Genomic DNA, 144,179 nt, shown 5'->3' with positions numbered 1-144,179 from the left:
ACAATCACTAATTAAGTAGTGTTGTGTGTCAAAAGCGAAGACTTCATAAACCAACACTGTTTGAAGAAAGAGGCTGTATAGTTTATAAAGACATGTTCCTACAGATACCTGCTGCTGCGTTAGAGAGCTGTATCTGTCACATGGGTGCTCAACTTGCGATTAAAGGTATCTGGAAGATTTTGTATTAAAGGTCTGTTAAGAAACTAAATATTTCCACTAGTTCAAAAACGATGACAATGTTAAAGGTCAACTGATGGAAGCCATTACTTTTCCTGTGATACTAAAGGACTGACTGGCTATCATGTGCAAAATTCCAGGCAAATAATAACAAGAGTTTTAAACCTACCAGCACCGTGGAGCATACAGAGTAACTATGACCAACCAGGAAAGAAACGATTGATGAATTGAGTGACATCACACAGGAACCATGTTTGGACTTCTAAATACATACCTATGTTGTTATTGAAGTCACCAAAGGGAATGAGACTTAGAGCTTTGTCCACTCACATAAAACATGTTGACAGCAAGGCTAAGAGTGCACTCACACTCGGCAAAGTTGTCCTGTACCGTGCTTCGGCACAAGTGTCCCCTCCTCCCCATTCCCCCGCTAGCCTGCACTCACGCTGCTCCAGGACAAACGGGTCTTGAGCATGGTTACCTCTTGTACATAACGTCACAATACAACACACGGATGGCTTTACGGGATCATGAAGCGTGCTTAGTTTACAAGACAGGCGGACCCAGAGAAGGAAATAAACGAGATAAAAAAGGGATGCATGGTCGAGTCTGCGTCTGCACATCGGAGAAAAACACAGTGAACATGACAGCTACTGTACTGACTTGGTGGCTTGTTTTGAGTCATTTCAGTCCGACACAGTCAGAACACTGCAGTATGACGGCTGTCCATGTTCTGTGCCTGTGCTCGTGCAGGAACTGTACCATGCTGAAACAGACCACTTCCAAGCGAGCTGGGATCAAGCAAGTGTACCAATCTGCGCTCTTTCACTAGTCAAATGCTCAAACCTGCTGAGGCGGGGTGGGGTGGGGGTGGGGCTTATTAAGTTATTAATTATTAAAAGCACCAACATTAAAGTCAATCCACACTCACAAGAGCTTCATTCACATTTCAAAACAAATGTTGATGACATTTTTAAAGTGCTGTTGCTGAACACCTCCTGCAGACGCTTCACAGCTAAAGTGCTCTCAGATAAAGGGGAGAGGCGTTAATGCCCCCTCCTAAACTCCTGGAGGGCTTTTCTGTGAAGCAAACACACAAAATGTTAAGTGTGATCTAAAAGTAAAACAAGACTAAATGAGAGCGCAAACATTTGCCTCGTTAGACAACAATGCATCCGCACAAAAAACAGAGTGAAGTGAGTTTACAAGCAGGGAACGGAAACGCACAGGGGAGGAGAATGATCCGACAACATGAGGGTTCTATCTGTGACAGCGACTTTCTGACAACCATTGTCTTTCTTTTGTCTTTTTTTTTTCTCCAGCAGTGTTTTGTCCCTCACTGGTTAAATGAGCCTCAGGGTGTTTTCTTCTCCCTTTTCCTCCAACTCTGATAAACATTAAGGCTGTCTCTGTTTTACAAAAAAATCATCATCATCATGATCCGCACAAACATCCGTCGCTGTAATCAAACTCAAACTGCCTGAAGGGTTACTACATCGTCAAAGAACGCCGTTTTGATTTCACCATGGAATTAGCTCGATATTAGTAATTACTAAAGTACATTATAACATAACACGATTCAAGTACCTTAGCACCTTTACTCATTTTAATCTTTTTCCAAAAAACTGGATGGTAGTTTTCTCTCATGGTTAAACGCGCAGTTTTGTGTGTTGTTTATGTCTGATTGTTTGATTGTTTTCAGGGTCACTGCTATGCTAGCTGCTAGTTCTACAGAGGGGTTAAGACTTCCTGAGTAATCTAGCGTTAACACTGAGCACTGGTTAAGTTTTCACCTTCAAATCCTACAAGTGATCCAACAACCCAGAACTTAAAAACTCCAAAAGGCTGGTTTATTTTAAGGCTCTACGTTCACTTCTTTGACTATAGATGGCTTCCCACAAAGATTCACTGAAGTTTCTTAAACCGGCTCAAGATGTTTTTATTTTTTCATTCATACAAATCATATTCAAAGCAAGGAAGATCACAATTTTCAGTTTACTGAAGTATACACACAGGTAAGTGTGTTTAGCAAGAGGACCCTTTGGACCGTCCCCAAACCCATTTTACATTGTTCAAACACTTATGAGATCTGTGGACACTGTTAACCACTTTCACGTCATTTTGTGTCTCTTGATAGGTCTCTTGTTTTGTGTCTTGTTGCAATGGTTTTGTCTGTCTCGGTTGCTGTTTTTCGTCTCTTTGTAGTAGTATTGTGGGTTTTTTTTGTGTGCTTGTTCTGTGTCCCATTTGTTTTTGTAAATCTTTTTTTTTTTGGTTGTAGTCTTTGCGTCTGTTTTGGCATCACTTCATACAACTTTCAACGACAAATGTAAACACGTTTCACTTTCACTTTCAATAAAGGCCTTTCACCTCATGGGCCCCCCCAACTAACACCCCCCCTCCCCCCATTTAGATTTATGGCAGCACCTCTTTGATTTACTAATACAGATTTGATATGACTGATACAAAGCTACGTTAAAAACAAGTATAAAGTTCTCTGATATTCTCTCTGGCGCCGTTAAATTACACATGTGTAATGAATATAATTATAACTACTTTAGCTACCCAGCATTTCACAGAGAGGTACAATTAAGACTGATGCTGATCTGCATGTTAATAAGTAGCACCTCTCTCAGCCTCGCTCTCCAACCGCAGCATGTTTCCTCATCAGTTTTTAGATGTGCGGTGCTCCTTAAGCATAGATGCCCTTGATACGTTTATTCTCAGGGTCGAATGGTGTTCTGAGGTGGGCCTTGGCCTTGTACGTCACTCCCATCCTCTCCAGGGTAAAGTCGCCGCTCTTTATGAAGTCAGCGCTCACCTAATAAAGAGAGAGAAAGCGAGAGAGATGGAATGAAAATGAGGGAAGTGAGAGAGAGAGGAGGGAATTGAGATTTTGGAAGGGGGGGGGGGGGGGGTTAGCGCTTCAGATTAAAATAGAGTGAAAATGAAATGACCAATTAATCCCAACTCCTGGTAAAAAAAAAAAAAAAAAAGAAAAAAAAAAACTGTCACAGCCGTCCATAACACACAATCTCACAGCCTTCATATGTGACAGAAGAGAAGTGCCCCTGAGTTATAAAACACTGAGAGCAATTCATCCAGTCATGAGTCAATGTCAGATGCCTCGTAACCCAGAGAGCTAATTTTCACTGACTGACTCCCATTTCTGTCCCTGCAGCTCTCCCACTCATCTGCCACTGTGTCTCTCTTGCACACACACACCTCTCTTTCAGAACCACTTAGTTTTTTCACTGTATCCGTGTTGAAAGCTTTAAAGGGAACTGCATCATGGTTAAAGGCTGGGGACAAAGCTGCCCTTACTCCAGCTTAAAACAGATAAGACATGACGGCAAAGAAATGATGTCGGGGGCCTCGTCTACGTTTGAACACAGATCCTGAATTGAAGGTCAGTTACAACCATGACAACACATCATTTACAGACATACTGGCTACATCCTGTGTTACAGCACATTAGGTCAAATACCTAAATATTGAGGAAACCTATTGAGACAATGTTCATCTGCCTTCTTGTAAGAAGGGGTCCTGTTATTTGCAAAGCTGATTTCTACTTTTTAAGGAATAGCTCCGCACAAGGGAGCCCCGGTAGCCATGTTCAGAGGCTACAGTCCTCGGGGTAGTCCTTGCTTTTGAGTCCGGCCCGCGACATTTGCTGCATGTCGTCCCCCACAGAAAAACCCCCCAAAAAACTTAGACTTATAGTGAAATTAAATAATTGAAAAGAAAGGACGAAAGAAAGACAAGGCAATAAACCCACAGAGGAGAGCAGACTCTTATACTGGATGTCTCTGAGTACAGGAGTAAATACATATTTCTGCTAAGGCCAGTGATGCGATTGTACAGGATGTGATCTGTAATGCTGAGTGACAGCAGAATAAACACTACAGACCAGTGAGTGTGTGTGTGTGTGTGTGTGTGTGTGTGTGTGTGTGTGTGTGTGTGTGTGTGTGTGTGTGTGTGTGCGTGCGTGCGTGCGTGCGTGCATGCGTGTATTCTTGAACTGAGCACTCCACAAAGCCGAAGCGTTAATCTGTGTTGTTTAGCTGGTCACAACTCTGGGATGGATCTTAAACAACCGAGTATACAGGCGCGCGCGCGCACGCACACACACACACACACACAATCTTAGTGTGTGTATTGAGCACACGCTCATTGATACAGATCTAAACGCGCAGACAAATCAAAGCAGGATTGTTCTATTTTCCTGAATGCTAAATAAGTCTGCTTTTGAGCACAGCCCTTCAAGCAATCACTTTTTCTGTGTTTCAGTTCTCTTCGGCTGCTTCCATCCGTCTGTTTGATGTAACATCTGTTAGTCTGCGTGTGTGTTACTATCTGGAGAGACACATCAACAAAGAGCCGCACGCTGGCCGATAAAACTTTTAAGTCAGCTTGAAGTAAGTAGCAAGATCTAACATGCAGCTGACAATACAGATACCCGGACTGTCTGAACAAATATGGTATTCTGTATGTAATTGGTGTTCCAAAGCAAATGTAAGACATGATTAAACTCTTTCGATTGAAGAATTAATATAAAAGAAGTTGAACCAAACTAATATGAGTGCAGGCTTTTAAGGTTTCGCGGAGCTTTTCTACCCGTAAAGAAAAAAAGGAGACGCAAAAGAGAGGTTAGATACATGTGTGTAGTTAAACGTGTTAAGTAATGAATGTTGAAGGTTTGTTTTTTACCACTCCTCCATCTGGGCTGCGGATGTATCCATAGCCGATAGTTTTGTCGATGAAGAAGCCATAATCAGAACGACGCAGATGACCGACGGGAACACCATTACGGAAAATGGCCTCCAGGCCGAACATGGGGACTTTCCTGGTAGAGAGAAAGAAAGAGAGAGGGGGAGAGATAAGGTAGTGTTCAACAACAATCAAACGCATGTACATCTACAGTCTGCCACAAAACTCCAACACAAACACTTCTTTCTGAAAGTTCCAGTGAGGAGCTTTTCACACGTGACGATATTGGCGCCCCCTGTGGACAAAGTGGATCTGAGTTTCTCTGATTTCAAACCTCAAGCTGCTTCCTTTTGAACAGCCATCCAAGTGTAATAAAAATATCTCGGCATTGTGCTGTAAATCACGTCGTCTAACATCCAGCCCGTGGAAACTGTTTCCGGCATGCAGACGATGTTGTTTGCTTTTGTAAGTCGTAAAGAAACATCAGAATCCATTTAGGTTTCTTTAATAACCAAATAAAAACTTGGTTGCCCCCCCTCCTCATTTGTATTTTCTGCATCCAACCACTCTCAATATGACTAGGATTTTCTTAATGTGTGGCCGTAGCCTCGGGCTTTGATTACTCGTCTATGGTGAAGCAGACGATGCGTCTCCTTAGCCCCTCCTCCTTCTGTTTCTCCAGCCTATCGCGGCCCTGGAAGGGGATTGAACTCTTCATTTTGCAGGTGAAGGCTAATCCTGCCTCCAGGGGTGTGTCATCAGGGCGAAGGTCGGCATGCCAATGTCTGTAGCCTGATGAAGACGGGAAGAGAAATGAACCCAGCTCAATTAAGCATCAAAAGAAATGTGAACACTAGAAGAGGGAGCGTTTCAAAATGAAATATCTAAAAAGCCGTATAAAGCTTTCGAGGAGATTTGTGCCGTTAAAGCTTCACTTCATTCTGGTAGACAATTTTATTTTCTCTACAAGCTGACCCCTTTTTAAGAGTTACCTTTCTCTATGCTGAGCGAGTCGATGGCTCTGTAGCCGGAGTTGATGATGCCGTGCTTTGCGCCGGCAGCCATGACGGCTTGGTAGACGGGAAGACACGAGTCTTTGGGAATGTGCAGCTCCCAGCCAAGCTCTCCAACAAATGACAGACGCATGGCTCGCACCTGGACCAGAAAGGTGTGGAGAGCAGGCTTAGAAGCTGAAGAGAGGTTTGTAAAGGTTGTCATGACTCTTGTGATACACACACACACACACACTTCCCCTTGTGCTAATTCTAAAGAGAGCAAAGCTAAAAGCCAGAGAAAAACAAAAAAGAAGACTTAAGATAGAATAGATACAAATATAAGAGAAGTTGCACAGAAGCACAAGTTTAATCTTTAATTAGAAATGAACGTTGCTCAATGAATGCTTTAGGTCCTGAAAGAGATTCAGAAACACATCGGGGGGTAAGGAGGCGGAAATGAAAACGGTTAGGTGACAAGAAACACAAAGAGGAGCCATGCTGAGAAGGAGGAAGAGATGATGCCTGAGGGGACAAAAGACGGAAATGTTTTCTTGTCTTAAACTAGGAAACAAAACAAAAGAAAAAAAGAAAAAAACAAATTCAACATTTCACCGTGGTGATTTTCTCAAATTTCCCCCTTCTACTCCTGGCAATGTAAGCAGAGATTTTAGATCAAGCTGCAGGAATGGTTTGGAAAATGTTTGCTTTGTGCTTCTTTCTTTCCCCAAAAAAAACTGAATCTGAAAGACAGCATTTCAAAAGTACCTTTCCAGCTGTGAGTAAACAGTCTCCTGGAAATCTCTGCAGCTGCTCGTCTATTTTAAAGAAGCAGTCCATGAACACTGCATGGCATGTATCTTTTTTTTATTTGCAGTCTTTAAAAAAAGTATTTGTATTTTTTTTCCTTCATCTCAAGCAGCAGTTCTTAACTTGTTTCGCCTCAGGACCCGCCGCTGACTCCTCCATGAGCGATCGCGAGCCAAATGTCTGATACTTTTTAACCAATGAGATTATTTAAGAGTATTTAATGCAGTAGAAATGGAAGAAATCAAACATGTTAAACAAGAGCTTTGTAGACTTTTTAACACTTTTTTTCCCCCCAGGCACACATTCGGGACCCAATGTAGGCTCCCGACCCACCAGTTGAAAACCCACTCATCTTAGAGGATGCATAAATCAAAATCCATAAACTAATGTGTACATATTAACATGGCAGATGGGGTTTGTGAAGATTAATAGATTTTTCATGCATCTGTCAAGCTACAAACAATATGAGATTAGCCATGTTTATTAATATCGCAGTGATGAGGACGCAATAAATCCTGTTGATGCAGAAAGGATTACAAGGAAAGGAAAGGAAAGGAAAAGGAAAAGGAAGCAAGCACATAAGAAAAGGAGAAAGGGAGCGTCACATGAGGAGAGAAACTATCTCCAACAGTTCTCCCAGTGGGTGCTGTGATGGCCAGGCCATCTGGACAGGCCTGGATCACTCCGAGTCCCCATATGTACACCATGAAACTCTCAGGAGGACATTACATGTCGACCCGAGCTGATACTCAACACACACTGAAGCAGATACACAGGCGTCACTCTGAAACACGTGCGCTCCGTCAGTCAATATTCACCGGGCAAAGATCAATCGCAGACACAAGTACAAAAATGCATATAAACATGACCTAACACATGCAAGTATATTCAGTTATACCCGCAAGTTGGAAAAGAGAGAGAGAGAGAGAGAGAGAGAGACAGAGCGAGAGAGCGAGATACTGTAATGAGCTGCGAGGGGAGCAGAGGGCAGAGGGAAGGCTGTGTTCTCGAGCCGTGCAGCCATTAAAATGTCACCAAGACAAGGCCAGCAACCAGCTGGAACACAGCACAAGTCAGTCACACACACACACACACACACACACACACACACACACACACACACACACACACACACACACACACACACACACACACACACACACACACACACACACACACACACACACACACACACACACACACACACACACACACACACACACACACACACACACACACACACTTCTGCAGAGCGTTGAGAAGATGCTGTCTGCAATCAGCAGAGAGTTGCATAATTCATGCAACAGCAACTAAGACAATGAGTGAGTGTGTGTGGACATATGTGTCGCAGCATGCGTCAGTACAACATGCTTGTTTTGATCCGAGGCCAGGAACATTGCAGAGGTCATCCTGAGGGGGCAGGGCTTCATTACCTAACAGCCAGCTTGTTTCTAAAGTAAAAGATTGATAGAGTTCAAAAAGCAAATAAATGATTTAACCGATGCTTAAATTTGCTATTGATGTGGTTTTAGAGTTGGAAGGGGAAGAAGTAGAAAAAGTAAGTGCAGTAGGTAAGCAGTATTATTTGACTGAATGGAGCAACATTTATTGCTGTAGGAAAAGAGTTAAGCCACCACATGTTTATGATACGTGTGTGTGTGTGTGTGTGTGTGTGTGTGTGTGTGTGTGTGTGTGTGTGTGTGTGTGTGTTCTTGCCCAATGCTCTGCTGCCTTGACGACTTTGTGGCTGGAGAAGGGGAAAGCATCGTTGCTCAGGTCTGTGTCCAGCACCTCCTGAAGGACCTCCCGACTGCACAGGAAGAAGAAGGGGTGGGGGAAACACAGAAACATTTTTTTTTTTTTTTAGAACAGTTTACAAGCAATGATGGTGATTATTGAGAAGTGTAATTCTTGGAGAGAATCCTCAGTGTGAATGGAGCGGAGGTCCAGACTACAATAGATCAGAAACAAGATCAAGACCTCAGGGAAGGCGAGAGAGTACAAACAGAAAACAAACAAACCTGGAAATGAACAAGCAAAAGGTTAAATTTAAAATCTATAAGAACAGTGAGTAAACCCTTGCATTGTCTCAGTGATGTAAATGAGGTCAGCTGACATTCTTTCCTCCAAATAACTGAAATGAAATTCAGCCGACTCTGAGTGATCTTTAAAGAGCCTTTAACCAGTAAAATACGTAATTATGCATCCACTGGGTTCATTTACATGAGGAACACTTTTTACAGTATTTACATTAATCTGTGTGTATAGATCAATATCAGATTAGGAGGATGATAAAACTACAGTTTTTATATGATTAAGTTGTTGACCATTTAATTAATGTAGAAGATCAACATGAAGTCATCACATGTATGTCATGCTTTACCTTTTTGTTCAACAGAAACGCAATCAGCTCATGATTTCAATGTTGTGTATTAAGAGAAAAGCGTCACCTGTTTTTATTTATCGTTGTAGAAATGATCCATCGCTCCCTCTCCCACAAACACACACACAAACACACACACACACACGCACACAAACACACACTCACTGAAAAATCAATATTACATAAAGATGAGTCATCAGAAAGAAAACCTACTAAGTTTAGCTTACTTTGCTGCTGGTACGTGTGTGAGTGGGAAGGTGCAGGCCTTTTCTGGAGGATATTTTTGCTACGGTGTGGCAGGAAGCCAGGGATGGGGATATTTGGGGAAGGGTTCATGTTACGTTTGTGTGCATCTGTGTGGGTGTGCTTTTTCCTTTCTTTTAACAAGCGATCGATGCGGTCACAGAAAGATGCAGAACAATGTGTGTGCGCAACTGCAGGTTGGGTTTTTATGTGAATCAAATAGTTCTTGCATAAAACGCGCGTGTGCAGCATGTGACGATGCACGGACGGATGTCTTCTCGAGGCTGTTCTCTCATCTCTGTCTTTGCAAAAGTTTGCTTTGCTCGCTGAACTCAAGAAAGCCGTGAGGAAGGCCAATTAGCCATATATGATCACTGAGTGGCCCTGTTAAGAGTGTCTGTCGAGTGTGTGTGTGTGTGTGCAGTCTTGCAACCATCAATTTGTTTCTCGGATTCACCCCTTAACTGCACCTCTCAGCTGCGTCTCAGATCTCTCTCGCGCACGCACACGCACACACACACACACACACACACACACACACACACACACACACACACACACACACACACACACACACACACACACACACACACACACACACACACACACACACAGCAAAGCTCTCTTAGACGATGTCATCGTTTCACATTTAATAATTTAGGTTCATAATAACCGTGCTAACGGTGTTGTAGCAGCTTTACCCTCTGTGCGAGAGAAAATGCAACAAGTTCATAGACTTCCATCTCTCTGAAATACTCTCCGTCTGTCCTTGAGCTTTAAAAAGATTAATCAGCTCAAAAAAAAACAAATATTCAAGGAACAATTATCTATAATTCCTTATTTGTGGCACAAACAATAAGGAGGCGGGGCGGGGAGAATCAGTTTGCTACTGTGTAGAGCAGGGGTGTCCAAAGTGCGGCCCGGGGGCCATTTGTGGCCCTTGAGTGGATTTTTTGTGGCCCTTGACTTCAATCGAAGAATCAGAAGATTTTGGCCCCAGGCCTCATCAGATGGCATATTTCGTTCTTTTTTTTCTTTTTCATGTTAGCGAGGGAGAGCTATAAAAGCCTGACTATTCTTTCCAAAAAAATTAGAACACAACAGTTTCCCACTGCAATTAGTTATTGTGTGTTTACATTATTTTTTGAAGAGGTCAAAATACAAAAAGTTCCTTCCAATATTTATAAAAAAAAAAAAAACAACAACCTGTGGCCCGTGAGCGATTCTAACGCGACAATTTTGGCCCGCAAGAAAAAAAAGTTTTGGACACCACTGGTGTAGAGGATTAAAATGTAGTCGCCAATCTGTTTTTATAATCAATGGGAAACATACACAGAGGCCACGACTGACTCTAACAAGCTGATTGCGGTCAGGATGCTAAAAAAGCTCCGTAATCAGCGTGCTACTATGTGTAATGAACGTAGTCACACGTATAAAGGACTTTTGTTACTGAGGCATTCATGTTGGATTTTACGTAAGCAAGAAAAGCAAAAAGGGTGCCTGTGAAGGAAAAAGGGAGGACACGGGAGGAGAAAGTGAGACAAATGACGATAAAAATCTACAGAGACATGGAGCGCAAAAAGAAAAACTTGAGAGAGCAGAAGATTAGAAAAAAAAGCCTCAAGGAGGAAAGGAAAGAAGAAGAAGAAAGAGAAAAAAAAAAAAATCGACAGAGCCCACACAGAGTGGCCTAACCCTGCTGCGGGTAAGGAGGAGGAACAAAGACAAAGTGTGGTGAGGTGGAGGGGAGAGAGAGGAGGAAAAGAGAGATGAGGAGTTCAGAGAGTGCGAGCAGGCAGAGGTAAAGGTGGTGAAGAACAAAGACGCGCTGTAGGAAGGGAGAAGTCAAGTCCCACGTCGGACTGCTTCCACATGTGAATAACACTAGAGCTCATGCTGCGGTGAAGAAAACAAGACCTCAAAGAGACTAACGCGGGGACATTTTCAGCAGCTGGACATCATCGATGACAAACCTGATACAAGAGCACAAGTTCAGCTGACAGCTACTGTACACCTCTGTCACACATAAATCCTGTGTTTGACAGCGTTCATGTAGCAGACAGCTGTCTCTTCATAATCCCTGCTTGTCCTCATTAAGGGATCTAAAAACTGCAGCGTTAGATCCCTGCTAATCTGAATCATTTGACGAAACCTTTTTTAAATACAGTTGATCTGCTCTGAAGCAAAGTGTGAGATCTTTCGCTCTTAAAAGTTTCCACTCTCAGGTTCAGATGAGGGGAGTCATGGTGGCAGGCTGCGCAGGTGAACAGATCGGACCCTGTAGGAAATGAACAACCACTGCTTGATGTGACAATTGTCTCCAGTTTTGTGGTGAGATTTGAGAAGGAGAGGGGCTGAACTTACAGGTGAAGCTCTCCAAAAACAATTCTGCAATATAAAATGAATGATTAGACTGCTTCTCTCTCTCTTTTTTTTTTTCTTTCGTTTTGTTTCAAATGGCTCCACTCCTTTAACCGGAAACACAGACGTTTAAGGATCTAAAGATTCACTCTTTGTAAAAACAAAATGTGGTATCTTTTCCCGGCGACTCATTTAAGAATATCAATGATTTAAAAAAAAAATAAAAGAATAAAATAGGAGGAGCTGGGGGGAGGGGGGTGAAGCGGGGGTCGCAGGAGGCAGGCCATGATTAAAAAAAAAGGATGTTGTAGTCATATCCAAGGTTGCGGGCGAATCAAAATTCAAAGCTATAATGAACCCCTTTTGCTGTGTGGCGTTTAATTGGATGTATAAACAGTATTAACTTTCAAAGAGAAGAACATACAGTTGATAGGAAATATAGGAAAGCAGCCTCATTACAACCACGACGATCGGACTGGTTGCTCACAGGTCGTGTTATACAAACATCATCGCACCTCTCCTCCAGCCAATTAACATGCAGCTTACTGTCACTATCAATGGCTCAGACGAATGTCACAAGCTAACAAGCAAATCAGCCGCTGGTGAAAAGATGTTAAATGAAAAGGTAACGTCATTACGAGCCATCATTGAATTTCTCTGTTGGTTGAAGCCCTCTCTGAAGCCAGAGACTGTTTGTGAGGGAAGAAGCTCCTCTGTCTACCGCTGATGTACGATCACAGATGCTCGGGGAGTTCACTGTTACCATGCGTTTTCACATATTCATGCATTTTTTATCACTTTGTGGGCGAATTATTCAAAATCTGACCACCACCTCAGGGCAATTCTTCCTTTAGGTCTGTGTAGATGTAACAGTATGTGCAAGCCTCTCATACTGTAGCAGCAGATCTATATTTGGATAGGAGCCAAGAGTACGTTGTGAGCTTAAAAGTAAACTATGTTTGCAAAGACTGGAATGTATGTCTGACATTTACAAGTCAAGGTAAAGTCATCTTTTACAGCCAGAATACAATTAAGACTGTTAACATGAAAACTCTGTCAGCCATTTGTGTTCTGTTGCTGCATTCTGATGTCGCCTAAATAAAGTCACAATTTCTTCATTGGACATTTACAGTAGGAACGCCCCCACTTAGCATGCACCTCTTATATCATTTAGAGGTGACGCTGTCTTCATTAAACCTTTATCCATATCGTATGAATAATGAACATTTACAAATGTGATGTTTTTGACCCAGGACATTCAGTACTTTGATCAAGTAGCTGTTCAAGTTGTATCAAGTAGTAGATTCACAAGCCTAAAGTACATCTGTTATTTTCATAAGGCGACTCCATATAAATAAATTACAGAGTCAGTATAAGAAAGAAGCCAACATTTATGGAAGCCACTAAAAACGTGATAGCCTGGTAACTCCATGATAATTCATTTACTTCAGGGTTGAATCAATTCACCCAAATGTTCTTTTCGTCACCTCTTGGGTCCACGCGGGGTGTAATACAGCTGCTGTTCACTCTGTGACTCATCATTATGTCGTCTATAATTCAAGCGTTTAATTTCATAGAACTCCGACCCAAGCATTGTAAAACAAAATCGTGCAGAATGACCCATGAACCTCTCTGCTCCTGATATAGACATCCCTCCCACATTAGCCCTCTTTCCTCTCGTCACCTCTTGGGTCCTTGGATGCTGATCATCCCCATGTCCTCAGAGTGGTCCGTCAGCTGGCAGTGAAAGCCTTGGTCCTGAAGAACGGTTCGGATGTGGTTCCAGTTGTGTTCGGCTACGCCTCCTCCGATGGCCAGGTAGTACGCATCTCCTGGGGGAAAAAAGGCAGGAGATGAAAGGAGTCGTTACAAATAATAACTACTGACGAGACACTTTGAGCGGGAAAGCAAAGACTGCATCTAAAGTTCATAGAACAAACAAATGTTGTTCATTTTGATTGGTAAATGACTTCAACATGAAGTTGATGTTATAAATTTGAGGAATTGATTTCTGATCAACTCATAAATTAATTAAGACATTATTACAGTTCTTACACAGAGTGATAACTATTAATGATTATAAATTTGTGTATCACTGTATTAACAGATCAGGTTATAAAGCACATGTAAATCTATAAAAGTTGAACGATTGGCGTAGATATCGAAGAGCATGTATTGCATAATTTCAACTTACCATCTAAGATGGTAATTTTCTTAAACAAACACAGGTTTCTCTTTTGATGTACAACAATCAGCCCCCATACGCCCCCATCAGCACCATCTGGTCTCAAACTGTAGATGCAGTGTTTACGTTGACCCCTGATCGCAGTCTTTAATTTCATATTTTCAGGAGATTCTGCTGCAGTGGAGGTATGTATGGTGCATCTTTCATCCCATCCATTTCTCAGATGAACCAAACCTCCCACCAAAGCTTATAAACCCAATGTTTTTAGAGTTTTGTATCAGCAAATGTGTAGAAAAAGTCTTTAAGTTCCCTCTTTGGGGGTTTTATATGTGCATATTCAAAATGTTGAAAAGAAAACGAAAGGCTGAACTGTAAACATGTTAGCACTTTAAATTAAGGCCACAATATCGACCATTCACTAGTTGCTTATTAGCATGCTAATTAGTAGCATACTGGCCATAATTATTAAGCGCTTATCAGTACCTTACTCTACATGACCTGCGTATGGCCCTGGTAAGGCAGAAGTGAGCAAAAGCATATTCAGATCATAATTCATGTTCTACATTTTCCTAACTTACTATCAATAAGAGTTAATTAGGAGGGGAATGACAGTAAACTTTTAGCTAGGAGGGTGCTAATATTAAGCACTTCATAATGACTAATAAGCCATCAGTATGCTACTAAGCAACTAAATACTGGTGAATATGACCAGTGACCATGATATGAAGCGCAAACCCTTTCAATTAGGGTTAGATTTTTGAAAGAACACGATTTTTTGTGAACTTACAAAAATACAACAACAGAATCATCCAGTAGAGAAAGACAATAGAGTAATTTGTGTTGAAAAGATGTGTGGATAATGAAGGATGGTAGATTTCCAAAATATAAGATGTCATTGATTGAATTCAACTGAAGGGGACAGAAGAAAACAAACAGATGGGGGGAGTAGGAGAAAAGAACAATGAATGCTTCATATTTAATGTAATGATAGACCAGAGCAATAAATACAATTCAAAAATTAATTCAAAATGAGCTCCCAGTTAGTGAGGAGTGAGCAATATATCCACCAGCAGTAGAAAATACAACAATTACAGGCATGGCAGGGATGGGTGATGGAGGCATGACAAAGACAGCAGTACATAATACAGTGTAGGAGGTATTTATTATTACACACAAACACTGTTTCCTACCATTAGACTCCGGTGCCAGTGGCAGGTTGGCAGCCCCGGGCTCCAGCCTGCTTACTGTCAGGTCAGCCTCCGCCCCTCCTCTCTTATTCAGCATGCAGGTATACACAGTGGAGCCTGAAACACCCAAACACGAAACACATTATCAATAATTCTGACAGCAGACTTTGTAGGCCAACTTTAAGTGAGTAGCTTTATGGAAACGAAGCCAACGAAACCTCTGAATAAAAAATGAACCCAAATCTGAGGTCAGGCTCATATTTTATTATTTTTTTACTGATTCTTTGTTATTTGGTTTGTAAGCTTTTTACATGGGTTTGTGTGTGTGTGTGTGTGTGTGTGTGTGTGTGTGTGTGTGTGTGTGTGTGTGTATTTTGCTAGCCCTCTCGTGTGAATAAAAATGAATTTTTAATCAAGTGAAGTGTACTGACACCTCTTTCAGCACTCCTCTAGGGACTAGACTTTCCTTGACATCCTTTACTTTCAGTTAAATAGTTACCAAGGAAACGTCTGCAATGAGACCCAATCAAAAATGAATGATTGCTCAGAACACCAAATAACAAATGATCAAAATTAATTACATGTAAATCAATCAGTGAAAAGCCACTATTTAGCTGTCCCTCAGTAATGTCTTATTTCAATGAATGATAGATGTTTTCATGTCATTCTGTCACTGCCATTAAAGTGTGGTCACTGTAATTGCTCTTTATAGAGATCTGGGTATATGAATTAGATAGTGATCCTCAACCAGGCTGAGAAAGCAGGCTTGGCTGAAGTATTATCTACCAGATTGAAGAAAGCCAAGTTATTTGTTTTTTTTTAAAGCTACATTCGTAGGTGGGTGAGATCTGGCTGTCATCATTGGTGCAGGAGGATAAATTGGAAGGTGGCACAAGGCATCAATCAAACAAGTGAAAATTAAATTGTGACTTGTTTCACACAGGAAAAGACACTTCCTGTTGTGTGTTAAAGAAGAAGTATGCAACACCTAGAGTTCAAAATTGTTACTGCAGTCCAAATGAAAAAACAACAGAGAGCGCCCCCGCCCCCTCCTCCCTGAAGTGCATGCAGGTTGCCATGTAGTGGACACAGAAGCTTCTGTGTTTAGCAAACTCTGCATTGGTCTTAAAATCTTTCTACACTCTAACTTCTCTCTATTCTCAAGAACATCTCCAATACTTCTCTTTGTTTTTAAACATTTCTGGTCATGGAGAAAATATGATGATGTGAAGTTAGATCATCTTCTCTGTATAGATAAAAAAAAAAAAAAAAAGTTAATGTATGTTGTGGACTAGGTTTCTTAAAGGCCATAGGCCATCTTTCCTGTACAGCACTAAGTACTGAGAGTGGAGAAAGTAGGAATGTTATAGATAAGAGGAGAGAAGAATATCAGAAACATTTGGACTTCTGCCCTTTTCGACATCTTCACACAGCGGTCACTGTAGAAGACATATGTAGATGTTGATGTTGTTGATAAGAAACAACTGAATTGAGCAGCTCAGATTTCCCTAAGACCACTTTCAACAGAAGCTCTGACAGTTCAGATACTGACATTTAGAGTTAATAGACACTACATGGATGAGTTGACTGTTTTTGGCATCTTATTTAGTCTCTCCATCCACGTTGCCAACCTCTTCATCCTGTCAGTCTTTTTTCCCATCTGTCTGTGCCTCAGCGCATATTTGTGTGTCTGTCTGTGTGTGTGTGTGTGTGTGTGTGTGCGTGTGCGTGTGTGTGTGTTCTTGCTTTAGCACACTGACCTGGCTTTTTGTTGACATCAGCGGTAAACAGCCAATCAGCCGCCTTCTTGGCATCTGGTCCGGAGAGATAGAACTTTCCAAAGTAGGACATGTCAAACACAGCCACGCCGTGTCTACATGAGAGGCACTCGCTCTTAATCTGCATTTTAAAAAAGGCACAAAACACGCATCTAATATCACAAAACGAAACTTTAAACCAAAGTGCATCGTCTCTTTGCCAAATGCGACGGGATGACTGTATATTTTCAAAGCCACATCTTCAACTAAGGGAAGAAGTAACGAAGAGGGGTTTATCATGTTTTGCTAGAGAGCACATTTTGTGCCCTAAACCTCACAGACTGTTCTCTCACACTATACTGTTATGTCTGAACATGATGTTCCACTTTGAAACTTACTTCTTGAACAAATCAGAAAGTCAGGGATGTTTTAATAAAGTCGTCATCTCAGTGAAGCCCATTTTTACCATTACCATCTTACCACGTCATGATGTGGAGGGAAGTCAAAGGTGTACTCTTTGCCCAGCAGTTCGTTGTATTTGTAGTTCACATTCTTCTTAATGTCATAAGCTCCATAATAATCGTAGTCTTTAACCTTTGCAATAATAAAGAGAAAAAAGTCAATTAATTATCACAGTTTCAAAGTACACAGACAGGACAAAGCATTTGGCAAGACACCATGTCATTGTAATAAAAGTAACATCTTTGTTATTGTTGTCCTTCTGTGAATATGTGGCTGTAAATAGATGACCAGCTTGCAGGTTTCTGAGTACAATAAATGTGTGACATTTTAATGTGCGCGTCTCACAGGAGCAGGTGAGTCTTTGTTGAACCAGCCAGGTCTTTCCCAACCATGTCTCTCCTGGAACACGCAGCCCTGCTCGGTCAACACCTAAAACAAACAATCACACACATGCAGAGATAAAATCAGAACAGAGAGCCCCAGACGTCACGACAGTAAACTACCTCGGGTTTCCTTTGGGAACATTCACTAAAAATATGCAAACGCGGACAAAATTGACATTTTTTATACTACTTTTGAAAGATTACGAGCGCATGTTGGTAATACTTCAATTATTTTATTCCTAAATTCAAAAACAAGGGGATTACCAAATCCTTGATGGGGAAAATGTTTCAAAATCAGAATCACTCCAAGCCAGATCTAACCCTTTCACAAATTGCTTCGGCTTTAAAGTATTTAAACTGTATGTTTAGATTTCTGTGACAACTCGGTGGCAGCAGAACAAGCTCCAAAAGTGTTGGCTAGCAAGTTTCCCATAACAACATTAAATCATATAAATGAATCAAAAATATGAGGAACAGATGAGAAACAATATTAAAAATAAAAATAGAAAAACCTCCACATATCATATGTGTAGATTCCTCATGTCTTGACCAACGTTACAATGAGATACTTCAGAGATCACCATCCTGCTTGTTAAAATTGACAGTCGCCCACATTTGGTAGGTATGTTCAGCTATGCTCTCCTCCTAGCAGGCAGCTAGCTGTCTCTTGCCAAAACTTCCCACACCGAGCTATATTTACCATCTGTGCAACTGAGGTGGAGAGAATGTGTGAGCAGCCGTGTCAGAGACTGCTTGGTTGTGCTCTGAAATAATCTGCAAAAAGTAGACGCTCTCATAATTCGCACAGGGACAGTGTTATTGGAAGATCAAACGCCTTAAGCACCTCTTTGCATTAAAACATGTTGTTTTGATTAGGGGGCAAGAGCGAGTGCAGCGAAAAGAAGCTCATTTATCCAAATAATGATTAGTCTCTCTTATTGTTGGCCTTCTGCTCTCCAACACCCTAAAATTTCTCAATGTCTGACAGTAGGAAGGCTAGTTGCTAGGTGATGGCCCTCTACAAGTGGGGTCTAATGGGCTTGCAGCCAAGGGTTGGACAAACCCAGAGTTGCAGGGACTCTGCTTGCTCTTCTTTAAGCTACAAATCTGTCTAACTGTGACCAGTCATTTGTCTTTTTTAGCTTTAAATAAAATGATTCTATCATATTTATCAGGCATCATTATTACTGACTCTGCCCTCATTTAAAGCAAATTGAGTTTTTGGGCCAGCAGAGAAAGCTGTTGCGATAGGTAATGGTTTCTTTATCTTAGACTGCTGTACAACAGAGCACTAGATCTGCCAAAGTCACTTCATAAACACTGCATGCTAACATGGTCTACTGAATCTTCGAAGTGTTTAACTTTACATACATGTTATCAATAAATACCATTCTAGAAGTATACAAACTAAAGGCCACAATTTAAAACAACCTATAACACTTTTTGAAAAGTTTTCACGAAAAGATCTTAAGATGAAGCATCCTGTTAAGTCATTTTATGTGTATGAATCGGAACATGTAGCACACATCATATCAATCAGTGGAAGTGTTAATCTGGGGGCTGAAATGTGTGAGAACTGTTTTTCTAGAGGAAGATGCCGACAGGGACATGTAACCCAAGAGGGAATGTGTGGGGGCGAGGTCGTTTTTACAGGTTTTTGCCCCATAACGTTCCTGGAATTTTATTTGTACAACTTTAGCATAGCCAAAGATTTGTGTCTGATGTGTATGGCTAATCCAGAAGAGGATGTGAAAAAAAAGAACGTTTGCTGATTTATATTAAAAGGCACAGTATGTCAAATGTCTCTTGATTTAAGCAACAACAAAGATGCTGTCGAGGCTGGTGGGGAATCATGGGAGTGATTCTCTCTACTGCTCCCCACACACAACATTAACATTTGTTGAGGACACACAATAAAAACTAAAAAAAACCATGTACATGTATTTTCTCATTCTGTACCAGATCTTTGGAAAAGGCTTTTTGGGGAATCTAGCTAACTGAGCATGAAATGTGTCAGGGAAGTTAAATAACAAGCTTGAAGAACGCAGCAGAAACAAACCCCAAATTACATCGACAACATAGCTAATGCAATCTGTGTGACGGTAATCTGCTCTGAAAGAATGCCTGCACGCGTGAGTGGGTGCAAAAATTGCAACAGATAAAAGGTAAATGAAGTCTGAAACGGGAAAGCAGGGCTAAGTGGGTCATTAATGCATAAAATATGGTGACGAGTCCCATTAAGAGTTTGTGTCAGGCTGAGGAGAGAAAGGAAGCTGAAAGACATTCAGGACCAGGCCAGAGAAGCTAAGTGTATCACTTATAGTCATGTTGGCGAGAAGCGCATTAATAAATGTAGCTGCTGGGGATAAGTTACCCCGCTTCATGCTGTCTGCTTGAGCCTAAACCAGAAAGAGTGGAAGAGAGAGAGAGCAGACAGAGAGAGCAGACAGAGAGACAAAATGAATAAAAGTGTCAAAACAAACCTGACAACTCATATCTTTGCAAACTAATGTTTCACACATATCTTATGTTTAAAATATCTAGACATGACAAGTGATTTTTTGTTCTTATACGCGACTTAAATACTTTACTGGGGAGTTGCCAGATGTTTACGACGAGGGAGGCCAAACTGAAGTGCTTAATGATGCAGGGGTAATAAAAACTCAAAAATGTCTGAAGAGCAAAAATGTACTTTTCTGTTTCTGCTTTTGATCCATGATAACTCAATTAACCAGCATTTTTTTCCTCCCCGTCACGAGGACAGACATGACAAGGCTTAAATTTTCACTTTTAACAATTTGGAACCATGAGGTTTTTTATTTCAGCAAACATAAGACTTGTTGATTTTAAGTAAAGCAGTTTCAAGAATATGACCCAATTCAAAATCAATATGAAAGTACAAAGATGCGGTGTGGCGGCAGATCTCAGTTGCGGCGCTTTAAGCGGAAACGCGTTCAGAAGATGGCTATAGACTCACCAGACACATATTAAAGGGCACTTCTCCGGGGAACTTAATGAACCAAGAAATAACAGCCTTTTCAAACATATCTGGAGGGGAGAATTTAGCTTTACTTTGATCTGAACACACAATAGCTTTAAAGATGCTAAATGGACTGTAAAAAAAATTAAGTGTACATAAAAGGAAGTCTTGGCGTCGTTAAACGCCAACGCCTGGACACACCAGACTAACTGAGAGGTTATCTATAGTTCCCAGAAGCATCAGCAGCAGACAATGGCTTAAAGGTCAAAGAGTGGTTTGAACCTAAATCCTGCTTCTGATTAGACAGATGGACTGTCATAGTTTAGGTTTAGGTTTACTGGGTCGGCACCTGGGCTGGCCAATCAGATTTTGGAGAGGGCATGCCACCCCTGTTTACCCCCTGGCCACATCCATTCTTTAATCAGATTTTTAGTATCAGTAAATGAAGAGTGCTCTCTCCTTTTGTACATTTGTGGGCAAAAAGATGTTGAAGACTGCAAAACCCAGGCAGCAGCATTGCTTACATGTTAATTTGCCTTATCGCCACGTGATTGTCTCATTGATCCAATCAGACGTGAAGGCTACGGAGGTTAATGGAGAGAAAGACACAAAAGCATCTCTTGTTCCCTCATACAGAAAAAGAGATCGTGACAGGAACAAAGACGAAGGCAATGGCAGGAAGAAAGAAAGTCAGAAATAGATTAAGCATGAATAGCAGGATGAATGGAAGAGGAAATTGTGTTGGGGGCGGATGTCAAAAAGAGAAAATAACAGATGAAAGACAGAGTATGGAGGGCTGCGTGGGGATTCAGGTTCAGGGAGGAATATGAATGGTAAAGTAAAGATAAAAAGCAGTGAGTCATGCAACTCTAAAAATACAGTATAAAGGACTTAATGAAATATGTCTGGTCAGATGAAATGACAGCAGAGATCTTCTTGTTACTTCCAGAGGTCAGCTGGTTTGTTCTGTTGGTGAAACTTTGTCATACCTACACCTTATGACAGACAAAACACATAAAGGCTTTACAATCACCAAACTAAAAGCAGATGAATAAAACCAGGGTTATACTAAATCTTTTTCAAAAATAAAAGCTAAATATATGAGAATATAGTCTTGTTACATCACAGGGAGAGAAGCCAGAATGAAAAGCATTTCTGCTTTTATCTAATCTACCATGCTCAATTTTTCAAGAAAGATCTAATACACTTTAAACTGAGCTTACAATTCCCTTCTGTTTTTCACTTGTTTGGAAATCAGTCAATTACTTGAATTGATTAATGGAAATACAAAGAAAATGACATCTTTGAACTTTTGGTGCTACTTTTTGAACTACATTGCCTGATCATAGAAAAAAAAAAAAAAACTTTCTGCACTGTGCATTGTACCTGATGGAAGGGGTCCTTCCTCATGTTTCGGCTGGCCAGCGGCTCATCAAAGGGGAACACCACGGAGTAGTTTTTGGCGTAGGATTCATGGCTTCTCTCTCTGATCCAGCGCTGGTTGTCTGTAAGGGAGTTGTGGAAACGCCTGAGAGAAGAAGAAGTAGTATTCAAAAGACTGACACCCATACCTGATAATGAAGACATTCAGAATCTAAAAGTTTGGTCAGATCGTCAGAGAGCAGCATTGTACCAGTGAGGCTTCATGACTGAAATAGATTTGAGTTCTACCATTGTGGATTTTATACAGTGTCAAAGTGCATCAACGTACCTGATGTCATAACCGTACATGTCCCTCTCAGGGCGGCCATGTATGATCCAGTGAGCCAGCTCTCTGCCGCAGCCACCTCCCAGCATCATACCTGGGTCACAGGGAGACCTTGATAAGATTCTCTCACAGTCCAATGAAGTCACTTACATGTCAAACTGCCAACACAATGATTAAATACTATCTATCTATCTATATCAGTTATCTATTTCGATAACTGATATAGCCTTAAAATTAGATTTTTTTTATTTATGCAAAACTGTCAAATTTGAATCTTTTCTTCTAGAATAGTTAGCACGTTTTATTTTGCAGGAAATAAAGATAAACGCCAACCTTTGATCTAATTTCTTAACAAATTAATTCAATTAAATCTTTGTTTAAGGTCTGTAAGGTTTTATTTTCAGATCGTTGAAATGGCGCAAGAAGAAAAAAGGATGCCAAATGCAAACTCCCCCAAAATTGGTATGCTTGTCTAAAACATAGTAAACCCAACAATGTTGGAGATGTGTCAACCTTTCCGGTATGTTTTGTTGTAAACCAAAGGATATAGTTACCATATCAGTTTTTCCAATTTTTCACAAAGTACCAGGCGCATTATCAAGGCACAGGTTGGTAAATTGAAAGAGTGAAATCTCTCTGTATAACACATCTCTCTCTCTCTCTCTCTCTCTCTGAGGGCATGTCTGAAGGAGCATTGTCATGAATGCAGAGAACAGAAGAGCAGATTTGTGTCCTCTGTAAAACTCTGTCCTTACGATAATCTGCAGAGGATTGTTCTGACCTTTGGTCCATCATTTGACCTTCGCTCACAGCAGCCCCTGAGTGATCTGACCTCATCAGATGTCAAACTCAACCAGCGTATGAGCACTGGCAAGTCAATCTTTTATCCGTGCATGCCCAAAACTGCTGGATTAATGAGCTGCTCCCTTCAAGCAACCCCCCTTATACGGTTGTGTTGCTGCTAATTTGCATGTATGTGTGTCTGTGTGTGTGCGCATGGAAACACACTCAAAACAACACTGTTCAGCAGCACAGCCAGTGTGTCCTTGCCTCCCTCCATCGTTAGCTCTCGCAGCGACGCCTCTCCCTCTGTCTCTCATTACCTCGTACTGGGGTGCTGCCACTCCAGGCGAGGCCTGGGTGGACGCTTGAATGGTGGCATGAAAGGATGGACTGGAGAAGGGATAAAGAGATTGAGAGAGGAGGCTTGTTGGGGTGGAGGTGATGGAGTTCTTTCAAGACAATGTGATGTGAAGGCAACCAGGAAGGTGAGGTGGTGCTGATAAATGTCACCCCAGATAACCACGCTGATGTGTGAGCATGCATCTGCGTGTGAACTCTCATGCGTGTGCCTCCCCTTGTCTTATCTCCTCTCCCCTTCCCCCCCCCCCCCATCAGTGTCTCACACTATTATTGTGGTTTACATTTGTACCTTTCTACATCATTACCGTCTTTAGCAGTAACTCTCCTGCAGAGAGTTAAAGAGAGAGCTCGGAGGATTCATTTAAAGATATTTAATCCCTTTTGTAGCGTTTGAAAACTGCCGCTAGCAAATCAAAAATCTATCAAAAAGGGAAAAAACACACGTTTGTGTTCATTTTCCTCTACTGAAGTGAGCCAAGCAGCATGCTGTTTTTCAGGTGACATTCAGTAATACAGAACAATGATCTCTTTTTGAATCTAGGCTACAATTAGTGAAGGAGGTCTATGTGTTCAACAAGCGAATGTCTGATTTCAGTGTAACTTTGCATAAAGACTGATTGGAGGGATGAAACAGCTAATGTTGTTGAGTCAATCATCTTTCAAACCAATGTTCGAAGAAATCACACCCACTTTGATATTTTAAACAATTGTGTCCCCAAAGAAACTGTGCTCGCATGCGAGGCTGGTAGGAAATACACTTGTTTAACTTATCTGTCATTACTGATTTTGCTGTTTCTATACTGCTGCAGTATCATCAGGCAGAAAAAGCCCCCTCTGCACTATTTGCCTGTCTCTAAACGAAAGAGAACTGTGGAGTGGCTCGAAGACATGTTACCAGGTCAGTTATTCGACTGTTTTGAGTTTGGAGATGAGTAACAGGGAAGATTTATGCTAAAGGGCTATAAGTTCAAACTTTGAGTCAAGCATTTAGGCTGTATTTACCGGTATGTTGATTATTAGCTTATCATTTGAAGTGTACAGGCTGTTGACACATGTAAAGTAGCCTTCAAGGCTTTCTTCCTACAGAATTGTGCTGAACTTATCGAAACTCAATTAAGAAGAAATGAAAGACGCAGTTTTGTTCTGAACAAACCTTCCCATTGTCTGTCAAACTGCTCGGGAGAAGGTCACGACTACCCGAGCGAGAAGCTTCTCACAAATGAATACAGCGATGTCCTCACATTCTTTATGGTGTTCTCGCTAAAGTACAGGCAATTTTCTGTGCACTTAAAAGAGATGCAGAAGCCTCATTTACTTAGCCATAATACCTGGGAAGGTAATTATTGACGTGAATATCAATCAGACAAAATAAATGCACTCAAAGTCAGAAGGAATGTGACCGTAAGAATAAGAAACCTTGAGTTGTAAAGCAACAAATACAAGTACAGCATTTGATCAAAAGGAATTCTATCAAGTAAAACACCTTAAAACTAAGAAAAGAAATGAAACATGGAGGCTTAAAGAGCTACTGAACATTCAATGATTGATCTCTAATGTGAATGTGTCACTTTGGTTTCTGAATTACTCTGCTGTCTTGCCCTGCCTGAAGCAAAAGAAGCTGTGTAAACTCCTGGGTGTGAATGTGTTTCTTTGTGAGGGAGTATAATGGCCAGAAAATGTTTCTGTAACCAAGTAGAAAAGAGGACAGAGGTCTGATGATGCAAACACATTAAAAATGAAGACATTTGTGTGGTGCATTGATTAGTTTGTTTGCATGTTGAATTAATCTGTGTGTGTTCAGGCTGACAGAAGGCATTTGAAGCATCCTTGCTGCGCGTGGCGCTGCAAAGTCCTTCATTATTCAGCCACTGTGAGCAGGTGTGGTGTATTTGTGACGGCTGGTCCATTTCAATGAGCCTGTCCCAGCATGACACCTTCAAAACACAGACTAGAGCACATGAGGACTGCAGTATTTTACGCACCTCACTTTAGATAGGAACATCACGTTTGCTTGCTTCGATTATCAGAAAATGGAAAATTCATGTTTTTAAAGGCACAAGGTGATGTCTTCATGATTTAGTCACTTGTTTTTTTTCAGCACCAGATGCAAAGATATTACATTTAAAATCATCCATAATAAAGGAACTTCGCAAAGACTGGCATTTTGAACACAGGAATTGTCATATATTTTCTTGTTGCCTAAAATAATTGACTTCAACTGTAAAAAAATAAATAATTTGCATTAGTAGACTAATTGCTAAATGACCTTTTACTTTCACTACACAAATGAAAAGTAGCACAATCAAAATGAAACCCTGTGTGTGGATGACAAGATACAGTATGAACTGACCACCAACAGTGAGTTTCAGAATGAGTTTCTCTTGGATAAGTAGCTGAAAAAGAAAAAAACAGCAACAACAATGACATTAAAAATTAAAAAAAAAAAACCCAGAACGTAAAAATCTCTTTAATTTTCTCCATAGCAGATTTGATATTAAGTCATAATGTCATAATTATTCATGGTAGACTTACCATGAGCAACCGGAATGTGAAACCATGTATATGCTCATTTAGCAGACACAAGTTTGAGTAATAGGAACCTAATTTTAAGAGAAACATGGTTCATTCTGGATATCAGGGAAAAGAACTACACTACCCACGATCATAGACTGTCACAGCGATGTCTGTGACTGGTGGAGCCCGCTACCATGGCAATTCTGCGCCCTTCAGTGCAGAAAGAGAACAGATAGTTTCGCTAGCAGGCTAACTAGTTAGCCAACACGAAATATAGTAATAACCTTGTTATGCCGCTGTAAAAAAATTTTATCTGTATATTCAGCAACACAAACTACAAGATAGTACAACACTTCACTCGCATTAACAGTATAAAGTGTAATAAAACTTTAAATAAGATTTAGTATATTACGCAATGGATTGTGGGATAAGTAGTTCCTCGATTTAGGAAGAAAATGTACATATGAACACAGTCTTGTACCTTTGCCTTTTTGGCGCCAACAGAAATTACCAAAAGTGGTTGGTTTAATCTCTTGATACTGTATAATAGGGTGACCATATTTTGATTTCCAAAAAAGAGGACACTCGGGATGGCCGTGAGACACAAATTCAGTCAGGCTTCTCAGAGGTCTATGATCATGATTTATTATGCCTCAATGGTGCAAATGTAACTTCTGTAATGAAATCAAATGAAATATGTAACTACCTGTAACAAAATAATAGCTCTCTTTTCAAATAATGTGAAAATATGAACTCTTTGTGTTAGAAAATCCAGCTTTTAATATATCCCTTTTCAAGGTAACAAGATAAATAATACATTAGAAAAAATGCTCACAAAAATACTAACTTAACAAACAAAAATGATCTACTTTTTTTTTTTTTTAAGTCTTATTCATCCTGCTTTTCTTCTTCATCCTCCTTGTCTGCCCATCCATATTTTCTGCAGAACTGGTCTTTCCCAGCAGTTTCCAGTTGCTCAACAAATAAGCATAAAAGTCTTTGTAAGACATCTCTTTGCTGTTGCTGTGTAGCTGCTGTAGTGTTTTACAGTGTTTTTGTAGTTCATCTGTGAAGCTGCACTTACGCTTCGGCATTTTGTGTGCAATCAATGCTGCTCCGCTGTCAGCTCTGTTGCCGCTGTCTGCTGTTCCCAGTGCACGTCGCAGAGCCGCGCACAAAGCAGTCTCTCGAGAATTACGTCACGCAACGAAGTAGCTACCGTAGTATTTTGCGCCGGTCAATTTAAGTACAAACTTGATGGTTCCATGAAAGACGGTGAACCCCGGACATTTTCATGATTTTATAAAAAACCCCCGGACAAGACGTAAAAAGTGGACATGTCCGGGCAAAAGAAGACGTTTGGTCACCCTACTGTATAAGGACTTCATGAAATGTCAGAGGGAGGATATGAATGGGGAATTTTACTTCAGAGTCGCCGAAACAACTGTTGAGCTCTATCAATAAAACTGTAAGCTCACTCATAAGAGCTCAAAGTCTCTGCATCTCCAAACCTCTTGTCATTACAGCTTGAGAGGTTGACCATGAGGTCTTCAAGTAAAACTAATCCTCTGGTTGGGATTGCTTTACCCTTTATATTCCCTCTTTCTCTCAGTGTTTTTGCTGAGACACTCAGAGGTATAATAAATGAATTAGGTTAGAAAAGTAACAAGGTTTGTTTTCTTTTCACATATTGTATGTGTGTATGCGTATGTGCATGCGTGTGTGTGTGTGTCTGTAGGCGTGTTCATGTGTCTCCTCCAATGGACTCAGTAATGAAATCCTCTATTATTCATTTGTGCCTTGAGAGCATCCACCGAGCTCAGCTGTGACTGGGTCAAAATTTGGAAGAAGACTGTTTGGTCACCTCTCTTTGCTTGTTTTCTTCCCATTTACTTTGCAATATACTTTCTCAGAGGATTCCTTTGACCTTCCAAACTCTATTACTGTCCCCTCTGGGGAAAAGCTCTATACAAATTAGTATTTGAAACTATCAAACTGCGAGTACTATTGACATCATTAATTACTCAAATCATATGATCCACCTTCAATATTAGATATTTGCATCAATCACTCTTCCTCTCTATTTTTCTGTTTCTTTAAAATTCATGGCTTATCTTTCCTTCCCTGCAGGACTTACCAGCACTGTTGAAGCCACAGCCGAGGAAGAAACCTCTGACCTCTGGCGCTTCTCCCATTAGCGGCTTATGGTCTGCTGTGAACGATTCTGAAAACACATTTGGAGAGAAACTTTGTAGATAAAAGAGGCAAGAAATGAAAAAGCTATCTGATTGATCTACATCCTTATACTTTGCTCCATTAGCTCCAATAATGCTTTCACTGTATGTAACAGACCCAAGGGAATTAATCTTTGTCATTTTAGCAAGCCAGGTCTCCCTCTATATCACTCATGAAATAAAAACAGAACAGATTTCCTGTCTGAATGAGTGAATACTTTATAGAGCATACTCTGTTTTTGTATTCTCGTACTTGTTAAACGTCACCAGGGGGCTATCAATCAAAACAATAACAAAAGATTGCATTGACGCTACAGGGAATTCATGGGAGTGATTCTCTCTACTACAGATTGTTGTCAAGTTGAGGCAGAGAAAACAGTACGTCTACACACAAGTTAATGTATCCTAGTTTAATTTACATTACATTTTGATCACAGCAACACATACAGCAGCTTTCAGTAGCAGTTCCTGCATTCCTTTAAAGCAACATGCTCTGTTTCCACAGCAACAATAAACAGGTCATGTCTGACATGGCGGCTGCTGCGAGAAGAGATTTCCTGTCAAAACAATGAAATCAGAGATTTCTCTGGCTTTGATAACTGTTGGAAATATTTGAGATAATTTTGTGGATTTTTGATTCATTTTAGACATTTTACTGTAAAAAATTCTACGTATTGAATCTCTAATGTTTAAGTACTAAAGAATTTTTTTTTAATTATTTAGTTTATGAAAAAATAATGTCATATCACCACATGTGAGTTGGTACAACAGAAGAGTAGAAGATTTTGAGGAAATTGCCCTCAACTGGTGATAAAAATAAGCTACTCTTAGTTGTTCAGCAAATCAACTGAGCACAAAGAGATCCCAGGTTAAGTTCTTACAACAGCACACTTAAATCACAATTAAATCTCCCACACAATGTTTTCCTATTTTTATAAGTTGGCCACAAATGGCGGTCAATCGATGTGCTCAAACTGTAACACAGCCACACACCACTGGTCAGACCTGTAGCCATAGACTGGCTGTAGCAGCGACTAAAAGGCCTTCTCTCCAGGCCCTATTGCCTGGATGTAAAGGAGCTCAGTGAACAGCACCTATGGCAGTACTGTGTTCTACAAAATTGAGATCAACATTTTTTGGAGACTGTTTCAAGTTAAACTGGCATATTGACAATGCACATTCAGCACAGACATGGCGGCTAAAAGTGCAAAGAGGACCAAAAACTGGTGGTGCTAGCACTGCTAATGTTAGCCATGCTCCACAAACTAAAGTAGATTGCCTCCAAATAAAAAAAATATGACTATCTTTTCTGATATTTAGACTTGTTGGTTAGTCTGTATTAAAAATTTCATTTTAACTGAGTAGGAAATGGGCTGCTTGAAACATCCTTAATACATACACGTACAGGTTTGTACAGTTTTAAAATACATCATCTTAGGATGTTAATCAGCCACCCTCAGTCTGTTAACCTTTAACTTCAACTGCTCTGTTCATCTGCATTCAACCTTCATCACTGCTAAAAGACCTCGTTACTGCACGTACTCCCTTTTGGTTTTGAATCCTCTTGAAAACGTATAATCATTTTCTATTTTCTCAGCTCTCTCTCTCTAGAAGGACACAGCTTAGGACTCAGCTCACCGACTACAAAAACAGAACACTCAGAAGAAGAACATTAAACAAAGGATGAAAAGGTAGATAGTGCTTTTCAACAACATCATCCTGACCTTGAAAAAAAACTTGATTTCAATGTTGTTTATTCCTTCGAGTTATTTCTAACCTGACTGCTGACATTATGGAGTTATTAAGTATAAAATCTAATATTTTTTCTCTCCATTTCCTTTATATTGCTCGTCTCTGCCATTCTCAACAAGTTATCTTCATCATCTTCCAAGCTTGACTTAAGTTCCCTTTTTCCGTTTAAAATCAATTAACATGCTGGTGAAAAATCTATCCAATAGTATCACTTTTTTAAGCCGCTACAGATGAGTTTATAACTTGGGAAAATATTTTCTACTCTGGCTAGAGCTACTGAAACTTTTTCATGACTATTCATGCGCAAAGGTTGTCCAGCAGGACACTCAGGAAGATATTTCACAGACGGTTAGATTTCACTTTCAAATGAGTCTGTGTCCAAATTAGTCATTGTTAAGAAAGTTACTTGTTCCCTGTTGTGGTCCTGAATGTTGAAAAGTGCTTAAATGTACAATATGTAGAAATGTATTAGAATGTTTACACTAAAATTGCTAAATGAAGAGAAAGAACTCCAATGATCCCTTGCCAGCCTCAATGTTATCTTTTATCATTTATCATCAGCCCTCTACATACTGGGCCTTAAAGTGACTGCAAAATATTGATTGCTTATATGGTAGTAATGGTTCTGTGTGTGAATATAAGTGCACACGTGTGTTTGCGAGTACCTGGTCCACAGACAGTGGATTTGATGCCAGTCTGCTCAAGAGCAGGAACCCTGTTGATTGCACCCTCAATATGTTGCATGAATACGTCCCAGTCCAGATCAAACAGGCTGAAGGCAAACTTATCAGACACCTGGAATATAAAAAAAAAAAGAAAGAAAGAAACACAGCTATTTTAAGTCACTTTCAAACAACTAATGTGCGTAAGGGTTTAAGGGCTTGGCGTTCTTACACAGGCTGGACACGAGGCATGTCGATATTTAAATGCTCACCCAGTCTGGGATTATCGTTTTTTGTTTTGGCACGATGACAAAAAAACCTTGTGCAATGTGGAGCAAATACCCACCTAATGGGATACTGTTATAAAGCTTTGAACAAAAAATACACGATGAAATGCAAAATAAATCAGTACCTTCCTTCAGAATTACGCTAGTAAGGAAAGTGAGATGATTACGGATGATCAGTTGGGAGTCTTTTTATTCTGCTGAGATGTGAAATTAAGGGTTTCTCAACTGAACTTTGAGTGCACACTTGATTATCAGTTTTCAAGTTTGAGAAAACTATTAAGTCATCCAACCAGAGAGAAGCTGATAGGGGACCTGATCATTTCCATGAAAAAAAGGATTCTCAAATGTGCCAGGAGGGAGAGAGAGAACGTAATCGCGTCAGTCTGTTCCGATACACGGAGATGCGTCTACAAGGAGCCCAAAGATGGCAGTCAGGGTACAAGGTTGTTGATTGATTTTTAACACACTCCAAAAGATGGAGTCCTAAAAACAAATCCCCAGAAATGTTGCAACTTATGACAAAAATAAAACGTGGCAATAGTTTGGCACTGGTGTGGCTCCACTTGCTATTCAAACATGGGTATATTTCTGCTCCTTTGGCATTAGAATAGTGCACCCTGAGAACAACCTTAAACTGTGAAGTGAACCAGACGTGCACATGATGACCTGGATCATTTACATTTACTCACTCCACCAGTCATCTGAAAGTTCTTTTCTACCAAGCAGTTTAAGCTTTAGTAATGGATTTGTTGTTAAATGACATAACGCAAAGACATACTCAAGAAATTAGCCTTTTCTGATTGGGACTTTATTGAATTAGTTTTCCCAAGGCAACACAGTTGGTGGTAAAAGAAACAAAGTTACCTGAATGGATACGTTATTATTTCCCTAAAAATAATGAAAAGAGAGAGGGAGCACTTGGGAAAGGGCAACCTTGACGCATCCCGCATGTGAGTGAAAAATAAACTGATCGAGTGTCATTAGTGCACACCTGGGGTCTAAGGCTGATCTATAGGATGAAATAGTCACTGAAGTTCAAGTTGAAGCAGCGAAACAGATATGCAAACTCAATATTGTCAAATGCCGTTTTACAACTTCAGGAAGTTTGACTTCACCCTTGCATTATCACTTCATTTTTGTTGCCGTTCTTGGGCAGCTGAAACGACTTTTTAAAGCAACATAGATTAATCATCACAATCAAGCTAAGGTAGGTTTAGGTAGGTTTATTTATATAGCACCTTTCAGACACCAGGCAATTCAAAGTGCTTTAAATAGGCACAAAAAGCATTTCGACATTTCACAATATAATAAGAAAAGCAATATACACATTTTAAGAAGCTAATCATATGATCCACCTTGAATAAAGTTAGCCCAAAGACTTGTGAAACTTGTTCGAATAGGAAAGCTAAGGAGGAGGAGCGGTCAAAGGTTGGAGTTGAACACGGGGCATAACCGCTCAGTCGACATAGTCCTCTTATTCAGCCACTTCAAATCTGTGTTTTTGGTTCTGGACCCTTACAAACTGTCTGATATTGTTATGATACAGTACACTTTCAAAAAGGCAAAATACTGTCTGCTCAATTATATTTCCCCAAAATGATCTAATCTACTTCAGTGGATCGTTTCTAAATATAATGTCAGACTGTCTGAGTCAGTAAATGAGTGTGCTCCTTCTTGTCTTTGCTGCTTATTTCTAATGACTTGAACAACAAGACACTGTAAGTCACCACATGTGACTTCAGACTGTGTTTGTGAGACACTTGTCGCAACCACAACACAACCTCGTAGCATCTGTTGCGTTGACTCTTTCTCAACAGGGATTCAACATCACTTAAATCAGACAGCTTCCTCCCTCTGTTCCTTCTCCAAGTCTTAATGTGCTCCCATCTGGATATCTGTTACTCGCTCCTCATTAACGTGGCCAAAATGTTGCTACTGTAACTACTGCAGAGAAGTGTAGACCACCAACCTGACGCTGATCTGAACAAACCTCTATGGAAACTTTTCTTTACTCCATCCTGCTTCATAACTGTGATTTGCAATTCCCACGTTCCAGAAGAACAGCAGTCGCCAGCTAACTTTGGAGGGTGTCCATTTTTATGAGTCACTGCAGAGGTAGGCTTCAACAAACTTCTTTAATCTTTGTAAGTCAAATGTAAGTGATTCTGTAAGTTAGAAGTCTGGGGTTAGACAGAACTTCTGCGAGTAGAGGGGGTTCCTATACAATTAGCGTCATTGGTGGCACTTCGGAATTGATAAAGACGGAAACATCACAGGAATGTACAAACTGACGGTTGCTGCTTTCATGTTAACAAAGCGCTTCTGCATTATTACCGAGCACTGACACTCAACTGGAGTATCTGAGGAGCAGTGTTCTTTGTCCAAGACGCAACACTTCTCAAAAATCCCTCCCGAGCCATCGATCCTGCTCAGCTTCACTCAGAAGGCATCGTCTATTCTCTCCGTCTCCCCGCTAATTCTTCTTTCTGTATCTCACCCTTTCTTCTACTGCACGCCTCAAGACATCAAAGCAACGCTCAGCTGCATGGCGAGAACAAAAAGAGCTGCTTCGGCACAAAGAAAGCCTCTAAAATGTAAAACCACAGAGGAGTCTGAACACGTTAAAAAATACTAAAGGTAAGAGGATCGACCTGTATGAGGCCACTTCAGCACATACAGTATCACAGACTAGGTTTATTTCAGGTTCAAAATACAATGGGGTGTTTTGAGCTAGCTGTAATGTTATTTTTGTATAAATAGTCGGGTTATAGGAACGAAACTAACTTTATATTTGGTGGTCTCTAACTTTTGGAACTGGGCGAACTGTAATCTCTATTTATACATTCTACATTAAGATGTTGAATCTGTTGGTTTGGGCCTGTATTATAGTTTCAGAAGTTTTCTGTTTTCCATTTGGTTGGTCCGGCCCAGGACACAAATACTTTGTATTTACAGTACAAACCATGTATCGCTCGGCCTTGGTGTATGCAGGATAAACCCTCCGCTTCAGAGCAAAAGTCAATGTGGAATTGCTTTAAACCTGCATTATTTTCTAATGTCCAGCAGGGGGAGACACTACTAGTTGCAAAAGTCTTCTTCAATACAGCACAATGTCAATTTTGGATGGATTGGTCCCCAAATCAACTATTAACAATGGTATGCTGCTATGTGGCTGGGCTAACTGTCAATGACAAGTCACCATTTTAGCGTGAGTGCATTTTGACTCAGTGTGGGTGATAGTCGAAGTACCTTTAGCATGAAACACGTGACAGAATGGTGGTTGAAACTGAATAACAAAACAGTAATGCCAATAAACCAACACTGTGTCAAGATAGATAAAAAGAGACAGATGAACAATAGAGATTCTGCTGTAAAGTCACTATATAAAGTTAACATATTGATGTGTTGAGTTGAACCCACGCTGGGGCTCAATACTAAACCTAGAGTTAAGTGAGTAGACAGGCAGGCAGCCAAAGGGATAAACAGAGAGTCATAAAAACATCTGTCCAATAGGCGAGAACACACTACTACCAGTCTCCTGGCTAATCAGTCCCATTACTTTACACAGAGTTTAGGATTTTGGGCATGTACAATGTGTGTCATTGGATTAAAGATGTGGCTCCTTTTTAGACACAAACATGTTGAATAGATCTGTATCCATACTTGTGAATGCTATGGGTACAGGATTATGTTGTGCTGTATGAGCATGGGTCAAAAAGAATGCATGAATATATCTAACAAGAATGTGCCATGAGGGAAAAGATATTATTATGCAACACAAGGACAATGAGCTAAAGCAGAGATGTGAGCCACTTAACTGTCGAGTCTACTTAACAAAGGGTTTTAAAAACCCGTCCTTGAGATAAAGTACACATTCATTAAGATCACCTGTCAATTCAGGCTTTTAGAATGATGGATATCCAAATAGCAGCATTTCCTATCCACCTTTAAACAGTCAGCCTGCTCATAAAAGAACAGATTACCTTCAAAAAAAATAAATAAAAAAAAGTCGTTAGAATCCTTTTCTTCAAAGTCTTTGTCTTTTCAGTCTTTCACAGAAACACTTTGGGTTTAATGTTCCAATAAAAGCAGTTTCACTAGAAGTGGCACTCGGTTATAAAGTTTGTAGGCGGTGCTAAAGAATAGGTATGGTCTCATTAAAATCAATGGGAGTTTCTAACATGGAGAAGGGTTATGCTTATCATCCCGCAGGGAATGATATGAATAGTCTGCAGGTGTTTAGATACACTATCTGACTATTCCCACGTTTGTGTCTATAAAAAAATATTTCTATAGCAAAAAAAAAAAAAGCCAACTCTCTTTTTCCCATGGCACAGTATGTCCTTGAAAGTATTGGAAGACTTTGATAGTACAAGTTCTAAAAAACAATAAATAAGGTTTTGTTCAAATTGACAGAAAATCTGAACTAATACACTGAGTCCAACTGACCGTTTAAAGAACACTAACATACCAATCGGCCGTTTTGGACACCCATCAGTTTACCAGGCAAACAGAAAAAACCAACAGGTGCTGCAGTGAATAAAGAGTGCATGCAAAGTGGTTGGATGTAACTGATTCTACTCGATCTTAAAAGCCTCTGCATTTTTCTAAAAAGGGACATAAAAACCGCATAATACATTCACACTCTTCAGAAAATAAAATCTACCAAGGTTTGAGATTATTCTAATTGTCATGTTTAATACGAGGCTTCTTCACAGCAGTTGCTTAGCCAGGCTGTTCTTCTTTTAGTTTCACTTCAGCGCTGAAAATCCCAATAAACATTTACTCAAACAAAGATTTAAATTCATGACTTTTAATTGTAATAGAGTAATTCTATACCTTTCCATCCCTACTTCCACTTAGTTCAAGGACTGCAGGTAGATAAGTGAGCACACACAGAATACATGGAGTGCGAGTCCTGTTAGAAAAAGACCCCAAAGATAATACAGCCGCAAGTTATCAAGAAATGAAACTCAATAAATAGGAGATAAGGTCAAACTGGCAGACAGGTTGAGAAGTATATAACAGGATTAAACTTCATTCAGCTCCCTAAGTGAAGTATTGATTTCATGCCACACAGCATAGACGCTGCGTCATATTTGTCACTCATAAACACAGACGGTCAATACAGGTTAATGTTTGAAAATCTCACAATTAAAGACCGAGAAAGAGACGGTCAACCCTTCAGCTGGTACTCGAGCTTACCTCATCCCAGAAGATGGGGTTGGCTTCGTAACCTCCCACGGACAGAGCATCACCTTGGAGACGCAGGTAGACCGATGCATCATGGTCCCGGACGTTTGGCATGTTCTGCAAAGTTTAAAAATGAAAGAGGGAAACAGTCATTGTGAATTCAACTACACACATTTTGCTTTAGGTACAACCTGATAGTGAGCTTTGTATTTATATAAAATATAAAAATAAAAAAAATAAAAAGAGAGAGAGAGGGATGAATATGTACTGTGTATGGTTTAATTACACTATAAGGAAAAATAAAGTAGAGCCCGTCTGATCAAGCAGCCAGACAATCGTCTGATATCAGCTTCTCCATTGAGAGTTTATTAAAATCATTTGAATGAAACGTGTTTTACAATTCTTAGTTTTTATTATGTATTTCCACAAAGTCAGTATGACTTTAACACGGAAAGGAAACCAAAACTAATCCCACCCCTGTTCCCATTCTTGCTTTAAATACGAGCGAATACACAGAGCGTGTACAATACAGAATCGAACAACCATAAAATCTTTACAGCAGCCAGGAACACTTTAACACACCATAGCTTTTCTTTATGTAAAGTAAGGCAGCTACTGACGTGCCATGAAATCGTCATTCAAATCACAGCAGAGCTGCATTCCCCCCCTCAAGTCAGAGAAAACTGTCTCGTGGAGTGTCCCCTGAATACTTACACTGCAAGTGTGTTGTGTCATTTGTTTTCATGCTGTCATGAGTGCTTTGCATTGAAAAGTCATAGGCTCTCTGGGTACAAAACCAAAATACCAATGAACAGGCTGACATTTAGAGAATGGCACACGGCATATAACAAAGCAAAACTCCTCTCATCTTTTCTCTGTGCTGATTACAGTCAGGCGGCTCAACCCATGTGATCAATACTGAACACGAAAAAATGAACGCTGAACTCCAGTACGTTCTGTCTGTCATGTTGTCACGAAAATACAAATACACAACGGTCATTATCTGCATGCATGGAACATTAAATGCAACTCCAACACAGTACAGCCTCAAGTGAGAAAAGCACGCGCAGCACGAGATGTGTGAGCTGACAAGTTGCACGTCCTCGTGGGAACAGATTTCCTAATGGCATCCGAGTGTGTGAGTGTGTCATTTTGTGTGTGGGCTGCTGTCTGTGAGTGCATGATGTGGCAGTAATGCTGGCTAAGCTGCTCTTAAACTACATAAGAGGGAGGGGAAGCTGTGACAGCCGGCCTAAAACCAACAGCCTCTACAGGACGGGCACAGATATGCATGTGCACACTAACTAAACCCAATGCACACAAGATGCAAAATCACAGCGCGACAGTGGATCATGTTCACAAGCCCCGACAGATGTGTGCAATCTGCATAGACTTTCATAAGCATTTAAAGGACACAAACAACCCAATATGCTCTTCTTTATTGCACAAATACGCACACAGCCTCATCCCAACACTCTACATCCGTCTAGATCATTTTCTACAATCTCACAGTGCCCCCTGTTGGTCAGACAGACTCAATGCAGACAGAAGAAAGGACATGTCAATATCCTCCTCGAAGCAAAAAACGGGTGACAAGACATGCATTGATGGAAAGATGTCCGAGTGAGGGGGAGAATATCCCTGAGTAGTTTGGGGTTCAGTGCCTTGCTCAAGGGCAGCTTGGCAGTCCTCAATCATGGAACAATTTGAATAACATTTGAATTAGAAAAAGGTCAGAATTTAAAAGACTAAACTGCATAACGCTCTTGTAATATGATGAGGAGGAGTCTACTTTATGTTCTTGTGTCGTGCATTAAAACAGCTTGTTTTCAGATCAGGATGTTTGTTTCTATTATAGGAAGCTACAAAGCAATAAGACAGTATGCTATCAGGGGCTAAAGTGCAAAGTACAATTCATTTTGTACTAATAAATAGTCGTCAGGCTGTTAAATATGACACAGTTCTTACCTGTATGCCTTCAATTCTCTCCGTCACCACATAAGCATGATGCATGGCGATAAGAGGCACCTTGACTCCGGCCATATCACCCAGCTTGGTGGCCCACACACCTGCATGGAACACGCACAATCATGACTTTGATGCTGGATGGATGCAACTGTTCGTGCAGAATGGCCAGAAAAAAAGTCAATGTTCAACGTTAAAAATATATTTATTTATTTTTTTACAGATTTGCGATTGGTGTAAGAACTACATGTTGCTGAATTGTCCAGAATTTGATGAGAAAAAAAAAAAAAATAACAAAAAAAGGATTCCATGACCTCACTACTTAAAACCCAGATCTGGTCTTAAAAATGCAGGCTTTCAATTAGAAATGTACTTTCTGCCTCACACCAACAAATTAATAGTTTTTAAAAGGTCTTACCTTATCGAGTACTTTTACATTCTTCTGTCTTTTAATGATGTCTTTCTTATGCACAGTTTTCTTCATTTCGGTTGCACTCTGTCCTAAATCTTTGTTTTAATGTATTTCTGTTGTCTCATGTCTGAACAGCTCTATATAGATAAACTTGCCTTGCCTCTGACTGATCTGTTCCTACTGACATTAGATCTTTAATGAACGTTTACTTTTTTTATAAAGCTTATTGTGATTTTCTATGATTACTGAGTTGATCGTGTCTGAGGGTCTTTTTCAAACCGTCCACTACACCCTAGCCCTACCCACTACCCCTCCGTTTGCGCGTCCACGCGGAGGGCCCGCCATATTAAGTCCGTCTCAAACCACTTAGCGGGGAGTGGTAGTGGGCCATAAAACCCTCCGCCAGCGAGTCTGCACCGATGCCGACTCGATGATCACGTGTAACGCCTATTGCGTCCGGTAGTCACAGAAGGAGTGACCTGTACAAAAGTAAGTTCCGTGTGTAAGTGTTTGTACAAACCAAAACACTGCTCCAACTAAGATGGACATTTAATATGATCATACAGACGTTAACAACTTCACGTTTATTGTTTTAAAGGATCAAATAAAAGCCTCCTCTTCTTTTCTTCCTTCTGTTGACGTGTTTATTTCATTGTGTTTCATATTTAAAGGGACTGTTGAAAAAACTAGAGAATATTAAATTATGTTGCAGACAACTTCTCACTGTTATTTATCTATCATTGTTTTACTTTCGATTTCTTTGTAAAACTTAATTTCGGCTACAAAAAAATAAACGTCTTGCAGCTGTGATGTTCATTTATAGTCTCCTTGTCTGTGCTTTCATTGAAGACAACCTGTTCTTTGATATTATAATATATTAAACATTATAAATTACAATAAAGAATGTGGGCTCCATCTGATCGTTTTGCTATAAGTCTACACTAATATAAATTTACTCGAGAAAAATAATCTACATAAAGACTTTTACAGAATGCATTACATACATTAATAATAAACCGTTCCCCCAGGATGCCGCTAGGTAACCATGGTAACACACACTTCCTGTTTCCACCTGAGAGAGTGAAGTTTGTCCCAAAGTCTGCTGCTGTATTTCTACCCTACACGTGGATGGAGGGGCCTTCATTCAGCTGTGAGTGTGACTTCTGACGGAGTGCACTCCGTCACGGAGGGGGAGTGTGTAGGAGTTGGTTTGAAAAAGGCCCTGAGTCTCACCTGCACAGTTCACCACACAGGGCGTCTCAATGGTCCCGTGGGCCGTCTCCACTGCCTTCACTCTCTTTATTCCCAGGTCATCTGTGCGTACTTGGATGCCAGTCACAGGGCAGTTCTCGATCACCTGATGTGAAGAGCAGAGTGTGGGGAAATTAACAAACATCATGCAGACAATATATATGTGTGTTCTCATCATACGTTCTCCTACGTACACAAACGAGCATCAACATGGCCCCTGAAACACTGGATGTTTACCGGCATCATGTTTACAGAGGAGGTAAGTGATCATATACGTGTGTAACCATCCTACAATGATGACTGTCTCTGCAGGCAGAGGACGGATATAAGTGTGTGGAAGCTGAAGGTGAAGACCGGGAGTGTGTGATGAATTTGTAGTTTGTATTGTTGATCTGTAAGCGGAGGGGAGTGAGGAGGACTTTGAGAATGCTAATAAAATGACGCTTCCTGGAGCTTTTGCGGAAAATCAGACCCATCTATCAAAGTTTTCACATCAGTTAAATGTTCGCTTTTTAGTGGCTGATAAAGAATGATTTATACATGTTACATAACTTTATGTCAATAATTAGGCCGATAAGCAGTTCACCAAGCGCTTTGATACGTGCCGTTTTCTGTTAACTGTGGCCTGACATTTTTTAACCCTGCAGTTTTGGGGAAGTCACAGAACAATCGCTCCTCTTTTCAGTGTTTCCCAAAAAAATTTTCAGGGGACACACGATTTTTGAAAATGACAAACCATCGCAACCCAATTCACAACAGGTCTCGTGTATAAACTGAGAGAGAACTCCTGGCCATTTCCATTTCTGCATCACCTATACATTATAATTTATCTTGAATAGATTGACCAGTCATTTTCTTTCATGGATGTGTTATTGAAAACATATCAAACATATTAACACTAAATAAAAGCTTTTAGGCAGAGTTAACAGGCGATTGCAATTCCAAGCACATCCAGTGTAAAATTTAATGAACATCCGTGATGTTATTAGCCTTGCACATTACCGTGGCTCCCCTAGCCGATGCAGCTCTGGTCAAGGTGGTGCAAGTGCCGGCTGGGTCCATGGTGCCGTCTTTAGGTACATAGAGTGTTCCATACAGGTCATCGACATTCATCAGAGGATACAGGTCCTTAGTCTCAGCAGGTGACAGGACATGAGACTCTATGCCATAAACTTTACCCAGCTAAAAGAGAAGAGGAGATTTGACATGAGATTGTTGTCATTTCAACATTCGGACTTTTTTTTGATACATCACCTTTGAGCTCAATTTCTGTAACTGTGCTTCAGACAAAAACCTTCAAAGTATAAACACCTGAGCATATTTGCACATAAAGCCCCTGTAGAGTAGATGCATTAGAGTCACCAATAGCATACCTGTAGAAGATTTTTAGTTTTTATTTGTTAGAGTCGGTCATGTTGAATGCTCCTGGCTGGATACATTTTCCATGCATTGGATCACAAACATAAATATCTAATAACTCCTGTTGAAAATCTTCCGTTAAAACTTTGTCGACCTACAAACTTGTATCTACCATGGCTTTCTTTATGGGCCAACACTTAAACCTACAGCTATTAAACCATTTTTTTCCAATAAGCAAATATGATGATTATAATTATCATTATTAGAAAAAAAAACAAAGCGATTTCTGTGTTTGGTCCCTTTTATAAGATTAACCAAAGGTTTTATCATTTTTCTGTATACAAATAATGGGGTTAACTTAAGCATTTATTTCCATGACAATACTTTTGCTTCTCCTTAGAGGGCCTGTGAATAACAATATCAGGTGTTTTCAATTCTTACCGACATGAGGCGCTTGTACTCGTCCAACCTCTGCTTGTTGGAGGCGATAAAGAGTCCTCCATTTTGGATCCAACCTGTATGGAGACCCGTCTCCTCCTCCAGGTCTTTGCTGATCACATTTCTGGTGTGAGCCAAGAGCTCTACCTCAACATCGCTGGGCCGCAGCTGCCACAGCAGGCCTACACGACAACACACACTCGTTTGTAGATTGTTTGGACAGGAATCGATGTCGCAGACATGTGGGTTCAAAATTCAACACATACTGGAGCAAGTTGTACAAAGAATTCTTATTAATACTTTGATTACATGTTTTTTAAGAAGATACTGTAGCTAGGATAGCAACATGCTGATAATGCAGAATAACAACACTTTAAAAAAACAGAAATATTTCCATGCTCCTCACCCCATAATATTGTAAACACAGTCTTTCCACTCGTCCATAATCTTACCTGCAGTGTGCCAGGTGGTGCCTGCAGTAAGTCTGTCTCTCTCCAGCAGAACTGCATTGGTCATCCCCATTTTAGCCAAGTGGTAGATGGTCTGACAGCCCAGACTGCCTCCACCGATCACCACCACATCTGCTGATCTGAGGGTGGAGAAACACAGACCAGCTCCAGCGTAAGCGTAAGAGAAGCATTAGCAGCACACCTGCCGGGAATATCTTTGAGGAACTTTTCTGTGACAGGCAGACAAGACAGGTTTCTGACTTTGACATCATTTCAAACACTCCTTTATCTATAAGCTCGATGTGAGGCCCACAACAGTATCCAACTACAAGCAGCTTTAAACCGCAGGTCTTGGTTTGGTTAGGTTAGCAGACAGGAAGAATACAGCTGTCCAAGGTAACAGAAAAGCAAACGATAGCCAACTACAAGCAGCTTTAAATTTCAGAAAGAATAAAAATCATGTTGTTATGGTGGGAATACGTAGTGCGAGTGTTTAATAAGCCTCTCTCCCCTTTGCAAGCTAATGTAACTGGCGCTCACACCTAGCCTAGCATAGAAGTCTAAGCAAAAACAAAACACATTTTCATTGTTGAACTACTGCTTTAATGTTTTCCTCTCTCCATCTGAAATCTAATGGAAACGTGTGAGTCTTGTTATTTATTCACACAAACTTATGTCATCATGAGTGACATTCCAATACTGATCCATGACACTATGTTTAAACTGCAACAACCATCTAAATAAACAGCCAGTTTGACATCACACAACAGCACATGCACAGTCCAAACATGCATCCAGGCACGTAGCTTGCCTCGGTAAAGGTTTAGTGGGTCCAGAGGAGGCTGTATCATTCTGCTTGAGCGTCTTCTCATAGGGAACACTCTTTTCTTTGGTGGGCTCGGAGCTGCAGGAGCGAGAAGGTGTCCGGCACAAGGGAGAGCGTGGAGGCCGCACTGCTGTCACCATCCGCCGAACTGTGCTACCGAGGAAGGCCATGGCCCCTGTGGACAGACAGACGGCATACAGTAAGGGTATCCTGCGGATGCATAAAGTGACCTTAGAATATTCATGGTTTTACTGTCAAGTTAAGGACAATACCATTGTTTCAGAGTAATTACAAATTAAATCAACACTGTATATTCTGTCTGAAAAATGATCAAATTAAAGCTTCGAATACAAAGTTTGTACATCATTAACAACTAGCATTGTGTATTATTATTCATACAAAAATAGTTTTAAAGGTAATAACAAGTGTTTTGAGATAACAATATTTGCACCTGCTTTGATACGCGTCTCAGATTTCTAATATTCAGCTGGTTGCAATTGTTGAACAGGACTTCTCCAGAGTCAAAACTGCTGACCACACTCGAGCATATATGACAATTCTGTTTGTAAAGGCTTTAATGATTTCTCAGCCCACTGATCACGATAGTAGAGAGCCTGAAGTAGGCCACGAACAGTTAATAACTAACCAACCCTAATATTTCATTCATTATAAACGAAAACTTAGTGTTTTGTGGATTTACTGATGACAAGAAAACACAAGCATTGGGCTTAATCTGTTAAATACACTTATAACAATAAACATTTCTGCAATTTGGACCCCCCCCCAAAAAAAAGGTAAGCAGAATAAGAGTGAGTTGTGCGGACTTTATCCTAACACCAAGTGGGCTACCCATTCATTATGTCGTCGTGCTGCAGTTCAAACTTATGCAACCTTTAAAAAAAACAGATCTTGTGGTGAGGAGCGAGCTGCAAACCAAATGTTAATACGGTGGCTTAAAATGTACCCATAGTGACAATGACGAATAACGTGCACATGAAGCAGAAAAGCACATGAAACACACAGCGCGCGTGCATTTAAGCGTGACTGCCAAAACTAACAAATCAGCTGGTTTAGGCTGCAGTAACGTGGCATATACTGAGAAACAACGCGACAACACCTTTACATGAACAGACATGAACTTTTAAGTCGCTTGAGAGCAGCTTGACTTTCCACATGAACACTTACTTACACTTCGCGTGTCACAGACTGCACGGGTCAATGGGATCGATGCGAGCTATTTTCTGCAGAAATGGATTGTTAGTCGCAGAAATTGTCGAAAATTTCTGTTTAGCAAAGACAAAAACGAGTTCGCAAGCGTGGCCCGGCTGCAGAAATTCACAAGCTGTCACTTAACGTGAGCTCTGTGTAGCTGGGCTGTGCAGTTGTAGTTCCTGTCTTGGCCCCTCCCCTCCCCATCCCTTAAATAAATAAGTACATTCATAATGTTTGGAAGAAACAACACAGGATTGCAAAACTCTGCACAACTTATTGGAATGGGACAAGTAGTAATACCATGTGTAAAATGTAGCAATATAAATATAGGTAAAATGACTAAAAATGACTGAATTAAATCTCCCAATATCGTATAGAAGTGATCCTTGGCACTATATGGTTCTAAAGGGGATAAGAGATCCTGAAAAGTCTATCAGGATTTAACAGTGGTGCTCTCCTTGACCTGAAATGATCTTTTCGTGGATGAATTATAAACATAAATGTTGTTATATGTTTCTTTTTTCACAAGACCATGTGACAATTCGCAAGAGTGCACAAATAAAAAAAACCTTGAGAGGATAAAAAACAGATGTTATTTTAAAATGAAGATGACGTGTAGTGTAGTGTGAGATTTGTGGCTGTGTGTGTGTGTGTGGGGGGGGGGGGTAGCAGCTGTTGACATTCATCAAGATCCAGAAAGCAGCCCATGCAGAAGTAGAGCATCAGATGAACATGACATCATGTCTGTGTTAAGTGTATGTGTGAAGCACTACATGAAATGACCCTGTTGTGAGAGGCACATTAAATCAAAATACAACTGCCTGGTGTAACCCTACATTATGAAACCTTAGGATCTGAAGCCCTTTGCCATTGGCAGTTTCTCTGCCTGACAAGTTGAACTCCTGAATCCACCCCTCCAAGCCAGCAGCCAATCAGGAGCTGAACTTAGGTTCCCTCCGGTGATAGGGTGTTTTCTCCAGTTCACACAGCCTCATGCACTGCAGAACTGGATCAGTCAGACCCTGTGTGCCTGTGTGTACTGGTTTACACTCGTAACTGAGAAAAGGTCAAAATCGACCTTTGAACTTTGTTGCCTCTTATCAAATGCTTTTCATTCCGCATATTGCTAGAACACAAACATGCTCACACACGCACTTTATTAGCGTGTGTGTGTGTGTGTGTGTGTGAGAGAGAGAGAGAGAGCAATGCTTCTGCAAACAAAAAGCCACATACTTGTATTTTGTGCAGATAGATAGATAGATAGATAGATAGATAGATAGATAGATAGATAGATAGATAGATCTTGGCAAGGGAAAAGTTTCATGTCTAGCTGTCTGTTTATTGCAAAAGGGAAAGATATCACACCCTCTAGTGGTGACTGTTTGTTATTACAAGTTGTTGTAATACTTTCTCCACCAATGTACAAAGATTTGTTGATCAACCAACATTAGCACATTAAGTGAGTGAGACCATTTGGGGGGAAAAAAAACAAGAAATCATTTATTGATGCCTGAAAAGTTTGCTTAACAATTGTCCAAACACCCAGATTTATAACATTAAAAACATTTTACAGAGAGAGCATTTTGTCGGAAAAGTCATTGCACTGTGATTGTGTGCACCATATAATTATGTGGCTCATCACTTACCAACATCAAGATAGACTTTACAAATAAATAGAGACATAAAAAGTCAACACTTAAAATACGAAGTTAATAAATGAAGACCATAGAGACAAATGTAAATTGTTGGTAACATAATCATGCTAAAGAAAATCCATGAGGGTTATCATTATTACATCAGTAACTTGCATTGCAACCCTGCACAGACACATTGTCAACACAATCTTAGGTTTTATCCCAGTGATGCCACAACAAAAAGGCTGTTTAAAAAAAAGCTATAAAACACCTCTGCTTGATGCATGGATTATGGAGTATGATTTCAACATTAAATATAGCATCAAGACGCAGACAAATATTTCTGAAAAATTGCACAAAAAAAGGCTAGTTGCTAAGCAAAAGGTGGATCAACCTCAGCTTTAACAATTGGAGTCAAATCTTGAGATACCATTTACACCACCATTAGAGCCATCCAACAGTCACTTGTTTATGGAGTAATGCCACATCATATACTGTATGTCTTTTTTTGCGATTTTAACAAGTGCAAGAGATACTATCCTTTAGTCTAAAATCTATGTAAACACACACTTCTGAAAACATCATGATACTTAAGAGACAGATTATTATAATAACCTGGTGGAAGTAGAATTGATAAAAAAAATCTAACACATGACTATTATGTTTAAGCAAATGAAATGTTTGCTCCACATATTTCCTGAATAAAGTCTAGCACTTGAACAGTCACATACATTCCGTAAAACTATGAGGTACCTCAGATTTGAATCTGTTCAAAAGTCACAGAAATGTTGACACAGGTCAGTCTAGATTTTCTGTTATAGCTAACTCTATCTCTTAAAGTTTGGAGGTAAGACATGCAAAAATGGGAGAAGAAAATGGATAGACTGACAGATAAAGCAACACTAAAGAAAAAAATAAAGAAAAAAATGTGTTTTGAGAATTGAGATAGAAAATGTTAAGATATCTGTACAAGTATTAAAATACATTGTTTTACAAATCTTTAAACACACTATTTCACCATCCCTTATTTATTTCTCACAAAAAATCCAGTAAATCCTCTTATATCAAACACCTACTAACATGCTTTAAAAAAAAAAAAAAAAAAAAAGAAGTCCCGTTTGAATGATACTGAGCATGTCAGTGATGTGACACAGAGTGGATTGAAATAAAGTCTGAAAACACTTGCTCTTCTCAGGGTCTCGCTGTCTGAACTCCTGACCTTTGACATACATCCAGCGCCGTCTGTTCGAACTAAAGTTCGTCCCTATAGGCAGCTGAAAGCATCTCGGGTGGAGCAGCCCCTTTCAGGGTCTTGTGGGAACCCCTCCAATCTGTGCGCACCGAGTCATCGTCCCACAGAGTCGACGTCTCTGTGTCACTGACCCACTCTGGGTCACCGGCGAAGTGACAAGGCTGAACGAGAAGGGGGCGTGTACTGAAGGCTTGTAAGTTTCTGTTGGGGAAATGGGACTTGTAGTCCTCACTGCAGAGAGAGAAACAGATTGTTTTGGTTTAATATTAATGATGTTTAAAATGGCACCAGAAAATGTAAACAACAGAATTAAACCAGAATAAGAGATTACATTTTCAATCATTTGATTAATAATTCCTGATATACTTCAAATATATGCTAATTTAACAAGAGATGGAGACAGAGGGAGAGTTTAAGACTCAGCATAGTAACTCTCAGCATGAAAGGCAACAGAAGGACCAACGTGGTAAACCGCTGGGATTCTTAGAAAACTAGTCAAGCATATCAAATTAGACTCACAGAGGTGAGAGAGAAAGAGAAAAGAGAAAGTGGGTTGGCTATGAGCCAGTTTTCCACACATGGTGGGTCACAAAGACACTGCCAAGACTTCTGGTTTGCAGGTGCATTGCATCAGATCTGATCTGATCAGAGCTGCTGGGCTGTGAGACAATCTTTTTGGTAAGGACTCATTTGAAAGTTAAAGGGTAAGAAATCAGCGCAGACTTAGATACAGCCTTACATATGAGCAATGGGGGAAGGTCTATGTGATAAAGAAAGAATTCATGTAGGAAGACAAAGCAGTTCAACTTTTCAGACCACACAGAGAACATAAATATTGTTGCTGTTTTGAGAAACTTGGCTGGACTATGGACCACTTGTGAAGTACTGTATAACAAAAAAGAGAGAAGTGTCAAAAGCCATGCTAGAAGTCCAATGCTCACTCAGGAACGCTAAAACGTCACCATGACTATGCTAGAGAGAGAAAAAAGATGTGTTTATTATTACATACCACAATAACAATGATAGTAAAAGAAAGGGTTAGGGTTAGGGTTAGCATGAATACATATTAGAACGGCAAGGTCAATAAGTTAAAATAGCCATACAATTTCATGTTGGGCTTGAAAGAAAAAAAACGAGCACAGGCTAACATGTCTCGATGGCAATATGAAGAAAGTCAAAACGGGTCTAACATGCTCGGAGTTTGTAAGGCTGAGAATAGCTAACAAAGGTATGCCACATTCTAATAAAATACAGATGGTACAAAACAATCTTGCACAATTTTAAGAAACCAGCAGATTCATGCTAACATGTTGTATTCACAATGCCTACAATTTCAAGCGGGTATAGTAAGGCTAAAGTTCTCTGTATTCATTTAGCATTTTAAAATCCTAAATGAATGTTAGCTTATTTTAGATCCTAAAAGGAACATGAATAACACATTTCATGCCATCTGCCCAGTAGTGATTCAATCAGGTATTTATGTTGCCAGTGCACCAAGAGGCAGACCAGTTATCATTCACAATCCTTTAAACCATCATTTTGATACTTTAAATTTGTAAAAGTTCAGCAACAGTCAAGTCACAAGCTCATCTGAATCCACTTAAAGCTGTTCAGGTCTATCTGGCAAACACACTGTGTGCTAAAAAAAAAAAAAAAAAGTTTCCCATAATCCAGAGAATCACTCCCAGAACAGGCAAAACCACAAAATCTGTTCAACAGCAAAGAACGATCTTTACAAAAAAAAGATTTAAGAGCTATTTTGAAATTCTTTTTTAGCATATTTACAGCCAGGAATACATATTTATCACCAAACGGACCTTCTTTTAAGAGAAACTATAAAACAAAAGAAAAATACCTTTAATTTATTTATCCACAAAAACAGGCTAAATATAATGGCTTTGCCTGGACAAGTTTATGCAACAGTAGGGAGGAATGCTTTAGCAAATTATGAGTTCGTCATTTTTAGCTTCACGGTTGTAGAGAGACATAACGGAAATGACTGAAAAGAAACAATGTATGAGATAAAAAAAATGCTTTTCTTTGGTGGAACAAATAAAGCAATGAGCTGTATTCAAACTTACTTTGGATGCTTGTCGTACATGATGGGGAGGAATTCATCAACAGGCAGCATCTTGGACAGAGGCTCAGCATTGAGCAGTTTTTGAGCTCCCTGCAGGGAGATGGCATAGGAGAGAGTCCAATACGAATAGTCAGCCATCACCAGGTTTTGAACATTCTCGACAGCTTCCTCCTTTCCAGGATTCACCAGCTTCCTACCCAAGTATCTGTAGCATTACAAAACCAAAATAAGAAGAATGAGAAAAAGAGGATTAGGAGGTACAATAGAGTGGCAAATACCTGAAACCTCTGAGTATTAAAAACTGGTGCATTGTTGCTGTTCTTTTGTGGCCAGATGTCTTTGAAGTTTCTTTTTGCAGGATCATTTATTTGCATCATTTGTTGAACATGTGTCGGAAAGAGCTAAAGGAACCACAAAATTGAAAACAAAGATGCTGGTACATTTCCCTTCTTCCTGTTGACGTGCACTTTTGAATGCTTTCATCTTGTGTCCAAGATCTATGTTTCTGTTTATTTATCTATCTGCTAAATAAGCTCTCTTTTCTGTTAAAAAAAGTAGGTCTTTTTAGTCTTTTCGAAACCGTTGCAACAGAAAATAAACAAAAGACTACCGTGCATTCCTGCTCATGAACTTCTGAGCCTGTTCTTCACATATACACTACATATATAACATCAGGACTTAACATTACCATATCTTTCCCTGTTTAACCCTTTTATAACAAGAACTGCTCCCATAAGACATGTCAGTCTCACATTATGTCCCAGTCCAGCTCCACCTGCTCCACTTCCTCCATCAATCTGAGGACTCGTCGTTTGAAGTTGGCCTGGAAGCGAACGTCGTCTTCGAAGACGAGCGCCTTATCCATCTGCAAGTCCACCATCTGAGGAGAAGAGACAAATCTTCTTTTAAAGATGGTGCAGGAATACGGAGGACAAATATCTCAGATGTTGTGATCACAACAAAGCTAAATTCAATGATCATCATATAAGTTCAATTCAATTCTACATATAACATCTTTGTTTTTTAGAGATATGTTATCTCCAAGGTCTCATTCATTTTGAAAAGTTTAATATTAGATAAATAAATTCAACTGTCCATGCAGGTGTTAGCTTATCCTAATTTAGCTATACTATGCACAGAAATTGTAAGAAAGAAGCAGCTTGCCTGTCCGGGTGGTCTTTTCTAAAAATCAGTATTGGTACAGATCAAACAAACAGGATGTCACTTGTCAAATAATATGAAGGAGATTCTGGAAAAGTGTGTTGATATTTGAAACTTTGCAAAGATAATATCTTCTGCCTCTATGGTAAGCAACTTTAATCACTACCATATCTACAGTATAGTGTAAGGCGTGGACATGAATAAAGGAGAATAGCCGGCAGACTGAGACACACTCATGAATTAGCCGGCAGAGACAGAGGTCGGAGAGGACTTTATTATGTTAGCAGTTTGCTAACTCGCTTTAACTGTGTTGTTTGAGGCTTGCTACTTAGCATGTCCGCGATGTCACACAAAGTGGATTTTAAAAAAGTCTGAAAACACTTGCTCAGTGCGGGGTCTTCCTCTGTGACCTTTTACATCCATCCAGTGCCGTCTGTTCATACTAAAGTTCATCCCTATAGGCATGTGAAAGCATTGCGGGTGGGGCAGCCACTTTCAGAGTCATGTGCAAACCCCTCAGGGCAAAAATAATGTTTGTACAAGCAACAGATTTTGCAGGACATATTTAGTGAATTTAACAAGCATACTGGATTATTCTTTAACATCTGTAAAGATGCACAGTATGTTCTCACCTCCTTCCAGATAAAGTAGTGGCTGAGGAAGCAGCCCACCTCTCCTTTGGTCAGCGTGCGTCCAGAGAACGGGTCGTAGTAGCCTGGCAGCAGGTCGACACCGAGAATCTTTATGTCACTGCTGTTCAGTGCACTGCATAAACACACACACACACACACACACACAGGAGCACATTTTACACTGTCACATGCACCCTGCTCCTCAACAGAATCTCAGATATGACCGATACATATTGTGTTGTCTTTCAGACTATACATACATAAACAAGCTACATCATGTGCAACTCTACAAGGAATAACTCCACTAAGACAAATGGGAAAAAAAGTCATAGAAGTCCTTACTCTGCTTTTCCTCATAATGTTTTCAGAAATGTACTATAAACCTACAGTATGATCATGAACCAGAACATTATTACAAACACCCTTACATCTCTTGAGGGAGGTAGCAATAAAAAAAGGCAGAGACAGAAGGAGAGAAAGAGGTACGGTAAAAAGGATAAAGTTAGGTCATAAGGAGAATAAAACATTGCCTTGAACACATTATTTAAAGTTCAAAACAATGTGTAACACATCTTAATAAATGTATTCATTACCAGAATTGTCCTAATAAATCAGAATTATATCTAATAATCTAGAACTAGGAATACAAATAAACTTTGAGCTGATGCATCATCAGTATACTACACCTCTGTTAGCAGTATTTGTTTATGGTGATCTATTCTCATATCTGATTTTTTCAGGATCCAATAGTATTTTTGTCTTGATTCATACATACACTCTCCATCGAGCCAATTTGGTGTTGTCACAGTGTCGTTTTTTGTTTTTCAGAGCGTGCACTCACTTTCCATCCACAGCGTCCACCACCTTGACGTCAACCTCCAGCTCATTCAGAGAGTACAGCATGCGGTCTCTCCGGTCCTTACGTCGACGCAGATTAATCAGATATATCTGAGGAGAGTAGGAACATTTCTTTCAAGTCTGTTAACCATATGCCATCAAACCAGTTATGTACATCATTAACCACCTTTGGATTAGTAAACAAGTCTGCATTCAAACATTTTAATTCAATTAATAACCAGCTTCAAACTCTGCATATAGAAAACTGCCTAAAACAAGTTCAATTCTCTTTTGCTCTCATTGTTTCTGAGAGAGTTACTTCTCGAGTGCAATTAAAAGCAGATGTCAAGACGAAGGAAGATCCAAACAGGCATAAAACAGGATTATGATGAAAACCACACAACACTAATGATGGCCTTGTTGTTGAAAATGCTCATACGTGGCATGAATCAGGATGAAGAAATGAGCCTCCATTTACAAGAACACACCTGCACTGATTCTAGTCCTGGATCAGGCTCTGCTTAAGTCTCCAGTCTCAGAAACATTAAATGCCCATTAAAGCATCTAAATAAGTTTTAAAAAAATACTCTTTTTCACCAGTGCTGAAACATTGAATGATGTGACCTCCTTCCGTAAAAGCTGTTTCAATAATTCAGTCCCCCAATAAACACTATGTTCATATATTATAAAATACTGATGTCCCTAAAAAAAACTGTATCCATACCTCATCAAAGCCCATGAGGTCTCTCTGTTTGGGGAACATGTGGACAAAGCGTGAGGGATGCATTGGAGGACCATCAACTAACAAAGAAAGAAGACAACACATTTAAAATGTAAACATTACAAGAAAAACCTGCGCAGACATGGTTCCTTTTACATACTTTTCAACCTGTGTTTCATCGTTTTGCGTTTCCCTGTCTGTATTTAACTCGATTAATATTGAAAATTAGTTAAAAAGGGTTTCTCTTACTTAATGAATCGAGATGAACATGGACAAAGTTGAGACGGTCATCCTCCAGGGTGTGATGAGGTTTTGCCGGGACATTAAGGTAGCCATATCGCTCCTTGTTGGACAGGTACATCTGTATCTCTGAACATCAAATTACATCAATTCAGAACTAAATTAATACAATTCGTAATTTTCCAGACATCTTTTAAGGTCGTTTTTACAAGAAAACAGACTAAAAAAATGAGTGCTTACTAACCTGCAGCCCGGCAGGAGAATGCGAACACGATGATGTCATCATAAGGCCACGAGTAGTCATTGTGAGGAGGGAAGAAGGCCAGATTCTTCATGCCTTCCTTCCTTAAATCCAGCAGCATGGTGGAGTGGACCATGGGGACGGGGAAGCAGCCCAGTCTGTGGCGATGTCTTGTGGGGAAATACTCCGCTGTTCGACGATAATATCCCTGAGAGAAAGAGAACAGTGGATTTTGATGAACAGCAACAAGGTGAGCGTGCAGAAACATATAAATGTGCGTTCACACTCACCTGAGGAGTGATACCACACCAGTAGTTGGAGTACGCTCCCGCAGAGTCGAGCATGGGAGCTATGACAGACTTGTTCTCCGCTATCAGGAGATTGAGTGTCTCTGGGTTGGTGAGAATATTGTCTGTGTCAGCGTACTGAAACAGAGTCCCGGAGGAAACAAAAGGAAGGAGAGAGGAAGAAAAGAAAAAGGCTGTCATGCTTCTGTGAACAATCGACGCCAAAGGTTGTTCTTGGATGAAACGAGAGCAGCGGAAAGGGAACACATTTCATTAGATAAATCAAGATAAGAGATCTATATGAATCAAACACCGCTGTCACAACAGATTATCTCGACACTTACCAGAATGTAATCGGCCCAGCGTTTTCTGGCAAAGTTGAGAGCTGCCTGTTTCAGCTTCATCACATACTCGTATCTGGTGTTCGGCCAGTGTTTGGGACCAAACTCTCCTGCATACGAGCTAAAAAAAAAAAAAAGAGAGAACAAGCAATCACTGTTTGTTGTTGTATCAATTTGCACTCTAGCTTTCTGTGACAAATGAAGGAAAGAAAGAATGACCGTAGATTTTCTTTGGATGTGGGTAAATCTATTTTCTCTTTATTTAACCAGGTTGGTTCCATTGAAATTTAAAAAAAAAAAAAGTATTTCCAAAGAAGAACTGGCCAAGACAGTCAGCAGCAAAAACACAAAGTTACAGACAGGGACACAAAGTAACACTTCAGAAAAACACACATTTACATGATGAGAGAACCACCTGGGAGTCAAATTTGGAAGTCATTGGTTTAAGCACTGGAAGTGTAAAACATCAACAACATATAAATTTGAATCCATTCCTTTTATTCTAGACTATAAAACACCTAAGGACAGCAGCTGCTTGAGTTTCAAAACCCTTTTCCCAATTGCTTAAATTTTCCGATTAATTGATAGCTTATACTGCTGTATGTCTGAAGTTAATCATATGGATAAGAAGAGGAATCATTCCTAATAATGCAGAGTACCACATACTGTAGATTCTGTATTTCCATTGCATCAGACAAAAAGAGTGAGCAAAAAGGGCTTTCAGCGCTGTTGTTTCGCATTTGTATTTGTCGACCAGAGGTTGACAAATTCCAATCATGAGCAACAGATTGATACTATGTTGAATTTGATCACGATCCACACAATTTAGAGTTTTAGCTCACATTCAATTTGGTGCCTTTATTGTAGAGACAGGAAAGTGGACCGTCAGAAATCAAGGAAAGAGACAGCCAGGAACAACATGCAGGAAAGGAAGTACAGGTGGGACCCAAACCTGGGCCACCCGCCTGAAGGACCACAGCCGCCCCGGGCGCACTGATCCCCCGACCATTGGTGCTCCTTACCAGGAATGGTAACAGGAATTTTCACGTTGTGTTGAAAAATCTATTAAACCAGTACCATTAAGTTTCACACAAAGAACAAACAAGCAAAACATTTCATCAGGCAACACATTTTTCAGCTTTCAGCATTAAAGCCTGTACATCAACTGATGTATGAGCCCTAATCCTGGTTTCAAAACAGCGTCCTCTCTCAGGCAAGTATTGAGGACACATTTTAAAACATTCATAAATTCGGACTCACGTGGGGTTGTCCATCGGTCTCCACTCGACATAATGGTAAAACTTCTGCATGACAGTGAGCCACTCTTTCAGAACGGCTGTGGTGTTGTCCGTGTTGTGATCCGTGGCCGCCCTGAGCAGCACAGAGAGACCAGAGTGTCAGATAAATACTCAACAACAACCAGTTTCAAAAAACTTGTTTTATTGAGGAGAAATTAGTGCACAATGTTCATTTGGGACTATGAGCTGAAAATGATTTCTTACATAGAGTAGATGGTCAAAATTTGCGCACTAAACTATTTTCAGGATGTAGCACTGACTCTTCTGTGAAAGCTGAGTAACCGTGAGCAATCTTTTATTTCACGCTGAATGACCTTTAACATCAGAGAGCCAATACTTCTAGTCCTGTAAATATGACCTGGTGAAAAGTAGGGTTGGAAAATGATTATTTCTAAAATCTCAACTTAACATCTCTTACAATAGGAGGCACATATGGTTCTGAGAGTAAATCAATATGTGTACACTCACACTGGATTAATGGGATCATGTATTTCTATTATCAGATTTTTCTGTTAGAGTAATTGAAACTTGACACTTTGGATTTTGCAATTACACAACTTAGTTTAATGTGATCAAGACAATCTGTTCTAAACAGTCATAAAGGGCAACAGGATATTTCTTTCTTGAATATCCGACACACCTCTATGAAAATTCCATCTCTACTGAAGCATTTTTACCTTCCTGTACAAATATAACACCAAATGTTTAACGTCTTCATCTTCATTCACAATTAATCAGTCTTACCTGGTTACTCTTTACTGTCCACAATAGTTACTTTAAGATGCAAGTGCATCACGTTAAACAAGCAGAATAGATTTCAAATGAGGGCACAGAAACTGCATGCAAGTAGACAGCAGAGGCTTGCAGACAAAACCCCAAGAATACATCTCTGTTTTTGTATTTTAAAAGTTAGTGTTAAGCGTTAGCTGTATCTAAATTGTTGTCAGAGGAAGGATTAGTCTGAAGAATCTCCACAGAACATCAAATGTCATGATATCCATTCACAGAAGGAAAGGAAGTATTAAATCAGCCTACAGGAAAGGTGTAGGACGTTGCTGCTTTCACAAACTAATTTCAATGCCATGGACCTTTTGAACGGCTGCTATAGTGGGATAACAAAGGAGAGCCTTCTCTGCAAACAGGCTGACAGAGCATGCAGGAAACCCACCACACAGAGATGCGGTCTTTAGGGTAGTTGAGTCTCTCCAGAGCTCCGAGGTAGTACGGCAAGGAGTGAGCACTGTTTCGGGCTATTATCGCGACAACCACGGTCGGAGGCTGCATTTTCGACTCCTCCGGATACTTTTCCTCCGAGAAGTAACAGTGAGAGTGTGAAACAAAGGCCCATAAAGCTATAAAGTAAAGAAACATGGTCGTGAGGATATGAATCCACAGCTTCAGCGCGCAGGACGCGTCAGCAGTCCCAGAAAAAAAAAAAACTTCTCCCCCCTAGTTATGAGACAAGCTACTCGTTTTTTCCATCAAGAAATCCAAACCAAGTTAGGAAAAGGGGTTAAATTACAACTTCCGCATTGCGTCTATTTCACAAGGAAAGTCTGACAAAGTTAAATCCAAAGATTAGATGAAGGCGTGATTTGGCCTGATACGAGTTCTGAGTAAATCTCTGTAACGTTGACACGGTGGGGAAGCTGTGACGTGTAGCACCAAACATCCTGTCAGGGGGAAAAATAATAAATCACTTCTTAAAACACAAATAGAAGAATTCAAAGCACAAGACTACTGTGTGAAATAGGGAGTATTTTTTAGGGAGTGAAATATCACAAACGTCTTCGTCAGAAATAGTAACAGAGAACTTTTGTTTCCTTCATTCATCTAATCGTTTTGTAAATCAACCAGAACAAAATGAGGAGATTAGCATTATTTTGTGTCCAGGGTAATATATTTCATGTTATTAAACAGGCCGACTAAAAACAGAACATATGAATCATAGAAAAAAGTTGAACCAAAAACGCACCTAGATGCTAAATGTTGGTGATGGTGTTTATTTTGGCAGCAATTTCATAGATTGACCAGCAGAGGGAGGATTGCTCTAAGGAAAAAGGCCCACTAACTCAACCTTAATGTGTGATTAAAGTGGTTTTCTTGAGTTAATAGTGGGAAGTAGGCCTAACTGATTAAATTTTCTCAAGTTTGGTTATGTTTCCTGTTGGTGTTTTCTTGTGCCGTACATCAGGGTTTTATCCTCAACTGAACAATTTTACTTTGGAATTATCATCATTGATTTGCCAGCAATAGCATAACAACAACCTAAAATATGGAAACAACCATTTCCCATGACAACATCAAACCAAACTTTTTGTCCAGGACACTCTTGAAAAAGAGATTTGTAATCTCAATGAGTTTTTATTCTACCCAATAGTACCCATTCTTACACATACAAGAGGGGCGGGGCATACTTTTGGACCATACAGATGTAGCCTTAATGTTATAACTGTATTGTATTACTACATTTACTCATAGAAATTATTTTCCACCACATAATAACAATATAATATAACAATAAAACAATATACAGTATAATAACAATTGTACAGCCTGCAATGTTTTAAGCAAATCTGAGCTTAAAAAAAGGGACACAGCTGCTATTACTCCTTGATAACATCACACACGCTCTCTGGAGCACATAAAAGTGTGAAGCAACTTTTATAAATCATTGAAAATAAAGGACAATTTGAAACTCTATCTGTCAATAAGTAAGATAACGGGATTAAAGTCTATGTTAGTTTGTGTAAAGTGCCACAAATAATGATTTCAAAGAGGTAATACAGATTCAATGCTTGCAGCTAAATGAAGATACCACAATGAATTTAAATATTTTTTCTGATGCACACCAAGAAGTACCCGGTGCTCACAAGAACAATTTATGTGTGCATGAGAACATGTAAATGGAACATTTTTCGATGAACACAACCAAATATTTTTTTCGCATGCATTAACTTCTCATGTTCAGAGGACAGTTTCTGTTTCCTCGTGACCCATAGTAGTTTTATCGTGGACACCTGAAATCATCTGGTGCGCACCAGAAAAAGGAAAAAAAACGGCCTTTGTTGCTCTTGGGGATTCTGTAACATTCAACCTAACTGAGCCAATGCTTGTACAACTTGTAATTTCTCATTTTCACTCTGGCTTTATTTATTACAGCTCTGTAGCCTCAGAAGGTTTTAGAGTTTGGCGCTCTCACAGACTCTATTGTTAAGCAAGAAGTCATAAAACAGAGTAGTACTTCAGTTAATAAAAGGGGCAAGAGATGCTTCTTTTTTTTCGTTGTGTGTCACTGAGTAGGCATTAGACAACTCATACCTAAGTGGAGCACAGAGATTCACACATTCTGGAGTTGGAGTTTAGGAGTGAAGTGAGTTTCAAACAGACAGACCAGAGGACTAGATGTGTTGTGGGTTATCACCAAGCAATTTAACAAGACAAGGAATAAATCAGTCTATTAAGATAGCTTCCATGATATTTGTCATTCCCAACAACTTTTTCTCATTTATCAGTCCTAATAATCTCATACTTCAGCCTCCACTTCCTCAACATGATCAGCACAATTGTTCACTTCAGGGTTTCCTGCAGGGACCACCTTGAACCTCCTAAATAACCCCTGGAGGTCGCTGGGGCTCAGTTCGAGAAACTCCTCTGACAGCTGTTGTCAAGACTGTTTTCAAAAGCAGTAAAGAACTAGAAGATCCTAGTCCATCATTTGTCAAAATCCAGTGCGTTTAAACATCCACTTGGTTGTCAAAAAAGATCCTTCAGCAGACAACATCCCTCTGTTCAGAATTTGTAAAGAAATAAGCCGAACTAATAAGCCAATTGAACATATTACACACATTATTACTGAACTGAATGTCTAAATGAAAGGAACAATGCAAAGTGTACCATGTTATGCATGCCCAGCATTCAACAATCTTGCTTATCTTTGAAGAAATCTTCCTCAAGTCAAGTATTTATCAAGAGGGTGCAGAAAGAGAAATAAAGAGAAAACAGATTAGGACCATGAATGCTTCCTTGAGGAACGTAATATTCAACGTCAAATGTCAAAACTGAACCATCCAGACCTTTAAAGAATTTTCAGTGCCAAATTAATCCAAACAAGTCCTGTACTGAGAGCCCGTCTTTTCTCAAAACAAAGTTGACAACTGAATACATTTAAGCCTGTACTGAATTTGATAATGCTAACACTTTAGTTCTAGAGCTCATTTCAAGATCAGAAGTTTCAGGTCAGGACTGAGGCTGGAAGCAAAAAGAGGAGTGACTGGAGCAGAAAAAAAGAGAATGATGCTGATAGAAAGAGAAGCATAAACGTTGGTGGAAAATAATAAGCCAAGTGGCATATAATGAATTTTGACTCTTTTGGTGGCCTGTGTGAATAAGACAAGGCAGTCTTAGCTGACAATAGCAGAGTTGGGTTAAAGGGGGCCGTTTGTGTGGACAGGTCAGGGGTGTTGAGGGTCAAATCTCTCCTATTCATGACACCCCAAGTGTTGCCACACTCACACACAAATGCACACACGCAGACACGTATGTCAGGGCCACTTTCCCAGCGTTTGCGGCTGTGGCAGATCTGGGAGAGTTCAACCTCGGGTGCGCTAACTTTTCACAGTGAGGTCAAGGGTGGAGATGGCGTTTTTGTGAGGGGGTGTGTGAAAAAAGGTCAGAGGGAGTTGGAGAGAATAACAAAGAAAAAAACTGTATTGTTTTGACCAGCTTGTTGAAGAGAGAGTGAGAAAAGTCGATAAACTGCGCTTTTTGAAGCTTGTACTGGCCTTGCCTGAATGGGTTTTTTTTAACCCAAGTAATACTCAAATACATGTATTTTGTCATTACATTAGTTTCTACCCATGTTTTTATTTAAAAATGTTTAAGACTGAAGATAAATCCATGTGAAAACTTACTTGAATAAAGATCTGATTCTGATTCTGAAGTTGCTTTGATTTTCTGAGCTGTCTACCTCTGAAACCCAAGGAGGTCAATGGAATTCAGTTTATAGGACTAACACACAATAGAATATTTTCTGCACTTACCCTGTTTTGGGTGACAGTGCAGTGATATTAATCTGAACTACACATGCTGTAACCTTTCATTTACCTGCATTCTTTGTGATTGGGTGTCTGTAGACTAAGTGGCAGAACTTCTCAGAACTGTAGTGAACTTATCTATACCATTAAATATAAGTGGACAAATCGCAGGTACATACACATGCACTACATTCTGTTTTACTGTAATTGTTAATATTTCTTAGACTTCTGCCTTCTTCCAAATCAGTGGTAGTGAATGGAAACATGCAATGGCACCCATAATACACAATAAATGACCTTAAGAAAGTTGAAAAGACACAGGTCTTTATGGGCTCTTATCTGAGCTAATTCATAGTCCTTGTTTAGATAAAATTATTGGAAAAAAATAATTTTTGGCTGTTATTTTTCACCTCTGGGAGCAACTTTCATCCATTACATTTTCAGCACTTACCCTGGATAATCTTTAGTCCTTGTTGGGAAAAACAGAAAAAAACATTTTTTTTTTAATAATTTGAATTGCTGGGAACGCCTATGATGTAATTCCCTGTACGTCCATTCATTTTTACTGGAGTAGCTACTTAACTTAAATGTAATTTATTACAATCATGTGTATAATGCCCAGAGACTGCAGATGGAATCGAGCTAATCAGCTAAATCTGGTGCAATGCATCTCCTCTCATTAACTGAGATTAATGCATATTTTGTATGTACATGGTCCCTAATCAACGAAACAAGACACTAAACTAAACTCAACAAAAGTATTTAACTTCAAGCAAACCATATCTGCATGATACTGCAGAAAACAAAAGGTCAGATATGTTTTAAGGAATACTGATGCAGGTCACCTTTACATAAATGCACATCTGAACCCACCATGCCACCAATCTCTTCTTTCATCTTTTCTCCACCCAGTCAGAACCCTTTAGTTAGCGTGAGATAGTAAGTGGCTGTGGGTTAGGACGTGTCAGAGGGACAAATGTTTCTGTCTTTGTGTTTGTGAATCAGGACCCTGCCTAGTTTAGGCAGCACAGAGTCGTGACATTCTCACAAGCTTCCGGGACCTTTATTGCTGTGGCAATAATCAATAGCGTTCCCACAGAGACGTCTTTTGGCTAGGCGGGTCAATACCTGTCACTCAGGGTCTGAGACGTAGCACATACCCTCTTACTCAGCAGCTACAGAGGCCTGACTTTGTCTATGCCCCTCCTCCCATGTCATAAACAGTACATATGTGCCTCATCAGTGCAATGCTCTCACCACATAAGGTGTTATGTGCTTTATATCCGATTCAGATTTAGATTCAGATTCATATCTTCTTGAGAAGAATACCTTAATCCATAAAGAATCCAATGATTGTTTTTGAATAATTATTCTGCTGAAAATGAAGTTCTACTTTCAGAATATAACAGGCTGCAGATTTCACAACTGAGTAGCAGGAACCACTGAAATATTTGAGCTTTTGAGAGCGAACAGTTTAAAGGATCAGTTGATGAAAGATATTGTTATCGATTATTTGTTCGTCAACTCACCAGTTCTTACGTTAATTGGTTTTATTTTGGCCACCTACTTATCCTATTTTGGTACAAATGGAAATGTCTTCAGTGTTCAGTTCTCATCTCTTAATACGTGAATAAAAGTTTCCTGTTTTCCTCTTCAATATCTCCTGATTTGGCCATTTTTTTATTTAAAGGTCACATTATGCTTTTTCTGGCTTTATATGGGAACGCCTTGGGGTCCCACCAGAAGAGCTGGAGGAAGTATCTTGGGCGAGGAAAGTCTGGGCGTCCCTGCTTAGACTGCTGCCCCGCGACCCGGCCGTGGATAAGCGGGAGAAAATGGATGGATGGATGGCTTTATATGCACTAAAGTGTGTTTTTAAGGTGTCTTGTGCATGATTAGGCACATCTATTTGCACAAATTTGAAGTCTGCGTAAAAGCTCCTTAGTCCTCATGTTAGCTGTAGCAGTAGCTGCATGTAACGCTCGCCCGACATGACATGACATTAGCGATTGTGAATGTACTTTAGTAGACGTAAAATAGACATGAACCACAAGAGGGCATACTATGAGACCTTTAAAAAGTTTCATAGATTTAATTCCCTCTAGGTGTCAAATTTTGTTTTAAAAACCAACCAACTGGACAAACAACGTCTTGAAATGGAGGTCTGATCTTGTTATTTTGCTTTTCTTCTCATCATTCTGACATAACTGTGAACTAAAAACAACATTTCTACTACTGATATTAATGTCATGAAAACATATCAAATTTACAAGTTCCTACATTTGACAACAGGATTCTTAAAAACTTGTCGAGGAGAGGAGAGGAGAAGATAAGGAGAGGAGAGGAGTTATTTGGGAGTTAAGGAGGAGTCAGAAGGATTAGGCACTGGTCTGCTTTGTCTTCTTCCAACACTTTGGTTTTCTCAGTCCAATACAGTGTCTGAACTTTTTCCACCGTGAAGGCTTCTCTGAGTTTGCTGGGACGTCAGCCTGGAGTTCGAGAAAGGGATGCTCCTGCTCACCCAGCTCAGTCTCATCACGCTCCGCTGAGTGTTTCTCTCTCTCAGCACTGAGCACATTGGATCCCTGAGTTTTGTGACTGGGTTGCAAGAGGTGACTATGGGTACTTCTCCTCGGTCCTCGCTCCTCTGTCGAACCGGAAGTACTTTCAGTACTAATACTCAATACTAAGCATCTCCTTTCATTTTTACAAATCTAAGGCAGTCAAAAATCCCGTCGGTGTTTGCTTTGAACACTGTCTGAATCACAAATACTCAAGTTTCTGGAAAAGGCAGAAGTGAAGGAGTAGGAAGTTGTGGGACAAGCAGATAAACTGACCGCCAGGCCAGTAGGCTACGTTTTTTTTTTTTTCTTTCTTGACCCCAAGGTGGCCAACGATGCTGTTTGACTCCAGCACTTAAAGAGGATTGCTTGAGTGAAAAAAAAAGCCCTGCGTACGTCATGTGTGATCTTTACACAACAACCCTTAGTCAGCATGAAGGAGCTGATGATCCAGGCTGATCGCTCCGGTAGCTCTTGAAATAATGAGATTATGAGTTCAGCAAAACAGCTATGACTGAATGATGTGCTTCAATGAATATGAATTTTTGATTTGATTTTTTTTTTACTTTTTTGCTTCCTAAATTTAACAGTAAATTTAGCAATATTTTTGATAATGTGGCATGATTTAAAAAAAAAGCATAACTCTTAGAAATCTTAATCTGTGCATATTTTGAAAGCAATGTTTATTTACATGTTATTGCATCTGTATTGTCTTACAAACAGTGACACAGAATAACAAGTATGTGGATATCTGTGAATACCCCTGAGCCCTGTGATCTCTACAAAGTAACAGTGAGATTAGTGCAGACTTCTTGGCTTCTCATCTTCTCTGTTGCTCCCCGGATGACGCTTTCAGTCGCCTCGTTGCTAAGCAACAATGCAGCCACTGTCAAAGAATTCTGGGGGATGTTTAGGCAGTGGCATGCTTGGGGGGGAAGGTGTGTGTGTGTGTGTGTGTGTGTGTGTGTGTGTGTGTGTGTGTGTGTGTGTGGTTGTACCAGAGGTGTGCATTGGACCTGAATAGAGAGCAGCAGGAGACACTGTGTTGTACATTCATGTAAGAATTGTTTAAAAAAGAATCAGTTTCTCCTTTTTTTTTTATTTCAGGATTTCACTTTGCAAACTTGCTTTCTGATTTGCAGTCAGCTTTGCTCCTACAAAAGAAATATGTTGTTCAGACGTGTTTGGCCTGGTCAAAGGGTCAAATTCTTGATCCCAAGTATAATGTGCAGCAATCTGTCAGATTAAAGTGCAGTTTAAAATAAATGGTGCAAAATGTCATACATATTTTGGCTTTCAAAAACTAGATGCAAGAGGTGTATGTGCAAAAAAGAGAAGAAATGCATCTTTATGAGACTGTGAAATATTACAAACAGTAATCTTCTCATTTAGTACACCTTGTTGTGCATCAATCATTATTTTAATTACACATTAATTACACATTAATTTGTGAACATTATCTCAGGACACTTTTCATTAAAAGGAGGTCTAGTTTATACACCCTGTCATTTTCAAAGAGACTTCTCTCAATTCATCAATAAGCAAGTATTTGGTAAGCAATGGCAAAAGAAACATGACATAAGTGTATTTCCTCTCCTATGATCTTTTCAAGCGGTCAAGAAGGTACATAGACACAAGTTTGTCTTCTCTTTTGAAACTCCCCCTAATATTTACCTCCATGTGTTCCTCAGTCTTGTGTCCGACATTCCCTGTCCTAGTACTGCCTCTCTCCACTCTCTAGCCTCTCCTCTACATCTTCTCCATTCGTGCCCTGAAGCAGCGGGGAGGAGATGCCTTCACCAGAGGAGGTTTATTTTAAGGATTCCCCCTGCTCCCTTTGTCCTCTCTCTCCTCTCTGTCTATCCTCTGGACGGTTTCATAGCCCACCCCGTCGATTGGGCCTCCCTCTCCCCTGCCAGGCCTTTTAGCCAGCGGGTTAAACATTGATTTGTGAATGGAGGGAAGCACAGTGGCCCCTGCCTGGAGTGTAGCGGTCCCCTACTGTTTCTGTGTGTACACACACACACCCTGACTATACACCACCAAGAGTAGTGGGCAACATGAAAGCCACTGAGCTAAAAGGCCTTCATTCAAACATTAAGGGTATTGATAGTGTTTCAATTTCTTTTTTTTTGTGATACTATTTATCCTTAATTGCTTTGTTTAGATATTTAGATAAAAAATGTGGTCAATATCCAAATTTAGTTGCATGTGTTCTGTTTTAATGAAGCCAAAAAAAAATCTTCCCTTGAATGGACATTTTTAAAAACTACTATCAACACGTAAAAGCAAGAGGATTTAAAAGGTCTTCAACGTGCACTTATCATGTGACTACTTTTTAAGCTATTAGTGTTTTGTCTCACATATCCATCAATTTTAGTTCAAAGCTCCACACATATTTGTCTATGATCTATTAAATAAATGTACACTGAGGTTGCAAGGTAAAACATGTTTTAAGTGAATTCTTGATTTTTTTTCCTACTGAATAAACTCAATACATCTGACCAGTATTGAAGGTGAGAGTAAAGAGGACCCTCTTGACTTCTTCTGGGCTTCCCGCCTCTGGAAGAGTCAGGGCGTGAAAAGGCAAAAAAGAAAGAGGGATGTAGAGAGGTAGAGAAGTGGACATAGAAGAGTTTGTTTTTCAGCACAGAGAAAAAAAGGAGCAATGAATGAGTGACTGGCTGAATGAATGAATAAGAGAGAGGCGGGCAAGAGCTGAGATGGGGCTCTGGCCCTGTGGATCAGCAGAGGTTAACTCAGCTTCTTCACAAGGATGAAAAGGGGAAAAAACGGATTGAGCTTTAAAGAGGAGGACCCCCTGCGCCCGGGGCGGGATCAGACAGGATGATTTATTAGAGAGAGAGAGGGGAAGAGATGCAGAGAGGGAAAGTGTGAGTGAGAGAGCTAGAGGAAGGGGACGTTTGTAAGCATCAAAAAGCTGCAGCGCAAACGCAGCGCTCAAAACTGCTATGCATGCACGGCATGAGGATGGGTTCGACACAGATTTTATACTCAGTGGGAAATAAACATGCGCCATACTCTTTGCGTCTACACCCACATTCGTATGTCTGTACATTATGACATACCTGAAACACACATGAACAGTAAAGCATGCCAGCTTTTTATATAAAAATAAACAAACTAGCCTATAGAATTTGGCTCAGCGTTCTGGAAAGTTGTCTCGTTGTTGTAATATAGATGCTTAAACTGATCTCAATAGTCACAGCATTCACGATGAAACAGGTGCACGTGGGCTAAGATTCAAACTTGGATTGTTGCATTTAAATGGGAGTTTATCTATATGTGCAATGCAATTAGTTTCACATTTGCGCAGTTTGGATAGTTAAAACCTTTTCATTAAAAAGGAAGTTTGGAACATAAAAGATGATGTGTCCATATTCAATATGATAACGCGGCCTCTGTTAACCAAACAGTCGTCCATCACAGGAGCATCATGAACAACTCATTTTCTGTCACCCGAGACAAAACTTGCCACACAGGCCTGCATACAGTAGTTTAGCCTTTTCTGTAGCAGAATGGCCGCACATGGCGCTGAAGGCACCACTTTATGCCCGCGTGCCTGGTTACAGCGTTGCACTAGTTTGCTCATACAAGAGAGGAAGGCAAAGACAAACAGTGCACGTCATGCAGTGCGGTCAGAGAGTAAACAGTGTCGGGATTGTAATCTCTTTTTTGGTAGAAAATAGGGCTGTTGTGTCTTTAAGAGGGGCTGCTGGTCCCTCATCGCAGCTGCTGGCGTGTGTGTGTGTGTGTGTGTGTGTGTGTGTGTGTGTGTGTGACATAGAGGACAGCGCAGATTCATTACTTAAGCAGTACAATGGACATTTATCACCCCGTGGTGTTATTCAAATTCAGTACCAAGCGAGGACCTTCTCCACTCCTCTCTCCGCCTCGCGCCGCGGACGCAGCGTATATTGTTAGGGGGAAAAAGCCAGGAGGGCACATAGAGAGAGGGAGGGAGAGAGAGAGAGAGAGAGAGAGGGGCATCGAGCAGTCAGTTAGTACGAGAGAGCCGAGAAGGTATGGTGAAAGGAAGGGAGGCAGGAGCCAGCCTCTCTCCTCATGCTCCTCAGCCTCTTTTCGTCACCATCCGACGCTGCTGGCTCGGGAGGATTAAGAACGGAGAGATACGAGAAAACGCAATTCGTGGGAACTGAACCAAGGACGCAGCACCACCGGGAATTAAGGGGTTTCCTTTGAATGAAAATCGTCATTGAAACAGAAGAGGAAAGAACATTAATGCGCCAAGTATTTCTTCAAATAGGAGGGGAGATTCTCTCTCTCTCTCTCTCTCTCTCTTTTTTTTTTTTTTTTTAGATTTAACGTCCGTGGAAAGACATTGTGCGTCGTGAGACTCCACAGCTGAGCAGTCTTTCCCTAAATCGATGACAGTAAACAGGTGCCGAAATGGAGAAACATTTTTTTTTCCTCTGGCGTCCTGAACCTCGGACTTAAAGATGAAAGAGAAGTGCAATCCACTTTGTTTTCGTGCTATTTTTGACACATCTTTGAAAGTGAAACTCCCAGGTGAAACCAAAAGAGATGACATTTTACTTAAAGATGCATTTCAGCCATCTTAAGGCCCCAGAGATGTGAACTGACTTGTGGGTTAACTTTACAACTATAGACACGGAGATGTAACGCTGCAGATTAAAAGATAATGAATATGCTGCTTTTAAGAGAAAAAAAAGTAATGTCACAAAGTGATTGTGGCTGCAACAATGTGCCTCCTTCACGAGGCTATCAAACAATTGCTAATATAGCCTGAGTGCATTTTCTTTTCAGTCAGATCAGATGAGGGGATTTGCTTCTTATTGACTTAGGTCTAATAAAAGGGTTTAATAAGGGGGAGGCATTTAGAGTTTTGAAGTTAAAAGGTGTTGCAGAAAAATAGCCTACTTTAGGTATATTTTCTGCTGCAACAGTTTATTGTTGGAAATGTGTGCGAGAAAGCTCCTTTTTTAAAGTAGCTTTAAAGGTGAATGCTCATCAGAGAGTTTAAAAAAAATAATGCACGGTGCTACAACTCCCTTTCTTTAGTAAGAGGAGAAACAGTTTGCAGCTCGGTCTGTCAAAGGGCATGCAGGCAGCCGTAGCAGGTGCAGCTCTGGGCCTAGATCTACAATAACTACTCGTGCACCCTTGTGATTGAAACGTTTTTAAAGTGACTTCTTTTTTGCCCTTTAATGTTTGGCAGAGGATACACAGAGTCTTTAGCGTCTGATTGTCCAAACGCAATTCTTGAGTCAACTCAAATTCAACCCCAAGAATTGTGTATGGACATCTGTTGCTGCAGACTCACATTCATCACTGCTGCTATCTTTGGCCAAACGCCACATGCAGAATGTAGGCCTCTCTCCAGCACAAAGACGCTTCTATAGAAAGGCCTTTAGTGTCGTTTTGTTTTCTAATTGTCTCAATTTCAGGTAAGATTCAAAGGACATTAGTGGGAAATGCTCCAATAAATTGGAGGAAACCTTATTCTGCCTCATGTAACATGTTTTTTTGCTGTCTTTTGCATGGCCCGATTGGTATTTACACTTTGTCGAAGATCTAATCAGGACTGTTTGTTTTAAATGGCAAATATCGACGGGAAGCATCGATGTATCGACTACTTTTGGAAAATAGTAGAATGAAGTGAGTTGAGAGTGCAGAGTGAGGCCTGTGTGTAGCAGGAGGAGATGAGCAAAGCTAAAGCTGGACCATCAAACACTAAAAGCCATGAACGACACAATTAAATACTACATCGCAAAAGAAGGTAGATTCAGTATAGGACACTAATCATTATTACATTTTACATTTGGTTTTATCAATGCATTTTTAAATAAATCCTTAGTAGCCCATTCATTCGTTTGAGAGAAAATATCAAGCATATTAAGGTAAACTATAGAGGTTTCTCCAGGAGACACTTAACCTACACACAAATGTGTTAGTGGGTGAAAAAAACCACACATTTTTTGCTTTAGGTTGTTGCAGAACCAAACAGAATACTAGAGGCCTGACGTTTGATGCTGCCAAATCTGTAGAGCCAGCGTCATTGATAGCTACGTCACGTGGGACGCTCTTTAGCCCTTTTTAAAAATCTCGTATTTGCTCTCTTTTTATAGATAACATTTTCGTTTTGGAAAATAATTCAAATCACTATTGAAAAAGTTGGTAAATTATTTAACCTGTGTTTATTTTGTAAACAATAAAAAGGAGTGCTGTCTTAAATCAGTACACGCTTAGGAATATTGCCTACAAATTAGATTTAGCCTACCTTTCAAATATATGTTGAAATTGTGCATTTTTAGTTTTTAGTTGTAGACCCAACATTAATTCAAAACACACACTCATGCATCCAACATATCGTGTGTTTTGGTGGAATATTAAAGGATAACCTTTGTTAAGTCTCGGGGATCAGAACATCATGTTTACAGGAATGCATTCCCCCTTTTTAACGACTGTGCTACTTGTGCTCTTTAGGCTACTTCACAGATTACACTCAAAATAAACATTTTGATATGAAAAGCTTGTCTGCAAGAATCCCAATTTTTTTTCCTCCAACGCGTTAAATTTAGGCGGCTGTTATAGTGTTTACATTTTTTTTCCTAACAAATCTTAATACAACAGGATAGAGAAATTGAGAGAAGCTGTGTCTCAACAGGATTAAAAATTAAATGCAATGGACTCACTGTTGGAAACCATGTGAGCCCAATGTGCAGCATCTGAAATAATTGTGTACCTATCATAAAACTAAAGCAGATAGGTATTTTATCAATATATTACTTTTATCAAGGCTGGTTCCCAGTTTCAAATTATATAAAAACGTGAAGAAATCTCTAACAAGCCTATAGAACGACTTTAAATTAGCATAATCGAAATATGAGGTAGACTAAATATAGCACTGCATGGGTGCGAGAACTCGTTTCCGAAAAAAACAAAAATGAAAGAAAAGTATCAACCTGTCAGATAAATCATGCAATAAGCTCATTTCAAATAATTCTCTGGTAGTTTTTTTTCTGCTTGTTTTCACGTTATGGCTGTGTTGCAGACTGGAGAGCACAGGGTTTTTTTTAAATGCCTTTCACAGTCTAACCCGGATTGTTCTCAAAGGTTATGTTATGTGATCTGTGATGGTGCGTTCACTGTCTCGTCACAATGCAGTGATGACTGATCCCAGGAAAATTGTCCATTCCCTGCAGGACACATGGAGGATAGAAGCCCGTTTATAACTGTGTGAATTAAGTCTCAATAAAGGGAATACAAACCTCAGATTTGTCCAGGTATTAAGCCTATGGGTAGCCTAAAGTATGGTAACATGCATTTGTAATGGCTGTAATGGAAGCCACTAAAATCTTTGTTTCAAATGTATTGTAGTTTTAAAAATGCACAGCCTGCATGAAATTGAAAACATCATATAACCTAACCTTAATAGGCTATTTGATAATAATTTAAAGTTAAAGGGCTGAACACCGGCTAGCTAAAAGAGCACTACATTTTCTCCTCTCTAACCCCCTCCAGCTTCATTAGCATTTCCTTTTTAGCCGCCATTATCGGCCGGTTTCCCGTTGCAAATCGGACTCCACCATCGAGAAAAGGTTTTAGGTTGCCCCGGGCGCTTAGAGGAGGGCAACCCGGAGGCGAGACCTCGACCTCCCGCGGTGCTCCTGTAGTTTACACCCCACACACACCCCCTCTTATGAATATTCCAGCTGAGAGGGTAACATCTCCCTGAAGTCTGCTCTAATCAGCCTAAAACTGCAGTGTGATCACAGAGAGGGCCTTCAATCGATCAGATATCAGCTATCAGCAGGAATTATCCAAGCGTGATGCACAATCCTAATTGAGAAAAGCGTCTGGCTAAAGGCCTCTGTGTGGGTCCCTGCAGCCACAACTGGACTCTTTGGCGATTTTTCCAAAGAAATAAAGCACATTATTTGAAAAAGATAAGACAAGAGTTAAATTAAGCAGGAAAGTAACATAGATGCAATGGAAGATCGTTAAAATAAAAGTTCACATCAAAAACGTACTTTTAGATGGCACAATTAAAATAGCAATAAGAATAGGTCAAACTAATTTTATCAACCATGTACCATTTGTTATTTCGCTACAGACCGACAGAAAATAGTCCCTATATTCTAAGAATGAACGTGGAAAAATTCAACCAAATATCAAGAATAAATAAAAAAAAATCTCGGATAACGTATAATTAATATGCAGAAAAGTAAAATGTATATAAAACACAAAAATGTGTCTTAAAGGTTATATAAGAAGCAATAACGACAATAAAACATTTACATAAAATGTATTTCGTTTAATTACAAGATATAATAAAAAAAACTATAATTCATTTTAATAAGCAGCAACTAATTATTTAATTCAAGGTTTATTACACAGTCTAATCTCTGAACAGATCATTTTATTTATCAGATATTAGTTTATTCCAGTGACCATGTTAATCAGCAAATGCTACTGGACAGGACTCTCTATTTATTTTTAAGGCAAGTTAAAATATTTGACAGATAAAATGATTGAGACATGTCCTTAAATCTGTTTAAACCAATTAAGAGTGTATTTTGAACACTTTATAACATTTTAAATAAAATACAAATGATGGGGGACGTAACTTCTCCTTTTAGATGGTTTTATGATCTGAAGGTCATTATTGTCCCTCTCATGAGGTTATGCAGACTATCACAGTAATGCTGGAATAGAGGGAGGTTTACACACCAACCACAGTTATTAACACACACCTGTGAGGTGACCAATACAAGCAGGGCTTTATGTGTCTGCCCTTTAAACCCTGTCCAGTATACAAAATGTTGGTGTTTACACAGACATCCACAGAATTCCTGTCCCACCGTTTTTCATCCACCTTTTTCTTGGTAACCATCTCTGAATTTCCACTCATTCCTTCAGACCAACATCAATCACCTTAGATTTCACGGTGCAGGCTGCATCCAATGGGGTGACATGTTAAGATGTGTGGGGATAAAGAGGAAGAGCATGTAAAGAGAAAGGCTGTTATAGAGATGTGTATTTTCCTTAAACCAGTTTTTTTTTTTATCCTCCATGAAGAGTAGAAATAAACACCACGTTGTCCTGGTCTTGTAGTTGGTAATCCAGCTCCCCCTGAGGTTAAGAAAACACACAAAACGTTCAATATTCAAACACCTCTAGAAGTCAGAGGAGAAAAATACTCCTATGTTTCCAATGTTATCCAATCAATGACAAACTTTTCATTTCGTTTACATCCTGTGTTGCGTCCTGTAATTGAATCAATGGATTCAAATTAAAGCATTCAGTCTGTGTGTGCATGTAAATATGTGTTCAGATATATGAGGCCCCAAGGACAAACTAGTCCTGCTGCTGCGTTTACGTTACATGAAACATGAAGTGACTCAGAGAAAATGAACAATCTTACTGGCTAACCTTCACACACACACACACACACACTCAGTCCTCCTGCTGCTGTTTAAAAACAGGCTTTCGAATATCGCTAAGGGAACATATGGATGAAGACAGCTGAATGCAAGGCCCCCTATCATATTACACCATGACTGTGCATCCTGAAAACAACCAAGGGCTAAAACGCTTACGCATGTTTTGAGGTCTGCAAAAAAAACCACAACACACACACACACACACACACACTTCACTATCTGACATTGAACGTGGCTCCCAGTGCTCACCATTAGCTCCCAGTCTGCATCATTGATAAGCACCAGAATCCCAGGTCTCCTGAGGGAAAACACAAGGCTATGGGTCAGACACATTTCCCAAAGGCAACACTGACACACAAACAAATGTCTACATGTGAATAAAAGATACAAACTGGAACACCCTCATAGATATAAAGAAAACATCCAAACATTCTAATGTATAAAGAATGCTGCATCCATTTATGAAACAAATAGAACATCTAAATGAAACACTCTAAAATCTGAGGTTTTCTATAGAAAAATGAAGTAAAAACAACTTTATTCTCTCCTTGAATGCTGCCTTTGAATTTGCAATCAAAGCTTATTTTTTTATACCGATAACATTCCCTACTTATTACAAACAATTCTGGTTAAGCCTTTTTTGGAGACAGAGGTTATTTCTTTCTTACTACATTACATCTACAATTAAAGCGGCACAGTTTTGCACTTAAAAGCACAGATCGTTCGAAGAGTATCCACAAAAACATGAAAGAAATTACACTGCTGCTTGTAACTGTTTGATTCATTTTTTCATGTTTGGGATCAGTCTTTTTTTTGGGGGGGGGGAATAATTCTAAAAAAGCAAATACAGTGAAGACAAGTGCTATTTTCCAGTGTATGAACTGTGGTATTTTATTGAATTGAATATAATAAATCTATCAGCAAATCTTACTTTATCTCTGTGTTATGTTCACTATAACATGTTCAACCATTAGGGACCTTTGGGTTATTCTCAATGCTGCTGTGCCATGCGTCTGTTTCTCAAAAAAATGTGTGAAGATTTCAAATTTAAAAAGTAAAATGTTAAAACAGTCAGCCCAAAAGTGACATACAGATAACGCCTTTTAGAGAGCTTCCTTCACCCTCAAGGGAGGATGATGGGGGGGTAAGATCAGGCCCCTATGGGTTCCTATGGGGAGTCTTCTGAATAATACTGAAGTGTGCAGGTAATGTGGATGGCGTAACAGATGCTGCTGCGTCTCATGCTGCTCCTCTCCACCTTGTGGGTGCTTTATGACGTTGGTGAAGAAGGGCAACATGCGAGAAACCTGTGAGCACGCACAAAAAGCTTCAACACACACATCAGGGCTGTGTTCAGAAAAAAATGAAGATGGAAAAAATATATATATATTAGAAATGTCCAAACTATTTCCACAAGATATATTTTTAAGAACGTGAAGAAACGCCTTAAGGAGGGTTTGCTCGAAACAGTGTGTGCTCTTTACATAAAGTACACACACCTAATCTATAAGGTTTATAGGTAGCCCAGGCTTTTCTCCATTCATTGGTTTAGGTGGAGCTATAAATAGTCTTGCACAAAGGCAGCAGTAAAAGTCAGCCAGTCCTATAAGACTGCTGTGAGCCCTGGACCCACACACACACACACACACACACACACACACACACACACACACACACACGTGTGCGTACAAACACGCAATGCACACTTGCTCACAGGTAATCATCTTACTGAAACCCGTAACCTGATGGCAACACTAGGTTTTTTTTTGCAGCAGTTTTAAGCTGCAGGAGAAATGCTGCAGAAATCTCCTCGATGCAACGTCAACTTCCCTCTCTGTTTCACATTTCTAAACCTCGACATATGTTAGCGATCAGATTTTTTTTTTAAACACATTTGAAAAACATTTCATAGTGACAGTATTATATTTATCATGTGGCTGTGTGTATGCATTACAAATCCTGGAAAGTTGTATGGATGTTATCAGATCAAGTGTGTGTCAAGTGCACGCACGCACGCACGCACGCACACACACACACACACACACACACTCACACAGAGTCTCCTTGGACAAAGAGCTCAGGCCGTTCCTTCAGCAGGTTCCGTTGGATCCAGACCAGCAGCTGCTTCACATCCCCTGAAAAACAGACACACACACACACACACACACACACATTAAAACCCATACAGAGGCAGACAACAGAGGTCAGAGGTCCGAGGTTGAGGGTCAAGGTGCAAGGTTCCAGCCTCCCGGTCGATGTGACGCGACGGGAGCACCAGGCGGGACGACGTTGCGTATACGTGTGTGTGTGTGTGTGTCTGCATGTATATTTATGAGTGTAAGTGTATGTTCAGGGGGGAAGGAGAGGACTCTGAAATTGGGGGGAGGGTTGAGGAAAGTCAATGGCCAAGAGCGACATTATATACCTTATTTAGAAAGAAACGAATAAAAGGTAACTAAGAGAGCTGAGAGCATCAGCTTGAAATGTCATTTTCAAGGTCTGAAGAAAAAACTATTTTGTAATATCTAGCCTCAATCCTTCCCCAAAACATCTATTTCTTAAATCACGAAAACATGACTAGAAGTGACTCTAGGGTTACACTGTTTTTTTTTTCCAGAGATTTTTAAATAATAAAAGAAACATTTCCACCTTAATAATAATATTTTCCATAAAGATCGATCATTTAAATCGCCCTTGCCTCAGTCTGAGCGTTGCCTACATTTTCTACACGTCTGACCTCTTGAACAATCAGCTTGACCTTGTCTCCACAATAGGTCGAGCGTCTCTCGGAGCGGCTGACAGAAAGCCACAAAGGCAACGACAAAGAGAGGTTTTAGGATAAATCCCCACTAAACAAGTCATAATGAATATATTAGAGTTATGGCAGCTGGTAACGTAAAGATTGAAGGTGGCTGCAGACCTTTGAGGGTCTGTGCTCGTGCTTGGTGTGTTTCCTTAAGAAGGGTTTTTTTTTTGTTGCCTATAAAAGAAAATGAAATCATATACCGACATGGGCACGCAAGGGTGGCAACAAAGCGCAGATCTCCTGTTGGTAGTGACACACCAGCGTGTGTATGATCACAGCTGTCTACTTAATGTACAGGAGGACGATGACTCGCGATAACACGAGAGAGCGTCACAGCAAGCGCTGGTAGCCATATCACGCACACACACACACACACACACACACACGACGACCTCAAAATGAACAGCCACGGCCTCCTTTACTCGTCTTACACTGAAATGAGAAAAAAATAAAAAATGGACGACCAGACGTATGAGTAGAGACTGATGAGATGGAAGAGAGTGAGAGCGAATGTGTTTCAGAAAGTCCGAAAAAAAAAAATGGAGAGGAGCCGCAGCAGCAGATGGGAGCAGATACAGAGGGTGAGAGGACGACGGTAAGTCATCTGGAGCCAGGTGTAAGGAGAGCCGAGGAGTCATGGCAGGTAGATACGGAAACACACGGGGGACTCAGGAGTTCAGCTGGATGAAAGGCAGAACTGACGTCACATGAACGCGGTAAAATAGCTGCAGTTTTTTTTAATTTAATTTACATTTTTTATTACAAGAAATACATTCAGAAAAATGCTGCAGAAACACAGCCGGGCAGAATTTGGATTTTTCTATACTTCAGTAAATCTCTCTGTCAGATGAAGATTACTGGGAGGTGCATTAAATTATCAAGACACTGCTCTTAATAACTGTATTTCCCAGGATTATGAAAACAATTTTACAGAGGCGTTAAGATTAGATTCATTTGAATACATTTTTTAAATTGGGTCCAAATTTCAGACAATGATGCTCTCATTTCATAAATCATTTAAATCATTTAAATCACAGAAATGACCTAAGACAACTCGCAATAAAAAAAAAAAGATCAACTATACAAACACCAACATCATAAAAAAAAACATCTGTGAAACTGGCAACAACAACAAACACAACAACAAAACACATTTAAAGGCCTGTCTTTCAGCTTTTCAAATGGAGTTGCAAGAACTAGGAAATGGACGCACCTGCGCGATCTCTGTGGCTCTGAGATGTGATGTGCGTTTCAAAGTGTGTCACTGTGTTGGTGTGTGTGAGTCTGCACATGCAGTTCTAAGCGTGCGTGCCTGAAAGGTGTTCAGGTTAATTGCAGTGCTGTCGGCCTGCTCAGTAGTGTAATGATAGTGCTGTGTTTTTTTTTTTCTCTCTATGGTTTCTGGCCTCCATATAAAAAAGACAAACACCTCCCTTTACACAACACACACACACACACACACACACACACACACACACACACACACACACACACACACACACACACACACACACACACACACACACACACACACACACACACACACACACACACACACACACACACACACACACACACACACACACACACACACACACACACACACACACACACACACACACACACACACACACACACACACACACACACACACACACACACACACACACACACACACACACACACACACACACACACACACACACACAGCAGTGAATATTGACCTCTGCGGGGCTAAAAACAGAACTAATCACCACAGCAGTCATAACTCCTTCTTTGTGGTCACTCCTTTCTTTGCTCTCTCTCTGTTCTTCACTAAGGGTAATTTTTCTCCACCATTACCCCTTATTCGCTCTTTCATCTGCTCGCCCATTTACTTTTTCATTTGCGCTCTCTCTCTCTCTCTCTCTCTCTCTCTTTCAGTCACTCACACTTTAATTCTCTCATAAACCTGCTCTCCTTCCCTCTCTCTCTATTTCTTCTGTCTCTGCCTGATCGAACACACAACACACACACACATGCACACAAGCAAACAGACAATTTTGCACACAGAAAATAAAAATCCGCCTGTAGCTCGATACACAGGTCAATAATAATTCAAACCTTCATCGGCTGAGATTTTATAACAGAAACAGTCATGGGGCAGTGTCCTTTTAATGGCTCTCTTGTAAAAGGTTACACACAGGTCTTTAAATCCGCCTGCTTTGTAGAAACGTACTGCGTTAAAAAAAGAAAAGAAAAAAGGAGGACAATGTAAAGAAACGAGCAGTGAAGAGAGGAAAGCAGAAAGAAAGCGAAGACACTCGGAGGCATTTTGTGGAGCAGGTAGAGTGGGAACAAAATAAGACGATGAGTGAGGGGGAAAAATGCGTCACGCGCTCCCAGAGCATCTTGGGATATCTGCGTTGCGTGGGTGGGAAAGATGCATGGAGGGAGGGAAAAGGCGCCATTTTGACGCTCATTCAAAACTGCTTTCCTTTTGTGCGTGCAGTTTTTTTTTTTACCCCCCCCCCCTTTTTTTTCTTCTTCTCTTTTTGCGTTTTTGTCTTTGTGCAATTATGACGGTCATTTGAGAAGGGGGGAGCTATCCATCTTTCTGCTGATACGAGGGGCAGAAAGTGTGTGATCCTTAGAACAGGGGGGGGGGCGTTGTGTGGGAGATAGGGAGAGGGAGAGTGGGGGTGGGGTCTTTCAGTCGAGGGTCATCAATCACCGACTGGGGTCAAAGAGAAATACGGAGGATTCAGAACCAATTATAACTGCCTCCACTGCACCGCGTCTGTGTTCTCACACACACACACACACACTCTTAGTTCGGAACAACATTTTCAGGCTCAGCAGATCGGACTTTTGATCTCGATGTGCAAATCAACCAGGAAATGTTATGTCACAATGTCTGTGCACCTGTGACATTTAAAGTGTGAAAGAACACGGCTCAATTCCACGCATAGCAAACACCTCAGGTTTTTAGCGCGCACACACGCACACGCACACACACGCGCACACGCACACACACACACACACACGCACACACGCACACACACACACACACACACACAGAGAGAGAGAGAGTTCGGTTAGTGTAGCAAGGTCATATCTTTCTGGCATTCCTTGTTGTGGTCAACTTTTGTCTTTTTGTTGTCGTGGTAACACGAGCGCCGTGGATGAACACCCTTTGTTCAGTTAGACACAACAGTCGCAGATTTCTCTTGTTTGTTCACTTTTTTTTTTTTTACACAAACACAAAAATGCTCACACACATCTGTTCATTTGAGAAATCTTAAATACTTCCATGACAGCCTTTCTTTTTTTCTTACATCTCAATTTTACTTATTTTACTGCTTTTCTGAATGACCTGGGTCCTAACTGGGAAACTAAATCTCCCCTCCCCTCATGTCATTAAAGTGAAGTTATGTATAAGTTAGGTGCTATATGAGCAGTTTCACTCAGAGGGACACTCCATCCCTATCATCCATTAAAGGACAGCTTCTTTGAACCCTTCAAATCATTCTCTCCCGGAGATCTATTGTTTGACAGTGATCGCTACAACTGTGTGTAAACTGGACATTACTCTGGTGATTTTGCATTTTTTTAGGTGATAATGTTTTGGATCGCTGCCAAACATTTCTCAGCCTTTCTCTAGGTAACGATTTAGTTACTGGAAAAGAACATGTCACGGCATCTCCTACCATGCCGTGACACGATATCAAATGGTCTAAAGCTAGCTAGAGAGAGTCTGAGCGTTAGCACGAGCGCTCATCTATTCATTCCAAGTGAACGCGAGTGCTAGTGAGGAAGTGGCTGAAGGCTAACATTAGCTGCTATATACTGATAGTTAAGTAATGAGTTGTCAGACCTGTGTTTACATCTTAAAGTACGTCTCAGTGGAGGACCTTCAGATTTCCTCTGTTTATTGTCTTTTCAGCTGCTGATCAATCTGGAAAATGTCTGGAAACAAAATATTGTCAACAGAAACATGCAATATCGTAAAAACATGCAATGTCATCAGATTTCCTGGGATGAAACTGTCTGACGTCATGCCACCATAGTCACAAAAAAAAGGGGGGGGGAAATGGTTTGGATGTCACTCTCTCCTTATATAGATCACAGACAGGTGACGGCTGATACTCACAAGGCTCTGATTGGATTGGAAGAGTCACATGATGTTCCTTCACGCCATCAAACAGCAGCTCTGCTCCACCGCTGGACAAAAAAAAGGAGTAAAAATCCCTCAATCAAATGTGTGACCTGTGATAAGCTTGTCCTTCAGTAACCTATCAACCACACATCTTATGCGTCACGACCACCCGAGGAGAGAAACCTCACGTGTTCGTGTTCGATGCCTGTAAGTAACCGATGAGCCTCAACTTTGACTTTTTATTTAGAGGTCTGAAGGTTCATTCGGATTTTTTAACAAGAATGGAAAATCAATTGATTAAAAAAAATCCTTTGTCCAGTCACATGTCGTTTTGTGGAGCCTATTTCAATATTCTGTTTGGGGTCTATGTGGATAAGTATGAAACATGATACCGGCCATTTCTTCGACCTTTTGATCTGCTGCAGCGTTTCTGATCTCGTGTTTGGATTTCAGTGTGATTTTTATTTTCCCCTGAAATGAGATTATCTCTGAAGATTTCAGTCGTTTTTTTCATCATGATGATTGGTTGCAGGCCATTTAAGATGTCAGGCCCATTTTTACAAACCTTTTTTTCTTGATGAAGGTCTAGTACCGAAACATTGTCAAGAAACCATTTGTCTGCAGGTTAGACTGTGTGAGTTTATCTTTCACATCCGCTGATTGTAAAAAGTCTCAGGAAAACATACTCAACCCATTTATTTATTCTACTCCGGTGAGTGTGAGGCAGCTGTATAAAAACATAAACTCAAGGTTTGCTAAGTGTCTCAGTCTTAAAAGGAACCATGAAGACAAAAAGGTAGATGTTGGTGTTTTTCACAAGCTTTAAGTAGTTAGTTATTCCTCCAAACCTCTGCTTGGATTTATCTCACAGAAAATGTTAACATTGATGTTGATGAAAAGGTTAACAAAGATTTAACATATTAAATCTTTAGAACATCAATGAACAGAGCAGCTTCATGACATGAATTATACGTTCAAAGTTAAAAAGAAATCTGTCATTAAGTATTAATGTATACATGTTCCTGGTTGCTGCATCCATTCATTTGACAAGCAGTTTTGCAGATGGAAGGTAACAGTACTGCAGGAGAGTTAGCTATTTTTTCCGGGACATTCTCTGGATAAAATAAAGGTAATTGAGCTGTGCGTTTTTCGGTTACTCGACGAGTGAGTGAGTGGCACAGTTCAGATGTTACATCTGATGCTCTCCTGCAGTCATTTTTCTTTTTTTTGTATATCTACTGACCTGATGTGCACCAGCTGACAGACACATTTACAATGAATAACTCAAACATATTCATTCTTTCCATGACAAGGATTGGACACTATAAAATGTATTTAAGAAACAGCAATTGATCATAACATTGTATTTCTCCCCGGTCATATTGTACTAAGATAAGATGAAGATTTGTTTCATTATTGTGGGATTTTCATGATGTTCCGGTCTTAAATCAGGTCAAGTCCTTTGAGAGAGATGTGTTAAGTAGGTCGACTTTACAGCAGCCAGTTCCTAGTGAGGTCTCAAGTCCTCATTCTTGAGATGAGTCAGACTTGTTTCCATTCTGATCTCTGTGGTTTTTAATGGAAAAGTGATTTACTTTTATAAAGTTATTAACTTTAGTCCAGCTGCAGTCCTTCACGCTTGTTACAATCTATTGCGAATGCGTCAGAAACGAGGAGAGAAACAGACTCGTCCGAGCTGATGTAGTCTTTATTAAATGTTTCAGTGGCTGCTGTTCATTGTAATTACACTAAGAAGATGTTTCAGTCAGAGTCAGTCAGCTCACATAGGTCTACTTTAAATAAACCAAAATTCATGTTAGCGATATATTCAAACACAGCGGTCGTTTAACATGTTGTCCCCACAAAACTGCTATCAGAACATAAAAAACAGGCAACTAAAACTGTTAAAAATGCTTTTAAATTCGCCTACCCAAACTCCAGATGAATGCTCAGGGGCGCTGCCATATTGTCGGCACATGCAGGAAGTATTGGAGGAGTGAAGCGGAAGTGACGTCATAGAAACGGTATATGTTTTTTTGCCGTTCGTCAAATCACTAAAATTAACAAGCTTGGCATAACTTTTCATAAAGAGGCTTTTGTATATTTAAAAACAATTCATTTAGAAAATATGTTTTAATAGATTTCTTTCTTTCTTTCTTTCTTTCTTTGTCAAAATAAAATGTCCTTCATGTCCAACATTTACTAAGGAAAATCAAGTGTCCTTCATTGCTTACACACTAATATTAAATTTCAAAAAAAATGTTTAAAAGGAAAAATACCCCAAAGTTTGCACACCCCTAGTTTTTGAGAAGAAGAAAAAAAGAGAATAACATAATTTCTATTTCGTTCTTTTTTTAAACAATTTGCTATGGCTGTTGTTTTTCTAATTTACTGCCTCCCCCTCCCCGTTACAATGAAAAGCCAAGGAACTTTAAATCAAATTCACTCCAATTTTTTTTTTACTATAAGATTTTATGAGTTTTTCTTATCTTTTTCTTATGTTTGCCTAAAATGTATGTAGTTTAACATGTAAGCATTGGAGACTTCTAATATTATTATCATTATTGTTCTTGTTGTTTCTTTACACAGTTGTTAATCTTTGATTGTGGAGCATTGTAAATAATAAACTTAAATCCAAAGTCAAGGACACTTTAATTGTATATACCAATACACACAATAAATGGGCATTTCAATGTATTTTTGAAAAGTGCTATAAAAAGATGTAGAGGCATAGACAGTGAAGTTGGTAAGGAGAACATGTTGGTAATTAATGGGAAGTCAAAGACAGTATGGGGCATAGAACGTGTTAACCTATAGGTTTAAAAGTGAAAGTTGGCTCACATGTTGGAGGTTTTATTCGTTTTATAGGTTTGCTCTCTGCGAACAGTTGGATCTCTTTACTTCACAGAGCAGGTTCATAGGTTGAAAGACAGCCAGAGATGTCTTTAGGTCTTACATAATTTGAATTACACACTGCAGCCAGGAACTGGAGCGATGAGTTTAGTTTTCAAGCTTCAACACAATCTATTTGTGAAATTTTATTTTCTCAGACTTTATTTTAGAAAATAATTTTACTTGAAAGTCACTTGTGCACAGCTACAGCCGTTCTCTTCCTCTCTCATGCACTGTGCATTTGCATGTCTGCATGATTGTGCACTGTGCCTGTCAATTTAAGAGTGTGTACAAGCAAGGCATGAGTGTGTGAATGCACATCTGTCTCTCTTGATCCCTCTCTCCCTCCTTATATACATCCTCAATCATACTGGTGACAGTTCTAGTCCCAGTACACAGTGGCTTGAGGGGGGGGGGGGGGGGGGGGTGTTAGGAGGTTTGAATTGCAAATCTGCAGCCTTCTGTTGGCGTCCAAGCCTTAGCGGGCCTTTCCCTGCCTTCATTCATGTGCTAATGAGGAGTCAGTGCAGGGGCAGATAGACAGATCGACCAGGGGCCTGGCGTGGGGTGAGGGAGGAGTGAGGCGTGGGTGAGGCATGAGGCGGGAAAGGAGTCTTCTGATGGCAGAGGCCGCAGTGGATGTTCTGATAAAGACATGATGAGAACCATTTGTGTTTGGAGTATGATAAGTATCGTCACCAGTGAAAACAGTCCTGGGGTGAGCTCAGAGGGAGGTAAAGGGGCAGAGGGTGGGGTGTGGGTGGGATTGTTATGGCTGTACGGTTCATGAGTGATCCAGGAATGATCACACCATCACTGGGTGTCACATCATGTTTGCTAAGCTGGTTTGAGGTTTATGTAAAGCTGTGTTTGGTACGCCTTGGCTCTGTTGTTAGAATTTCTTTAGATTTTTTTTAAACGTCTGTGCGCAGTAAATACAAAATCAGTCTTAACAAGTTTTCTTAAGGTGCACAAATAGTTGCATGTTACAAGATTTGCATAGACTTTATAGCTATAATTATGTATATGTGATCTTTAATTAGGCTGCTTTAAAGTACTTTAAAACTTAAAAATGCATACAACCAGTAGAAAATCTGGTAAAAGAAAGAAAACAGCTGCAGTCATTGATTTGCACTATTGCATTTAAACTACAATTTCCTCACCCCAACTCATTAAAGATCTGATAACACTATGGGGGGGGGGGGGGGGGGGGGGGGGGAACGACGACACACAAGTAGTAATAAACTTCAGCCCAACAAGACATTCTTTCAATAATAATTAACGGCGTTCTCCAATCACTATCCTACCCTTAGTTCTTAGTTCTTTCTCACCCCAACCTCTCATACCAAAACTTGGGTGAGAGAGCTGGAAATCGTTGAGAAATAGAGATATCAATAAAAAGGGAAATAAAAAGCCAAATCCAAGTTTTTACTGCCCCCTTCCCCATGATATCTGTCAGAAGATGGATGTCAAAAGTCAATGTTACGCTGCCAGGAACCAGCTATAAAGCAGCCGGGGTCACACATGATCAGATGACAATGACCAACACAATGGATTAGCTGTAAAAGGACTGGGGGGAGAGATTAGGGGTGAATTGATGACGCTTGGCGGGCTGGTTGGCTGGCCTGGGAGATCTTGGGTCTGTTTCAATAAGGAACATAAAGAGGTGAAATTAACATGTACCATGATACCAAGCAGAGAGAATCCTCTTAGAGATTACATCCATAACATGTTACGCCTATGGAACTGTATGGGAAAGGGAGACAAAGGGGAGAGCGAATGATACATTTTCTATGGTAGCAGATTATGGTGCATTGAAGTCTCTTCAATTCAATTGCATTTTGCTTTGTTTGGGTCTTTTATCATCTTACTAACCGCTTTTTTTTTTAAGTCACTAAGAAATTTTTCTCCTGTACACCCTCTGTTTTTCAGAAAAGAAAATGTCTCACCTGAAATAAACTGGACCCTCCCCCTCATTCAGTCTAACAGCTGCCAGGCCCTACTGCTGCTTCCTTCATGAGGGGGGTAAGCAGCAAGTATTCCTGCAACATCTGTGTTCTAGTGCACATGAACATACACATTGACAAAAGCACACGTTAATACAAAAACACACGCATGCATACATGCATGGATTTGCCCACACACACACACACACACACACACACACACACACACGCACATTCCATCTGTCTTTGCCTCCCTCCCACTGCCATCTCTGTGGGTCTGTCTGTGAAAAAAATGTGATGCTTCCGACGTCACACATGCTCAGTACACTTTCACATAAACACAAGAAGATTGCAATGCAATGATTAACACTAATACGAAGCGCAATGAGAACAAAGAGCTTGTCTTGTTGTTAAGAATCTAAAGATTGTAGAGCAGGGTGAGATATAAAACTAGTGGACTAAAGAGAAAGGCAGATGAACCAGACTGTTTATGACTGCAGTTAAGAGGATGAGGGAGAACTCAGCCTTTGTAAAGGTCATCTTGGGTTTGATGGTGAAATGCTGCCATCTACAGGGGACTAAAATCTATTGCAAGTGGTTGACTCCAGGATGAGACCCTTTTTAATACATTTGTGTAAGTTGTTGCTATACATCTTCATCATTAAAGAGTGTACTGTGTATAACTTAAAGGATAAGCCTATATTATTGCATTATTTATTATGTACTTGTACAGTGACAATAAACAAGACCGGGCCTTTTCAGTCACGGCCCCTCAACTTTGGAATGACCTCACTGAGGAGATAAGACTTGCAGATTCCCTCAGTTCTTTTAAATCCCTTCTTAAAACATATAACTCATCACATAACAAGTCTTTTACAGACTTGCTTTTATGTGATGTCATCTTCTTAATGTCTTATATCTCTGGTTTCACTATTCTTCTCTTACTTCTTACTGTCCTTTTAAAATACTCTCACCTGTTTTAATTTGGTCATTTTTTATCTTAATTACTTTGTCTATTTATGTTTTATATTTATACATACTTTTATTATAATTACTAACATTATTGTCTTTTTGATAATTTATTCACTTGATTCTATTTCTCTTACTGCTCTTATTTTCTTATTGCTGGTATATTTTTATTTGCTTTTAGTTGCTTTAGTTTCTTAATCCTTTTATTCTTCTGTCCTCTTGGTCTCAGCTCATGTTGTTGGCTTTTTGTTTTGCCTGGGTTCTTTTGATAGTTCTTATAATGTTTGGGTTATATGTCTGCTGGGTTTTAGTTTTTCACATTTGTCATGTTCTTGCTGTTGTTGATGTTTTTCTGTTTTTTCTGTTCTTTTTTTTATATAAATAATTTGTCATTTTATTATATCTAATCTTAATTGCTTTCATCAGCACTATTTCATTGTTCTCATTGAATAAACAGCAAATTTATCTGGCACTGACTTTAGTCACACTGTATGATGCACATGTTTGTAGTTAAAGTACAGTCAATATGTTAAAATATGTGAGATTGACTCTAAATATACTCCAGAAAACATTTCACTTTGTGCAATGGTTTGGCTTCGTTGTTGTGCTATTTGATTTTTTTTTTGGAGAACTGAGGCCTAATTTCGTTTTTAGGTTTATGAGGACATCTCTATTGGAATCTGGTAAAAGAAAACTATAGGAGGAACCGACATTTTTCTAGACAAATCTAATCGTTCATTAAGCTCTTTTGATAAATATGATTTTTACTAATTATCGAAAAGTATATTCAGCAATTAATACGTTTTTATTAACAAACTGAACTCCTTGAGACAAGCAATCATTTATTTGAAAAAAAAGTGAATTGCTATGTACAGTACGTAAAAAAACATGAGATCAGTCCGACAAACATTTCTTGTCTTTTTGCTTTTCACGTTCATCTCACGCAGTCCTGTCGTAAAAAACAAGAGAAAACAGGAGAGTCCACACACAGTCAGAGCATCCCTGTGCATCATTCAACAGAGGACAATAAAAAAAAACATATCACATTATCATCATCACTTTTTCACCATCAGTTTTATCATATATCAAACCTAAACCAGTAGGTCACTTAACTTATAAGACACTTGATTTCAAACATAGGTCTCAAATCACAAACAATAAACATGATTTTTTTTCCCTGTGTGCGTTTGTATTACAATTAATGATTCTGTGATTTTTGCTGACTTGAGCTCAAGTGGGAACAGGCTAATGTCTCCTAACCTCCTTAACTGATCTTCATTAGATATGAGCACAGCAGAGGGTTAGAAAGTGGATAACCTAACGTCCTTTTAAGGATCTCTGATTATACTACTTCAAAGCACATGATATTTTTAGAATTATTCCAGGTTGATTGATATCTCATATGACATGGGAAGTACATGGGGGTAGAGTCTTTCAAAATAAAGTGATGTTGGGAGCAAAAACGTCGAACATTCGGAATGAGTTTTTGTTCCTCAGGGGTCTCAGCCCTTGGTTGAAATGATTGCATATCTCTGAGAGCAGGCTCAAGCCCTCTCAGGCACACGTGCTGCACACAGCAAAGACTGAACACGGATCAGCCAACCCACATGTAATCCCATAGCAATAGCTCCATTGCTGCAACACAAAGTAAAAAGACACAACCAGAAGACATTCTCTGGAGCAGGAATGTGGTCAACATTTCCTTATTTGGCTCAGTTTGGGAACTTCTTTTTTTTTTTTCATTCAATGAAAATAAGACAACTTTTTTTTTTTTTTTTTTTTTTTACAGATTTCTCAGTGTGTACAGTATGATTCAAGGTAACCACATACACGATTCTGCATAAACAATTGAAAGATAAATGATTCCTCTGTCTGTACAGTATCATGTAAGATTAAGCACAGAGATGATTTCATCATCAGCAAACAGCCGATATATTTAAATGAGGTTTAAGCAGCATTTCACTTAGTATGACATTTAAAAGACATGCATTAACCTTGTAATTAATAATGCAAATTTACAACCACATCATGTTCATAAATTGTAGATACTAAGTGAAACATTACTTTAACTTAATTTAAAGAGTAGGCTACACATGCTGTTTTAGGACATAGTGCTGTTCTTGAGCTAGATTTAGTGCACACGACAAAGAGTATCAAAAGTATTAGTCAAACAGCAACATACAAGTGGGGTTGCTTTGTCCACTTTACGTTTTTTAAACCACTCACAAAGCCCTCATATTTAAGTTTCTGCATTGCTATGGCAAATATTTCATTTCTGGTATATTTAATAATGCAAGCCTGATACATTTTTAATGAGGTTTTATGAAGATGGCTCTAACAGAATGAGCACTGACACATTCTTGTGAGGTTGGTAAAGCAATGTCTGTGATGTTTAGATATGCTTGAAATCAAAAGGGCCAAAAATATAAATAATCATGAAACATTTATCATGTAGGAAAATGCAGGAATGTTGACTCACTCACACAGATACTCACCCACCCAGACAACATGTCGATATGAGCTATGTAGGTTATTGTTTTCAGTCCTGCTACAGTGTGTGACAGCAGTTGTTTGCAACAAGAGAGTGTCCATGTTTTATTGGTGCAAAGCCAAATCTGCAGCTCTATTTGTCCCTCGGTACACACTGTACACATGTTTCTGTTTGTACCAAGCAGAAAAGCTGGTCATCTTAGTCTCTTGTTTTTCATTCAACATACCTCGTCTCCCATTTGATACGATTCAAATGTTTTAGCGCTAAGTGAGGAAGTCCACTTGGAGGAACAGAAGGAGGAGTCCACAGTGAGTGAACATGTTTCATGAGTGAGACCCTCTTCTTTGTCTTCCTATATTGCTCTCGTCACACGTTCTGTTAGCTGCCTCTTCATACACTTTCCCCCCCCTCTAAGTTTTTTTCAGGTGCTATAGCTCGCTGTGGCGCACTGGAGGCTCCAGCTTGTGTGACAGGGCAGTGAGGACCTTGTCAAACTTTTCATAACGCTCCGATTGGCTGCCCTCAGAGCCGCGGCTGCCCCACAGGAGACGCATCTGAAACTCGGTTTGGAAGATCTCGTGTATTTCTGCTCGCTCCTTGAAACCTGGAGAGGAGAGGACGATAGAGAAGAGGATGTAAGTCTTTGTTAATGACCCTGTAACCATGAAAAATATAAATCAACAAGTCCATCATTGGATAATAGGTATAAACAACACAATGGAAGAGCTAAAACAGCAATAAATAAATACAACCGAATAAATACATTTTAATTACCGTAAATTCCGGACTATAAGCCGCTACTTTTTTCTCACACTTCGAGCACTGCGGCTTCTACTCCGGTGCGGCTAATGCATGGATTTTTTATGGGGGACAATGAGCTTCTGCCGCAAAAACATTTGACTTCGTCACGTCGGATCTTAATATCAGTCATTTTGCGCTTCGTGCACGCACCCTCATGATGGAAAACACACGGAGAAATACATATGATGCAGCTTTCAAGTTAAAGGCGATCGACCTGGCTGTCAAAGAAGCTAACAGAGCTGCTGCACGTTAAGATGACACTGACAGCGACAACAGAGACTGAGGAAGTGAGTAATGAAGTCATTCTGAGGCAGTGAATGGATGGACTTTTTCTTGTGAAATGTATTACGGTCATCTTTTTCATCAGCCGTGTTACAGACACCGTCGGCTAGGCTTCGTATTGTAACGGTTCATGTTGTAAAGTCAGTAGTTGATAATGTGTTCATAATTCCGATTATGTGGAGAGTCAGTGAATGCACCAGCGAGAACGTGTTGAGTGGCTGTATGAGAGAACGCTGGGGGAGAGAGTACGATTGTTACGGCAAGTTATGTGTTGCTCTCTGCTGTAAACGGCGTGGTCACGGCCGACAGTGATCGGGTTATTAAGTTATTATTTGAACGCTCTCGTCGTCCTTTAACGTCCGTATGGACGCTACAGTATTTGCGGATGTTACCGGTAGCCTACGTCTGTGTAAATAGCTCTTGTTATAGCGTGGACACCTGCGGCTTATAATCAAGTGCGGCTTATATATGTACAAATACATTTATTTACTTATTTTTAGCCGCTGCGGCTTATATCCAGGTGCGCTCAATAGTACGGAATTTACGGTACATTAGGAAGGAGGCCGAAACTTAAGTTTAGTTTGATACCCTTGAGACCGGAGACATTTCAAGAATACTGTGCAATCATTGCAAATGTTGGTAAAACACACTTCAAAAAAAAAAAAAAAAAAAGAACACAAAATAAATCCCAGAGCTTTGGAAAGAAAAAAACAACCTACTTTTTTTTACAAAATGTGATAAAGAAAGCTGTTTTACACTAAAAATAATTGCTTTGCATTTTTTCCGTGTGAAAAAGTAACTACATGTAATACATTTGGTCACACATGTTTTGATTATTTCAGTGTGACCGAGTGTCCATACTCCGAGTCAAAGGAAGGAACGTCAGACAGTTCCATTTGTCACCAGTTTATTGCTCACAACAAAAGAATTGGACCTCTATGTCCGGGTGTTGATTGAATAAATACAACCCCAGCCCGTACGCCTAAACTCTGGGGTAACTGAGAGTAGCTTTTCAAATGAACACCTTGAGATCAACCAATTTCAACAACTGTATTGAGACAGCATTTTAGCTGGGCTCCTGCTAGATGAAGGGCACAGACTGAGCTGGTCAGACTGATCGATCATGAGGTATAAGAGAAAACAGAGATGTGAGCTGATAGGTATCGACACGTGGTTCAATAAAGCAGTAATGGCCTCAAACGGAAAACCATTGGGGAGGTATTAGAGATCAATGCCGTTAACATAGCACAGTAAGTGTAAGAGCCAGCAGACACACACACAGCTGTAATGTTTACCATGGCGCTTGGTCTGGCTAAAGTTTTCTTAGCATGCCATTTGTTCATTAGTGCTAAACACAAGGCACAGCAGAGGTTGATGAAGTGGTTTTTGGTCTAAAACAACGGTTTTTTTTTGCGAGAGATAGAAAGATCACTCCAGCTGCCTTTAGGTCTTTTTAATCCAGGGGGAGCATGGATTTGTATTTCAAAAATCTTGTGGTTATTTATTATTTAGTTGCTGAGAAATCTCCGTTTTGATTTGAAGCATATCCTCCCCCTTGATGAAAAGTTACCAACATTGTTAGACGTATCGTCTGGGGCACAATGTTTGGCGATCCATCAAATATATGAAATGATGAACTGGATGTGTAAAAAATCTTCCCTGCTGCTGGCTTTAAACCAATAAAAGGAAAGCTTGTATATTAAGCCGTCTGTACAGTCTCATTTAAGATTAACCACAGACATGACTGTATCACAGTGTTGCCAGACGTAAGATAACTATTGTATTTGTACCATCAGTTTGCCCTCAGTTCGATGTATGATCAATGATTGCAGAAAAGGCCAAATGTAGGATAATGTTACGTTTTTAAAGTCTTCTCAACCAAGCGTTGTTTGTGACATGAGAGCGACAAATCACACCAGCATAAGCGAGATAGCCATCACATCGGCACCATTTACCGCTTGACCAACTCGCCCTCCTCCCTGCTGCCATGGCTCTACCTGCTGATCAAGTTATCACCTGATGCCATGCTAACGCTTGCGGGCTCGTTATTCCAGGCAATCTGTTGGAAAACGCAGGTCGCAACAATTTAAGATGCTACTAGCTTTAGATCCACAGCGTCTGGAGGCGAAGCAGTTCACAAAACGGCTTACACTTACAAGTTTGTTCCTTTTTATTTGTTCTTTTAATAACATGAATTTGGTGTGCAGGGCATAGATTTGCAATTCAGTGTGGTATCTAGGTCCTGTCTCATGTGTTTTTTAAATGTATGGTATTTTAGGCGAGAATACGATAACTTTAAAGCAGCAAGACTTTACTGCTGTATTTCCCATCTTTCAACACTGCTCTATCATCTACATTCTGATACACTGAAATCAGGTTAAAGCAACATTTACTTTAGCAATTAGAACCATGTGCATGTTTCTGTTCAGTCAGTTATCGCTGTCGTCGAAGCACAGTATGTTCATAAAGTTGTTAGGATGTACAGGCAAAGGAGGAAATGTTACCAAAACAGACGGACGTCGCCAAACACAGAGCAACAGTGCAAGCATGAGCAGAAGGTTCATGCTTCTAAAGCCTCTTCGTGGTCTCACCCTGCATTTTGGTCTCTGTGTTGTTTCTGTAGATTCCCCCGTGATGTGCGATGGTACGGGCCGCCTCTAGGTGGTACATGACGACGTCGACTCCGACCTCACTGCTCTCCCAGGGCTCCAGAGTCTCCCCGACAGCCATGCCTCGCTCCAATAGGGACAGGACAGGAATGATATGGGGGAAGGAGGTGTTGGACAGAGCACTTGACTCTGAAAGAAAAGGAACGTTTTGAGTTGGAAACACATTTACACATTAGATCTTTTTTTTTTTTTTTTTAGCAAACCTATACAAACCATGAAGATCAGGATCTCACCTTTGCCATCGTTCATATTCTTCATGAAAGGTTTGAGTTTCTTCTCATACAGAATAGCGCCCTCTGTGTGTCTCTGGCGTAATGTCACCCACGTCTGCTCCAGGCGGGAAATCTAAAGAAATAAACGATACGACAAACAGATCAAGAATACATTTGATTAAGAAAAGACATTCGAAACTTGGACCTTTCCTGCAATTGAATGGAACTTTGATCAGTCTTACCTGTGGCAGCTCCAGGGCTCTCATCACAGCAGCAAAGCCAAACATGTTGCCCAGGCTGCTTTTGAGCTCTGCTGCCAGCTGGATGGTCTTGTGGAGCAGGGCGGCCCTCTCCTCAGTGCTCCCTGTGCAGCCCAGCAGGTCCACCGCCATCATGATCGACATGGTGTAGAATCTAAGAGAGGACATAACGCTGTTCAACAAAAGATTCTAAACGAAACAGAATATCTGCTGCTGATAGAGAAGAAAAGAATGAAGGGGAAGAGTTTTGAGGTTTTGATGAAAAATGTATTGCTCCAAATACTTTTTCAAATTGTAGGAAAAGTTTTACCAGCCATTCAAAGCTTCAGCGCACAGCTTGACGCCTCAAACTCAGATTTGATCAAGTTAGCTTTAAATAAGAAGAATGTGTGAGAAAGACGATGACACATCAGCAGGAGGTCAGAACAGAGCAGAGAAGGGAGCAAAGATCGTGGGGAAGAAGAACAAGAGAGGACATGCGATCAATAGCTAAATTAATAAAAGCGTCAGTCCGTGATGTAGGAAGAAAGAAGAAGAAGAAAAAATGCACGTTTGTACCTCTCTAGTAGGTCAAGTCTTAGCTGGTGTCCATGTGGTAGTGTCAGTAACTCCAACCCTGAGGACACTCCCATCATCCTTTGCATCTCTGAGGTTACGCCTAATATTCTCGCCACCTGTCCAAGAGAGAAACCGGAGATTAGTTATACTTATGGTGTGTGTGTGTGTGTGTGTGTGTGTGTGTGTGTGTGTGTGTGTGCGGTATTTGTATTTGTGTATAAATATCTGGTCATGTTGGCATTCGCGTGTGCGTGCGTGAGTGTGTTTGTCTGTATACCGTGCAGTCCACCATGGTGATGTGTTTAGCTGCAGTTCTTGCGTCCACCTCTGCCAGCAGCTCTTTGACTCTCTTCAGCACCGACATCTCCAGAGGTTTATTCTCAGCTGGCATCAGGCGAGACTCGTACCTGCACGAGAGATTACACCATATTACAATGAGCGCAACAGAGACGGTATGAGCACTGGCACGGATTACAAGAGGGCTTTTTTTTTCTTATTAGGTTATTTTAATTTAAGGTTTAGAAAGTAGCACTCTTTTAACACACAAAACGTAAAGATTTTTTCTTGGTCACATTTCCCTCCACAACAGCCAATGAAATCAAACAATCCATAGGCATTGTAAATATTCTTCATGTGGCATTTTTTTATTTTCACCAACATTTCACAGGGGAGACTGAAATGTCCAAAGCTACTTCCTGCTCCATCGCTTCAGCAGACTCGGCGTACCTGACCATTTCCTTTGCACAGGCTTCATCTGCAGTGTCCTCCCATGGCACAGTAAGCCCAATATAGTACGGCTGTGTCTCAAACCGCAGCACAAAGTCTGCCCTTGGGCTGCTTCTCACAAGATTAACAGCTGTTTGCTCAAATCTGTTTTTGAGTCTCTGCTCACTCAAACCCATGCTACAGAGCCTGGTTCAAGATGCTCCTACATTCATGCCTTCTCTCACAAAGCTTCAGCAGTTTTAGTGATCTTTAAACACATCCGCCTAACTACAGAGAGATTATGATGCGCAGTCGTAGAAACTAAGCAAGAAGCTACACAACAGGGCCTCTGCCTGTACTTAAGACTCTAGTTTCTCTGTTATAGTTGATTGGTAATAAGATGTCGTCGTAGCTATAGCCTATGGTTTGAAAAGAAAAGCCTTCAAGGAATGGCTGTGTTCCTTCAAACGGCCAGCAGGGGGAGACTGAGAAGAAAGGGAAGTCTGATTATATGAAACCAGAAAGGAAAAAAACCTTCTACTTGTGAATTGTTGTTTTAACTCAATAGACATGTTCTTGGTGGGTTTATGGTCTTCTACAATGGATAAGTCTTGTAAAATACAGCAGTTGGATTTTGATTTGATTAATTATTGTCAAAGAAGTATAAGAGAGGAATAAGCAGGGCATGACTTAGATAAGATATACACAATAGTCCTGTGGTCCTAATATGGTCTCTTTTCTGCTACTCACAACTTGAAGATGCCAAAGTCAGGACTTTCAAAAGGGGGTTCACGAACCAGTGACATCATGTTGTCTGCGGTCATAGCTGAACTACAGCAGTAATGCTCCTGTGATTTACTCTGATTGTGTTAGTCAGTTAGTGTCCCTTTAGGACCTTTCAAACAGGAGCTTTCACAGAGCCAAATAATCTGAACTTAACAGAAACTTGATTGTGGAGTAAATGAGACAAAACAGAGGACAAATGTTCATCCTGGTTTCTGGTCCTTCTCTTCAAACTAAGACAACGAACACAAACATCTTACATTGTGTATTACTACTTTAAATGATTTTTTTTTTTTTTTTGAAGATGTTTAACTATTCCGAGGCAAACAGTCTACATTAGCCTTCATAACCTATACTAATATACATTAGCCTTTATAACCTATATTGCGTATATATGTACGTGTATATATACATATACACACACACACACACCTACACACACACTATCTCTCTCTCTCTCTCTATAGACTTCAATAACTTAATCAAATGTATAGTAGCCTTAGAAAACGGTCAATAAAATCTAGTCAGATGAATCCAGATTCCTCCCATGTCAAGTCCTTTTTGAGTCAAAGCGCGCATTGTAAATGCAAAGGGAAGTGCCTGTGTCGTTTCTTTTTGTTTTCAACATAACGATATGCATATTTAGTCTTTGTAGTACAAGATGGCTCTTCCAGCAGCAACTATTCTGCATATAAATTGGTTTAACTGTCCTATCTGCAAGAAACCCTATAAGCCTTTGATGCAATAGAGTACTTCAGAATGACTCTTTAATACATTTCTTGTCATCTGAAATGAATGTTGCTTGCTTTTGTTGGAAGCCTGATCCTGTGTGTAAGTGTGTTTCAGTGTTGTTGTTGTTGTTTTTTTTACCTAGATGGCCTGAATGAGGACGTTGTCTCCACCTGTGGGGCGCTGAACATCCCCTCTCCGTCATCCCTGCCTCCGCTCTGCTTCCTTTCTTCCACTCGCAATCGCTCCACGTAGCCCTTGGTCGGGGGTTTAGGTGGCCCAGCGGGGCACGGCCTGAGGTCACAGTAGCTTCCCGCCGTTTCTGATGAATGTGATTTGTAGCTAGGATGATGGGCAGGCGAGGAGTGTGCAGAGTGGGAGGTATGCGCGGGATGCTCTGGTGGGTTGTCACATGCCGAGGGGCTGAGCTGAGGGTCACTGGAACGCCGCATCACGGGGGATGGTGGGATGACGGCAAGAATCCGCCCGCCTGAGTGGGCTCTCTGCCTGGTGACTACAGCGGGAGAAGAGTCTTAACATCATTTTGTAAACGTATTCATGTATCCGAGTCTGCTTGTCTTTGATACTCACTTGCACTGTATGCAGGAGACAGCGGGGTTTCCCCAACAGGTGACAAGGTGCAGCGATACTCCTGAATTTGGTCCATGCTCATGGCACAGTTCCTCATTGCGTCTTTGTGGTGGTGAATTGTCGATGGGCTGCAAAAACAGCATTTTTAAAGATGTTACAACCTTCGGGCAGAGACTCTTTTGAAGTACGCTGTGATCCTGAAGGATATCTCACAACAGATGCAGTTTAAGGGAGTCAAAAATGATCAGTTCAGTGACAGGAGTGGTGTTACAGATGCATTATTGAAGTGAAGAGGTGGGGAGAGTAGACGTTGATGCAGCCTTGACAATGTTTGTCCTTTGTTACACACACTGATTCTTGTGTTATTTCTGAGCTGGCACTTTCTTTAGGACTTTAAAGTAGGAGCAGAGAATGCTGTGCAGTTTGGCCCTTTACAGCATTCCTATTATTAAGCTGCATAATCTCTATTTTTAGCACATTTTTACTGGAAAATATTTAAACTCTCCTTCCCAAACAAATTGCTGCTTATAAATCGTTTCCATTTGAAAAGCCTCAGTCTCATTGGCTCTGGTTTTGCCTCTTGTTTTCACAGCTCGTTGAACTCCTCTCCATACTCCCTGAGAGGCTGACATTTATTACCACTGTACACAACGCTTTTCTCTGCTCCTTCTTTGTAGTTTCTGTTTCAAACTGGAATGATCCGTCGAAGAAGTGGCCAAGGGAACGAGTCAGTTTGCATTTTCACTCTGAGGGTTCGAGGCTTGGGAAAGTGCTTAAGGTGAGTGTGAGGTGAGGGGAGCGCTGGGATGTGGGAGGTAAGTACACTGGTTTTGTGCTCCAACACATCTCACACACACACACAACCTGCAGTTGGGAACAGGTTCCGGCTCTGGTTCTGGTGGTACCACTGGCGTCTGAACTGGACTTGGACTGTCTGAATCACTGATTATGAACGTAACATAGAGCAAGAATGAAATAATGACAATTATCATGAAAAAACAAACAAACAAAAAAAAAGTAAGGATTTTTTTTTCCTTCACACTTACCTGTGAGATATCATCTTCTCCGTTGTCAGCCCGTCAGTCATGGTGACGCTCCTTCTCTTGATGTAAGCTCCTCTCTGACTCGAGGGCGAGTAGGCGGAGCCTTGCTTACTGTTTGCCAGAGCAAAGGTGGCCTCCAGGTAGCGCAGAGGGAGAGTCCTGCTGACAGGACAGTAGATGTGGACACCGCTGGATTGGGAGACAGGTTTACGTTGGCCCACGTAGAACCTCACCAGCTCCTGGACTGAGTCAAAACTGTCCGACTCAAGGACATACTGTACCTGTGGAGGAAGAAAGAAGAAATACATTTGTTGCTTTGCATTCCAGTTGCTCATTGGATGCATCATGATCAAATATCTGTCTGTGAGGAGTATAGACTGGATGTGGACATAGTGTCATATCTTTTTTTTTTATTAAACAGTCTGACCCTGCAATTTATAGGCGACCAGTCCAAGGTGAACTTCGCCTCTTCCAAATGACAACTTTGATCAGCTCTCGCCTCCCATGACCCCAAACAGGCATAAGCAGAATAGATAATGGATAGATGGATGGACAACACTATCTGCCTAAAACCTGCATTTATTCTAAAGGCCAGCAGGGGGAGACTCTGAACAGGAGTCCCAATGGAAAAAATAAGTCCGCCTCCTCCTAACATTTTCCAATTAAGTCCATGGTCTTTATTGCTCGTGTCAACCTCTCTTAAAGTCAGCATGATGTTCATTTTGAGAAGCCCATTTGGAGTTAAACTGACTATGGTGGAGAATTAAAGACACTGCTGGCGTCAAACTTGTTTTCACAGTAAAGATATTAGACATACTGGATCTCCTTTGTACAAAAAAAATGGGAAAGAGTATGAGCCTTCCTATATAATCAAATCCATCAGTCGGGGCATCATGAGTAAATAGGTTTCTTGAATGGAGGACAAACGAAGACAAGTGATCATTTTGACGTAGATAAAACAAAATTCAAGTCAAGTGTTATTGTGAAGTTGAAGCTCTTGGCAATACTGCCATGTCTAGAAAGGCAAGTAACGACTGTGTTGAAAACACAATGAATTCTTTACACAGGCTGTGGCTTAGACGTAGAGGAACAGCTATAAGATCAGAGTCTAGTGAATGAAATAGGGAATATCTGTGCACTTTTTACTCCCACTTACTGATGATGACTTCAAATTTGGTTGAGTTTACCATCTAACAGTAAAAAGTCATGATGAACGACAACCTCAAAAAACATTTAATTCACAAAAATGGGACATTTTCTGAAACTTCTTTGAGAGGTCATGAGATTCAGCGAAATGGTTGACAATTTCTGAAACTGCGAAGGCCATAGAAGTTCATCTTTTATGTCTGGATTCTAAATGACCATAATTTACTGTCAGTCATTGGAGCTTTTCTCTGTGATCTTAAAATATGCATGAGGAAATATCATTAACGTTCCCACTGGCAATGATGCATCTGGATTTCCTGCTTTACATTAGCTGCTTGTGTAAAGGCATGACTTCCGATGTGGCAACAAGCTATCAAGAGACTTTCAGAGAGAGGTTTGTTGTTTGACCCCTTCAAGTTTCAAAAATAGTCATTAAGAAATCACTTCTTAATGACTACGATCACGAGTGCTGAAACAGAAATCTAAAACACATACCTTTGTCTCGTTGGATTTGACCAGGACTTTACTGATCTTAAAGTGCAGCACCTCATTATCCCATCGACAGGTCAGCACGTAGTCACCCACACTGGTCAGAGAGTCACGCACCAGGAAATCTCCATTACGTACGACCAGAGTCTCTGACACCTAGACAGAGACAGAGAGAGAGAGAGAGAGAGAGAGAGAGAGAGAGAGAGAGAGACAGAGAGAAAAAGAGACAATGTTTAAAATGAGTAAGACGAGACAAAAGAGCTGGAAGCAAAGTTTGTCTCACAGCAGGGGTGTGAATATTTAGTTTCTGACACTTTGACTGTTGAATAATTGAATTTAGACAATCACAATTATTCATAACAACGCCTAAAGACAGTTTCTGAACAAACACAACTATCTCTCTGACTGCCAAGCTGTCTCTGCCGTGCACCGTTTGCATTGGCAATGATGGATAAAGTTTTGGCAACAATGGCCGGGGTGATTTTGTGAGGATATATTTCATACTGAGTGCATCACTGTTGCATAAAGTTCTTTTGAATGTATTGACAAAACAAGCAATCAAGAAAAGCAATCTCAACAGAGCCGCTTGAGGCTCTCCATCCCCCTGATATCAAACACTGCAGACCTGTGTCTGGTTTACTGACGAGCTGACTGAAGAGCACAAGTATTGCTCTTATAGCAGGAAGTCAAGGAGATATATTTCATATTGAGCAGAATCACATTTTAAAGCATCTGCAGATAAAGGGTGTATGATTTCAGAAGGTGAAGGGTGTTTCATTTACTCTACTGAGGAAATAGGGGAAGCTCTGTACTGCAGCACAGGTCTGTAGTGTTTGCATAGTGTCATACAGACCAGCAGGGGGCAGCATACACACAGGTCATAAGCTCAGGCCAAGTGCAGGATCCACTTTTCCCTCCTTTTCTAAACTGAATTCAAAGGTGGTGCTTTACTACACCAAACCATACCTGCATTTATGAAAACATTATGATTTCATAACCTCACTGAGAAACTTAACACGTAAAAGGCAGGACTTGTTATTGTTTTATATTTATTCTTATTGCCATTCATTCTTTGTTTTCATCTTGGCCAATTATTGAGAGGAGGCCTGGCTGACTGTTACAGTATATTCATAACAAAATAATAAGGAACAAAAAAAAAGAAAATAATATAGAAGTAACAAGAACACAGGTTTATTAAAATCCTGTTTACATTGGTGCTCAAGGAAAAGTTCTGCTGACTATTATATGCGTTGTAAAAAAAGTTCCGTGCGCTAATTTGTTTTACTATATTTAATCTTCATGCACGTGACATGGAGAGTCAGCAGAGGGACATGATAAATAGAATTAAAAGGGAACAAAAAGCAATGCCCATCATGTCTTTAAACAGAGGAAGGAGGAATCTAAACAAAGGAAATGAGCAGAGGTGAAAGCGTTTGGAAAAGCAAAAAGTAAAATCCCTTTCTCCACACACAGGCAGTGTGTCACATTAAGTAATGTTTAGGTTACCAGGGGGCTCAGGGTTTCCCCAACTTTACATGAGGGGCAAATCCATGAATAAATGAATATTTTATGTAAATTAAAAAGAGGAAAGACTCCCAGATGGCTGATTTGAATCTGTGCTTATGAGTGTGTGTGTGTGTGTGTGTGTGTGTGTGTGTGTGTGAATGTGTGTGTGCATGTGTGTGTGTGTGTGTGTGTGTGTGTGTGTGTGTGTGCACAGAGGTTGATCAAGACAAGGAGGCTGAGCGAGCACCCTCCACATGTGCATGCATGGTGTACATGTGCATGTGTGAGTGCGCGCCTATGTGTATACTGCATGTCTCTCTGTGTATCTGTGTCTCAGTCACCAGCTGTGAAACTCGATTGCGTTCGTCAGCGACACACACAGCTGTCTGTTTGGCAGAGGTTCCCCTCCTTCCGAGCGCTAAAGCAATTTCTGCCGAGCTGTGACAGATGATGGGATTCATTAATCAGTGTCATTCTGTGTGTAAACGGCTTTAAACAGTGCTTTCAGAGCCTTACACTCTGGACAAATACACCCTCATCTAATAATGCCATTTACTATTTACTAATGGTTGAGAAGAACATCAACTAACACAGACACACTTTAGTATTTTATCTCATTAAGCTCTGTTTTTTGATAAATGCAGCTAATTAAAAATAAAAAGCACTTCATCGTATTCAGACTTTATCTCAGATTTTTTTACACTGCCAAAAGGTCTTAAAACTGATCGTTTGCATTTGCTGACAATGTTTTCTCTGCTTTGCCTGTGTTGTTCTTACTTAAGGATTTTTCATCCTCTTGGATAAAAGCATCTGCCAAATGAATTGTAGAACATAAAAAAAGACGAGAAGAGCTCAGATTTTATCATCTGTAAAGTTTTTTTTTCCCAGTGTGTGTTTACCTCTCTGGGTATGTGTCCATGGTACCAGCCATGGCTCCTGATGTCAGCAGCGCTTAGTTTCAGCTCCTCCTCCAGCTCCTTGCGAAGTTTCTCAGGAGGTGACTCCAGCAGGTACTTCTCCTTGGAGAACTGTAAAAAAAAAAACAAAAAAAACACACACATTTTATAGCAAAACATTAGCCAGAGCACCGGGCTATTTACAAATATTGTAGTCTTTACACTGATGTGCATCATAGATTGGATGCATAATCTCAATTTAAATTTGATATTCTTGAGGAATTTGAGTGCAGGAAAACATTATGTAGTAGTTTAATAATAATGTACTATTCTAATGTTCCTTACAGCAGAAGGCCTTCTACCCAAATACACACAGAGATGTACAAAAACACACACCTGCCTTACAGAAGGCAACACTGCAGGGAAGCAACACTGTGTTCTGCCTTCCAAACAAGCACCCCCCCCCCCCCCCCACACACACACACACACACACACAAAACAATCCAATTGACCCTGACCTGATTACAAAGAGGCAGAAATCATCTCGAGTAATCTCTTATTGTTCTCATGTTCTGCAGAGACCGAGCTTTAGCTTGCGAGTGTGGTCAGTCAGGAAGGCTTGTGCTGCAATGATGCCGAATACACACACTGCACACAAACACACGGATCATGTTTCAGATTTGAAAGCTTTACATTTCTGTTTTGGGAACAAGCTGGGTTGTAGAACATGAAAACAAACCTCTGTCTGTGATTTAAAAAAAAATTAAAAAAAATTGACATCAATATTGACACCATGATCTGTTGAAAGCAGAATCAAACTGTACGCACATGAACTCTGACACTGGGACCCTGAACGTGTCATTCCATCCACTTGTGATGGAAAATTTTCGCTCAGAAAGATGATCTGAGATGAGGCAAACAGGGGACACACATAATACACACATGCACACACAGAAACTCGTTCATAAACAACTACACACAACGCACACAGTAACCCACACAGGAATAAACAGCGAAGAAGGAAATCATCTCGACTCTGCCAATATGAGGAGAAATGAGACTGGAGACCAAAATAAACACAAACAGCCCTGTCACTAAGGCTAGCTTGTCGCTTCTCCTAATATTTTCCTTCAATCTCTCCTCCACACCGAGGAGTTTTTTTTCTTCTTCTTTTCCCCCTCGAGCTCCCATTTCTTCTTCCTCTTTCCATTCACCACCCCTCGCAATCTGAAAAGTTGCAGTAACTTGTTAAGACAAAGGGAGGCAGCAAGTGTGAGCTTGGATGGCAAAGTGTGAAGATTTGTGTTTGTACGGTGTTACTCCACCTTCTCAAACAAGCGTGAGTGTGGATGTGTGTGTGTGTGATATGAGGAGACTACAAGAGCCAAACAATCGATCTTATCATCTCCAGGTCGCTGCCAGATGAAATTATTAACTTCCTCCTCTCTCCTGCTCCTCTGCCTCTCCTCCCTAATCCTCCGGGGGAAAGACGGAGGAATATCACCATTGAGGCTCACTCTCCCAGATTAGATTTGAGGTGTGTGAGTGTAAATATGTGTGTGTGTGTGAGTGCAAGGGGGAGAGGAGGCCAATAAAAGAGCAGAAGGGTCAAGTGTGCTGTTATTGCTTTTCCCTGTCTCTGTGGAAACCCAGGAGAGGTCTACCACTGAACTGATGCTCTGAGATGAACTTTGTGCATATACGCGTGTCAGTCTATGTGTGTGTGTGTGTGTTGGTACATATATATGAAGGGTTACGGGGAAAATTGAAATGTCAGTGGGGCTCTATTTATGATATGGTTCACGAAATAGGCTGACATCAGAGGGGACTTGTTGAGAGTGTAAGGCAGAAATGAACAGACAATAAAGGAGCGGTGCAGGAAAAAGAGGGATTGCATTCTGGCATATGAGTGGAAGCACAGGACGTATCCGTCAATCGCACACTATTTCGCCAGCATCACGCTTCTATCATTCTGAATCTACCGCACGGTAAGACTGCAGAGAAATTCATCTTGGGTACATATCGCACGCCTGTTCACTCCTGTGACTCGACTCCAGAGACGCTGTGTCGTAATGGCAGATGGATTCTGTTACGAAAAAGAACAAAAGGAGGCACGAAAGAGGTGCGAATAAAAGAGAACAGGAAAATCCTTTATAGCGTTGGAGGTAAAAGGCACAGACAAAAAAAAAGGGATACACAATGGCAGATACAGTATGTGCAAGATGTACGCTGCTCTTTGCAATAAGACGAGACCTTTCCATACCAACATATCATAGCCCCTGCCATATCCACATTAGGCTCTGACATTTTCAGGAACTTCCCTTTCTCATAGACACTTCACAAGCACGACATAACTAGTCTCCAACATGCGCTCGCAACTTGAAATACTTCATTTGGTTTTGGTGAGAGCGTGCGTCAGGAGGAGTGTCTCCCGTAAAGGCCACTGTTTCTGAATTTATATGATGGACAATATGTTCAAATGGCGTTCCCACGCCACAAACACAACTTAAAAAACAATAACCATGCATCTTAGGCGAGCATGGAGAGTATAAAGGATAGAAACGGCTCTATGTGAGCAACATTATTACCCATCACTCTGTTATGTTAGTAATCAATAAGCATTATATCCACTGCCAAGCATTTATGTGGGTGTGTTGGATGTTACACGTTTATTTGTAGTCGTATGTGAAAAGAACATGTACTCCTGAAGCTGGTGTTCATGTTGTACAGCAGTTGGATTATTAGATGCTAACGTTTACTTTTCTTTACTCGGGTGCTGAGGCATGTTTTTCGATATGATGACATTATACTCTGTGCTCCGATTATTCAGGATTACTCGTACTTTTTAACAGGAAGTGCAACCTTGATATATTATTTGGACACTTTTGCCGTTTATGCTGAACCCTCTCTGAAGCGCAGCCTCCTCCTCCTCTTCCAACTGTTTTTGGAACATTTTACACTTCAACAGACATCAAAAACCCTGACACGTTGTATGGCATGTTTATAGTGTGTTTCATGATAAACAGAGCAGCAAGGGTGACAAGTAGATGGGCAAACACATGTGCACGCAATGAATGTCGAAACTATTTCGCAAGCAACATCGGTCTGTTAAAAGAGACCGCAGTCTGAAGTGTTGTTTGTGCACTGAGTTACATGAGAACAGATGCTGCAGTGCTGCGAGCAGGTGGCCTGGGTTCAAGTCTGACCTGCAGCTCCTTTCCCGATTGTCATTCCTCACTCTCTCTCCCCAATTCCTACTCTATCCACTGTCTTCTCTAATCAATGCATAAACGCCCCGAAAAACACGATTTTTAAACTGTAGCAACAGAGAAAATACTGAAATACAAACATGGATATTAGCACACTCCCTTCTTTATCCATTGTCTCTTTCTCCTCTAGTTTCAGCGCCATATAAACACGTGATCAGAATTTCCATGAAAGATATGTGCAGACCAACAGTGTTAACATGAGAGGGGATTCATCAACACAGCAGCAAGACAGAGCGACAGATTGTCAGATCAAAACACAGAGTCCGACAGAGAGGTGAACCAAGAGGCAGACGGGCAGCAGAAACAGTCAACCAGCACGCATAGAGACAAGGCATCAGACATTCAGGAAGGCAAGCAGGCAGGCAGGCAGACGGACAGAAACTCATTACCGCAGACAGAGAGGCAGACTCGAAGGAAGACAGGTAGCCCATTAGCAGATGAGAGAGTTTGGACAATTTAGCAGCTGATGCAGTACTTTGCTTCCCCAGGGAGGCAAAGAGAGAGGAAGTGATTGGTGTGTGCATTTGTGCACATGCAGGATGTAAGTGGGTGTGCAATCATCCATTTAGGAGTGTGCTCATATGTTTGCTCTAATTTAGTGAAACTATTAATAAAAGAAAAAAAATGGGTGAGGCTGTGCGTTATTTGTGTGGGTAAGCTTGAAAGGAACATCAAGGTACCAAAGTACATTTAATCCCAAAACATATTAAAACCCTTTAGAGTTAAATAGATTGTGGGGGTGCTGGGGGTGCTGGGAGATGGGGACTCAGGGCTATCCTAGTTGGAGGTTCTCGGGGTGTGTACATCTGTGAATTTGAGTTATATATAACACCACAGTGTGTGCACATGTGTGAATGTGAGTTATATATAACACCATAGTGTAATCCATCATCTAATTTACACCAACAGGCACTAAAGCTGTTATTCCTCAAAACCAATTAGATGGCTTCGTCTGATGACATCACCACTACCCTCCCTGAGTGAAAATTGACCTTGCTATCGCTCAACATCAGTGGGTGGGGAAAAAAAGCGACCATCAAAAAGGAAAATAAATGAAAGGGATGATAATGGGGAGAAATCCGAAATGTATGCACATATTTATACATAATATTATTCTCACACAAACACACAGGGTTTTTTTTCTTTCAAAATATGGTGTGTGTGTGTGTGTGTGTGTGTGTGTGTGTGTGTGTGTGTTCTGGTTTTGTTATCTTTTTTTATGCTGAATTTCATATCTTTTATCTATTTTTCAGTCTTCACGCTTAAATGTTTTGCAAATTTTTTGTTTTAATTGGGAAAACAGCAAGATGAAACTGAAAGTAACCATTTTTGGACTGAACCCTCCTCATCACTGCATGTGTTTGATGTACACAGCCACAGGTATTTACAATGCACGGCGCTGTTGGGTACAGCGTTAACAGCATGCTGTTGTTTGTGTGTGGACTAGTTTGTTTACTAATTCTTGAGGCAAAAGCACAAGAAGACGAGTACCACAATTAAAACGGATGCAGATTACAAAATACGAAAAAAAAAAAAACTCAGACGAGAGCAGGTATACATGAGTGAGAAATGAAACAGAAGATAATTAATGACAAGTTTAAAAACATGCAGGGAACAAAATGAAGGCTCTGCTTTACACTGGCAAGGATACAAGGTGAAAAAAAGAGAGGGGGGAATAATGAGCAGGAAAAGAAAGGAACGTGTTCTAAAGGACTGCAGCTCATAGAGCTCAGCTCATGCCAGAACGCATCATCTTTTTTTTTTTCAGCTTGTGGGGCCAGCCTCTAACCCCGTTGTCATAGAAACGCCCTGAGTGGGGGTGGCAGAGGGGGGGGGGCAGGGCTGGGGGACCCACCTCTTGGTCGGTCATTTGTGCACACACGAGCACAAGCACAAGCACACGCGTTTTAGGATCAGGGGTCAGTTTGGAAGAACCTTTCTATCCCTTGATCTTGTTTCTCTATCACTCCCTCTCTCTCTACCCCCCTCTGCTCTCCCATCCCCCCATCCCATGTCCCCTGTCTTTTGGGGGGAAAGAGACCAGGATTACTGAATGAGGATCCTTGTATCTTCCTATCTTCTATTACACACACACACACACACACACACGAACTCACACACGCTAAATTTAAGGGGTTTTGTGTATTATTGTGGCTGATATCACTGCTCTCCAGACCGTTATAATCACTCTGTGCCCTCCAGTCGGATTCCACTGTTACATTCGCGCTGCTTCACACGAGTATAATGCTGTCCAACACACATGTAATATGATATGAGCATTAGAGGGAGCGCTGGTAACATCAGACTTCATTGTTTAGACTTTTAAAGGGCCGAATGGCATTAAATCAAAGTCACTGAAACTTCCCTGATGCAATAAAGAAAACTAAAGTATAGATTCAGTATTTTATATGTGTTAGATAACAAACAATGTGCTGAATGTAAAAATAAGGAAGTAATATGGCTTATAATTGGGAGTGGGTGGTATGTGTGTTAAATTGATTTTGTACCAGAGTAAACGAAAGTAAGAATACTAGAAAAGCTTAGGATGGGTGGTAATGCTGTCTGAACTATGCCACGTTTTGATAGCCTTGCTTACTTGTCCTCTTGTAGTGTAAGAAGTGCATCTGTATCTAAAAAATAAAAGAAAATTATTCATAGATTGTTTATCAACCATCTTATACATCTTTACTCACTCATACTGTGTAACTTTTACTTTGAAAACTGGTTTCTTCAGTGCAAGTAAAAATGTCTTGTCTGCCCTTCACAGAGTTGTCCCTTAGGTTCTTAAATGAGCGAGTTGTCCTTCAAAAGACTTATTCAAGAAAGTTTTAGATTATAAGGACACAGCTCAATGCCACTGCAATAATTCCATCAATAATTAATTCCTTCTAAAAGATTTTTTTTTAAACGTCCTATTCTTTTCACAACATTGTCAAACCACATCCAGTGAAGTATTGTAGAAAATTGAGTAATAACAGCTTTAAGATAACAGATTAGCTCGTTAGCAATGTTGGCTAAGGTCTTCCCATTAGTTATGGGTCTTCACTCTGCAGCTCATAGACGAACGTCAGTCCACAAAATAAAGTTTTAGCTTGTACAATGAGCTGACTAAACTTTGTATTTATATTTTATACTTTTTATTTTTATAAGTTTTGGTGGTATAGTGTCAAATTGTATAAGCTTCGAACTACAGATTCAACATAGGCTCCGCCCCTTTTTGGAGGTAACCAAAAACTGCATTTCATTGATGGGGCACATTTTCTTAAAAGATAAAAATACATAGAAGAAAAAAGAACATTGGGAAAAAGGCAGCACTGATATGTCATGAGATCAGACATCAGAAAACCAGCTGTAGTGTCTTCAGATGAGAGAGAGAGAGAGAGAGAGAGAGAGAGTGACGACTGGGGAAGAGACAGAATGAAAATACAAGACTCTTAACAGTGACCTTCTACTGTCATTCTGAATAAGTGTTTCCTACCAACACAAGCACACACAGAGGGCATTCACCCCTGGAGGCAGCTGGATGTGATATAAATATATATCATACTTGAGAAGTATATCCACACACAGAGCAGTGGTGTGCGCTGTCAGTCAGTGTGGAATCAGAGAACAGACCCCCTGGATTGAGTGACAGCTGGTGGACAGGATATGACATACAGATACACTCCCACTGAGATCTGGGAAGCACAGTGCAGCTCTGCACTGCATGGGTTCTCTCTTCTCTCCATTAGCTGTGCAATTTGCCCTTTTCTGTTCTGGCCATTACTTACGTTTCAAGAGCAACGAGAGAAATGACGAGAAGTTTAATCATTAAACTAAATGGGTTATTTTGGAACTGAAAATATTAACTTGTGTTAAGACTGTCTTCATCTCAAACGGAAATGAAACCCTTGTGTTCAGTCGACCCAAAATGTCTGTAAGAATCATCTTTTGCACTTAAGCGCAGTGCGGGAAAATCCTTTGCTTCTTTTCAGCACATTTGGTCAAAGAGCTCTTGCTAAGTTTCTCACCACTGGTAAAAGTAATATATACTCAATTAATGAAAATAGAATCAAAGGAACAGCTTTTTAACTACAATCTGCCTCAATAGATATCATGATCCTTTAAGATGTATCTTATCCAAAACTGTAAACATATCTGTCTTTATCTCTCTCCATCTCCATCCCTGCTGACTCCACTAGTCATATATTTTATTGTCTCTCCCTCGGTGAATCACTTTGTTTTGCTCTTTTCAGGCTCGAACTGGAAAGCTCTGTCTCTGTCTCTTTTCCTTTTTAAACAGCTTGATGAGCAACATCTATCAGCACTATGATCAAAAGACCATTACTGAGAGGAAAGGGAAGTGTGATGCAGACGATGAGCTGACTTATCAGGTTGAATGCATGTGTCTGTACAGCATGAGTGAGTCTGCTTTTGTTTATTTCACTATCTTTTCACAACTGTGTCAATCCTGTGAATTGTAATGTGTCTTTCGACCTCATTTATCTCGTCCTATTATAAAAACTTGACTGTGTGCATTTCACAGCACCAATGGAGATGATAATGAGCGAAAAACCTAAAGAAATAAAGCAACCCAGACGACACAGAAATAGAAAAAAAAGAGCTGTTCTTTATCCCCACTCACAAGAACAAGAGGGGAAACAGTAGCACATACGTCCACACACGCGTCCACACAGAGGAGCCGAGAAGACTTTAATGATGTCTGACTGTGAAGTTCACCTCCTAACTGCACATCTTCTCCCTCGCCTACTGACCTGCGCTTTCTCTGCTAAGCAGGCCTTTAGGCAAAACACCATGCCTCATGTCTTACACACATAAAAACACACAATTGCAAGGGGAGTAAAAATCTATTCCCACAAAGCTTCTTCACATCCACAAACCTCCTTTTCAAGCCACATACAAATGAGCAAAACTAACAAAACCCAGAAAAGTATCATGAATACATAGACGGAATGTGAGAAACAAGTGTTCATGCAGGTAAAAATAGGCATGACAGAGCTCGAGGTACACTGATGACGCGTGTAGTCTGTAAGTCAGAATTTAGCATTGATACAGATAACCGCAATGGATTGTAACTATAGTTTATTACTGCAGCAAAGGACAAAGCTTTTTAGCAATGTTGTGTTGTTGTTAATTATGCATATAATTACAAAAAAATTGTCGATCTTAGTCTTGACTTGCCCAGTGACTTAATGGGGGAGAGTGGGTGACAAAGTCAAAGCTAGATTTTTTAGTTTAAAAGGTTGAAAACAAATGACCTCAACCAGCTGCTTATAATAACAGATAATTGATTTTCTTTTTACGTTTTAACACGATTGTTGATCTCATTACTGTTTTTTTAAGAAGTACCCCGTTTGAACGAGACAGAAAATGTCATGTAACATCATGTTGGATCAATCAGGATTCTACAAAAATCTTAATCTGTATGTGTGGTAAGTATGTGGATTTCATTACATATTTGTAGATAAAAGTGAAAAGTCATCCAGTAAAAAGTATCATCATGTTGGTCAACAAGTCAAATGTCAAACTGTTGTGAAAAGAATGTAAATGTCAATACTTAAAGTCCTTGGAGGTTGCTTTTTTATACATCGCTGGTAAAATATGAAAGCAAAGAGATTAAGGTATCTTTTAGACAAAGACTCACTTAATTGTTCCGTCCAACTAAAAAATGTCTAATGTTAGAAAAAAGTGTTTTTTTAACCAGTCATTGTTACAAACAAACATTAGATACACGGACGTGATGTTTTAAAGGGCCAGTCGTTTGTTTTGTTTTTTTAAACTGATGTTCTTGAACTGTGCCAGGAGCTTTTACAAACTCTAGAACACATTAGAAACAAGACCCGTTTTATAAGTTTAAATCTATGACATGTACTGCATAAAAATGTGCATGCAGCTAACAGAAACAGGAGAGGGAGAGTAGGTCTATAGAAGGTTTGTCTGCAAATCTCCGTTATCTGTTCGTAACATGGAAAGACTGCAAATGCAGCTTTAAATGGATGGAAAGATTTCCATGTAACATATCCTTAATAAAATAAAATAAAGAACACTACCAGACTACAAATGACACACACACACACACACACACACACATTTACACCCCACTCCCTTTCCTGTCGACTCAGCAATGCCACACCTATAGATGCAGTTGCCATGGAAACACCATACTCTGCATGCCCCAGCTGGTGTTTCCCTGAGGAGAAATGTGTGTGAGTGTGGGTGTGTGTGAGTGATAGAGAGAGGTTAATGTGTCCCATGTGTGCTTTGCTCTGTCATGTGCAGTGGTGTGTACTGAAGAGGAAAACATGGCTGGTTTGGAGCAGTTATCATGGCATTGTGTATATGATTGTGTTTGTATATGTGAGTCTATGTGTGTGTGTGTGTGTGTGTGTGTGTAAGAGTGAGATTGGGTTCTATATTTCATTCACCAGTTCTTTGATCAGGAAGTTCAACCCTGACTAATGACATAAGACTTGACCTATCAGGTCTGAGCTTGACGAGACTTCACATTAATTAACAGAAAAAAACTACTCTGGAACCAGACTGCCAAAATCTCATTGCAAATTAATTAAAATGTAATACTTAAACCACAACAATAGCTGAAAACAAAGTCATGGAGCAGCACCAGAGTAAACAATTAGCTCAGCAGCCCACTCAATCCGACAGTCTGTTTTTTCTTACAATGACTCATGCTTTAAATTTACACACATTACAGTGTGTGGTGACCTGCAGGCTTCTGCCAAACAGAGGATTTAGGACAAAAACAACATTTGGTTGTTATGTTTCCAGCTCTTAAGTGTTTTTTTTTCTTTTTCTGTAGCACAACTCCTTCCAGAAACTTACACAAAGAATAAATGATGATGTCACAATTTAAGGTTTAGTCTTGTATACTCTATGACATAATCGCTTGTTTATTATGTTTTATATGTAATAAAAGAGTGGAAAAACAAGTGTTAATTAAAATAATAATGAAGGAGCCTTGCTAAGCAAAGAGGGGCTGATTTGATGTAGATGTACGTCTTAGATCTCAGTGGGAGTGTATCTGTATGTCATATCCTGTCCACCAGCTGTCACTCAATCCAGGGGGTCTGTTCTCTGATTCCACCCTGACTGACAGCGCACACCACTGCTCTGTGTGTGGATATACTTCTCAAGTATGATATATATTTATATCACATCCAGCTGCCTCCAGGGGTGAATGCCCTCTGTGTGTGCTTGTGTGCGTACATGTGTGTTGGAAACACTTATTAAGAATGGCATTAACTCCACTGTGATGTCACAGGTTGGTGTGGCTTAGGGAGAAACAGTGAACACCTTGAAAACAATAACAATGAGGGGAGGTTTTAAGTTTAAGGTTATTCTATGTTCAAAGAATTAATCTTTCATTCATGATTAAATCGACACATAGTATGACTTAAAGGTACAAAGTGGATTTTATTTTGTGAATAAAAATCATTTTTTAATGAGCTTAACTTGGTAAAAGTCATTGTGTACCGTTGAGGTCTTGAAAACTTGCATCAATGTTTGCTTAGCATGCTTCTTCTTGACCTTTCTTGTTTTCATTCTGCATGGTTTGCTGCCAACAGTCATTCCCTATGAAACCATCAGCAGTCCCATAGACTGTATAAAAACGGATATAGTCTCAGACCAGTCATCTATTGGATTCTGACACACAGTTTTGAAGTCCAACAATGTTGGTCGACATATTGGAAAAGCTGTCTGAACCTAACCTGTGGTCAACCTTACCAAGTGAAGTAAGCCAATTAGCAAACAGCTACAGCAAGTCGCTGGCAGCCAGATCATGAATTATAAATAACTCTTGTGCTTCATAAAATCAAAACAGATGAGTGATAAAATATTCATCCCATTACAGATGTGTGCCAATAAACACATTAAATATTCTGATCAAATTTGTTGATTTGAACCAGACTGTAAACATGTTTATTTCTGCTGTCAATCTGGGCATTTTAATTTGGGTTGTTCATTGGACAGCCAGGTCTTATTGAGCCAGACTCGAGTAAACACTCAAGGAACTGCAGTTTTGGTGTTTTTTTGCACTGCCAAATTGGCATCAGTTTCCAACACCAACACCTTGCTTTCCATGTGCACGTCACTCACATGTACTGTATGTACTTCAAATTGTTCTATAGCACAACTAGTGGTCAATACCTTCAAAACACAAAGCACCCTTAGGCTATTAAGGAATCAAGTTGACGTTGTGTAGATAATATTGATTTTGTTAATGACATTTTTAAATTGTCACACAGCACCATGGCAGCCAACTACAGAACCAGAGAGGTTTATTCAAACCCTCACACTGCACCTTGCTAAGTAAAATTCATGTGGCGCAGTGGCACTGCACGCCTCCCCATGTATTGAGGCACAGTCCTTGTGCAGGTGGCCCGGGCTCGCCTCTGGCCTGAGGCGTCCCTCCCGCATGTCTCTCCCCACTTTTCAACCCCATCCACTGTCCTCCTCTACAATAAAGGTTAGAAAACACCCCAAAAAAAATCTTTTAAAAAAAAAGAAAAAGAATTCATGAAATGTTGAGAACACGGTGTTCCCACTGTTGCAGCAGCATCTAGATGGGGCACTTGAATTGTGTTTCTGACAGAAAAAGGTTGCATGGGGCGGCAGACAGTCTGGCAGTAATGTCAGGCACCTCCTGTACAGATGCTGTAGTTCTCACTGTTGCGGATGTGGGTTTGAAACTGACCTCGGCCCTTTGCTGCACGTCATCCTCCACTCTTTACTCCCAACATTTCTTGTCTCTCTTCTGCTGTCCTATGACTACAAAGGCCCAGAAATATAATAATAGATTGATGATGAGATAGTCATCATGTTAGCTGCTTCATAATACACACTGGGCAATGACATGGTGAAAATCTATTTATTATTTATTATAAAGCAGTAGGAAAAAAATGGTGGTCCATCTGGCTTCCTCTGCCTCTCATACTGAGCTTCTCCCTCACTGCAGTGCAATTTATAGACACCTAAAATGTAAACACATCTGACTCATCATATAGCTTTCTGTTACTTCACTGCTGTATTTTCAACACTTTTTAAAGGTTCATTCTCTGGGTAAACTCTCCCCTCTCAGCACCTTTTTTGCTTCTATAAGCTGTTTTTTTTACCTCTTAACTTGATTGCTCCTCAGACTGAACAGTAAAGCCAGTTGTCTCATTTTCCTTTCTAACTGGCATCCTCAATAATTGGTACCTCGTTTATTGTACCTCTTCTCTCTAAATAGGATCTCTTTCATCCCGTCATTATACTCCATCGTGTGTTGTCTTAACTCTTATTGCATTCCTTGGGTGTATATCTCAACTAAAAATCCTCCTTCATGCCTTCTCTTGATCATCGACTATGTCGGTCGCTCACTTCATCTCTCCACTGTCAGTTCATCTCTCTCTCTCTCTCTCTCTCTCTCTCTGCTCTCACCTGTCATCCTCTCGACCACACATCATATCATTCCCCTCTCTGTGTTCTCTCCCACACCAATACCCTCAGCTGCTTGTGTGTGTGTGTGTGTGTGTGTGTGTGTGTGTGTGTGTGTGTGTGTGTGTGTGTGTGTGTGTGTGTGTGTGTGTGTGTGTGTGTGTGTGTGTGTGTTGAAATAAAACAACATAGTGCAATACTGTATGCCATCAGTAAAACACAGTAACACACATCCATCTCGCTCTCTTACTCGAGAGCGAGATGGATGGAGAAGAAGGGAGGAGAGAAGCATTACAGGCAGGGGGGGGAGAAGGTAATGTAGAAACTGTAGATTTGAATATTTAAGGAATTAAACAAACCATTTCTTTTGTGACCAGGATCATTCATTCAATTCCTGTTCATACAATTTAGACTACCCAAATTGAGGGACATACTTAACTTACAATTGAAAGAAAGCTTCAATAACAGCTCGGTCAAATCATCAACCTTTATGGTATAGGTCTATAAATTCTCCTTTTAATTGCTCTCAGTTATGTTTTAGCATTTTTTTTTAATCACTCACCATGTCTGATCAGCATATACTGCTGTATTTCAGCTACAGTGAGGAGTTAGTGCTATTAGCAAACCTGTTTAGCCATTATCTATGATGGACACCGAAAGTTGCCATGCCAAGAAAAAACAGGGTGGAAAGATGTAACACAGAACGTCAGACTACGTTTTGGAAGAAGCTAATTTTCCCTTTGGGCAGCACACCACAAACTGAAAAGGGGGATGAGCTGACGAAGAAGGCAAACATGGCAACTGAGGCATCATTTCAAGTGGCGCTCATCCTAACAAAGCAGAAGAAGCGATTCATCGGCATGAGGCGAAATCTTCTGCACTCCATTTGTTATACAGTCTTTGATAAGAGCCCAAATGTAAAAAAATAAATAAAATAAAATAATATTCTAATAGGTGATTTGAAAGACCCAGAATGTTAGTTATAAAAAACCAAGGCTCTATTGTGAAGCTCCCCCTTCATCATTTAATCATGTTTTGCTATTTTCTTCATTATTTCAGAAAAAAATACTAAAACTTGTCACGTTTAAACTTTGATTTGGATGGGTCCTCTCAACATTCCCCCCACAGTGAAGACTATCGTCTATTTGTCTTTAATTGGAATAGGAGCCATTAGTGTCTATGACAACCAAGACCCACTGGGATGGCTGAATGATGCTCTGGGCAGTTTATTCACTCAGCTGGAAACACAAATCTAACCTTTTATTTTGGCAGCTGAGAGGAGTAGAAAGAAAGAGAGAGAGAGAGAGAGAGAGAGAGAGAGAGAGAATTGTGGGGGATCATGAATGTCAGAAAACTGGAAAAATGTTATTTTAAACTAGATTTCACTGGGATCCACATACAAAAACTAACACCTCTATACAAGCTTGATCTGGACACAGCTGCTCGGTCACATACACACGCACAATTAGCCCTGAGGCCTATGCCACTCGCTGTCATCCTCCTCTATCCTGGACTGACCCATTAATGGCTAATTTGCAGCCTTTTTGGGGTAAAAGGTCTTCACACTGATGGATGGAAGGTCTCAGGGCTCATCAATACTAACCATCTTCTTTTAACACACACGCACACACACACATTTGTCATTTGATTGTCCAGGTGCAGACACGCGTGCATGAATTTCAACGTATATTGCAACCAATCATGCACACAAAAGACACACACACACACACACACATCCAATCCTTACTTGCCATTTAACCGCAAGCCTGTGCCATTACCGTCCATACTAGCACCATTTATCTTAACAGTGACAGGTGTGATGGGAAAACCACAAACCCACAATGCATTACTCCAATGCAGTTAAACAGGAAAAGGACAGAGAGCGAGGAAGCAGCAGCTGAAGGACCCACATGAGAGTGGGGGCTGGGGTGGGAGGTGGAGAGGCCCCGTTGGCTAAAATGAAAACAGTAAGCTGCATTTGTCATTGGCTTTTAATAGGAACATTATAATAGAAAGCAATTTGTTCATCAACGTGACAATGTGACGGATATTAAAAAGGTAATTGTTTTCCATAATAACAACATGTGGCTTATTATATTTCAAATTACATACATAATATTGAGGGCATCTTTTTATCACATCAACCCAAAATGTGCTGCTGATACTTCCTCTTATTTTTAACTTCAATTAAAGCTGTTTAGCTGTAGCCTTGTTACCATAGATACACACACACATTGTGACACAGCATCTTTTTAATTAATCAGTGACTGACAGCGAAGGATTAATCAGCTTTACAGGCTGAAACAACCAAGATATAGAATAGAAGCACACTGACAAAACTACTGCTTATGTATTTGAAACATTTTTGGTCTTAACAGGTACCGAGGTGCAAGCGGAAGCTCAGAGGGGATAGGGCTTTTTCTTTTGCCGGTCCCAAACTCTGGAACGACCTCCCTCTCCATATAAGACACGCCCCCTCACTGTCCATTTTTAAAACTCATCTTAAAACACATTTTTATTCTTTGGCTTTTAACCCAGCATGAGACTCTGTTCTTGTTTTAGTGTTTTATTGTTTTTATTGTTTTTATTGTGTTAACCCTGTTAGTGTTTTACTTATGTTTTATGTTTGTGCTCATGTATGTACAGCACTTTGTCACAGCCATGGCTGTTTAAAAGCGCTTTATAAATAAAGTTGAGTTGAGTTGAGTTGAGTTAACAGGAAAGCTGAAAAAAAGTCAAATGTGAGCAATGTCAAATTACAACAGGCTCTGTATATGGGCCCCCCTGCTCTACAGTACCAGCTAAACTAAACCAGCAACCAGAGGTGTTGATTTAAGGGCTAACTGTTCAGTTTTAAGCTAAAGTCAGGAGGCAGTTAGCTGAGCTTAGCAAACATCCAAAAAAGGGGAAAGTTAGCTACTATAGCAAAAATTCCTTAAGCTATGGAATAACTATATAAGGCAAATGAAAATTCAATATTGCTTTACCTGTAATCACATTTTATATAAGTACAAGCATAAAGACATTTTGAATTATAACCATTTCCCCATAGATAAACACACATTGATAGAAATAGCGCCATGACTAAGAAAAGTCCATCATGCAAAAACTCACTTTACATGAAAGGTCATGGTATGAAAGTGCATCACAAACAAGTTTATCTAGAACTCGGTCACAGTGACATCCTACCCCATGCTGAGTCAGTACACACACGCGTACATTTTGCAGAGTCACAGTCCAAACAATGACCTATTGACTGGCCTTGGAGCTTGGCGCACCAGCAAACCACATGACGTGATTATGCAGCTGAAGATGCAGGAGGAGAGGTGAAAAATAAAAATGAAAGAAAGGGAAAGAATGGTAAGAAGAAAGGGGAAGAAAGGACAGTATATCGTATAGAAAAATGGGAGAAAAGTTAAAGAGCATTGTAGATATATGGCAGAAAAAGGAGAGGATGTGAAGAAAGAAAAGACAGACAAGCGTTTATGTGGGGATTAAAATGAGGAACAGTTTGATCTCACAGGTAGACCATGGATGCATATCAATCAGTTTTATCCCCCCACTACCAGCGAATTTACACGCACACACACGCACACACGCACATGCACACACACACACACACACACACACACACACACACACAACCTTCCTTAACGCACAATCACAACGAAGCACGCCCTAAAGCTGTGATGCCATTGGCCAGAAATGATGTCATCTCTTCCTGGAGGTTGGACATGGGAGCTGAGGCAGACAGTGGGAGAGTGCTGCTGAGGTATCCCTTCCATTCATACACAGGCAGCAACAGAGTGTGTGTGCACGTGTGTCTCTGTGTGCGTGTGCATGTGTGACCACTCCCCACAGAGGTACACAGCAAACGTATTGGGGCTGTGCGCATCATTTAGAGACACAGACAGTACCTGCTGGGAAGCTTCTTAATGGACTCTGGATCATTCTCACACTCACACTCACACTCACACACACACACACACACACACACGTTTGAATTCCGCTTAAATGCACACAGTCAAAAATGCATGTAATTTTGCATCGACACACTCTTCTTGCACATATGCATCTGATGGGGGTTGGGAGGGTTGATATGGGAGTTGTCTTCTTGTTGTTTCCGGGCTGTTGTCATGGCAATGGAGATGGAGCTTTTACGGCTTGCTAGGTCATTGCAATAAACCCAAATCTCTACCACACACACACACACACACACACACACACACACACACACACACACACACACACACACACACACACACACACACACACACACACACACACACACACACACACACACACACACACACACACACACACACACACACACACACACACACACACACACACACACACACACACACACACACACCTCTTTTTTATCTATGCATGCACACCTTTCAAGAGCAGCCTTGCCCTGGCTACTGCTTTCAAGCAACATAAAAAAAAGGAAACAGAAAAGGACTCGCTTTGTGTGTGGAGAAGTGTGTGTGAAGGTGTGAACGTAAACACTCCCCTGAGAGACACCGGAGCCGTTGCTCAAAGAGATGCTCATGGGAAATTAGCCCCTGATAGCCTGTTACAAAGTGCTGCACGTTTACTCTTCCTCTTCTCTCTCCTTCCGCCTTACATGTTTTAAACTTCCCTCCCCCTCCTACCACCCACACCTCCCACTGCTCACCCCTGGCTCCCATTTTTTTATGCATGTACCGAGTATGATGTCACTAACATGCTCTTCATAGATAGATGCACACCCACATAACATGTGGTTGAAACTATTTTTCCAATTATGATAATGTTAGCTGATATGGCCGCATACAGAAAAAATTGCCTTGCTAAAGTATGTTCTTTGCCTTGTCCATTATTCGTTTATATTTGGACCCAGTCTTCTAATCTATTTCTTCGCTTTCACTAATCTTTATAAAAATCCACTGATTATGTACACACATGAGTTATATGTGTTCTGGCACATGATCCTACCGTCTACACTGCATAAATCTGATCTTATTAGCAGGAGTGTAATCTCATTCGAATTGAATCACATCCAACAAAGCCACCACATTTCAGTCAATTAAATCTGTTTAATCTCTTATCAGGATCTGTGTCTGGTTCATATTAACACACCAACCTGATTCATTAATAACTAATAAATGTTATCAGCACCTTTAACGAAATGCCGCTCAATCCATCTTTAACGGAGCACTCGTGTCAAACTTGTGTATCTGCTGACACAATCAGTCAATTACTCAACTGAATGGAAATCAATGGAAGACAATTTGAAAAACTTTTCAGCTGTTATTTGGAGAAAACTACACATTTGTTGCAACTGCTTAGAGACTCCACAAATCAATGAAGTGATTTTTTCTTTTTACATTAAACTGAAAGTTAAAAAAAAAAGTACATCAGTCTGAAGAGAAGGCATGCATACAAACGAGTGAATGAGTGTGTATGTATGAAAGAATAAGCAAGCATGTGCAAGTGTGCGTTCATTGCCATTCTCAGCTGCTCCCTACAAATCACCCAGAGACGCTCAAACAGCCTCGGGTTCTTCTCTTAAAATGATGCATTAAAACAACTCCACAGAGGTCCAGGGCCTTCTGTAAGTCAAACACACTTTACCCAGTGGGATTTATTAGATATTATAACAGAAAGCAGCAATGGCATAGAAAGCTGGGAAAAATCCCCTCAAGAATATATAATCTTCCTGGTACTGTAAAACTAACACTGAATAGCAAAAGTTTGATCAGCGCAATATTGGCAACTTTTGGAAGATTCATGCTATAATGTGGGTCATCTCAAATGCTGAGAAGATAGGGAAGATAATCCTTTATTCATCTCGCAAACGAAAAGAAAAGATGCTTAAATCTCAGTTTGCATCAATTGTCTATCATGTCAAACCAGGAGGCCATACTTTTTGTGTCAAACATTGGGTTGTTAAAAGCGTGCATCACCCTGTGCCAGAACAGCTATTCGTTTCACTTTAGACTCCTGAACCTTTAAAGCTGCAGCCGCCAGTGTGATCCAGTAACCTCCATGTCCTCTGGGGTCAGCTAAGGTCAAAGATCAAGAGGGCAAACAATTGGCAGCCGCCTGCTCTAAATCCCTTTACTATGCCACACTCCCTCTCAGCTGTGACGTTCCCAGCATGTGTGGATCTACTGGCATGTATGATTTCCTCAGTGGTAGGTGGGTGGAGAGACTTCAGAGGAATTATACACAAACACATATCCACACACTCTATTCATCCTAACCTGTCAGTTGTTAAGGTTGGATTGTAAAACTAGCAGATTCAAGACTTCATTCATCTTAAAACTCAAAAGACTTTGTGAATTAGAGTGTGTGAATGAATGTTGCAGTAAGAGTGTGAGAGCGAAGAGAGCAAGGTAAAAAAATAAATAAATAAATAAAGCAGGCGAGATGACTAATCAGTGCACCATATTTGCACAGTGGCCATTGTGTTAAGATGGAAAGCTAATATTTGAATATGTCATTAATAGTTTTTGTTTTATGGAAGGAAGTTGTCATATAGCAACTGAAAAGGCAACAGGAAGTGAAATCCAGGGAAACATCGTGCAATTTCAAATTCTGGACGGCATATTTAATAGCCACCAATAACATTAAATACCATTCCACTAAGAGTTGCATACATCAACTGTTCTAGCTTATATTACTGAAAGACAGGAAGTGACTAAATAATGTTACACAATGACATTTTTTAAGCTTATGGAAAAGGTTTACATTTCTAGCTTACTGTAATGTCAGCTAGGATGTCACTATATGCAAAAATGTGCTTGTGTCTGGTAGCTAATGTGTTATTAACTATTCTCTTTACATCAAAATTGAATAACCAATTTCCAGATAAAAGCCAACACTCATATTTGGCCCATACACTTCAAAAGAAAATTTTAGCATTCAGCCTCGTCCTTGCTAATGTTATTTTAAGCTAGGTGGTGGCTGGACTCAACTGAACATTGCTCATCAGTATGGAAGGATAGACTTTTTTTAACTTAGCCAACTACCTAAAACATAGCAATAATGAAGTTGAGCTTCCCACCATGAGAGAAGGAAAATTGTATCAGCTATAAATTGTTGATAGCAAATTTGATCCAACTTTGCTAACTGTTAATTCAAAACATCTGCTGTTCAATGTAAAACTGAGTATATTACCACATTTCACAAGTTGAAACGAATTCCTGATCATTTCTCTTTATTTGTCTTGATTACACTTATAGCAACCATGCCTACATTTAAGTCTAGGAACATCAGCTGCAGGCTACATTATAAGCATCCCAATGCAGTGATCTTTGGCATACTACCCAGGTCTTATAATTCACAGATTCAAACATATCTCCCATATAAAATGGTGAATGCAGGATCCGAGATCAGTGCTAAACATTCATGAGTTTCTTTTGAGGCAAAGGGACTTAAAGATAAAATATGTAAATATTCACCAAAGCAATTACTTTAAGCCCTACTCCTTAAACGCTGAGAGAGGGAGGAAGATAATTATAACGCAAGTTAAGGGGCATTTTCAGGTATTCTTTAGAATAGACTCCATCCTCCACCTGCCTCTGTTTAAATAGTCTATACACCATATGTCCTTATGTTATCTTATTATAAAGCTTTCTCTTCTATCATGTCAAGAAAGAGAGCAGATGATTACATGAAGCACTGAGCTGGAAACCTCTGAGATCCCAGGCCTGCGGCTAAGAGTCATGATATGAAGACACCATTTGGTTTTTGCATTTTAACTTGTTTGAGTGGTGAACACATTATACGCTTGAGTTATCCGAAGCACAGACAAGCGTACAAACACATTTCTTTGAAAAACTGGGCAAAACTAGTCACATTCATTTAAATTACAATATCGACTAACATAGCTCCTACTGTACGAGTAACAACTGATCTCATTTATATATAATCATTCATTTCTATGCCTGTATTTTGTTTACAATAAACCTTGCAATCAGGTTTATGGTATCTGAAGCAGCTCAATAAGCCATCTATAAGAACTTCTCTTGATCCATATTTGATGTTTTTAGTAATCAAAGTGTGCTCATACCTTTCAGAGAAAGCTGCTGTAGTGACTTACAACTAAAAGGACCACTTAGCGCAGAGTCTGTTCTCTGACCTCTTTGGCCAAGATGAAGATTAAAAGACAGCCAGAGCAAAATGTATCAGTAGTAGGACAAAGCACTTCTAAAGAATAAAGTTGCAGTGGACTCTTGTATGCTGTCAAAGCAAATTCAACACTTCCTGTAATTGCTTCTCAGCAAAGCCCTCCAGTGAAGAAAAAGACAAGGCGATAAGTTGCACTATGTGTTTTTTAGTAACCATTATAATGTACTACTCTTATTAACACGATTCTTGTTTCGATAATTCCACTGAGATATATTTTTGTGTACAGTATTTTATACCCCCACCAAATTTCCAACAGTATATCATACTGTATGTATTATATGTTACTGTGTCATATCATAATTTGTAATACATCATATTATGTTGTGATTTGGTAGATCACATTTCATCAGAGTCATTGATGTTACAATTATCTAGCAAGTAATGCCCCATCTATCAAGAAGTATTATGATCATGACATTTGTCTAGAAAAATACCAATCACAAATAACTGCAGATTGAAATACAATCACTATCTTTTTATTCTGAATGTAGCCAATGCCAAGAAATGATAAGTCCATGTTTGGTTAAATCCAGAAGTTACAGTCCAAAGGACGAGATTGACCAGAGAAATTTGAATGAAAAACAAAATCAAAGGATGGTCTCAGGCTCCACACACAGATATTCATACACACATTAAAACACACACAGGATTTTTCCTCATTACTGCCAAAAACATCACAGTGCTCTAATGAGGATATGGACTCAACACCAAGGTAATTTAAGCACATATGTAGCGCACGCACACAAGCACACACACAAGCACAAGCACAAGCACACACACACGGCTGCCCTTCACACTTTGTGCCAGAGGGTGTGACAGGCAGGCACACCAGAAGAGGATTTGTGGTGAAAAGCTTTGGGGAGCAGGGTGAGAGGGAGAGGGAGATATGAGGAGTGGAGTGGAGGGGATTACATGGTGAATATTTCAATACTAAAACATACCAATTGGCTTTGGTTAACACACACACACACACACACACACACACACACACACACACACACACACACACACACACACACACACACACACACACACACACACACACACACACACACACACACACACACACACACACACACACACACACACACACACACACACACACACACACACACACACACACACACACACACACACACACACACACACACACACCAGGGCATTAGCAGGGCCATATCTTCTACAGCTAGCTTAGCAGGGACTAGACAGAGAGTGGGGTGATGGGTAAAGCTCATACAAAAACCCCTGCCGGACTGTCCCCTCCCCTGGGGATCTGACTGACAGCCTGATTGCTGGTTAACCTGCTGTGACTGACTGAGTGACCAAAACCCACTAAGCCCCTCTTTATCTTTTAGAATAACATTTAAGAGGACACACAACATCAGACATCACTGAAGGCTGATACAAATAAGGACACATTTTATGGTACTGTAAACTAATAACATAGAAGAACTGAACCTCAGCTATATAAGAGATGTGTTGCATATATGAGGTACTACAGAACGGACACACCAACAGTCCAATTTCTGTTATTGAACATGTGTGCTCCTGGGTATAAGGATATGAAGTGCAGACGAGGCATCAGATGGGACATCAATGCAATAAAGCTGGCCAGTTTAATATGTATGATGTGTCTGGTTCAGGCTTTCTTAAAAACAGTTCTCTTTTTAAACGTATATTTTAAAAGTGTGAATTTGTGAGTGTTTATCACTCAATCAAAAGAAAACAAAAAACGGATTTTAACAGTCCAATTTTCAATGACATTACCCATTAATTTGACTTACTTTGATCCCCTCTAAGAACTGCATAATCAGCAGCTCATTTGCATTCGTCTCTTCTCATTCTATAATCAGACGACCCTCTGAGCTTTGCACGTCACAAGCGTCCCTTTGTAAACTAAAGGCTATCAGGACATTGTAGCCGCAAGGACACACACTCAAGGTGAAAAACCAAACTTATCTACTCCTTTTCCTGCTCTGGCACGTTTCTGTCATGAAAACCAAGAAGCAATTGTCCTATCATAGATCTTTACATTTTTCATGTGTGTGTTTCTAGGTAGTCTTTTTGCTCAAACAGAACTTGTAAATGGGACTGGGAGGCAGAGAGGTGCCATGTTGCTAGGTTGGAGGTCGACAGCAATGTTCCAGATACAGCCAAGCTGCAGGAACACTAAAGGACAGAGGGGCCGGCTGCTGGCTGGCATGATGGTTGCCACATGCTGGTCAGGTCAGCAGGGAATGAGGCTATACAGGGAGTCGAGAGGATGGGAGAGAGATAGACAGAGAGATAAATGGTCGAGGGCAGAGTAAGGGAGGAGGAGGAAGAAAGGGAAAGGAGAATTAAAGTGGCTTGAAGGGGGAAAAAGGATTAACTTCCACAACAATATACAGTATCTGTGTATTTTGTGTCAATACAACTGCCTCTGCATTTGTGTGGTGTGTGTCATTTTGAGTGTGTAAGTGTATGAGTGCATTTCTGGGGGGTTTTAACGCTGCAGGAGGTCAGTGGACAGTTACACATTGTCCCAGTTACAGAGATATGCTGGAAGCAGTGGGTATAATGCAAACACAATGCTTCAATGGTTAAGCTGTGTGTGTGTGTGTGTGTGTGTGTGTGTGTGTGTGTGTGTGTGTGTGTGTGTGTGTGTGTGTGTGTGTGTGTGTGTGTGTGTGTGTGCTTGTGTGTGCGTGCGTGTGTGTGTCCATAGCTAGCATAGTGCTGTCTAGACCAGGGGATCAAATGTAATCTCTCTGCACTGATACAGCTGATGAGCTCAGGTCACACAGCGCTGTCTCTTTGTCAACATCATCTCTGCATGTCATGTGCAGGGTTATTAAACTATTCATTAATCAAACATGTGTTTACAGCCCTGAACACTTTCTTGGGAAAATCATGATTATAGCGCTTAACAATTAAACATTACAAATATATGTGTTAAAGGATTAAAGAGTGTCGTGGTAGGAGCAAATTTCCTTACGATGTTTGCTGAAAAATAAACAGACAACAAAGAGATTATTTGAGTAAGTATGCTGAAGGTATTAGTAACTCAGTTTTCACAGGAAAATTGCAATTGTTGCACACACTATGGATAAATACAGTATCTGGGATATAACTTTCTTTTCTTATTATAGTTGGTCTACATTATCTGATCTTGGTAACTTATGCTGTACATAACATCAGTGTCCTGTTTTTCAGACAAAATGAGCCTTAAATTATAAGTTGCATTTATCCTAGATAAGAGTAACTATGGCAACAAATTGGTTCCCATCAGAGAAAAAAGTATCCGTGAGATATTGAATTTTCAAAACACCAAATGATGAGAGCTTCACATCTCTGTTCAGGTTACTGTATGTGACACTATTGTGTCTGACAGGCCATGTTTAATTAGAATGGATTGAGGGGAATCAATGAGTCTATGGGGGGGAAAAAACAATTTGTGCACACAAACACAAGTTGCACAGAATTTTATTTATTTATTTATTTTTTAGCAATGGAAGGGATCCCACTTAACTCTAACCATTCACTCACTGCTAATTAATTTACCCCCCTGCTATCACACACACACACACACACACACACACACACACACACACACAGCCCTACCACAAGCACCACCATAAACAGCAGAATTAATTAAAATAACTTCATTAGTGTGAGCTTTGAAACACTTCACTCTAAACAAAGCAGACGCCTTGAAAACCTTAAAAGACAGCCAAAGACAGTCTCTCTCTCTCTCTCTCTCTCTCTCTCTCTCTCTCTCTCTCTCTCTCTCTCTCTCTCTCTCTCTCTCTCTCTCTCTCTCTCTCTCTCTCTCTCTCTCTCTCTCTCTCTCTCTCTCTCTCTCTCTCTCTCTCTCTCTCTCTCTCTCTCTCTCTCTCTCTCTCTCTCTCTCTCTCTCTCTCTCTCTCTCTCTCTCTCTCTCTCTCTCTCCATGTGTTTCTCTGACATGGACATGTGGTTTAAGAACAACAAAACAAGCAAAGTAATCCAGCAAAAAAAACAACAACACCATTTTCTTATTGAGGAGTCGAGTTGCCATGCAGGGACAATGTGGGACACGCCAACACAAAGTACAAGGATGACTGCCCTGAAACACGTGCATTCAAATTGTACACACAAAAAAGGTCTCTGTGGTTTCCCCGTTTAAAGGCTAACTATAATTACAACAGTCAGCAACCAACAACGTGGCAGAGAGAAGAGAGAAGAAGTTGAATATATTCTACGACAGCGAAAGCGCTTCAGTCTAGCATGCTATTATAACCCCAGGCTATATCGCCTTTTGGTCTCTCAGAGTCTACTATTTACAGCCATCTATTAACAACGTGCTTCAGCTTCACTTATTCTCCTCTTTCAGTGCTCGCTTTTTTGAAGGAGACTCAAGTTTACTGATATCTTACAACCTTTGAGCTGCTTCACAAACTTCATTTGAGAATATCAAAAAATACCCACAATGCCACTTAAACAAACTTCATTATGTCGGTCCCTGGAAAGCTGACTGTCTCAAAACGCAACCTTTCTGCCAAAGGCTATGGACTATCAAGCACAATAGACTCTACTGAACGTACAACTATGAACACAGAATAGACTGCGGGTGTCATTTTGTCCCAAGAATAAGGTCAGATATTAGGTTTCAAGCATGAAGCCAGATTTAGACCAAAGTAAAACTGATACAGTAAGCTTCACTGTACAGTACCCTTCACACACTTTCCCCCCCTCTTTTAAGAAAACACTTATATAATATTACTTACACTCATAAACCCCTTTCTCTTCCCTCAAATGTTCCCTTTATCTCCCTCCATGCTGTGATTTCACACAGTCCATCTGACACCCAAGTACTGTACAGCACCTATGATATCATCAGTCTGCCAGCTCGAGCAGGCAGCCTGACATTACTGGCTGCCGGCACAAGACAGAAGCCAAACCTCCCACGAATACACACAGGCACACAAACCTACAGATATGCACACACGTGCAGGGACGAAAATGTACAGAAACTTGGACAGTATGCAAAACAGAAAAAGGCATATGGTTTGCTTTGACATACCGCGTACTAGAGGCACTTTTTTTACACGCCAGGAAGCACAACACACACAAACATACAGAAAAAGACACACAGATGCTAACTCACCTGCACCTGCATGAAAGATCCCCGGTAGAAGCAGCATGCTGCAGCCGACAGGGCACTCCACAGACTACACCTCTCCGTCATGGTGGGCACACACCTTCCTCTGTTCCCCTCCTTCTTCAAATCTTTCCTTTCTCTCCCCTTTTCTTCTTCTTCTCTTTCTTGATCAGTCCTACTCTTCCTCAGGGTGTCTTGATGAGCCTGTCCCACCCCGGTCAGCTCTCTTCGCCTTCCTCTCTTCGCAGCTTGCCAGACTAACAGCCCCTAAACATAGTGCCACCACTCCAAAAGACAAGCTATGAGCCAAACCGCTAACACCCAAAGCTACAGCTTGCAAGCATCTGCTGGTAACCACATCAGCTTTTAGCCACGAGTTAGCTGCTAACAGCTGGTACTGATAACAGCGAGTGATACCACAGCTCTTGACATCTCTACTGCTGCCTCTTCTTCTGCCCCGCACCGGCTTCTGCTCTCGCTCTTACTGCACTTGCTGCACTTCACGCGGCTGCTAGGGATTACCTCATTGCTTGCTGATGAAAGGAGTGTGGGTGGGGGGAGGGCGGACCAGAGGGAGAGAGGGAGAGAGAGAGAGAGAGAGGGTGGGAGGGATGGATGGATGAAGGGAGGGGGAAGCAGAGGAGAGAAGTGCTGTTGAAAATGCAGTCAGAAAACCCCACCCACCCCGCACCGACGACCCCCAGCTCCAGTGCTGAGACAATGCTGACACAGGGTGGAGGTACGATGGAGGGGAGGACAACATTGGTGAAAGTGAGAAAAGACGGGTGGAAAGGGGGAGGAAAGACAATTAAAAGATGAGGTGATGAACTAAGAAGATGCAGGGAGAAGGAGAGAAAAGAGGAGGAGTGAAGCCTCCCAAAGGAATCCAACCTTTCTTTTGCAATGAAAGGAACCCAACAGGGGTGCCCTCCAGACCCCCAAATCTCTACCACACACACCCACACTCACACGCAGACATGCACACACACACACAAGCAAGCACAAAAATGTAAATGTACCTTTACATTTCGACACACAGAGCTACAGAGGTTTAGGTTTAGGTTCTTGTGGTGAAGTAAAGTTATCCCTCTATTTGTGTGTGTGTGTGTGTGTGTGTGTGTGTGTGTGTGTGTGTGTGTGTGTGTGTGTGTGTGTGTGTGTGTGTGTGTGTGTGTAGCAGAATATAATGATGTGTCTCCTAAAAAGCCAGGCAGACTGCAGCTAGACAGCTCATTATAAGCTGAAACACACAGGCAGGTGTTTCACGGATAACACAGTGTGATTTTCACCGGACCATTTCACATTTCTCACACAAACACACACACACACACACACACACACACACACACACACACACACACACACACACACACACACACACACACACACACACACACACACACACACACACACACACACACACACACACACACACACACACACACACACACACACACACACACACACACACACACACACACACACACACACACACACACACACACACCAATAAAAGCACACATACCGGCAGAAAGAAGGGGTGGGGCTCTGTCTCCAGAGGCCCTGAGTGAGTGACATCATTGAGGACGCTTCGCCATGGCAACAATGCGAGAGCCTTGACAGCATCCTAAATTCTGACACTGCATAAAGTCAAGTCTGCACCACTGCAGAACCCATGGAAGAAAGGCAGAAAATCAAATGCAACATGCGTCTTTTTTCTCATCATATACTCTGTCTTTAAGGCTAAATCTCGAAAATCCCTCTGCTAATCAGCCTCTTGAATGCATGTTATTGGGTCACAGGCAAGGAGAATATATGGCTAGATAAGGAACTACAAGACATAGGATGGATTCATTAACCACAGCATCTCTTCTGAAATGTAATCTCAAACCATCCAGCGCTGGATTAGACAGATTACACAGTGGGGACACAAATAATCTCATAAGAGGGGCCCTGTGCTTTCCTTTCCCCCCAATCCTCTGTAATACCTCGCCAAAACAATCCCAATGTACAGCGTGTTACATCTGGCTGCATCACCACAAAACACACACACACACACACAAAAACATATATACACACACACACACACACACACACACACACACACACAACCCAAAGAACATGGTGTGTGGCAATATGTGACATACTGTATGGATGCAGAGTAAACAACAGATATCTTCCACTTTAGCGGAGCTGAAATTAGCAATACAACTGGCAAAGTTAGAGACATTATTTACCCTCCAATCGGCCAAAATAAAAAATGGGCTGCACTAGAGGTAGCATTAGCCAAAACACACTTTTGTTGATGAAACTAATAACATGATGAGTTGATGAGTTCAAGAGAGCCTCAGTCGAACGCTGGTCTAACAGTCCATTCCATCTATATGCGTGTCTAATGTCTATCATTGCATAGACATAGACTGTTCTCCAAATAATTAATGGCTCATAGCCTACCTTGGTACAACGATCATCTTATTAGTACTTTTAATGTAGTTCTGAAAACCACGCATACTTTTCATCAATCTCCTTAGTGTGTGAAGTATGGAAAGAAGCAGCATGTCCATGTTTTTAGAATTTCATTGGCTACAAGAAAAGTTAGTCATCGGGTCAGTCCCATGCAATTGGCAGAACAGAGGTAGGAACCTGTTTTCGACACAGGCTGTTATAGGCTCTAAACAGTGTGACGAAAAAACATAACTGGAAGAATGAGGTGTCATCAACAAGCGAAACAGCAGAAGTACATTTTAAGCAATCCTTTGATTTTTATGGATGTAATGGGTTTGGATAGAATCGCTTTATGGATGTGAATCATTGGGATGTTTTTAGTGAGTTAGTTAGTTGGGAGAATACAGTAAATCTTCAAATGTTAAGTTCCTATTACAGAAAAAAAACTTTATCTAGAGTCGACAAGCAGTTGAATTATGTCGTTTATTTCTTGTGTTGCAAATGAGAATATGGATCAATGCGTGCAAAGAACAAAAAAAACATTTGATGATCACTTGACGATGGGATAAATTTGAAGAATCTGACTATCTGATTATGTAAGTCCTGAGTCGGAGACGGGCCTATTTGTAACCTTTTCTTTTTCTTTTTTTATAACACACCGCCATCAATGCCTATTTAAAGAAACATGCAAAACAGAGCATCTTCAGTCAATAGTTACAAACTAAAACAACCCCAGTGCAGATTTCTTTTTGTTTCCATGTGTCATCGCATGTCCTCAGATGAATTAAGTGAAGTCAAACAGATATCAAAAGGCTGCTGTGCCGAGCTGCGACTTTAAAAGCAAAGCAACGGATTCAACTGAGTCACACAATGTTCTCTGAAAACACTTGATACAGATATAAATATCTTCAGCTTTATGATCTAACACACAAGGGTATGTATTGCGGTGCACTACTAACATGCTCTTTGTACTTTTAACCAGCAACTACTGTTGGAAGAACTTTGTCTTGAACTGTAATGACAGTTGACTACATTTATTGAAATGCCCATATACAATGACTGTCAGCTGTATTGTCCATTCACATTGTTCAACTGTCCAAATCCCACATTCAGTGCCATACAAATACAGTGAATGTAACAGCCAGTATGAATAGTCTATTAGTCGTACAACATCCATTTTCTTTATGGTCGTACAGTAATTCATCCAGACATTAAATCGATATAACAAAGTAAAGATCATGCACCAACTGTTATTGTCAAGTCTTGTATAACTGAGATAAATGTGACAAACACACAATGTAAGATGTTTCATCAGTCCCTAACCTTTACTGCTATATATCATAGAAGACGTTTAAATGTAGTAGACTTTACTCATAGATTGAAGGAAAAATGATTTTTGAACTTTTTCCCACTTTGCCTTGGGAGGAAGAAGGAGAGTCTACTTCTTAGTTTAGTGTTGTGTACACTTCATTCAACCCTGAATGCTCCTGCTTTTTCTTGTTCTTATTAATTCTTATACTTACTTGGTTTTATCTACCTTTAGAGATGTTGTTTTTTCCTGGCAATACAGATTTTAATACCTTGGCCTTAATATTGGCTGATGCCAACTGTCCCTCCAACAAGGAGACATTTTGCTAACTTTGATAAACATCACGTTATCTGCAAGCTCCTAAACATAAGTATGCGTCATTACACGTACCTAAACCCGTTTTTTGGGGGTGTAATTATTCATGGTACTTAATTGTATTAAACACCATGTAATTGATACCATATATTTTATTCACTTTATTTACTGATAAACAAAATGTGTTGCTTGTTCCCAATTTTGTATTAATTTTTCTCATAAATCTTTCTGCTATTAATTCTTTCTGAATCTTCTCTTTTTCTTTCCAGCAGTCCCCGGCTCCTCACTCTCTGTTCTCTCAAATTCAACCTTCCTCCAACCCTCCTTATCACCATGCTCCTCCCCTTGTTTTTCCTCCTTATCCCGACCTCTCATCACTAGCCTCACCTCCTTCCTCCTACCTCCAGACTCCCCCTCTCTCTCTGATCCGTGTCTTTCCCTGTCTTCTCTTCTCTGTCCTTTCCCTCTCCTCTGTGGCCATCCCTCCACACTTCTATCTCCACATCTCCTCCCCTGCTCAGAGGCGGTCTTCAGTTAAATATTAATTAGTGAGCCTCTTCCCGCAGGCTGATAGGGAGCACAATGGAGAATCCCTGCATGTGGCTGCAAGCATCCCACTAATGAAAGGAGTGCAAGTGTGTGTATGTGCGTGTTTGTGTGGAAGAGAGACACAGAGATAGAGAGAGAAAGAAGACAGCAAGAGCGTGAGTATAATGTGTGTGTGTATGTGTGTGACAGATGAAAAGAGCTAGAGCAAGGGCAGATGAAGATTAAAAGTAGACACATATCTCTATGTGTGTCTGTGGGCATGTGTGCGTGTCTAAAAACAAAGCCAGGGCTCCATTGTGGGTGTGGGGGGCTACTGCTAATGATCTGTGTGTGTTTGATTGTCATCAGTGTGTTTTCACAGGGCAGACCCTTTTCACCGACTGGTTAATCCATATCGAACCGGCAGATACGGCTTTCAAAGCCTGTTTGAAACATCAGCAGCAAGAGAAAGAGGCCTAATGGAGAGAAAGAACGATGACACTGTCCCCCACAGACATGCAAAAAATATTCATAAAGGTGGGAAATTGTGCAATTACAAATCAGCTGTCCTTCTTTAATCGCATTAAAATGGCTTAACCTTACACAAATGTGCTGCTGTAGCAACAAGGCACATCTTCAGCGTGAAGAAAGCAGTGTGTAATACAGTCTTAAAGAAATCAATGTGTCATTATTCTCTACTTTTGTATGACTTTGTGTGTGTTGACCTTGAAGACAGTAAGAGAAAAAAAAAACACCTGAAGACATAAAAGCCTTTCAATGAAAAGAAAAGCTTTTCTTAATGACAGTAAGTAAAGCAAATTTCCAATAATGGTCAATCAGTCTGTGATACTGCACATCTTTAGAATGCAGTCTCTTTATTTTGCATGTGCTATTAACATTTTTGAGACTATTCTCCTTATCAACTTATCATAATGATGTTTTTATCTGTTTTATGATTGCAGCACCAGGAGTTCAGGTATCCAGCTCTGCACTGTGAATCACATTTTAAAAAGTCAACTGGACATGGAGACAATAAAAGTAGAAAACCAATTAGCAAAGTGTGCTTGCTACAAGTCAGCATTTTTAGGCACGTAACTGGCATAGTTTCAATGATGGCAGTGTCCTGGTGTGTCACTATCACATTAAATTATCCTGTTTTTAAATTGGATATATTTGATGAATTAACTATATTGTTCTCAGGCAATTAATCCTACTTACTTTGGTGGTATTGTGGGTATGCTCTAGCCACACCGTCTGGTTAAAATATGAAACTTTAAACATTTTAACATCTTAAATTTACTTAAAAATCCAAATGTGCAACGAAAATTCTTAAACTCTAGAGGATTAATCTGTCCAACTTTGATTGAACAAAGATTTCTACTTTGGGGCCATCATGGGGTCAACATGCTAAAAACTAAATGTTAGCATGCTAACACTTTTACACTGGTTGCCCCCTTTTACACCACACATTCAAGGCAAGACCCTCTGTTATGCCTAACTGTATGTGTAGAAGGTATCAGGGAAGAGTCATAAACAAAGGCAATGTGGGGCAGCTGCAGAATTGTAGTGAAACAAGGGTTTAAAATTAAAACATGCTAAACATTACTGCTAGCATTGTCGTTATTAGCTTTTAATGTTTGTTTATAAACTGGCGAAGAGATTAAAGTGTATCAATAACTTGATCATGACATTGTGTGTTAAGATATAATGATTTTAGGGTTTCATTTTAAGGTTGTGCTGTTCTTTATTTTTACTTCCTGAAGTCTAAGTCAAATCTTCCAGGAAACTAAATGTGCCATAAAAACGCTCATTTTTAAATTGATGCTTGAAATGAAGTTTTTCTGTACGAGATGTAAATATCTTTTCAGACACAAGTTACATGCTAGACAGTACATATGCAGTCATGTCTCTGTGTTTTAAGTCGTTGTCAGTCTATCTGCACAATGAAGGAACAATAACTGAAGACTGTGTTACTGTTGGCCAGCCCTGACAGTTTACGCCCCCTCTCATTTACAGAGGCGCCACATTAATTTAATCCACTGTAATAGTCACCCTCACACGCACACACACTTACATGCACCCACAGGGCACTGCCTTAATTTAATCAGGAGGCACCGAGAGACACATACAGATTTTAGAATTTCAAACCATTGCCATAATCACACATGCAGCACAGCATAGACACACAGCTGAGACCCTTCCCCAACACACACACACACACACACATGCACTGAGTGTGCAAGGCACGTTAATAAACCACATATGAAGCAAACAGTCCCCCCGCCCCACCCCCTGTCAAAGTAGCACCCAAACCAGTAAATAAGACAAAGCAGGGCTGGGCTGGAGGCAAACATGAATGCGTATGATCAGTAAGACACCACAAACATATGCTGCACGTCAAAAACACTTTTAGAAACAAGTTCTCTGCTGGGTTTTTTTCCTCCCTATCATAGCATCATCAGGACTACTTTGGCAAAAGCCCCTTCAAAATAAATAAATGCAAATTAAAAAATAATAATAATTCTGGCTTACTTTGTATTGCATGTCTGATTCAATGTGTGTATATGTAAAAAACATAAGGTGCATGTGTGTGAGGGCGCACATGTGAGACATCAAGAGTCCCTGGTCTCGTGGTCTCTCCCATTATAACAGGGAACACTGAAGCAGACTCCTGATTTAAACATCAGCTGTCATAAATATTTCAGGGAAATGGAAGGAGATGGAGGGACCGCCAGCAGCTTTTAGGGAGTGGGCGGGGCCACAAGTGGTGGTGGGAGTGGTTTAATTTGGAGTTAATAAAGAAAGGAAGTTACAAGTATTTAGGCGAGGAAATGCATTTGAGTGGTTGGAAAAAAAAAGTTTCCTTTCATTGCTTTTTTTTTTAATTTATCAAATGTTATGCATGATTTATTATGGAAGTCCATGTGCAAAGCACTGTTTCACACATTAACAATAAATAAGATTGTGTTTAAAGGCAGCACTTATCAAACATTTCTAAAACTGAGAATGACAATTTGAATAATTTCCCATCAACCCTAATGCCTACAATAAATGCTGAAATGTTCCCATAAGCTTCATTTAACAGACATAAGCTATACTTTATTTCAACGGACCATATTGATATTTTTAAAGCAGTACTTACAGCTCTGTAATTAATTGACAGGCTATGATCCAAAGCAGGGATTCCCCAGTATTTTTTGGGGAAGGGGAATTACTTCACCTAAAGGCTTCATACAAGTTTAATACACTTCTATAAAATATATACAACATAACCATTGAAGGAAAAGAGCTGAGGCAACATTCTTCTCAGGCACATATTTTGCATTATGCATTCAATCTTAGAACCCATCAGCTGTAGTCTGACAAATATATATTCATCTACAAACAATAGCCAACTTTATAGCCGAGCTATACAATAAACAACTTCCTCCTTCCTGCATTGTTTACTGTATATTTAGCAACTTCAGCCGCCCCTGTGTGTTCAAATCAATAGCCAAGCAAAATTCATCCCTCCAGATATGTCCACAAAGTAAACACTTTCATTTCTTGGTTTATTACCCTAAAGGAGCATCTGTTCATCTGTTTCTGGTGAGTCTCAGTTTAGCTGTAAATAGTGAGTAAAACAAAGGCTTCACTGGCTTAATAGGAAGACTAGTGTAGTGAAAGTGTATCATTTATTTGAAGTTGTTCTGCTTTGACTGTGAAATCGTAACATGGGAGGCTGGGATTTAACTTTAGTCTATTTGTTTTTTCTGGATATGTTTGTTTTACAAAAGCATATAGGTCAGGGTCATAAGAGAAGGCTTTTACCACCTTGACTGTGATGTATAAATCAATAATAAAGCAGATCCCAGGAGCTCAACAGTTCACTTCAGTCTTCGCATTCTTCATTCTTATGTCAGTGTTTTTTCTTTCTTTCCTCAGCTTCCCTCTTTTACTCTCGATCTAATGTCCACTATCTTTCCCCTTTACACTGGAAGTATGAATCCCTATCATGTATCTCCAAGATCAGAAAACGGCTTATCTAACACTATCAGCGCTCTGATCTCACAAGAGTTCACGACTCAAGATCATGGCCCCACCTGCTGGCTGCAGCACAGACTGCGAGCTTTAGCTGTACAAGGCTGACTTCAGCACTAACAATAGATTAAATGATTTTGTATGGGTATATGTGCAAATGAAGAGTGTGTGTTCTGTGTTGTTAGGAAGTTTTTGTTATATGTATACAGACATTTGTGTTGTGCTATGTTCTTTGTGACATTCTCTTGTGTCCAAAGCAAATTTATCCTAAAGAAGATAATAAGAGCAACTAACTAACACTCCACATTTAACTATCTAAACAGAAGACTGGCTGCATAAGGCTAAATACAGAGTGAGCTTGCAGAATGTGGCTCAAAGACTAAAGGCCAAAACCAGACAATTTATATCTGAGTGGTACAAAAAAGGATCTTCTTTTAAAAATATGGCATAAAGTAAAAACATACTTTCTGAGTTAGTTGCACATAAAAAGTTAAAACTTCCTGAATTCTTAGGTATCCGAGAATAGAAAAACACAAAAATATCAGTCAGTTCATCATCCGTACATATAGTAAGTCTAAGGAGACAGACACGCATAGAAAGCAGACAAACACACACCAAAGTAGACTTACCTGGACATACTCTGCCTGGCTCTCAGCTGGCTCCATATTGCTAAAGGAAAAAAACAGATAATGGAGGGAAGAGAAGATGAAAGAGGGCTTATCATTAGTCAACGCAATAAACATAAAAAAAAGCCTGTAAATCTCTATTGAAACCCTCGCTTGTGTTTGATGTGGTGACAGGTGCACTGCATGTTATACAGACATAAAAAACCTGCCTTTTTTCCCATGACCCATTTCAGCAGCAGCCTCTCCTGCGAGTAAAATGTTGATGCAGCAGTCATGTAAAACAGAAAGATAACAAACCCCACTGAGCATCTAAGGTTGCTGAATATGAAGCCGGACTCTTAAATCTCCTGGGCGCTATAACTCACACTTTCACACTCATGATGGATCTGGATCATGTGTCAAAACCCCCTGCTGCGCTGCAGTCTTGGGAGCCATATAACACTGTGCAGCTTTGTGATATGGAGCGGGCCTGAGCTAAAAGGGGGCTATTACACCCCTAGACAAGTTTAAAGATCAATCAGCGCAGATCCCAATTGCATGATGGGTCTCACAGGGCCCAGAGCAAAGCCTTGTTACACATGACCACAGAGAGGCTGGATCAAAGGGTGCCAACATGGCAGTCAGCAGGCTCGGGAATGTTAATAGGTCCCACAAGAGGAGCTTTACAAACCCCTCCCAAGCTGAGCCTGTGCTGGTAGTTTGAAAAAAAGGTTGTGCAAATGAAAGATATTTGCCTCCATAATTTAAACTGATAACATCAGTATTTATCCAGAACAGAGTGTTTCTGAACCGAGTATAAAAACATACCAATCATACATGAGGCTCTGAGAACAGATTTGGTGAGGTTTTCAAATATTTGAGATGGAGAAATAATTGCTCGTCATATATTCATTCAAACCTTTATTAAACATATTAAATGTTCCGTTAATAATTGTGTATAAACTCGAGGCAGAACTTAACATTCGGATGAAAAATATTCAAATGACTTATAGGGTGTATAGGTGTTTCTGTTCCTCTGTGTATTTATGTCATTTCTAATGGAAAGCTTATCCATGTGAAACATGTGGTAAGGGGTACAGTACTAATCAACTTGCTGCACCTGAATACCCACATATTAAATGTTTTACAATGTTAAGACCATTTACACCTACATGTAACTCCTGAAATAACTACACAAAACAATCTTAATGCCAAAATATAATGCATGCATTAATAATTCAATGTATAGGCTTCATTGCATAGTTATATGAAAAGATCTTTTAAGCTGTCATACATTGTAAAATTGTAAGATCCACCTGTGTTTAGAGACTGTTTTCATAGATCTTAAATTGACAGACTAAAGTAGAGATGAGTGATTTAATTGTCAATTAAACTGCAAGTTATTGCCATGGCTTTTCACGATGATTACTATTTCTCTGTAAAAGTCAAAATTGCTGCTGCAATTTCTGTCCATCAATCAATCAATCAATCAGTCCATACTATGTTAAAACTCAACCTGAACATGACTCAAAGTCCACGATGCTCAAGAAATAACATGACAGCTCTTCAGTTATGAGTCAAAACCTACACACCACTCAAAGGAACCATCAAAAGTGTCCGAGAATAAACTTAAATTGGTTTTCAAGCAAAGAAGTGGAAAGCTGCACTTTGGACAGAATGAGAATTGTTGGGTGGAAATGGATAGAGTCTGAAGGCTGCAGGAGTCAGGGCCTGTGATTTAAGGCTGAACAGACGGTCAGAGAGCAGAGACAGCTCTTTGATGTGAACATACTGGACCTGCACTTCAACATACTGTTACATTTCCCACGGTCCCTGAGCTGAACTAATGGGCTGATGTTGCACTACACACACGCGCAGGCACATACATACTGTATATGCGGTGCAAATCCCTCTGTAACACGATACACACACACTGCTATCATGCATAGGCTATGGGATATTGGAGGTAGAGACCTTGGGATGCCATGGGAAAGCAGCGAGAAAATGCAATCCGCTCGGCTAAGAGGAGAAGGGAATATTTTCCCTCAGTCTCCTCGAAAAAGTTCGAGGGCTTCGAGGGTTTTTGATTAACCAACAACAAAGTTATGAAACAAACAAACACAGAGCGCACAGACTTATTATATGGGTCTCCTCCTGTGTGTCAGAAAAGAGCAATGCGAAATAAAATAACGTCAAATCAACAGTGAGGCAATTTTCCAGCATATTCAAATCAATAAAATAAATCGATTTTACCTACAGACTTTATAAAGTGACGTAATAAAGCCGGTTTTCGTCTTTCATCTCACACCCATCGGATCGGACAAATCCTGTCAATAGTGAGGTCGCACAGACTTATGAGCAAAAACGTCCGCATTTCCCGGTCTTAGAAGTCAACACCCCCAATTCCTCTCCTAGTTGACACAGAACAGCAGGGCCGGATTGACCAATTTCTGAGGCCCCAGGGGTAGCCCCCCCCCCCCCCCCCCATTATAATTCTTTTCCTTCAATAAAGTCTCTGTCATTTATTCTTTAAGTTTTAACAACACACAAGGAATCAACTCATCCAATGTAGTGGTTAGATCATTTAATGATAAGTAAGAATAGACTGGAGAGAGGGGCTGCACGTTGCTCTCGTGTCTGACTTCTGTTGTTGCTGGTGTAAGAAGTTCAATAAAACTGGGAATTTGTACACCGTTCACTCCGTCTCTTCCAATACTTTGTTGCGTCGTCGTTTGAATTAATAAATGTTGCCACCTTTCCTATTTAATTCTGTTTCTTTTCTCTTTTTTTATTGGTCATTGATTTGACCCCTGTCAGGGACTCCTGTATTAACGGATCACACTTACGGGTGTTACATATATATTTACAAAAACAAAACTCCCACATGAGCAGTACACAAACAAAGTAATCTCGAATAGCTGCTACCTTCTCTGTAACTTGGAGCAGACTGCCCCCAAGGTCTCAAGCAGCCTTCTTTTTAAGCAAAAAGCCCCTCCCACCGGGTGTTATTTTTCCTAACATTTTTAAACAACACACATTTTCTCATAAATGAACGGATTTAACCGTTTCACATCCCTGTGGATTCCTCATCACTAAGTTACCCCTTTTAATCAATATTTTGTTCATAACACAGGAACTTTTCTGTATGTAAAAACAAACATTTAAAAAATCAATTACGTCATGTGACCAAAATGGCGCGCCACGTCCGCCTATTTAACTGGTGGAAATAGGACGCCTCTGTTTGGCACAGAAACGGGACACAGCGGAGCGCAAACCTAACACCCGTAAATGGTAAGAGCGCTATGAAGTGATATAAATGTATGCAAAACCAAAATAGAGCTTTCAAGTGTGCGCCATTGGTCGCGCTTTGGAACAGGAAAGGGAAGGAGGATGATGGTGTGGTTTATTGCGTGATTAGGAGTATTGGCAGAGGGGAAAGTTTGGTGTGTCGGTGTACATGTGTTGGTGTGTGTGCGCCTGCACTCAGTGACGGAGCCGCTCCGTCATATCCATGTTTGTGGTGCTCTGCTATAATAAATTAAGTAGGACAGACATTTCGCTGCTGTTTGAAAACATTTGCCATGTCACATAAAAAGGAAAGCTCCAGTGTTTAGCCAACTCTGCATCAGTCTTGAAACCTTTCTGCACTTTGACCTCTTGAAAAAAAAAAAAACCTCAAATATTTAATGTTCATTTATTGAGACTTTGTAAACTTGTTTGCTTGCCTGCTTCCATTGCTGCAACAACTGTTTGTTTGTTGTTTTTCTATAAGGGTGTCTAATACAGGCATAAGGGAGTATTGTATTGTCAAGAGGGCCCAAAGTTACTTTGCCCCGGTGGTGCATGCTTATTAACTACCACAAACTAATTAACAGTCTAAAAAGTAAATGCTAGGATGTGTTTTCCTTATGAACTTTGCTTAATATCCCTAAAACCTAAACTAACTCAATAATAAGCTACTAGTAGATCATATTTAATTGCCATTTTATAAATGAATGAAAGAAGTAACTTACCTACTACTGTTGTTAAGTTGTTGGTTTTCTCTGTCTACCCCTGTGGTCTGCTTCAAACTGTCTGCCTCTTCCTCTGGTTCAAGTACAGGCCGGTTGTCTAGACCATCACCCTCATGATCCTGGGTCTGATCATTCTCCTGACAGGGTACAGTTGATGGAGCCTCCTCAAGCCCTTGCTCAACACAGGTCACAGGTTGAAGTGCAGCACTTGAACCACCAGATGGAGACAAATCTTTACCTGAAACTTCAGGCTCAGAGACGATACTTGGGGTTTTTGTGATTTCAGATTCAGTTGAAGGTTCATGTTGGGTATTTGGATCATGGAGATAATTTTGGCGAGGCCCAGTTTCAGCTCTATCTTCAGGACCATCTTTGGCCTCTTTGGATGACGTAGCTGTGTTGCGGCATTGCTGATGACTTTGATAACCTGCAGGTCGCTGGCTTTGACTTCTGCTAATGTTGCTCTTGTCTTTACTCTTCTTGCTGCTGCTTGTGCCTCCTACAAGTAAAAAGGAAAAGGTTTTGTCTTGCTGGAAATTGTTTTCCTATTTTGGATTTTCCCCACAAACGGTATGAAATTTGGATATGGTCTAAGTAATGTCACCCCTTGATTATGAAGGGGTTCTGAAGCCGAGAGTTGTGCATCTAGCTCATCGAGCACATCATCTAGCTCGCTTATCCCGAATAATCCAAACAACACACAAAACTGACAGAAGTGTATGCTCAGCCTCCTGGCAAACCGCTCACCTGTAATTTAAATTTTGATTTATTATGCATTACTCTAAACATTAATATAATCAAAAAAAGATGAATTATAAAACAATGTTTCCTGTGCACAGTTCTTATAAATAAAGACATGAAATATAGAAACCAAAACCGTTGTTCGAACTAGGCTGTAAACATGTTTATTTCTGTTGTATTAAGTATTAAGATCATACATCTTAATACGGATTTTGGGGTTTTCTAGCAAAACTCAAGAGGATTATTTCTGCATCAAACATCATTCTAGTCTAAAGCAGAACTTGTCTTGTTTACCTTTATCACTCTTGTCTCTCTTCCTCATCAGAAGCCGTGGCAGCGTCCCCATGTGTGTGTAGTTCTCACTGGAGCGGACATAGCTGGAGGTGCGAGGACGTATGGCATCCATGTCGTCCACTGTTGTCTCGACAACTGGAGCAAGGCTCGCTGTGGTGGCAGAACCGAAGTCAGTGCCATCCTTCAGCACTGATCCCTCTCCCTCTTTGGAATTAGACTTGGCGTCTGATTTCTCAGTGGAGCGGCGGAAAGTGAGGTTGGTGAGGCTACCAAACCACTTGAAACCTTAAAGAAGAAAATGTTGTACCAAATCAAAAAAAGAAAGTGATCAGGAACCTTGTAGGACACGAAGAACACAAGCTGGATCAGACAGCTGCATTTAGAGAGCACATCAGACTTTACAGCCCTAGTTCTCTTATCTCTATATAACATTATAGTGTTTTTTCATGTTAAATTTCTGCTCTCATTTATAACACTTTTTTTTAGTAAGAACAAGCACTGACATCTTACCTACCCAGAAAAGTTACAGTTTGCAACACAAGGGTTACACCACATATTTGAGGATCTGTTCAGCTAAAAGAAGTCCACGGTTTCTTCTGCGGCGCTGATAAGATATTAAAGGAGGCTCAATGAAGCTATCTTTGTCTGAGAGTGTCCAGCTTATAGTGACGTCACTTCAAATGATTACTTATGTTTCTCCAACACCTATAATGGGTTGTTGTGTAATCCTTTTTTTTTTTTTAAATAACTTGCACCAGTTGTGTTTTAACTTGTTGTGCTGGCCCCTAGTGGACAAAAACAATCAATACATGCTGATTTGATTTAAAAATGTAAAGAAGTCACTCACTATATGCCGAGTCGTTGCTTTGGGTTTGATGTGGTATGACTTGGTTTTTAATGTACTATCATCATCATCATAATTGGTTTCCTTTGTTTTTGTATTTACTTTCAAAACTTGCTTTTACAAAACTCAAAATGTATATTAAACCATATAGTTTATTTAGCAATCACATCAAGAAAACAAATTCTTAAACTTTATTCAAACTAGATTTATAATGTGCATTTCTTTCAGAAATCATTAAAATGTCATTTCAAATGTTTCAAAACAACAGTTACTGGTTGACCTCGTTGCTCACACCCGACACACACAGAACACACACACACACACACACACACACACACACACACACACACACACACACACACACACACACACACACACACACACACCTACACACACACACACACCTACACACCTACACACACACACACACACACACACACACACACACACACACACACACACACACACACACACACACACACACAGAACTTACCCAGTTTTCGTAGGCTCATATTGTGGCTGCAGTGTGTGTTTAAGAACAGCTGCAGGTGGCTAATGCATGGATCATCTGAGAGGAGATGCAGTGAAACAGAAGAAGAGCCTGATAGGGAGGATCAGCTGATATAGAGGAAGACAAACCTCAAACCACGGTTGTTCTCTGCGGGGGAAATGCTGCACACAGTGCGAGTGTGTGAGAAAGAGAGCAAACTTTGAGATTAGAGGCAGTGAGAGGAGCAGGGCAGAGCGTGACACTTCCTGTGTGAGGCTGAGACGAGCTATGGTGAGGGGAAATGAAAATATGAGACGAGATGACAGGGGCTGAAAGGCTGATGTAAAAAAAAAAACAGAATAAATTAAACAAATGAGAGTGCCTTATAACAGGAAGTGCTGATGTAATAGATGGAGTGATGATGGGAATGGTGGCAGCTATAATTACAAGTGCTGATAAGTGACCTTTGTCTTATTGAAATGAAAAGGCTGATCATAAAATCTCCTTTGATATTGTGTTTACTCAAAACTAGGCCTTCTTTTATCTCCCCCTATGCACAGAGTCACCTTGATTAAGGTGGACATTCTCATTCCCTCAGGATGCTGCTGCAAACATTCATAGTTAAGGAAATGTATAGTATGTTTATCCTTAAAAAAAAAGTCTGGCCTGAGTCAAATAAATGTGAATGTAATATTATAGAAATAAGTTTGTCATGTTTAAAGCAAAGGTTGTTCTTCTTCTATTCAGGGGATTTTCATGCACTTCTGAATTTAAAATGGATGTAAATTTGCAAATCAGCAGCTCATACAGTTTGTTTTTGCATCCTTTACACATAAGCTGGTTGTGGAGCATATATAGGCTGGGGCTAAAAAAGAATGAGAATAAGTATCGGCATCCTGTCTCTTACCAGCAGTCATGTTATTTTCTTTTTGCAGCAGCTGTTGCACTTCTGCAAATCTTAACCACAAGACAGTCAAATTGAAATTAACTATATTCATAGCATTTTCCCCATCTATCTTTTATACTATATAGAGTTTATATTCAATGTAAATTAAGTCAATATTAAAACAATTTTCGAAAATGATAGCAGTCAGGAGTTTGATTGCAAACAATAAAATATGATGTCCATTTTAGTTTCATAGTTGATGATATATGTCTCAATGAAATGTATTACTTTAATTCATTTTGTACATTAACATTTTTTTTTCAAATGGCAGGTAAATTATATACAATTCTGAAGTGAAATAACACACATAAATATGTTTTAAAAGTGTTAAGTATGAACAATAAAGTAGTTTTCTCTTCTTGAAGACTTTTGCAGCAAAAGGCGTGTGGCTTCTTCTGTCACAGGAAGTGGCCCTTGTGTTTTTTGTTAACACTCAACCGCAGCTGTATTTTTGTACTTAATTCTGAAGCGTTGAACTGTGATCGTCCAGAACAACACACTCTATGATTTAAAGATTTCAATAGTTTTCTTCTTAAGGGATTTTTTTTTTATTGCAAACATGCATCTGCGATCATAACACTTTCTGCAATGTTTCAGATTTGGATTTGAATGGAATCATCAGTTAATGTCTCGGCACCTGAAAGACTCACTGTTGATCCAATAAGTTAACAGTTAAGCATGCAGCAGCTCCTCCATGTCCTTTGTAAAATTGGCCTCTGGAGGGCACTAAAGGTCCCTGGAAAAAAACATGTTGACCTCTACCTACCTTGTACACACCTGAGCGCAGATCAACACATGCATGTTTGAGCTGGAAAATTACTGACAAATGGCTGTTATGTTTCCACTTAAGATTCATTAGGATATTGGCATTTGGTAATGACTCATGTATTGGACTAATCAGACTTAATGGTTCATTTAACTTGATCCTATACGCACATTAAAAATCCTACATGTACCATTAAATTGTTGACTTTTGTGATGACATATTTTACATTTTACCATTGGATGGATGCGTCTCTCAGGTAAATACCATGTGATCATCAAGAAAGGCTCCCCTATAGGGAATACAGTTAATAGTGCTATAAAGACAGAACTATCTGAACATGACGTCTCTGTAACCCACCAGAATGGAGGTAAACTGAGTCTCATGAGTAAAAATAAATTATATACACTCACACACATGAACACGCACAAAACTACACACTGATGCCCCAAAGCGACTTTGTGTTTTCTTTCCAACAAAGGTAATTTGCTGGGAATGACTGCAGGACGGGTATGTGTGCCACTTTAATTTCACCATGATGAAAAACAAGCCTTCAATTATTAAGCCTGCTCCCTCCTCACACAATGACAAATAACAGTCACTTTGACCCAAGGCCACGCTGATACACACACCACCCTGTGAGAGAGAAACAAAGAACTGAAACCTCATTTGAACCAACATAGAAATTTGTGAAGTCCCACCCCATGTGTTTAGTTTGATTCTATTTTATTCTGTTTCTAAAATAACATACCACAGTGATAGAGGTCAACATGACTCTGAGCATTTATTCAGTTCATCATGCATGCAGCACAACTACTGAAGTCAAATAATTTTGTCTTCGAGAAAATAAAAAGGTTCACTGGAAACTTAAATGTGTATGGTGCTATACAGCTCATAATTGGAGGAATACACAAATCTGTAGTTTATCTATCGTAGATTACTTTTGTATATATTTATGCTGTTATAGAAACAGAATTAACAAATGCTTTTCTCTTATTAAAACATTTTTAAAACCATGCACACTCACAGAGATACAACTACATCCTATTAATAAACAAATTAGGTTTTTGTGAACCTACATAATATTTTTGTTCTTAAACTGTATAGTATTTCGTTCTCCAGCCGTATTTTGATACACA

At 40.2% G+C, this 144,179-nt stretch overlaps 4 protein-coding genes and 1 long non-coding RNA gene across 7 annotated transcripts; all 5 read right to left on the bottom strand.

Annotated features, from left to right (window-relative positions):
• Positions 1-2,559: 2,559 nt before the first annotated feature.
• Positions 2,560-44,211, bottom strand: sardh (sarcosine dehydrogenase). 2 transcript variants are annotated; one of them, XM_079365157.1, is made up of 22 exons: positions 44,013-44,211; positions 42,809-42,998; positions 42,001-42,137; positions 41,552-41,730; positions 40,754-40,933; positions 39,734-39,857; positions 38,092-38,192; positions 36,136-36,240; positions 30,647-30,776; positions 28,133-28,219; positions 22,342-22,432; positions 22,017-22,158; positions 17,613-17,696; positions 17,286-17,399; positions 16,809-16,947; positions 15,052-15,165; positions 13,361-13,508; positions 8,406-8,499; positions 5,880-6,042; positions 5,511-5,679; positions 4,888-5,023; positions 2,560-2,998 (listed from the first exon to the last, which is right to left on the bottom strand). In XM_079365157.1, exons 2-22 carry the CDS (start codon positions 42,991-42,993, stop codon positions 2,870-2,872), a joined length of 2,751 nt encoding a protein of 916 aa, XP_079221283.1. In that variant the 5' UTR covers positions 42,994-42,998; positions 44,013-44,211; the 3' UTR covers positions 2,560-2,869. The 2 variants fall into 2 exon arrangements, with proteins under 2 accessions (XP_079221283.1, XP_079221282.1); XM_079365156.1 differs by lacking the exons at positions 2,560-2,998; positions 4,888-5,023; positions 5,511-5,679; positions 5,880-6,042 and having other exon boundaries at positions 8,316-8,499; positions 44,009-44,211.
• LOC306837464 lies at positions 25,933-28,112 on the bottom strand. Its single transcript, XR_013780936.1, has 2 exons — positions 27,368-28,112; positions 25,933-26,527 (listed from the first exon to the last, which is right to left on the bottom strand). It is a non-coding gene; the product is annotated as an uncharacterized lncRNA (long non-coding RNA).
• Positions 44,212-45,353: 1,142 nt separating the features above from the next.
• On the bottom strand, positions 45,354-56,404 carry cercam (cerebral endothelial cell adhesion molecule). The gene is made up of 12 exons (XM_079363903.1): positions 55,928-56,404; positions 54,722-54,832; positions 53,465-53,582; positions 53,124-53,258; positions 52,837-53,041; positions 52,602-52,721; positions 52,356-52,432; positions 51,636-51,742; positions 50,795-50,927; positions 49,754-49,881; positions 49,003-49,206; positions 45,354-47,152 (listed from the first exon to the last, which is right to left on the bottom strand). The coding sequence occupies exons 1-12, from the start codon at positions 56,128-56,130 to the stop codon at positions 46,921-46,923; spliced, it is 1,773 nt and encodes a 590-aa protein (XP_079220029.1). The 5' UTR covers positions 56,131-56,404; the 3' UTR covers positions 45,354-46,920.
• A 14,257-nt stretch (positions 56,405-70,661) lies between these two features.
• On the bottom strand, positions 70,662-80,770 carry urm1 (ubiquitin related modifier 1). The gene is made up of 5 exons (XM_079363638.1): positions 80,680-80,770; positions 78,744-78,814; positions 73,859-73,940; positions 72,055-72,103; positions 70,662-71,494 (listed from the first exon to the last, which is right to left on the bottom strand). Exons 1-5 carry the CDS (start codon positions 80,712-80,714, stop codon positions 71,426-71,428), a joined length of 306 nt encoding a protein of 101 aa, XP_079219764.1. The 5' UTR covers positions 80,715-80,770; the 3' UTR covers positions 70,662-71,425.
• A 4,615-nt stretch (positions 80,771-85,385) lies between these two features.
• sh2d3ca (SH2 domain containing 3Ca) lies at positions 85,386-142,166 on the bottom strand. 2 transcript variants are annotated; one of them, XM_079365149.1, is made up of 16 exons: positions 141,335-142,166; positions 139,998-140,282; positions 138,963-139,461; positions 134,974-135,013; positions 99,721-99,849; positions 97,322-97,471; positions 95,684-95,961; positions 95,502-95,579; positions 94,638-94,765; positions 94,188-94,560; positions 92,107-92,236; positions 91,830-91,945; positions 91,254-91,425; positions 91,033-91,144; positions 90,722-90,928; positions 85,386-87,651 (listed from the first exon to the last, which is right to left on the bottom strand). In XM_079365149.1, exons 1-16 carry the CDS (start codon positions 141,351-141,353, stop codon positions 87,476-87,478), a joined length of 2,892 nt encoding a protein of 963 aa, XP_079221275.1. In that variant the 5' UTR covers positions 141,354-142,166; the 3' UTR covers positions 85,386-87,475. The 2 variants fall into 2 exon arrangements, with proteins under 2 accessions (XP_079221275.1, XP_079221276.1); XM_079365150.1 differs by lacking the exons at positions 134,974-135,013; positions 138,963-139,461; positions 139,998-140,282; positions 141,335-142,166 and adding an exon at positions 125,734-126,244.
• Between the last annotated feature and the right edge of the window lie 2,013 nt (positions 142,167-144,179).

Source organism: Symphodus melops, assembly GCF_947650265.1.
Source record: "Symphodus melops genome assembly, chromosome: 16".
In the NCBI taxonomy this organism is placed as follows: domain Eukaryota; kingdom Metazoa; phylum Chordata; class Actinopteri; order Labriformes; family Labridae; genus Symphodus; species Symphodus melops.
The sequence above is the reverse complement of the archived record's forward strand: the minus strand, read 5'-3'. Positions and strand labels throughout refer to the sequence as shown.

Coding starts and splice junctions, on each gene's coding strand:
- sardh (XM_079365157.1), bottom strand. CDS start 42,993: ATGGCCTTCCTCGGTAGCACAGTTCGGCGGATGGTGACAGCAGTGCGG. Junction 41,731..42,000: donor CACCACCTGGCACACTGCAG/GTAAGATTATGG, acceptor GTTGTCGTGTAG/GCCTGCTGTGGCAGCTGCGG. Junction 22,159..22,341: donor ATGTACGGTTATGACATCAG/GTACGTTGATGC, acceptor TTCTTCTCTCAG/GCGTTTCCACAACTCCCTTA.
- cercam (XM_079363903.1), bottom strand. CDS start 56,130: ATGTTTCTTTACTTTATAGCTTTATGGGCCTTTGTTTCACACTCTCAC. Junction 52,433..52,601: donor TGTTCATCTCGATTCATTAA/GTAAGAGAAACC, acceptor TTTCTTTGTTAG/TTGATGGTCCTCCAATGCAT. Junction 51,743..52,355: donor ACCTCATGGGCTTTGATGAG/GTATGGATACAG, acceptor TACTCTCCTCAG/ATATATCTGATTAATCTGCG.
- urm1 (XM_079363638.1), bottom strand. CDS start 80,714: ATGGCAGCGCCCCTGAGCATTCATCTGGAGTTTGG. Junction 73,941..78,743: donor TCCAATCCAATCAGAGCCTT/GTGAGTATCAGC, acceptor TCTGTTTTTCAG/GGGATGTGAAGCAGCTGCTG. Junction 71,495..72,054: donor ATGCAGACTGGGAGCTAATG/GTGAGCACTGGG, acceptor TCTTAACCTCAG/GGGGAGCTGGATTACCAACT.
- sh2d3ca (XM_079365149.1), bottom strand. Junction 92,237..94,187: donor TCCTCATTCAGGCCATCTAG/GTAAAAAAAACA, acceptor TCTCTCGTGCAG/GTACGAGTCTCGCCTGATGC. Junction 91,946..92,106: donor TCACCATGGTGGACTGCACG/GTATACAGACAA, acceptor TCTCTTGGACAG/GTGGCGAGAATATTAGGCGT.